Genomic DNA, 144,179 nt, shown 5'->3' with positions numbered 1-144,179 from the left:
CCAATAATAAAAATCTTTTTAGAAGCATTGTTGCCGTATGGTGATTCCTCAAGGATCTAGAACTAGATGTACCATATGACCCAGCCATCCCATTACTGGGTATATACCCAAAGGATTATAAATCATGCTGCTATAAAGACACATGCACACGTATGTTTATTGTGGCACTATCCACAATAGCAAAGACTTGGAATCAACCCAAATGTCCATCAGTGGCAGACCGGATTAAGAAAATGTGGCACATATACACCATGGAATACTATGCAGCCATAAAAAAGGATGAGTTTGTGTCCTTTGTAGGGACATGGATGCAGCTGGAAACCATCATTCTTAGCAAACTATCACAAGAACAGAAAACCAAACACCGCATGTTCTCACTCATAGGTGGGAACTGAACAATGAGATCACTTGGACTTGGGAAGGGGGACATCACACACCGGGGCCTATCATGGGGAGGGGGGAGGGGGGAGGGATTGCACTGGGAGTTATACCTGATGTAAATGACGAGTTGATGGGTGCTGACGAGTTGATGGGTGCAGCACACCAACATGGCACAAGTATACATATGTAACAAACCTGCACGTTATGCACATGTACCCTAGAACTTAAAGTATAAAAAAAAAAAAAAAAAAAAGAAGCATTGTTGCCAATCCACAAGTAGAGCATAGGTCAAAAGTAAAGAATAGAAACGTAAAGTCTTTGAAAATCTGTTATTTCTTACTCAGGATATTGATGAAAGCAAATATATTGCACTTTCAACGGTTTTAATTTTTCATAATTTTGTTCCTCTGGCTCCTGATTTGCTAAGCACTGCCAGGGAACTCTCCCCTAAGTCCTAGAAGCAAGCCCCACAGGCTTAGTTAGCAAAGGCATATTCAAACCTGAACACAGAAGAAGCCAATTAGAATTGGGCTAATTAGGAATATAAATCTTCTATAAATTTCTTATCCTCCACAAATACGTAGTGTGATGAATCTCTATTGTAATTCTTGAGGTGAGATACGAAGTAGTTCCCACGTGACCTTAGTAAGAGAAGTTGTGAAAACAGATTTAAATTAGCATCTGAAAGGCCAGGGTTTTTCCTTTGCTTGTTTTTAGCTTTATTATCTTCGGATACCTAAACTGTACAGGCAAGTGATTATCTCAAAATATTAAATGTAATGAAGCCCAAAGTAAGACAGATTACCCACTTCAATTGATAAGTTCTGAGAATAAAGAATTAGATGAAGACCAGAAAACTATTATACCTTCAGAAGCTAAGTTCAATAGAGTAAAAGAGGGGGAACATTAGGCTTCTTAGGTATTTTAAGATCTTCAGTGTTGTGTATAAGCGACATTTAGTGGCACTATAATGGGTACATTTACAATAAATAGGTAAATACAAACTGGCTGTCTAAGTTGTATTAATTTGATCCCACTTAAGCGGTACCTGGGAATACCTGGAGGCTGCTATCTTCCTAAGCTCTGACAAGGTTCAACATATGAAAGGATAGCAGGAATACATCACTTTTTCTTTTATTACAAAAGCCCAATGTGCTTTCTTCTAAATCTTCTTTCGGACACAATAAAGTCAGAAGTAATTATATCCCATGGCTCTCAACTCCTAAAAATTTTAGCTGCTATGCTCAGAAAAATTCAGACTTTTAAAAAATATCATCTAGGAGGGGTCAAACAGCTTAACTTTGGCTGAAAGAATTAACATCCTTGCTAAACCAATTGCTACTATTAGCCTATAAATCTACAGCACCTATTTTGTGTATTTTCCAGTTTCTAGCACACTGGTCCACTATTAATTCCATAATTAAACTCAAACTGAACACTTCTTCTGTATCTCCATTAATTGGCGTCAACTCAGAAAAGTATCTGTAAGCATATACCTCTGCCTAGCTCTTAAAACTATGAGGTAGGATAGAGATAGCAGAAAATTAGGCCTCTGTTTCCTTGTTGGCTATGAAACAATTAGTCTTTTCGTATGCATCACCACATGCAAATAATCACATTCATTATCTCATTTAGACCTCACCAGAATTCTGTGAAAATTCCAGTGGAAGAGCTATCATTCTAAGATATATCTTTGAATTACAAAACCATTTGCTTTTTTATGCATGTGTTGGTTGTCTGGACTTGTTCCATTCTGGTTTAAAAAAACAGTTTATAGTTTAAACACTCCCTATTGTACTATATTCCCTGAGAAATATAGCATAATGTACTATTGTACACTCCCTATTGTACTATATTCTCTGAGAGATGAATACTATATTCATTCCTTAAATATGTGTCCTAAAAGCCTAAAATATAATACTATATACACTCCCTATTGTACTACATTCCCTGAGAGATGAATACTATATTCATTCCTTAAATATGTGCCCTAAAAGCCTAAAATATAACACTATATACTCTTATACTACTAACTCAATATACATCAATATTTTTCCTTTTTAAGTTTAATTTTTATTAAGTTCTGGGGTACATATGCAAGATGTACAGGATTGTTACATATGTAAATGTGTGCCATGGTGGTTTGTGGCACCTGTCAACCCATCACCTTGGTATTAAGCCCAGCATGCATTAACTATTGTTCCTAACATTCTCCCTCCCTCCAACCCACCCTCTGACAAGCCCCAGTGTGTGTTGTTCACCTCCCTGGGTCCATGTGTTCTCATTCTTCAGTTCTCACTTATAAGTGAGAACATGTGGTGTTTGGTTTCCTGTCCCTGCGTTAGTTTGCTGAGGATAATGGGTTCCAGTTCCATCCATGTCTGTGCAAAGGATATAATCTCATTCCTTTTTATGGCTGCATAGTATTCCATGGTGTATATGTACCACACTTTCTTTATCCATCTATCATTGATGGGCATTTGGATTGATTCCATTTCTTTGCTATTGCAAATAGTACTGCAATGAACATATGCATGTATGTATCTTTGTAATAGAATGATTTATATTCTTTTGAGTATATGCCCAGTAATGGGATTGCTGGGTCAAATGGTATTTCTGGTTCTAGATCTTTGAGGAATTGCCACACCATCTTCCACAATAGTTGAACTAATTGACATTCCCACCAACAGTGTAAAAGCATTCCTATTTCTCTGCAACCTTGTAAGCATCTGTTGTTTCTTGACTTTTTGATCGCCATTCTGACTGGAGTGAGATGGTATCTCATTGTGGTTTTTGATTTGCATTTCTCTAATGATCAGTGATATTAAGCTTTTTTTTCCATGTTTGTTGGTCACATAAATGTCTTCTTTTGAGAAGTGTCTGTTCATGTCTTTTGCCCACATTTTAATGGGATTGTTCATTTTCTTCTTGTAAATTTAAGTTCCTTATAGATTCTGGATATTATGCCTTTGTCAGATGGATAGATTGCAAAAATTTTCTCCCACTCTGCAACTTGCCTGTTCACTCTGATTATAGTTTCTTTTGCTATGCAGAAACTCTTTAGTTTCATTAGATCTCACTTGTCAATTTTTGCTTTTGTTGCAATTGCTTTTGGTTGTTTTGTCATGCTTTGGTTGTTTTGTCACACACTTTGCCTGTGCCTATGTCATGAACAGTATTGCCTGGATTTTCTTCTAGGGTTTTTCTAGTTTTGTGTTTTACATTTAAGTATTTAATTCATCTTGAGTTAGTTTTTGTATAAGGTGTAAGGAAGGGGTCCAGTTTCAATTTTCTCCATATGGATATCCAGTTTTTCCCTGCAGCATTTATTAAATAGGGAATCCTTTCCCCATTGCTTGTTTTTGTCAGGTTTGTCAAAGATCAGAAGGTTGTACATGTGTGGTGTTATTTCTGAGGCCTCTGTTCTGTTTCACTGGTCTTTATATCTGTTTTGGTACTAGTACCATGCTGTTTTGGTTATTGTAGCCTTGTAGTATAATTTGAAGACAGGTAGCATGATGCCTCCAGCTTTCTTCTTTTTGCTTAGGACTGTCTTGGCTATACAGGGTTTTTGTTCCATATGAAAAAAAGGTTTTTGTTCCATATGAAATTTAAAGTAGTTTTTTTCTAATTCTTTGAAGAAAGTCAATGGTAGTTTGATGGGAATAGCATCAAATTTATAAATTACTTTGGGCAGTTTGGCCATTTTCATGATATTGATTCTTCCTATCCATGAACAGGGAATGTTTTTCTATTTGTTTGTGTCCTCTCTGACTTCCTTGAGCAGTGGTTTGTAGCTCTCCTTAAAGAGGTCCTTCACTTCTGTTGTTAACTGTATTCCTAGGTATTTTGTTCTCCTTGTAGCAATTGTGAATGGGAGTTTATTCATAATTTGGCTCTCTGCTTGTCTGTTGTTGGTGTCTAGGAATGCCTGTCACTTTTGTACCTTGCTTTTAATATCCATCAATTTCTAAGACTCAATAGAATGTAAACAAAAAAGTTAATTATACATTCCAATTATTTGATAAATTCAAATCAGGGAAAATATGATCAGATTATTGGTGACAAAGCAGTCACCTATAGCCTCACTGCTTAAACATGGCACAGTGAAAAAGAGAGCTGAATTGAATTCTAGTCCTAGCTCTGCCTTTGAACTACTTAATAAACTTAGCTGAGGTAGACACATCCCCTTTATTCTCTCAATTCCTTAAACAGAGAAATAAGGGGTTTGGAATAAGTAAGAGGTTGGCAAAATCTGGCTAGCTTCTGAAGGTAATTTTATAAATAAAGTTTTTTTGGAACACAGTGACTCTCATTCATTTGGTTTTGTCTATGGCTGTATTTGCATTGCAAAGGCAGAGTCCAGTAGTTGTCACAAAGACCATTTGACCATTAAAGCCACAATATTGACTATCTGGCCTTTACTAAAAATGTTTGCTAATCCACAGACGAAATCATCTTAGTTTTCTTCCTACTATAATATTCTAGACAACTATAAAATGATTACAGTTTTTACAGCTGCATCCTATGTAAAAACTTGCAGTTTCTATTTTACGCAGTGGCTCTTCCTTATAGACAACTTGGCATCTAATATTATTAGAAGAAAGGTTTTTCTTAATGACTAAAGTCAAGGGCAGCATGTGTAGAGGTTTGTTTGTTTTTTATTGTTTAGATGGAGTTTCGCTGTTGTCACCCAGGCTGGAGTGTAATGGCATGATCTTGGCTCACTGCAACCTCCACCTTGCAGGTTCAAGCAATTCTCCTGCCTCAGCCTCTCGAGTACCTGGGACTACAGGCATGCACTACCATGCCTGGTTAATTTTTGTATGTTTAGTAGAGATGGGGTTTCACCATGTTGGTCAGGCTGGTTTCGAACTCCTGACCTCAGGTGATCCACCTGTCTCAGCCTCCCAAAGTGCTGGGATTACAGGTGTGAGCCACTGCACCTGGCATAAGTTTTTTGTTTTAAATCATCATTATTAAAAATATTTTAAGCATGATAAATGAACTTTTGGAAGTAGCAGCTGGAGACTCCTTATATTAGTCCATTTTCATGCTGCTGATAAAGACATGCCCAAGACTGGGCAATTTATAAAAGAAAGAGGTTTAATTGGAGTTACAGTTCCATATGGCTGGGTAGGCCTCACAATCATGGTGGAAGGCAAGGAGGAGCAAGTCACATCTTATGTGGATGACAGCAGGCAAAAAGAGAGAATGAGAGCCAAGTGAAATGAGTTTCCCTCTATCAAGCCATCAGATCTTATGAGACTTATTCACTATCACGAGAACAGTATGGGGGAAACTGCCTGCATGATTCAATTATCTCCCACCAGGTCCATCCCACAACACATGGGAATTATAGTAGTACAATTTAAGATTAGATTTGGGTGGGGACACAAAGCCAAACCATATCATTCGGACCCTGACCTCTCCCGAATCTCACGTCCTCACATTTCAAAACCAATCATGCCTTCCAACAGTTCCCCAAAGTCTTAATGGATTTCAGCATTAATTCAAAAGTCCACAGTCCAAAGTCTCATCTGAGACAAGGCAAGTCCCCTTCCACCTATGAGCCTGTAAAATAAAAAGCAAGTTAGTTATTTCCTAGATACCATGGGGGCACAGACATTGGGTAAATACAGCCATTCCAAATGGGAGGAATTAGCCAAAACAAAGGGGCTACCAGCCCCACGCAAGCCTGAAATCCAGTAGGGCAGTCAAATCTTAAAGCTCCAAAATGATATTTTTTGACTCCATATCTCATATCCAGGTCACACTGAGGCAAGAAGTGGGTTCCCATGGTCTTGAGCAGCTCCACCTCTGTGGCTTTGCAGGGTACAGCCTCTCTCCTGGATGCTTTCACGAGTTGGCATTGGTTGTCTGCAGCTTTCCCAGGTGTACAATGCAAGCTGTTGGTGGAACTACCATTCTGGGGTCTGGAGGATGGTGGCCCTCTTCTCACAGTTCCACTAGGTGATGCCCCAGTAGGGAGTCTGTATGGGGGCTCTGACCCCACCTTTCCTTTCTGCAATGCCCTAGCAGAGGTTCTCCATAAGAGCCCCACCCCTGCAGCAAACTTCTGCCTAGCCATCCAGGCCTTTCCATACATCCTCTGAAATCCAGGCAGAGGTTCTCAAACCTCAAATCTTGACTTTTGTGCACCCACAGGATCAACACCACATGGAAGCTGCCAAGGTTTGGGGCTTACAGCCTCTGAAGCCACAGCCAAAGGTCTGTGTTGGCCCCTTTCAGCCACAGCTGGAGTGGATGGGACACAGAGCACCAAGTCCGTAGACTGCACATATAGCACAGAGAACCTGGGCGTGGCCCACAAAATCATTTTCTCCTAGGCCTCAGGGCCTGTGATGGGAGGGGCTGCCGTGAAGACTTCTGACATGCCCTGGAGACATTTTCTCCATTGTCTTGGAGATTAACATTCAGCTCTTCATTACTTATGCAAATTTCTGCAGCCAGCTTGAATTTCTCCTCAGAAAATGGGTTTTTCCTTTTCTATCACATTATCAGTCTGCAAATTTTTCAAAACTTTATGCTCTGCTTCCCTTATAAAACTAAATGCCTTTAATAGCACCCAAGTAGCCTCTCGAATGCTTTGCTGTTTAGAAATTTCGTCCACCAGATACCCTATATTATCTTTCTCAAGTTCAAAGTTCCACAAATCTCTAGGGTAAGGGCAAAATGCCACCAGTCTTTTTGCTAAAACATAACAAGAGTCACCTTTGCTCCAGTTCCCAAAAAGTTTCTTATCTCCATCTGAGACCACCTAAGCCTGGACATTATTGTTCATATTGCTATCAAGCTTTTGGTCAAAGCCGTTCAACAAGTCTCTAGAAAGTTCCAAACTTTCCCACATTTGCCTGTCTTCTTCAGAGACCTCCAAACTGTTCCAACCTCTGCCTGTTACCCAGTTCCAAAGTCGCTTCCACATTTTTGGGTATCTTTTCAGCAATGCCTCATTGTACTGGTACCAATTTACTGTATTAGTCCATTATCATGCTGCTGATAAAGACATACCTGAGACTGGGCAATTTACAAAAGAAAGAAGTTAAATTTGACTTACAGTTCCACATGGCCGGGGAGGCCTCACAGTCATGGTGGAAGGCAAGGAGGAGCAAGTCACATCTTCTATGGATGGCAGCAGGCAAAAAGAATGAGAGCCAAGCAAAATGAGTTTCCCCTTATGAAACCATCAGATCTTGTGAGACTTATTCACTACCATGAGAACAGTGTGCGGGAAACTGCCCCCATGATTCACTTATTTTCCACTGGGTCCATCTCACAACGCATGGGAATTATGGAAGTACAATTCAAGATGAGATTTGGGTGGGGACACAGAGCTAAACCATATAACTCCTATAATTAAAGTCAGAAGAAAAACTGCTTAAGGATCCCAATTTCTTACTTAAATGGCATGACTTATTGAAATGTGGAAGTAAAATACTTGCAACATACTACAATGTCAGGATATGTACAAAATATATTTTATGTCATGAATCACATGACAACACAGGCTATAGTCAATATACTTAACTATAACCCATTAATAACAATTTCCATTCCCCCACAACAAACTCTCACGCTCCTCCAAGTGCTATACAACCACTAGTCTACCTTCTGCCTCTATAGATTTGCAAGTTATGAAAGGGAACCATACAATACAATATGTGGACTTTTGTGACTTGCTTCTTTGAAATAGCATGTTTACAAGGTTAATCAATGCTGTAGCATCTGCTAGTGCTTCTTTATTTTCTATTGTCAAATGATATTCTATAGTATGAGGATATGAATCTTTTTTTTTTTTTTTTTTTTTTTTCAGATGGAGTCTCACTCTGTCGCCCGGGCTGGAGTGCAGTGGCATGATCTTGGCTTACTGCAAGCTCCACCTCCTGGGTTCACACCATTCTCCTGCCTCAACCACCTGAGTAGCTGGGACTACAGGTGCCTGCCACCATGCCTGGCCGATTTTATGTGTTTTTAGTAGAGACAGGGTTTCACCATGTTAGCCAGGATGGTCTCAAACTCCTGACCTCGTAATCCACCCGCCTCAGCTTCCCAAAGTGCTGGGATTACAGACATGAGCCACTGCACCCGGCTGAGGATATAAGATTTTATTCATACATTCATCAGTTGGTGAACTCATGGGTTCTTTACATTTTTGGGCTATTGTGAATGATATTACTATAAGTGTTCAGGTGTAAGTTTTTGTGTAGACCTGTTTTCAGTTCTCTTGGGTATGTCAACATCTAGGACTGGAACTTCTGGGTCATATAGTAATGCTATGTTGAATTTTTCTGAGGAACAGTCATTCACTGTTTTCCAAAGTAATTGCACCATTTTTCATTTGCACCAGCAATACATGAGCATTCCAGTTTCTCCACATTCTTGCCAAAGTGTTTATTATGTCTTTATTATAGCCATCCTAGGGAGTGCAAAGTGGTATCTCACTATAGATTTGACTTGCATTTCCCTAACAGCTAATCATATCGAGCATCTTGTCATGTGCTTATCGGCCAATTGTTTATCTTCTTTGAGGAATTTCTATTCAGATCTTCCTGGTTTCTTTCTTTTCTTCTTTTTTTTTCCTCATAAGTTTCCCAAGCTGGATTCAAACTCATGGGCTCAAGCCGAGCACATTCCCCAGCCTATTGAGCAGCTGAGACCACAGGCATCTGCAACTGTGCCTGGATTCTATCTTTTAATGGGGTTATTAGGCTTTTTATTATTGAATTATATTTATATTTTTTTATATTTTCTGTATACAGTATCCTATCAGATATATGATTTACAAAATATTTTCTCCCATTCTAAGGGAGAATTCACTTTCTTTTGTTTTTGCTTTTTTTTTTTTTAATACTTTAAGTTCTAGGGTAAATGTGCACAATGTGCAGGTTTGTTACATAGGTATACTTGTACCATGTTGGTTTCCTGCACCCAATAACTCGTCATTTACATTATGTATTTCTCCTAATGCTATCCCTACCCCAGCGCCCCATCCCCCAACAGGCCCCGGTGTGTGATGTTCCCCACTCTGTGTCCTAGTGTTCTCATTGTTCAATTCCCACCTATAAGTGAGAACATGTGGTGTTTGGTTTTCTCTCCTTGTGATAGTTTGCTCAGAATGATGGTTTCCAACTTCATCCATGTCCCTGCAAAGGACATGAACTCATCCTTTTTTATGGCTGCATAGTATTCCATGGTATATATGTGCCACATTTTCTTAACCCTGTCTATCATTGATGGACACTTTGGTTGGTTACAAGTCTTGGCTATTGTGAATAGTGCCACAATAAACATATGTGTGCATGTGTCTTTATAGTAGCATGATTTATAATCCTTTGGGTATACACCCAGTAATTGGATTGCTGGATCAAATGGTATTTCTAGTTCTAGATCCTTGAGGAATCGCCACACTGTCTTCCACAATGGTTGAACTAGTTTACACTCCCACCAACAGTATAAAAGTGTTCCTATTTCGGCTGGGCGTGGTGGATCAAGCCTGTAATCCCAGCACTTTCGGAGGCCGAGATGGGCGGATCACGAGGTCAGGAGATTGAGACCATTCTGGCTAACAGAGTGAAACCCTGTCTCTACTAAAAAATACAAAAAACTAGCCGGGTGAGGTGGCAGGCGCCTGTAGTCCCAGCTACTTGGGAGGCTGAGGCAGGAAAATGGTGTAAACCCAGGAGGCGGAGCTTGCAGTGAGCTGAGATCTGGCCACTGAACTCCAGCCTGGGTGACAGAGTGAGACTCCATCTCAAAAAAGAAAAAAAAAAAAAAGTGTTCCTATTTCTCCACATCCTCTCCAGCATTTGCTGTTTCCTGACATTTTAATGATCGCCATTCTAACTAGCATGAGATGGTATCTCATTGTGGTTTTGATTTGCATTTCTCTGATGGCCAGTGGTGATAAGCATTTTTTCATGTGTCTGTTGGCTGCACAGATGTCGTCTTTTAAGAAGTGTCTGTTCATATCCTTTGCCCATTTTTTGATGGAGTTTTTTTTTTCTTGTAAATTTGTTTCAGTTCTTTATAGATTCTGGATATTAGCCCTTTGTCAGATGGGGAGATTGCAAAAATTTTCTCCCATTCTGTAGGTTGCCTGTTCACTCAGATGGTAGTTTCTTTTGCTGTGCAGAAGCTCTTTAGTTTAATTAGATCCCATTTGTCTATTTTGACTTTTGTTGCCATTGCTTTTGGTGTTTTAGTCATGAAGTCCTTGCCCATGCCTATGTCCTGAATGGTATTGCCTAGGTTTTCTTCCAGGGATTTTATGGTTTTAGGCCTAACATTTAAGTCTTTAATCCATCTTGAATTAAGTTTTGTATAAGGTGTAAGGAAGGGATCCAGTTTCAGCCTTCTGCATATGGCTAGCCAGTTTTCCCAACACCATTTATTAAATAGGGAATCCTTTCCCCATTTCTTGTTTCTCTCAGGTTTGTCAAAGATCAGATAGTTGTAGATGTGTGGTGTTATTTCTGAGGCCCCTGTTCTGTTCCTTTGGTCTATATCTCTGTTTTGGTACCAGTACCATGCTGTTTTGGTTACTGTAGCCTTGTAGTAGAGTTTGAAGTCAGGTAGCGTGATGCCTCCAGCTTTGTTCTGTTGGCTTAGGATTGTCTTGGCAATGCGGGCTCTTTTTTGGTTCCATATGAACTTTAGTTTTTTCCAATTCTGTCAAGAAAGTCATTGGTAGCTTGATGGGGATGGCATTGAATCTATGAATTACCTTGGGCAGTATGGCCATTTTCACAATATTGATTCTTCCTATCCATGAGCATGGAATGTTTCTCCATTTGTTTGTGTCCTCCTTTATTTCATTGAGCAGTGGTTTGTAGTTCTCTTTGAAGAGGTCCTTCAAATCCCTTGTATGTTGGATTCTTAGGTATTTTATTCTCTTAGTAGCAATTGTGAATGGGACTTCACTCATGATTTGGCTCTGTGTTTGTTATTGGTGTATAGGAATGCTTGTGATTTTTGCACATTGATTTTGTATCCTGAGACTTTGCTGAACTTGCTTAGCAGCTTAAGGAGGTTTTGGCTGCTAGATTTTGAATTTGTTTGCTCTTGCTTCTCAACTAGTTCTTTTAGTTGTGATGTTAGGGTGTCGATTTTAGATCTTTCCTGCTTTCTCTTGCATGCATTTAGTGCTATAAATTTCCCTCTACACACTGCTTTAAATGTGTCCCAGTGATTCTAGTACGTGTGTATTTGTTCTCATTGGTTTCAAAGAACAACTTTATTTCTGCCTTCATTTCATTATTTACCCAGTAGTCATTCAGGAGCAGGTTGTTCAGTTTCCATGTAGTTGTGCAGTTTTGAGTAGTTTCTTAATCCTGAGTTCTAATTTGATTGCACTGTGGTCTGAGAGGCTGTTTGTTTTGATTTCTGTTCTTCATTTGCTGAGGAGTGTTTTACTTCCAATAATGTGGTCAATTTCAGAATAAGTGTGATGAGGTGCAGAGAAGAATGTACATTCTGTTGATTTGCAGTGGACAGTTCTATAGATGGCTATTAGGTCCACTTGGTCCAGAGCTTAGTTCAAGTCCTGGATATCCTTGTTAACTTTCTGGCTCATTGATCTGTCTAATATTGATAGTGGGGTGTTATAGTCTCCCATAATTAGTGTGTGGGAGTCTAAGTCTCTTTGTAGGTCTCTAAAGACTTGCTTTATGAACCTGGGTGCTCCTGTATTGGGTGCATATATATTTCGGATAGTTAGTTCTTCTTGTTGAATTGATCCTTTTACCATTATGTAATGGCCTTCTTTGTCTCTTTTGATCTTTGTTGGTTTAAAGTCTGTTTTATCAGAGACTAGGATTGCAACCCCTGCTTTTTTTTTCTTTTGCTTTCCATTTGCTTGGTAAATATTCCTCCATCCCTTTATTTTGAGCCTATGTGTGTCTCCACATGTGAGATGGGTCTCCTGAATACAGCACACTGATGGGTCTTGACTCTTTATCCAATTTGCCAGTCTGTGTCTTTTAATAGGGGCATTTAGCCCATTTACATTTAAGGTTAATATTGTTATGTCTGAATTTGATCCCGTCTTTATGATGCTAGCTGGTTATTTTGTCCATTAGTTGATGCAGTTTCTTCATAGTGTCGATGGTCTTTACAATTTGGCATGTTTTTGCAGTGGGTGGTACCACTTGTTCCTTTCCATGTTTAGTGCTTCCTTCAGGAACTATTGTAGGGCAGGCCTGGTGGTGACAAAATCTCTCAGCATTTCCTTCTCTGTAAAGGATTTTATTTCTCCTCTGCTTACAAAGCTTAGTTTGGCTGGATATGAAATTTTGGGTTGAAAACTCTTTTCTTTAAGAATGTTGGATATTGGCCCCCACTCTCGTCTGGCTTGTAGGGTTTCTGCTGAGAGATCCACTGTTAGTCTGATGGGCTTCCCTTTGTGGGTAACCCGATCTTTCTCTCTGGATGCCCTTAACATTTTTTCCTTGATTTCAACCTTGGTGAATCTGATGATTATGTTTTGGGGTTGTTCTTCTCGAGTATCTTTGTGGTGTTCTCTGTATTACCTGAATTTGAATGTTGGCCTGCCTTGCTATGTTAGGGAAGTTCTGGATACTATCCTGAAGTGTGTTTTCCAACTTGGTTCCATTCTCCCCGTCATTTTCAGGTACACCAATCAAACATAGGTTTTGTCTTTTCACATGGTCCTATATTTCTTGTAGGCTTTGTTCATTTCTTTTCACTCTTTTTTCTCTAATCTTGTTTGCTCACTTTATTTCACTGAGTTGATCTTCAATGTCTGATATCCTTTTCTCTGCTTGATCGATTTGGGTATTGATACTTGTGTATTCTTCATGAAATTCTCATGCTGTGTTTTTCAGCTCCATCAGGTCATTTATGCTCTTCTCTAAACTGGTTATTCTAGTTAGTAATTTGTCTACCCTTTTTTCAATGTTCTTAGCTTCCTTGCATTGGGTGAGAACATGCTCCTGTAGCTCAGAGGAGTCTGTTATTACCCACCTTCTGAGGCCTACTTCTGTCAATTTGTCAAACTCATTCGCTGTCCAGTTTTGTCCCCTTGCTGGCGAATTGTGATTCTTTGCCGGAGAAGAGGTGTTCTGGTTTTTGGAATTTTTGCCCTTTTTTCACTTGTTTCTCCCCATCTTCATGGATTTATGTACCTTTGGTCTTTGAAGTCAGTGACCTTCAGATGGGGTCTCCTGAGTGGACGTCCTTTTTGTTGATGTTGATACTATCTATTCCTTTCCTTTTGTTACTTTTCCTTCTAACAGTCAGGCCCCTCTCCTGCAGGTGTGCTGGAGTTTGCTGGATGTCCGCTCCAGACCCTGTTTGCCTGGGTATCACCAGCAGAAGCTGCACAGCAGCAAAGACTGCTGCCTGTTCCTTCCTCTGGAAGCTTCATCCCAGAGGGGCACCTGCCAGATGCCAGCTAGAGCTCTCCTGTATGAGGTGCCTGTCGGCCCCTACTGGGAGGTGTCTCCTCAGTTGGAAATGCAGAAATCACCCGCCTTCTATGTTGATCTCACTGGGAGCTGCAGACCGGAGCTGTTCCTATTCGGCCATCTTTCCAGCAACCCCCTCCTTGTTGATTTTCTGTGTGGATAATCTATCCAATGCTGAAAGTGAGGTGTTGAAGTCTCCAGCTATTATTGCATTGTGATCTACCACTCTTTAGCTCTAGTAATATTTTCTTTATATATCTGGGTGCTCTACTGTTGGTTACATATTTATATTTACATATTTATATTTGTTATATCCTTTAGCTGAATTGACCCCTTTATTACTATAATGGTCCATCCATAATGACCTTCCATAATGACCTTTCTTTTCTATTTTATAGGTTTTGTCTTGTGATCTATTTTTTCCTGATATAAGTATAGTTACTTCTGCTCTTTTTTTTTGGGTTTCCATTTGAATGCAATATCTTTGTTCATCCCTTTATTTTCAGTCTATATATGTCTTTATAGGTGAAGTGTGCTCTTTGTAGGCAAGAGTATTGGGTCTTATGGGTATATCCATTCAGCCAATTCTGTGTCTTTTGATTGGAGAATTTCATCCATTTACATTCAATGTTAGTATTGATAAGCAAGGACTTGCTCCTGCCATTTTGTTATGTGTTTTCTGGTTCCTTTGTGGTCTTCTCTTCCTTCTTTCCTGTCTTCATTTTAGTAAAGGTGATTTTCTCTGGTGATATGTTTTAATTTCTTGCTTTTTCTTTGTGTATGTGCTGTATGTTTTTTGATTTGAGGTTACCATGAGGCTTGCAAATACTATCTTATAGGACATTATTTTAAACTGATGACAACTTACTACTGATTTCATAAACAAACAAAAAGACAAGTATCAAAAACTCTACATTTTAACTTTGTTGTAGTTATTATTTTTTATTGGTTCATCCTTTAGTCTTTCTACTTAAGTTACATTTACACACTCCAATTACAATGTTATAATAGTCTGTGTTTTTCTGTGTATTTACTATTATCAGTGAGTTTTGTGCCTTCAGATGATTTACTTTTGCTCATAAACATCCTTTTATTTCTGACTGAAGTACCCCCTTTAGCATTTCTTGTAGGACAGGTCTGGTGTTGATGAAATCCCTCAGCTTTTGATTGTCTGGGAAGGTCTTTCTTTCTTTCATGCCTAAAGGATATTTTTGACAGATATATTATTTTCTAGGGTAAAAGTTTTTGTCCTTCAGTATGTTAAATATGTCATGCCACTCTCTCCAGGCCTATGAGGTTTTCACTGAGAAATGTGCTGCCAGACATATTGAAGCTCTGTGATATGCTGTTGCTTTTCTCTTGCTGCTTTTAGGATCCATTTTATCCTTGAGCTTTGGTAGTTGGATTATGAAATGCCTTGAGGTAGTCTTTGGGTTAAATTTGCTTTATCTCATATAACCTTCTTGTAGTTGAATGTTGGTATCTTTCTCTAGGTTTGGGGAGTTCTCTGTTATTATCACTTTGAATAAACTTTCTTCCCCTATTTCTATCTCTACTTCTTCAGGGCCATTATGTCTTAGATTTGCCCTTTTGAGGCCATTTTCTAGGTCTTGTAGGCATGCTTCCTTCTTTTTTATTGTTTTTTTGTTTGTTCGTTTGTCTCCTCTGACTGTGTGTTTTCAAATAGCCTGTCTTTAAGCTAATTCTTTCCTCTGGTTGATCAGTTCTGCTATTAAGAGGCTCTGATGCATTTCTCAGTATGTCAAATAAAATTTTCACTTCCAGAATTTCTGCTTGATTTTTTTTGTTTCTTTCCATTGAAATTTCATTTCTGTGTTATCTTGAATTTCATTCAGCTTCATCAAAACAAATGCTTTGTATGCTGTGTCTGAAAGGTCTCATATCTCTGTCTCTCTGAGATTAGTCACTGGTGCCTTATTTAGTTTGTTTGGTGCAGTTATGTGTTCCCACATGGTCTTGATACTTGTGCATGTTCATCCATGTCTGGGCTTTGGTGATTTAGGTATTTATTATAGTCTTTGCAGTCTGGGCTTCTTTGTATCCATCCTTCTTGGGAAGACTTTCTAAGCATCCAAAGGGTCTTGGGTATTGTGATCTAAGCATTTGGTTATTGAAGTCATATCTGCATTAGGGGGCACCCCAATTCCAGTAACACTGTGGCTCTTGCAGACTTAGGGAGGTACCACCATCTTGGTGTTTTGTGTAAGATCTGGGAGCATTCCTTGGACTACCAGGCAGAGGCTTTTGTTCTGTTTCCTTTTCTGCAAACAAATGGAGTCTCTCTCTCTCTCTCTCTCTCTCTCTCTCTCTCTCTCTCTCTCTCTCTCTGTGCTGAACTGCCTGGAGCTGGGAAAGGGGTGACACCAGTATCTCTGGGATCACTACTACTAAGACTGCACTAAGTCAGACTTGATGGCAGCACATCATTGGGTCTCACTGAGGGCCCACAGGGACCACTGCCTGGCCACTACTAATGTTCACTCAAGGACCAAGGGCTCTTCAGTCAGAAGGTAGAAAATCCAGTCAGCCTTGTGTCCTTTCCTTCAGGGCAATGAATTACCCCAAGCCCTGGCTGGGTCCAGAAATGCCTTCCAGGAACCAGGTCCTAGAGTTCAAAACTTTAGGAATCTATATCTCTTGCTGTACTCTAATGTGGGTGAGTTGACACTCAAGCCACAAGACAAAATCTTTCCTACTCTTCCCTCCCATTTCCTCAGGCTCTCCATGGCCATCACCACCCCAGGCCTGCAGGGAGTAATGCCAGGCAGCCACTTAAATTCACTCAAAGCCCAAGCACTCTTCAGTCAGGTTGTGTTGAATGGTGCCAGCCTGGGTCTGTCCCTTCAGGGCAGTATCCTCCCCTCTGGCCCAAGGCAGGTCCAGAAATGCCATCCAAGAGCCAAGGCTTGTAGTCAGGGGAGCACAAGAGCTCACTTGGTGCTCTCACTGTGGCTGGCTGGTACCCAAGGTGTAAGACAATGTTCCCTTTACTCTTTGCTATATTTTCCTCAAACTGAAGGAGTCTCTCCCTATAACCACCACGGCTGGGATTATGCTGGGTCACACTCGCTGACACAATTCTGAGTCTCTCCCTATAACCACCACAGCTGGGATTATGCTGGGTCACACTCGCTGACACAACTCTGAGTCTCACTCAAGCCTTTGGTGAGTACTGCCTGGCTCCTACTGCCGATTATTCAGGGGCCCAGTGTTCTTTTGTCAGAAGGTGTGAATTCTTCCAGGACTGGGTCCTTCCCTTCAAGGCAGTGGGTTCCATTCGGGCCCAGGGTGTGTCTAGAAATGTCATCCGGGAGGTAGAGGCTGGAATGGGGGCCTCAGAACTCTGCCTGGTGTCCTATCCTATTGTGTATGAGCTGGTATCCAGTTGCAAGACTAAGTTCTCTTTACTCTCCTCTTCTCAAGCAGAGAAAAAGGAGTCTCTCCTAGAGCTGCAAGCTGTGCTGTCTGGGGTCGGGGAGCTGGGATGTAAGCACTCCCTTGACAGCCCTGGCTGATGTCTCACTAGATCAACTTAAAATCTACTGACCTTGAGTTCAGCACAGCACCAGGACTTGCCCAGGAATTGCAGTCCTTGTGACCTAGATTGCCTTTCGAGTTTACTTAGAACCCCAGAGCACTCCGGCCCACATTGGCAGGGCTTGCCAGAACTCAGGTTCCCACTGCTGGAATGGACAATTTATCTCTGGCTAGGGCTGGTCTACATGCTCCCTGTGTGGATACTGGCTGAGTTCTCTCCAGTGTTGCTTTCTGCTGTGACAGTGCAACACTGAGTTCAAATGCAAAGTCCCATTATCACTGCTCTCTCTCTCTCTCCCCAAAGCACAAGGATTCTCCCTCTATGCCACATGGCCCCTGCTGCTGCACAGGGATGGGGGAGGGGTGGTGTTGGCAATTCAAGATTGTCTTTCCTACCCTCTTCAGTGCCTCCTTCCATAATATGATTTTAAAACCAGATACTGTGATTGGTCGCATGATTTTTGGTTCTTATTGAGGTGCTTTTTCATGTGGATAATTGTTCGGTTTGGTGTTCCTGTAGGGGCGGGGAGGGGATGATTGTGGGAAGCCTCTATTCAGGCATGTTGCTCTGCCTCCCTCTCCCATATGATTTTTTACAAATGTTGTTGGACTCGCTTTGCTTGTATTTCATTGAGGATTTCTGCATTTATATATCTAAGAAAAATTGATCTGGAGTTTTCTTGTGATGTCTTTTGTTACAGTATCAAGATAATACTGGCCTCATAGAATGAACTGAGAAAAGTTCTCTCCTCTTGTATATCTCAAAAAAGTTTGTGAAGTGTTGGTATCAATGCCTCTTTTAATATTTTGCAGAATTCACTGAGGAAGCCATCTAGGCCTGGGCTTGTCTTTGTGGGTAGTTTTTTATTAGTAATTTATTCTTTTTACTTGTTATAGATCTATTCATAGTATTTCTTAAGTCAGTTTTGTGTCCTTCTATGATATTGTCCATTTCATCTATGTTTCCTAATTTGTTGGCATTTATATATAGTACTCTTCTAAAATACTTTTTTACCTCTGTGGATTCGTAGTGATGTCTCCTCTTTCACCATTTCAATCATTTGAGTCTTAAGTATTTTGTTACTTGTCAGTGTAGTTAAAAGACTTTGTTATATTTCAAAAAACAATTCATAGTTGTATTAATTTTATTTACTGATTTTCTATCCTCCATTAATTTGTGCTCTAATATTTATTTCTTTTCTTTTGCTTCCTTTGCATTTAGTTTGCTCTTTATTTTCTAGTTTCTTAATGTGAAAGGCTGTTATTATTTTGAGATATTCCTTCTTTTTAAATATAGGTATTTACGACTATAAACTTCCCCCTAGCCACAGCTTTTGCTGCATTCCACATGTTTTTCTTGTGTTTTCATTTTCATTCATCTCAGAGTACTTTCTAAATTCCCTTGTGATTTCTTCTTTATCCTATATTTAAATTATTTTTAAAATTTCCATATATTTATGATGTCTCCAAGTTTCCCTCCACTAATAATTTCTTATTTCATTCTTATTGTGGTCAGAGAACATTCTTTGTATCATTTCAATCACTTTAAATTTATTGAGGCTTGTTTTATGGCCAACCTGAAGAACATGAAGAACATGTATTCTGATTTTGGGTGGAGTGTTCTATAGATGTCTGTTAGGTCTAGTTGATGCATAGTGTCATTTGATACATGGACAGTTGATGCATGGACATTTTGCAGTGTAACATTTTGATTCTATTAATGATGTTCTAAGGATATTTTTTTTAAAGAATAAAACACCTAGGAACACAGCTAACTAAAGAGGTAAAGGACATCTATAAGGATAATTACAAAACACTGCTAAAGGAAATCAGAGATGACACAAATAAGTGGAAGATATTCCATGCCCATGGATTGGAAAAATCAACATCATTAAAATGGCCATAGTGCCCAATGCAATTTACAGATTCAATGCTATTTCTATCAAACCACCAATGTAATTTTTTACAAAATAAGAAAAAAACTATTCTAAAATTCATATGGAACAAAAAAAAAAAAAAGCTCAAATAGCCAAAGCAATCCAAAAAAGAAAGAAAAAGAAAAGAAAAAAAGAACAAAGCCAGAGGTATTACATTACCTGACTTCAAACTATACTACAAGGTTATAGTAACCAAAAGAGCATGGTACTGATACAAAAAAAACCCAAAAACAAACAAAAAAAGACACACAGACCAATGGAACATAATCAAGAACCCAGACAAAGCTGCATACCTACAATCATCTATGCTTCAACATGGTTGACAAAAATAAGCAAATGGGAAAAGAACACCCCATTCAATAAATGGTGCTGGGATAACTGGCTAACCATATGCAGAAGACTGAAACTGGACCCATACCTAGCATTGTATACAAAAATTAACTGAAGACGGATTAAGACCTCCAACTACAAAAATCCTAGAAGAAAACCTAGGAAATGCCCTTCTCAACATCAGCCTTGGCAAAGAATTTGTGGCTAAGTCCTCAAAAGCAATTATAGCCAAACAAAAAGTGACAAGTGGGACCTAATTAAACTACAGCGCTTCTGTAAAGCAAGATAAACTATCAAGCAAGTAAAAAGACTATGTACAAAATGGGAGAAAATATTCACAAAGTATGCACCTGAAAAAGGCCTATTATCCAGAATCTATAAGGAATACAAACAGTTCAGCAAACAAAAAACAAATAACTCCATTAAACATGGGCAAAGGACATGAACAGACACTTATCAAAGGAAGACACATAAGCAGCTAACAAACGTGAAAAAGGCTCATCATCACTAATCATTAGAAAAATGCAAATCAAAACCACGATGAGATACCATCTCACACTAGTCAGAATGGCTGTTTTTTGACTAAAGTCAAAAAACAACAGATGCTGGCGAGGCTGCAGAGAAAAGCGAATGCTTATAAACTGCTGGTGGGAATGCAAATTAATTTGGGCTCTGTGGAAAGCAGTTTAAACTTAAAACAGAATTGCCATTTGAATCAGTAATCCCATTACTGGGTATATACCCAAAGAAAAATAGATCATTATACGAAAAAGGCACATGCACTTGTATGTTTATTGCTGTTCTATTCACATAGCAGAAACATGGAATCTACCCAGGTGGCCATCAATGGTGGACTGGATTAAGAAAGTGTAAATATATACCATGGAATACTATGCAGCCATAAAAAAGAACAAAATCATGTCCTTCACAGCAACACAGATGCAGCTGGAAACCATTACTCTAACTGAACTAATGCAGAAACTTCAAACCAAATATCATATCTTCTCATAAGTGGGAGCTAAATATTGGGGTACACGTGGTTATAAAAATGGGAACAGATGCTGGAGAATACAAGAGAAGGGAGGGAGGGAGAAGGGGTGAAGGTTAAAAAGGACTACCTATTGAGTACTATGCTGACTACCTGGGTGACAAATTCACTTGTACTCCAAACCTTAGCAGCACACAATATACTTTTGTAATAAACCTCCACATGTACCCAAAATAAATGTGGAAAAAAAGTATATTTTTAAAAGTAACTTTCTTAGTGATTGTTCTAGGGATTACAATATACATTGTAACTTATGAGAATTTACTTCATATTTGTACTGATTAGTTGCAGTGAAATACAGAAATTTTACTACTATATAGCTTCTTTCCATCCCAGTTTTGTGCTGTTATTCATATTATGTCTATATATGTTACAAACCAATAATACATTATTATCATCTTTATAGGACCTTATGTCTTTTTAAAAAGCTGAGAGAACGACACATATATATGCAGAGTTTGTGATATTAGCCTTCTTAGATACCATTTCTGGCTGTCGTCATTCGTGCCTGTGGATTCAAGATATCACCTGGTATCATTCCTTATATAGGCTTTGTTTCCATTCCCAATAAAAGAATAATATACACATTGTTTTATGCAGTTGCTTTATAAGTCAGTTAAGAGAAGAAAGGAAAAGAAATATGCAATTATACTGTCTTTTTAAAGTACTCACGTGATTGCCATTATTGGTGCTTCCTATTTTTTTTCACATGGATTTGAATCACTGTCTGGTGTCACTTGCTTTTTGACTGAAAAATTACCTTTGTATTTCTTATAATGCAAATCACTACTATTGAGTTTTCCTTTTGCTTGTCTGGGAACATCTTATTTCACCTTTATTTCTGAATGAGTTTTGCTAAATATAATATTCTCAGTTGGGTGGTTTTGTTTAATTTCAGCAATTTGAACATGTCATCATTATGTCTTCTGGCCTTCAGTGTTCCTGATGAAACTTCACTTGTTAACCATATTGGGGTTTCTTTGTAGGTGATGAGCTATTTTTCTCTTACTGCTTTCGAAATTTTCTCATTTTTGCTCTCATTTGATGTGTCTCTTGGTTTACCCTACTTGACATTTGTTGAGCTCCTTTGATGCGTAATGTTTTGCATCAAATTTAAGTGTTCTTGTGAGTTTTAGTTTTTAGTCCCACTCTCTCCTCCTGGTACTGTGCGTATGTTGGTACATATTTCTCTCGTTATTTTTCCCCATTCTTTTTTCTCTGTTTTTAGACTGCATAATCTCTATTGATCTTCCTTCAAGTTCAGATTTTTTTCTGCCAGCTCAAATATACTACTGAACTCAGTTATTGTACTTTTCAACTCCAGAATTTCCATTTGTAGACACACACACACACACACACACATACACACACTTCTCTTTGTTGACAAATCTTTTGTCTGCTACAAAAGTCATCTGGGCCACTTCTAAGGCAGTGTTTATCACCTGCTTTCCCCCCGTGTATGGGTTGCACATTCCTGTTTCTTTCCATGTCTTGTAATTTTTCGTTGTAAATTAGACATTTTAGATAGTATCTTACAGCAATCTTGGATATTGATCCTCCTTTCCTGGGGGATTTTTCTTGTTTGTTTCCTTCACAGTGTGCAGCCTGATGTTAGCTCTATTTTTTAGTTCAGCTATTAATACCTAGGGGTTGCCCCCAGGTTAGCACAAGGCACTTATTAGCCAATAGGATTTTTACTCTTTATGACTGGATGTGTGCATGTTTGGAGGCTGTTATAAATAGTTCAGGAAATTTATTTTCACCCATGTTCATCAGGGACTAGAAGCTTGGAGGATCCCTCTGTGATCATCCTAAGAAGGCACAGCCTTCAACATACACACAGTCTTTCAGATTGCCAGGGATGAGTATAATTTTATTTTTAATCCTTGTTCCTGGGAGTCACTTCTGGGTCAAAGTAGCTTATTGCAGTGTTTGGTCAAAGGTTGTTTTCAAACTCCTTGTGCCAGTAAAGATTGCACCTTGTGTTGATGGGTCTGCATGTATTGAAATGCTTTCAAGTATGTCCCATGTTCTGCTCTGATTGTTGTGAGTGGGTGCAGCCCAGCACATGCACGCAGACTTTTCAACCCCCATAGTTGACTGCACTGTCAGGACGGCTCATCTTGGCTTTCTCTTTCATGTTTCTATTAAACTTCTGGCTGCTTTGCATGTGCAACCTTCCCTTAATTGATCTCCACCAAGATCTCCATCCACTGTTTTTGACAACATCTTTAGGGATGAAGTTCTTCATGCTCTGTTCCAAATGAAGTCAGTTTCCACAGGCAGAGCTATGGAATTGTTTTTATTGCATGCCTTTCCCCGTGGGCAGAACCTCTGCACCACTGAAGCTGAGGGTGGGGCTCATTTTTCCTCAAATCATTTTACTCATGGGTGATGGGGTGGGGTGGAAGTCCCCAGTATTTGCCAGTTTCCTTCTTTGGGTGATGCCTCCAATGTTATGAGCAAGCTGGGATAGAGAAAATCAGGGCCCCCTTATTCTCAGTCTTTGCATAGACTTTCTACTCTAAGGGGCTGGGGGTAGGGCTGGGTGGCAGAAGGCATCTCTAGTCCTTCTGGCTTTGTCTGCTGGCATAGAGTTTCTGCAACACAGGTTTAAGCGTGTTTGTATGGGGTTGAGGGGTGGGATAAGAAATGTAAACAGTTGGCCCTGACAGGGTGAAACTCTAGCCCCAGAATGGGAGCTGGGAGAAGAGTGAGCCCCACCTACCCCCATCATCTTCACCATACACGCCCTGAATGGAGCATCCAGGGTAGAACACTCAGGTAACACTTGGATGGGGGTGGGGGACATATGGAACAGGTTGTTCCTCAAAGACCACAAACTCTTGCTGTTGTTAATAAGATTCAACAGATTTTCTTGAATGGATGTTTCTCTATTTCCTGTAGGCCCTTAAGACAATTTTCAGAAATTTTAAATGATTGCTTTTTAAAAAACAATTTTACCAGTAAAAATGTTGTTTTGCTGGGGAGAGGGTCTATTGAGCTCCTACTTTGCCATTATGGAAGTCCTACTCTCCAATTTATTTATTTCACCAATGCCAAGTATATTTCAAGTCATAATGGCCGGGTATTGGAAAAAATTTTCTTTTTTTCCCTTATACATTTTTATTATGTAACTTGAAAGAATATTACTAATACAAAAATCTAAAATGAATATATACCATGGTGGCTTCCAGTCTAAGTACTGTTCAGCAATAACTGTGCCTCAGATATACCTCATTGGTTATGATACCGCCACTGTGCAAAGCTTCCAATTTATTTTAAAACGTAACTTGAGTGGAAGTGTGGTGTAGTAGAAGGAAGAACAGACTAGGTGTCAGGAGCCAGGGTTTTCATCCCAACTTGGCCTCAGTTTCTTCATTTGTAGAGTGAGGGGATTGTATTAAATGACCTCTAAACTCCTTCTAACTTTAAAATCTCATGATTTTATGAAACTGAAACTACTGTAGCTGTGTAAGAACAGGAAGTATGGAAACAATCCACTGACCTTTTTTTAACCAAAAAATGCTCCAACTTGTTTTTAATTAGAACATGCATTTCATTTCCAACTCTACCTAGTTAATAAAATTGCTAGTTTATCACACGATTTGCAGTCAAGACATTTCTATACCCAAAAGTTTACTTCCTAATCATTAGAACTGATTGGTACGACAGCTTAATGTTAACTGAAAGCACACTATAATTTGCTGCCATTTTACCCACATTATGAGTTTCACAATTACTTTCTCTTAGAAACAATTCCAAGTTTTTACCTTCTGCGTAAGGCTGTAAGGTCATACCCTCAGAGTGTCTCTTAATTATCTGTATTTATTCTCAGTATGTGAATGACAAAATATCAGTTTTCCCTGGACACTGCAGAGAAGAGTTGCTTCAATGGGATACCCATTTCTACTCACAAATATAACGTTTATTTAGTAATGTTTATCTACACAGATTGCTATAAACAGTAACAATGAGGTAAAGGGCCTCTCTGAGTTATTTTGTCTTAACTAACCAGTTTTAACCTATTTGATTTGGTATTGTCATTTACTATACAATTTACATTAAAAATCTATATATTCAAAGGGATTTGCTTACAATTTAAGAAAACTGCAATTGCAAACAAATTTAAATGCTTTCAACTATTAATTCATGACAGACTGTCTAGTAATAAAGATACAAGGTAAGATAACTGTGAATATACACTGGCAAAAGTTGCTACTCAGTGACACATTCAGCAAGTAGGAAGGATAAGAGCAAGATGGCAGTATGGACAAAGACATCCAGAAATAAGGAATCATACAATCTTTAAATATCTTGCCTTTAAAGCAAAAAAAATTTTTAAAAACAGCCATCTTCACAAACTACTTTGTCACCATCTAAAGGAATGACACAATATTTATCTTAAGGTTTATAAAAGGTGCAAATCTCTGTAGAGGAAAAACAAACGCATATCTTGAGCTTGTTCATGTCCAAATGCTAAGGTCTCTTTCTGATTTGCAAAAGTGACCCTCAGACTTTAGCTGTTAAAAATTTCCAAATGAGGCCATCTGCTCACCAAGATATTTCTATGTTAAGAACCTTCAGTAAGGCATCTGGCCCAGTTTTTATAATCCCAAATTACCTTGGTTTCAACTTAATTTTTGTAAACTGGAAGTCCCTTAGGAAGAAAGTAAAATTTTCAATCTTTAAAATAAAGAGACATAAAAAATAAAACCTTATCATCTTGCTCCGTTTTCAGATTACATATTCTAAAACTGTACCTTATTCATCCCAATATATTAAAAAAATTATGTTGCAACACTGATTTAGAAATTTATACACTTTATCCTTTTGTGTGAGTACATAATATTATAATGCAAAATTAGTACACTATAATTAAATGCCCTTTTTCTTGGCATTTCCTCTGAATGAATCATCCTAGGAAGCTTTTCTTTCATCTTCATTTGTCTATTATTTCCCTGTATAGAACCACCTTAATATGAAGTGGTTAAAAGAAATGCCTTTAAGACTTAGTTAAGGACCCTACAATAACTGTTTTTCAAGTAATTTAAGATTTTGTTAGTTGAAAACAATGGTTAATGACCACAATGGACTAGGGACCACTTGCAATCATATGAAAACAAAATAGCTTCATATCTCTTAGTGGGAAAATTATCCACACCTTGGAAACACTCCTAAACTTCTTGGACTACAGGTTTCCCATATCATAAAATAACTTACTTTGAACACTATTCACACCTCAAAATGAATTATTACTGACGGTTACTTCAATATTATATGTTTGTTTATGTGGTTAAGCAAAATCTTTTCCATCAGCATCACTGGAAATGTATAGAGGGAATTAACAGAGAAGCAACATTTATATTGAGACTTTAACCACATTTCCAGTAATGCAACGGATTCATTAAAAGTGCTCCCCGCTGCCAGAAGAGCAGTAACAACTATGGTTTCAGAGTAAGAAATGTTGAAAAGGAAAAAAAAAAAAACCGAATCCATTTTTCAGTTGATTATGCATCTCAGTATTAACTCTAGCTTTAAAAACAAGATCTTGCATCACTTACTCTGGTAGCAAAGACTATGAAATACTGGTTTCATGTTACTTACCAAATTACCTTTATATAACAAGAGTGGGCACCTAAGTTAGATAAGATCAGCTATCCACCCACCAATGTCAACAATACTAATCTCTCCCATATCAAATTATCATGAAAATTTTCTTAAAACTATAAACCAATAAAGTAAGTATATTAGGACCTTTTCTGAGAAATAAAACCTTATTACATAGTTATATGGCCATTCATGAGGTGCATATGTTTTTGAATTGAATGATTACTACCAAACAAATGAAAGCAAGTTCATACTGGAAAAGAGAAGAACTTTCTAAGTGAATGTATACCAGTATTTTATTAATTCTAGCAGGTAAAACTTGATTATGTTGTTTGGGCTCTTCCTTGTTATGTCAGGCTTAAAGAAACTAATTAAATTACTGAAAAGTAAGGGAAGATCTTGTAATAAAGAAATTCTGAAGTGTCAACACAGAGTAGAGTCTCGATCATCTAAAGAGTATAATATGTAATACTCTATTTACCTAAATGTTAATATTTTTTAAATGGACACTGATTTATACACGTGTGAGCATGTGTATGCATGCACAACATCCCATTTACTTGTTTCTTAGTAAACTTCGAATAGAAAAAGCAGCACATTTAAGATGGCAATAGAAAAGTAAATGTACTTTCTAAGCTTTTCAGATTACTCCCAGTATAGCGACTTTCAAATTACATAAGAATTTGTAAATCTTTAAAAAAAACTGTGTAGTTTGGTCCAAAACAAAAACAATGCCTCATTTTTTGTGGAAAAATAAAATTCTAATCACTAGATGATAGTTATGGTGCTGCTTAATGATGAAGAATATTCTAAATAGCAAAATGAGAATGAAGGTTTTTTTTCCTTCAAAAAGTACATATTTGCAAATACTTCAAAAATTCTAAGTATAGGCTGGGCATGGTGGCTCATGCCTGTAATCCCAGCACTTTGGGAGGCCAAGGTGGGCGGATCATGTGAGGTCAGAAGTTCAAGACCAGCCTGGCCAACATGGCAAAACGCTGTCTCTACTAAAAATAGAAAAATTAGCCAGGTGTGGTGGCACATGCTAATTCCAGCTACTTGGGAGGCTGAGGCATGATAATTGCTTGAACCCAGGAGATAGAGGTTGCAGAGAGCCGAGATGTGCCACTGAACTCCAGCCTGGGTGACAGAGTCAGAATCTGTCTAAAAATAAAAAAAAAGTAAGTAATCTATTGAGTAAGACATCAAACTATAAATGCATGTCTATTTCTGATACATTCTAGTTTTAAAAGTTTATAAATTCATTTTCACATCAATTTCAATTGGAGGGAGGAGGGAGAAGAAACAATAAACTTACACTATCCTCTTTTTCTTTCATTTTAAGAAACAGACACTTTCCCTCTAAATTGTCAGCATAAAGGAGGTTTTAAAAACTACAAAAATTGGGAAACCAATCTGATTCATCTGGCTATAGATATCAAATGAATGTCAGGCTTCAAGAGGGTAATGTGGTAATATCAAACAGGTAGCAAAAATTATGCATTGAGCACAACCAGGAAAGTGACAAGAAAATAATTTGGGGATAATTACAGATGCCACATTAAATAGACTGTAAAAGATGTAAAACTTAAATCCCCTTTTAAATAAATCTTATCTAAAAGAAGGATTATAGAAAATGGGAATGTATGATTTTTTTAATAAAACAATTCTGCTTCAGTGCAAATATGTAGTCCAAAACAACAAAAAAAGAAAATGTCTTATGTGACTTAGCACGAACAGTTTCCACAGCCTTTCACACTATTGACAATTTCTTCTTGTAGTTTCTTTCTTTCCTCCTCTTTGGATATATTTTCTTTCTTTGCTTCCCATTTGGGGTTATCATGGTTCTGCACACGGCTGCTCTGTGTATGCCACATTTCTGAATAGATACTATGAGGGTTAGCAAGCAAACCATGGTGGGTACCACGTTCGGCTACCTTACCCTAAAAAGCAAACACATGAGAAACACGGAGAAAGGTCATTTAACTAGCATAATAACTGAAAATACCAAATACTTTCTAACTAAGGATTTTGAAGGATTTGCATTCATTAAAATACTTCTCCCAATTCCTCATACACAGTATAAGTGAAAAAAAATTTAGGTAGGAATGCTTTCCTTCCTGTTGAGCAATCCAGTGCCAGTGAACAAACAAAAGGCTATAAAATTTCTAATACCATAAACACCATTTTACTTAAAGGAAATAAAATTGTAATGTTTCATTTGTCATTTTGAAGGGAAGGTTAAAATGTAAAAAGGTGATATTTTCCGTAATCAGAAAATATTCAAATCAAAAGCACTGCTATTTACACAGGCACTTAAAAGATTTAAAAATAATATCCTTAAATCCTTATGTATACTTTGAAATAAAAAAGATTTCATAAAATAAAAAAGATTTAATGAAAATGAAAAGTTTACTTCTTCCAGTAGCTGTTTTTGTTAACAATGGTTATTAAACTTAACACTGCAAAGATTTGGTGGTATAGATTCCAAACTCTGATCTACAATTAATTTGTTTCTTGATAGCTATGGTTAACCATGCTGAGAGACAAAAGGAATTCTGTCACTTTTACTGGTATTCCTGGTAACAGGACTTTTACAATAAACCCTTAAGTAAAATAACTGAAATTTGTCTGTGCCTACTTTTAAGTATTTACATGTAAGGTTATACTGCTGTTTCTTGATTTATTCATTTCTGGCATTATCTACTAACTCCCTATTATGGAATACGGAGATTCAACACTCATACTATCCCACATTCCCACTACTCCATCATTTACTCTCCTAATAACATCAGTTACATCACAAATTTTGATTCAGTGTTTACCTTATTACGACTATGTAAGTATTCCCTGCTTAGCTAAGTAGGTACTAGGATTATATATACATTTTCTTATACAGTCTTTTAATCCTGCTAGACTTAGTAACTTCCTTGTTTCTTTTTCATTTGCTTAGTTTTCTATGTCACTATTGGAAATCTCTCCAAAGTTTATTACAGAATTACGAAACCCTTTTCAACAGTATTTTTCTCATAATCAACTACATTCGGTAATCTATTAGTTTATTTCCCCCCACCACCCAGAGATATTTCCTTCAGAGCTTTTAGGTTGTTTTCTACATCCTCAATTCTGAAGGTGTATGATAATGTGCCCTGATATAGCTTTATTTTTCCTTTCCATTCATTGTGGTGGGTACTCAGGCCCTTTCAATCTAGAAACTCTTGCTCTGAAGTTCTAGACACTTTTTTGGTATTACTTTCTATGGCAAAAACCACAATAACTTTTGCAACAACCTATTATTTGACAATTTCCTCCCCTGTTTCTGGCCTCTCTAGAACTACCACTAGTCAGATGTTGGACTTTTTAGACAAATTCTCTTGTTTTCTGATCTTTTCTCTATATTCTCTCTCTTTTGGAGATTTTCTCGACTTTATTTCAGCAAAGACATTTCTCATTTCTAAAATCTTGTTCTCAGGTCGTTCCTTTATTTATTTATTTACCAAACCCATTTTAAAATTTTGAAATATTTCAAGAGTGATACAATGAACAACTTTATATGCTTCTCCTAGTTTGGCAACCATTATTTTTTCTTACATTTGCTTTCTCTACCTCACCTTCTCTCTATATATACATTATTTTTTTGCTACACCATCTGAGAATGAGCTGCAGACATCATTACATTTCACCCCTAAATATTTCATTAGCATGTATCTCCTAAAAACAAAGACATTCTCCTATATGACTTAAATACAACTATATCACACTCAGGAAATTTAACAATGGCCGGCCATGGTGGCTCATGCCTGTAATCCCAGTTCTTTGGGAGGCTGAGGTGAGAGGATTGCTTGAGCCCAGGAGTTTGAGACCAGCCTGGGCAACATGATGAGATACCTGCCCCCGCCATCTCTACCAAAAAAAACAAAAAACAAAAAACCCAACAAAAAAAACTGAACAATGATATGATATTCTTATTTAACATACAGTCCATATTCAGACTTCATCGGTTGTACCAATAATGTCCTTTATACTTTTTTTGCATCTAGGATCCAATCAGGATCAATGCATTGAATTTATAACAGCTTTGTTCTAGTCTGTGTGTGTGTGTTTGTGACGTTGATATTTCTAAAATGTCCAGTCCTGCTTTTAAAAGACTGCCCTTCAATTTGTATTTGTCTAGTTGTTTCTGATTATTAGATCCAGGCTAAACTTTTGTTTTTTTGAGATGGGATCTTGCTATATTGCCCAGGCTGGTCTCAAACTTCTGGGCTCAGGTAATCCTCCCACCTCTGCTTCCCAAAGTGCTGTTATTACCTGCATGAGCCACCACCAAAATGCCCAGCCCAGGTTAAACATTTTGGGTAGAAAGAAAAGATAATATATCTTCAGCGCATTACATCAGGAGGTACATGAGTTCAATTTTGCTCCATTACTGATATTAGGTTTGATCATTTGGTTAAGGTGACATCTACCAGTTTCTCTATTTCTCTATTTTCAAGGTATTTTTTCTCTAATTAGTAAGTAATCTATGGTAATTTCAAACCATGCAAATATTCTAGCCTCAATAGCTTTACACCACATGGTTTCAGCAATGAGTGAGGACCCTTACCTGACTCAATTATTACAATGGTGGCTGTAAAATGTGATTTTCTAAATTTGTAATTCCTTTTACATTTCATGTGTTAGTTGGCTTTCTTCCTAAAGGGGAACTGTCCCTTTCCCCTTGATAATTTTTGTTTTAGCAGTATCATCATGGATACATAGATGTTTTTTTATTCAATGTATTATAATTAATTAGTGTCATTATTCTTTTTATGCCCCAAGGCTAGTGGGAGCTCATTCAAAATGGTTCCTATGTCCTCATGACTTGTGTTCATTAGTTTCCCTGACCCAGATCAGGAATCAACTACTTCTCCAAAGAGTGTTGGTTGCTTTTAGTGAGGAACAGTATTTAGTGCCCAAGATCTGGTTGCCAAGTATACTCATTACTACTGGGTTTTCACTGCTTCTAGGCCTCTTCAGTGAATAGAGTAAGGATATTTTTTTAAAATCATAAATTCAGACTGATAATTCTATTCCAATATATCGCAAGGTTCTCCTCTTCTTTGCCAATTCCATATTTGTATCTTTCTTCTCCCAAGAGATCTGTTTCCCAACATCAATGTATTTACTCATAAGCTCAATCTTACACTATACACAAAAATAGTCTCAAAATGGTTGCCCCCACACTACTACCAACAATACACTAAGTTCGAATTTCCTTTGGGTTATTTTTGTCTTTAAAATATATTCCACGAAGGGTATATAATCAAAGTAATATGTTCAAAAGTTACTTGGCTTAATTCTATTTTTCTTCTGGGTGGTTATGTTAGCAATTTTATATGCAATTAGTTTTACTTCCTTCTGTTTGTATTTAATTTTTATTTTCCCCCTTGTTGATTTTTGAAGGTATAAAAATAGTAAGCATGGTTCAAAAGTAAAATATTAAAACTTCATTCTCTTTTCTGTATCTAACCCTTTGTACCCGCATCCCATAGGTAGCCAATTGCTTTAGTTTCTAGTTTACCCTTTGAGTTTCTTTTTGTAAAAATAAGCAGATATACATATATTCTTTTTTTCCCTATCTTCTTTGCAAAAGGTAGCATGCTATATTCTCTTTTATATCTACTTTTTTTTTTTCCACTTACCAATATATCCTACAGATCAGGCCCTATAAGTTTCCTTTACTTTTTTTTTTATTGTTGTTTTTAATTTTTGGAGACAGAGTCTCGCTATGTTGTCCAGGCTGGTCTCCACCTCCTGGGCTCAAGTCATCCTCTCACCTCAGCCTCCCAAGTAGCTGGGATTACAGGTTACTTTTTTTTCTTCTGTCCTTATTTTAGAAATACTATATTTTCCATGATCTCTGAGCATATTAAGAAAGTCTACATTTTCCATTGAGTTCCTTTTTTTCTGTTTTGGAGGTCTATCCACTGACATTTAAGAATAGAGCATTGAAAGGCTGACCGGAAGCTCTGTGTGCATTAAGATGCCTTCTAAACCAGTGGACTTCATGGTAGGATGATTATGTAGATATCTGGACATTTTGTTGGGGTTCCCAAATACAAGTATCTTTTTTTTTTTTTTCCTGGGGCTGCTTTCGTTTCTCCAGAGAAGAATCCTCCAATTATTTGCTGATGAGGAAAGGAGTAGTGATGGTAAAATAAACAACTGGATGGCAAAGTTCTTGGAGCCAGTGGCACAAGAGGGCCTGTGGTCCTATCCTTTGGTATGTTTTGATTTTCAGTTAATCTCTCCCTTCATTGTTAATGTGCCTGGTGGTCTGCTTGTGTCCAAAGCCAGTAATTTCCTGATAAGTAAATCTCCAGACTCGTGCTAAGGAACTTTATTTCTTATGCAGTCTTACACTTAATTGTTACTTTCAACCTCATGCTTATCACCACTTTTCATCATACCTGGTGCCTTCAATTCCTGAGCCTTTTCAGGGGTCTACAACATGAATCAATTTGCTTTTTTTTTAAAATTGATGTCTCTCTCTTTTTCACACACAGTATTGAACTTTTTAGCTCTGCTAATCTATCTACTTACCAGTTTCCCCAATTTGCTGATATCTCTTGTCCACCGTTATTTCCTCTCCTATTATTTTGTCCTTATGGCTTTATACTTATTATACTTATTTTATTTATTAACTTTCATTTTAGTATGGTTAGGGGAAGAAGAGATAAACAAATGTATCCAACCTTCCACATTTAACTAGAAGTTCCCTAGATATGCCGTCTTAACATTAACACTACTATAAGAAATTGCTGACAGAACACAGGAGGTGACAGATTATTAGTCAAAGTTAAGGTCATATTAGTTTCACTAGAAAATGAAAATCTGTTATGTTCATAATCAGACAACTACAGAATCATCAAATTATGAATAATAAAGAGATTCTTCTTTAGACACAGTTGCTATGATCAGTAATAAATTAGGTCCAATTACAACCCAAAATCCAAGTGGCAATGGTATAAAATAAGTGTATAGATACTATGAATTACATGGCGTGAGGCAGGTGATCACATGCCTGCTAACATATTTTAACAACTTCTATTTGTAAAAAAAGGTTCTCACTAAATGGCTGCATAGAATCAGAAAGCTTATAAAAAAGTAGCAGATTTTATTTAATATTCTTGAACATCAATGATATAATAAGGTATATTTACAAAATTTCCCATTTAAGACATTCTGGTACAACCATACTGGAAAAATCAGTTTGGTAATGAATGTAAATATTTAAGAACAAACCAACAGAAAGGCCTAGGGTCACAAGCATGCAAGCAACTTATGAAGGTAATAGTATACAAACCACAACACTGAATACCCTATAAGAAATTTTAGTGGAGTGAAAAAGTCCCTTTAAATAGTTCAATATACAGATAGTGCATGAGAATGCTTCTCTCTAAACTCTTATTACACAGGTTTTCAATATGTGACCAGGCGTGGTGGTTATGCCTGTAATCCTAGTACTTTGTCGGGGTGAGGCAGGCAGGTCGTTTGAGCTCAGGAGTTCGAGACCAACCTGGGCAACATGGTGAAACCCCATCTCTACAAAAAATTAGCTGGGCGTGAGGCACGTGCCTGTAGTCCCAGGTACTTGGGGGGCTGAAGTGTGAGGATTGCTTGAGCCCAGGAGGTCGAGGCTGCAGTGAGCTGAGATCATGCCACTGTACTCCTGGGTGACAAAGTAAGACCGTGCCTCAAAAAGAAAAAAAAAAACCAAAATGATAAAGAATTGAAGATATATTTATTAGAAGGGAAAAATAATTACAGAAAAGGCTGAATGCAGGGTAGAAAACTGCATAATGTTAGAAATAATCAAGTACTAGGCGGGTGTGGGGAGAAGAGGTCCTTACAGGAAGGACAAAATAAAAATTATTGCAATTTTCAAATCTACCCATCACAATAGTGGTACTCTGATTTGTCTAGACTTTTACAGTATACTCGTATAGTAATTTCCTTAGAAGAGATAAAGCAGGCTATATTTTTCTTACTTTCCTGAGAAGGAAAAACATAAAATAAAAATGACCATGTTTGAAAATGACCACTTTATTTTATGGTAATTTTCTTTTAACCATCAAGGGTATGTGCAGGTATTAGAAAAATAAAAATATATAATACAGCAAAGACACTGAGCAAATAGTCTATTCAGAGCAAAAATGAATGCAGAAAAGTTATTTTATATATGCACCATTGAAAACCTGCTTCTATTGTGAAGATTTAATGCTTTCCTGATTAAACTTTTGTTTGTAATACTTTAATAGAGAGTGAGTTAATATAGTTTATTCCTTCTTGGAAGTGACATGCATTATTTCCAATCAAAAGGGGCTAAAAACAGAATCTTATCAGGATTCAATCTCAACCAAATAATGTAAGAAACAATATTTAAGCTTCTTGTATCTATAACAATTTCCAGTGTTCCTCAAATACTAAACTTCAAAGTTAAATCTCTTACCTGGTCCAAGACAATGATTTCATCTGCATCAACCACTGTTGACAATCTGTGTGCAATGAAAATAGAAGTTCTGTGTTTGACCACATCCTTCATGGCACCAAGAATAGTCTGCAAGTTTGGTAATATGAAGAACAGGAGAAAATAAAAAGAACTATGCATTAGGCAAATGTAAATTAAAATAATCATACAATTTCTAAAGGAACACAAAAAATGCCAGTTAATCTTTTATTATGTAAATTTTATACTGATACCAAATATTACACCTAATCTAATAATTGCTAAAAGGAAGGGGAGAAAGCAAAAAGAGAAGGCAAATATGATCACATTATCATAGAAAAAAATTCTTTAAGATACGCAACATTTCTCAAAATTACAAAATCTGGGAGAAAGTAGTAAACATTATAAGCAGTAAACATATCAACTCTCGTGATATCAGGAACATAGCCACATATAATGTTTACCAATGAGAACAAAACTAAAATGAGGAGAGATTTAAGTGATAGGACAGAGAGAAATTCAAAATAATCCAAAGATAGGGAGATTCAAAGACTATAGGAACATTTGCTTTTCCTTAGTTCAAACTCAGAGGACAGAAGGGGAAACAATGATAACTGTATATTTTTAACTGCAGAAACCTCTTTTTCAAAAGCATTCTGACTTCCTAATGCATCCCGGAAATATATTTTTGTTTATTCCCTGTAAAGTATAAGAATTGTATATATATTCAGCTATACTTGGAAACCTGGGTCTAAGTACAGCAAGCTAGATGGAAACAGCAGTGTGGGGAATGGGGATATACCCAAATTTCCTATGAATATTTCTGAACATTTTATTTATTAAAGGAATGAAATTATCAAGAGCAAATGGTTACCTAGGAAAAGATCTTATATTTTACTAGGGCAGACTGATAATAAGGTACAAGGCCAATACTAAGAAAGCCTGTTATGTTTGTGAGGACTCCTTTTTTAACCTTTAACAACTTAAACTCTGACATCCTACTGAAGACACTGGACTTTTTTAAAAGGCCCATTAAAATTTACCAAATCTTGCAATAACTCCTCCCCTTGGGGGGTTGTCTGCTGGCTCTTAATGGGTTATGCTCTCTGACATAATAAAGCTGTATGACTCAAATAATGACTGTTGGTAGGTCTTTTAGTTTGTGGTAGTATGACACATTTTTAGGTAAAAAGTTCTTATAAGCATGTTCCTACTTTTCCTATGAATGGGGTCTGGTCCTGCTTATGGTTCACTTTAAATATAACAAATCCCCAGGCTAACCAAGTCACTTCAAAATTCAATTGCTTTAAATATGCTGCAGATCAAACAATGGACCCTGAAACTTAACTCTGTATGCAAATGTTATGTCACACAGCCTGCAAAGCTGAATTAGGCCTATCCTTCAACACTAGGTTTACACTATGTATTGAATTAAAAGGTAGCTGAATGAAGGCAATTGACAAATGCATCTGTCTATCTTCAGTTCTAGATTAAGGGGATATGATAATGAAATTACCATTGTTGTTGAGACTTTTGTATGTAATGTAAAGATGTTGCTATGAAATCTAACGCAGCTGTGGGGCAATGTCATGATATCAGTGTCACATCTTGGTGTTTCATAACACTTCCAGTGAAATGAATACAAATTGATACCAACACTGCAGCTTGTGCATGCCTGACTTGCATCTCATGAGTTGCTCCATGATAAGTGAAAGACTATCTGGTATGTACTATGTCACAGGTTTCACAATCACTTCCATGACTATTTTAATGAGTATTAAGTGGCAATAGGAGAGAGACTGAAACTTTCTTCCTTTGTCAGCATATCAGGTGATTCCTACAGCTTTGTAAGATACAGGGGCAATGCAACAACAGCATAAGTTATCACATAGTTCCAAAAGGAGACACATTTGCAAATGGACTTAACACTGTGGTATTTCTAGTTCAATGCAACCTGGCATTCTTACCATCAACACTTGCCATATGGAAAAGGGGAGATAGGCATTTTACTCTATAGCACTTACTATTGAAGTTTATTCAAAATACAAAGTAATGCAACCATTTTACTGAAACTTCCAAGTATTAAACATTGAAGAGCTAGTAATGGGATGGCTGGGTCATATGGTACTTCTAGTTCTAGATCCTTGAGGAATCGCCATACTGTTTTCCATAATGGTTGAACTAGTTTACAATCCCACCAACAGTGTAAAAGTGTTCCTATTTCTTCATATCCTCTCCAGCACCTGTTGTTTCCTGACTTTTGAATGACTGCCATTCTAACTGGTGTGAGATGGTATCTCATTGTGGTTTTGATTTGCATTTCTCTGATGGCCAGCGATGATGAGCATTTTTTCATGTGTCTGTTGGCTGTATGAATGTCCTCTTTTGAGAAATGTCTATTCATATTCTTTGCCCACTTTTTGATGGGGTTGTTTTTTTCTTGTAAATTTATACCCAAAGGATTATAAATCATGCTGCTATAAAGACACATGCACACGTATGTTTATTGCAGCACTATTCACAATAGCAAAGACTTGGAATCAACCCAAATGTCCATCAGTGACAGACTGGATTAAGAAAATGTGGCACATATACACCATGGAATACTATGCAGCCATAAAAAAGGATGAGTTTGTGTCCTTTGTAGGGACATGGATGCAGCTGGAAACCATCATTCTCAGCAAACTATCGCAAGAACAGAAAACCAAACACCGCATGTTCTCACTCATAGGTGGGAAGTGAACAATGAGATCACTTGGACTCGGGAAGGGGAACATCACACACCGGGGCCTATCATGGGGAGGGGGTCGGAGGAGGGGGTCGGGATTGCATTGGGAGTTATACCTGATGTAAATGACGAGTTGATGGGTGCAGCACACCAACATGGCACAAGTATACATATGTAACAAACCTGCACGTTATGCACATGTACCCTAGAACTTAAAGTATAAAAAAATAAAAATAAAAAAATAAAGAGCTTTATATTTTAATCATAACTTACTTCTTCAGTAATCGAATCTAACGATGAAGTAGCTTCATCATAGAGTATGACTGGGGGGTCCTTCAAAATGGCTCTTGCAATTGCTACTCTTTGCTTTTCTCCTCCTGGTAAAGGAAAAGTTTACTTTAAGGAAGCATAGTGCATGCATATTTTATGTTTCTAGTGTTTCCATTGATTACAACCACCAAGTAATACATTGAACATTTCCCTATTCTCCTGATCACAGTTCATTTTACTGAGTTGTAGAGTTGAAGTTCATATATAATATCTTTTGACAAATTACATTCCCTTAAACATGAATGCACTACTGAATTCTGACTTCATAGCAGGTGGGAAGAATGAGAATGAGGCAGGAAGGTAACAACTTTGATTCTACTATTATTATTCTACCAGAAGTATGCTCATTATGTGTTACTTTATATTATAGATAATTCTCAATGAACAGCAATCTCAGAAAATTTCAATGACAGAATTGACAATGCCAAAAAAATCAATATCTGAAACCTGAAGACATTAAACTATGAATAACTGAATTAGTCTCTTAAGATAAAAAAGTAGCATTCAGCCAGTATTCTCAAGGATTGTTTTTTGACAGAAAGCTATTATTTTCACAGCATTCTTCAAAGTTAAAGGCATATACTAGATATCTCTTCCTTTATTTAGGTATTTATTATAGGTCTCTAGCATATCAAATTTTTAAAATAGAAAGGATACAGGCCCAGAAAAGTTAAGTGATTTGCTCACGGTCACCGAGCAAGAACCTGGACTAGACCCATTCCAGTCCAATGCTCTTCTTATCACAATGTGTAAGCCCACATTTATTCCTAAACACAAGAATAAATATTTTGAAAGTATTTCTTAAATAAATAGGGAAAATATGTAGTGAAATGTATAGAAATCTTTCTTTTATTACTGGGACTACTGTAGGTCTAAGGTCATCAATCTTATATAGAACTATAATTGGAAGTACAGAAGATGGTACTCTGCTGACTATGTCCCTTTTAGCTTCTTTTCTTGTCTATTATACATTATCAATGTCTGAAAAAACATATTTTTCAGCTTAAGTAACCTCTTTAATAAATAAGCTCTAACCATTATCTGGTACATTAAATATTTTTATTTTTACTTGTTCTACAATTATTCTCTTTGGCCTATAAAGGGGCTCCTTATTTTTAATATTAGTAAGTTTATATTTATGCTAGCCATATGCTTCCCCACCTCACAAGATCAAAATTCTCCTAACAAGGCAGGTACCATAAGTACTATCTTCCTGCCTACCTATTAACCCAGTAGCAGAAAGTTCCTCAAAGAAGTAGATATTCAGAGGAAGGACTAGTTTTGAAGTGCCTCTCAAATTTCAAGTGGAAACCAACTAAATTGTAATTCTATTCAATAGTATTTTGGAACTCGGAGAAGAAATGTCTGTTTATTCTCTAACATAATTCTTAGCATAGCCGGGCGCGGTGGCTCAAGCCTGTAATCCCAGCACTTTGGGAGACCGAGACGGGTGGATCACGAGGTCAGGAGATCGAGACCATCCTGGCAAACATGGTGAAACCCCGTCTCTACTAAAAAATACAAAAAACTAGCCGGGCGAGGTGGCGGCGCCTGTAGTCCCAGCTACTCGGGAGGCTGAGGCAGGAGAATGGCGTGAACCCGGGAGGCAGAGCTTGCAGTGAGCTGAGATCCGGCCACTGCACTCCAGCCCGGGAGACAGAGCGAGACTCCGTCTCAAAAAATAATAATAATAATTCTTAGCATAGATGCTAAATAATAAATTGCTCATTTTGAGAGGTATGGTTGTAAGGAAATGGGAAAAAGGTAAGAATAAAATTTCTTTAGCTATTCCTATCCCCCACAGGCATGCAGAAAGGAAAAATAAGATTACAAAACAGAACACAGCATAGCTGGCTGAGGCAAAGTCATGCATTAAGAGGGCTAGTTCATATTACATGATAAATTAGGGATCACCAGAATTAGCCAAATGGACACATAATTTGGGGGTGGGCCAGATAATTGGAAATTACTCATATTAAAAGCAGTAATAAAGTGCAAATGTGGACTGGAATGATACCGGCATCTTATACTACCAGGTAATGACCCAACCAACTTAACTTGAAAGTAATCTTTGCTTAAAATTTTCTAAACCTAGCCCAAAACTTTCTAACAGACTGCCAATTCCTGGGAAACACAGGCCTGTTTATGCTTCATTTTTTAAACTTTCAAATCATTTAGCATAGTAGCTTGCACATAGTGTGTATCTAATAAATGAAGCCAGTTTGTAATGAAGAGGAATGGGGATTCGTTAAAATTCACATAGAGTATTTCTCATTCTATTTTTGCCTTACCTCTATCTATAATGGATACATTTCCTCCCCAAACTAAACTAGACATTGCTATACTTTTGAAATTCAAATAATTTGGGGGTAAAGAAACATTTTTCTGTGTCCTCCAAAAAAAATCAGTCATTTTAGGGTAATTCATTCTTAAACCTAGCAATCTCATAATTAAACATTTAACAAGAAATGTATAAGCCTCAAAATATCCTTGGCCACAGAACAAAGGACATGAAAATGAAGTTGGCTGTAAGGAAAATATAGCAGGTAACAGGATCAAATATAAAAAGGTCTAACGTACTGAAAACATCTAATGATCTAGGAAGTTATGATGAGAGATATACACTATTCATTATCAAATTACTTCTCCCTACCCTTACTACTTTCCCAGGTAAAGAATGATATTGTTTTTGCTTTATCACGAAGACTATAGATAACAAGTTAGTAATGATCTGAGCATATTTTGATAACTTAATATCAAACACCTACAGTGTTTGCAGCTGCAAGTGAAAAAAAAAAAAGACTTGCATGACTTGAGAATAGTTACTAGTATGTTGAATTGGTTACAGTGAGGACTAGGAGATTAGTAACCCAATCAAATGTGACTCAATGAGCACTACATTTTGAAGTCTCTCATCACATTTTCTAAAACATGGCTCTGACAATTAGAGTTTGAAAGAAGTATACAAGAAGGGGGCAGGTCTAAAATCTCTGATCACCTGAAAGCTTGAGTCCTCGTTCCCCTACTTGGGTGTTGTATCCATGTGGCATTCGAAGAATTGCATCATGAAGTCCAGCTAATTTTGCCACCGCATACACTTCCTCAGGTGAAGCACTGATGTTTCCATATAAGAGGTTGTAATAAATAGTATTATGGAAGAGGACAGCATCCTGAAGCAGATATACTGAATGAATATATATCTATATCTATATCTCTCTCTATATATATGTTCATTATTAAAAACTCAAACAGTAAAGAGACAAAGGCATAAAGGGTAAAACATGACAGTCCCTTTCATCATCCCTCATCTGCAAAATCCCATTCCCTTCCCAGGGGTAGTCATCATAAACAATTTAGTGTGTATCATTCCAGACTTGTTCCTGCAAATTTATATATATAAACATATGTTTTTCCCCCCAACACAAGTGTGGTCATTCTACACATATTATTTTGCAATTGCTTTTTTCACTTAACGTATCCTGGAGATTGTCCATGTCAATAACAGAAAACTAACTCATTCTTTTTAACAGTTGTATATTCCATGCTATGGAAACATCATAATTTATGTATATATTCTCCTACTGATGGATATTAATGTGATTTCCAAATTGTTGCTACTACAATGTTGGAATAAAACTATGTATATGACTTTGTACACCTGTGTGTTTCTGTAAGAATCCCTAGAAGTAGACTGATGAGTTAAAAGTTAAGCATACATTTATCCTTTGATATTACTGCCCAAATGTCTTCCAAATATGGCCCTACCAGCAACCAATAATGTATAAGTACACACTAACCAATGGCATATGAGGGTGCCAGTTCCTCATATATTCAGAAACACTGGATATTAATAATTTTTAGTTGTTGCTACTCTTAGGGGAAAAATGTGCTTTTTGTTCAAATTAGCATTTCCCTAATTACTAATGAGGTTTGAATATGTTTTCCTATTTTCTAAGAAGCTTTGACATTGATATTAAAACAGAAAACAAAGAATTTATGCACTATATATATTTTTGGAGAAAGTTCACTTCAAGCATTCATTTGATATTTCAACTTATTCTCACATGGCACACTAAAGCTAATTTACTTCAAGTGAGCATCCATCCCCTATTTTTCTTTCAATCTCTAAATGGTTGGAAGGCTATGGTTAGGTGAAATAAAATGACTCCATTAGTTCATATTAACCAGGATTCCCATCTTCCTGAACATCATAATCAGATCAAGAATTTCATATATTGCTTTAAACAGTATTTAAATCATTTATATACCTATTATTAATAAAATTTCTCATATTGAGATAATACTTAAACTCAATAAGCTCATTGTATAAACAGAAACTGCTTATTTTTAAATAATTTATATTTAGGAAAAAGCTAAATATGCTAGGTGGAAATTTTGAAAATATAAAAACTAATATAAAATAAATACTGATTTTTTTGTGCAATTTCTGCTAAATGGGTAGATTTTAGCTGCTCTAGCCACAAAAACATGGGTAACTGTGAGATGATGGACATGTTAATTTGCTTCTCTACAGTAACCTAATTATATGTATCTCATAACATCATGTGAGATATCTTAAATATATACATGTAATAAATTAAAACTTAAATAATCCATATTCCCATCATGTAGCAAGATCTACTATTATATTTTGATATTCTCTCCTATCTTTTTTCTCTACTGAAATGTATTCATCTAGTATTATAAAATCAGGATACTATATTTTGCTTGCTATCCTTTTTAATACTTTGTATTTGCATATTTTTCATGACAATATTCTTTAAAAACAATATTTATGAATGGCTACATGACTGTGATCCTATGATAATAATGTAACCATCTACTTACTGTTGGACATTTACATTGTTTCCAACTGATGCTACTATAAATAATGCTGTAATGAACATCTTTGCATATAAAGACTTGTTCACATCTCTGTTTATGTCCTTACTAAAATTTCCTACAGGCAGAATTATTGGAATAAAGGGTATGAATATTTTTCAGGCACTTGATACACATTGCCAATCTGCTTGTCAGGAAAGCTGTATACTTCCACCAGCAAAACAAGAGATTGTCCATTTTACACAGTCTTGCCCAAACTGGATATTAGGAATTTCAAAATCCTTGCCAATCTGATAGGTGAAAAAATGACATTTCCTGTTGTTGACTTAATTTATATTGCTAAGGCCTCCAATGAGGATGAGAGTCTTTTGTTTATTGATCATGTATATTTTCCCTTTGTGAATGTGCTACTTCTCAAAAGGCTGAGGATAATTGTTACAACGCCCAAGAGAATGGTAGGAATCTATTTACATGGATGAGGACACTGAATCCTAAGTAGTCACAGCTCAGAATCCAATTCACTTGACACACAGTTTAGATTAGTGTTTCTTTTTCTTTCTTTTTTCTCTTTTTTATTTTTGAGACTGAGCCTCGCTCTGTTGCCCAGGCTGGAGTGCAATGGCACAATCTCGGCTCACTGCAACCTCTGCCTCCTGGATTCAAGCAATTCTCCTGCCTCAGCTTCCCGAGTAGCTGGTATTACAGGCGCCTGCCATCATGCTCAGCTAATTTTTGTATTTTTACTACAGATGCGGTTTCATCATGCTGGCCAGGCTGGTCTTGAACTCCCGACCTCAGGCGATCACCTCAGGCGATCTGCCTGCCTCGGCCTCCCAAAGTGCTGGGATTACAGGCGTGAGCCACTGTGCCCCAGCTAGATTAGCATTACTTAACATACAATCTATGAAACATCTCTAACAGAATAACCTAGGAGGCGTTTTCAAAAAGACAGGTTTCTGGGCCCCACATAGTCCTCCAAAATCGTAACTGGGGTATGTGAGAAAGAACTGGAATTATTAAATTAGATTATCTAATCCAATTTAAATGATATGATTTTTTAAAATTTATAAATGGTATTGTATATATTTAAGGTATAGAACATGATGTTATGAGATACATATAGTAAAATGATTACTGTAGTGAACAAATTAACATATCCATCATCTCACATAGTTACCCAATAATTTCTCTAAATGACTCATGCTAACATGTGGGATTTTCAGTGAAAAAGAGGACAGAGAAGAGTCCATGTGTGGGATCATTTGGGGGACATTTTGCAAGCCACATATCCCCATCCAATAACTCTCTTACAGTTCTTCCTCTACCCATATTTTGATCTACTCTCCCAGGGATTTGATTCTGGCTCCAGAAATCAACTTTATAATACATACTAGCTACAACTAATTCCCAGGTTTCTCTATAAGCTTTCATCATAGAAAAGCTCACATCCTATAAAGGTTATCTACTTCTTAACTTCTCAGACCTTACTTTGAATTTATTTTCCCTCCAAAGTAACACAAGAAATGTTTATTAAATGTTTAACATGGGTTAGGCACTGTGCTTGGTACTGAAGGCAAAGTGGTTAACAAGGTATACAAAATTGAGGTTGGCAGTCAAGCTACTTTGTAATTATGATAAATCCACTATGTTGAAAACTGTTCCAAATTACAATAGTAGTTTTCATTTTCTGAACAATTATGTGATAGATTTGGTATTTTACATTATCTCTAATCCATAATAATAATTATAATAATTCTATCCTAAAAGATAAATGGCGTCCTTATTTTACAGATGAGAAAACGGAGGCCCCAGGCCACAGAACTAATGACGGTTAGAGATGGGGTTAGAATCCAGGTCTGTGCTCTTTCTATTCTATTATGCTATCATTCCAGGGCTTCCTATCATGCAGATTTTCCCTTCAAGTTTTTTTCCTTTCCTTTTTTAAAAAATCCCTTTTGGTACCAGAACTTCACTGGTAGGGTCTAATATTGACTAGTTCAGTAGCATATGTTGATCCCTTGATTCAAAATGTTCTAGTTACAGATTGATCAACCCAATAAATCTTCCAAAAATTTGTTTTTTTCTGTTTTTAAATACCTGAGGTACCACTCCTACTGCCCTCCGAAGGCTTTCCAGGCTCACATCTTGTATATTTTGACCAGCAAGATAAATGCTACCCTTTTGAGGCTCATAGAAGCGAAACAACAGCCTCACTATTGTGCTTTTCCTGAAATTGGAGATGAAGAAAGGTTATTTAGCTCCTATTAATGTTAGGAAAACCCAGTTTTAAACCACAGTAATCATTTTCATTATAATAAAGAAAAAAATATTACATTGGGAATCATCAGTCTATAATACAGAATTTTACAAGTAACTAAATTACCCACCCTGACCCACTACCTCCTACAATGGCCACTTTCTTTCCTGCAGGGACTTCAAAGGATATTCCACTAAGGACTTTCTGGCTCTCAATGTATTCAAAATGCACATTATCAAAGGCCACGGTAGCTGTCTGTGGTGTGATCTGAAGGGGAGATGCCATCACTTTGTCCTAGCAGGGAAGAGAAAAAAAAGCCACTTTACACACTGCCTAGAGTACAGCTATGAAGACAATTTTCTAATTCACAGAAAGAAAAAGGAAATTATGGAAAAGAAGGAGGTTTATAAGTGGACTTAGACCACTTCCAAGCATGCGATTAAAGATTTGTTTTCTCATGCTTCATGGCCAAGGTAAAACAAACCCTGAATGTTTTGGTCTCTGAGCAACTTTTTTTGAGGGGGGGCGTGGGGAGAGAGAAGGGATGATGGGCAGGGGAGGAAAGGGGTTGAGGATGTGAGGAGAGGCAATCATACATTCTGTGTCATTATTAGATAACTAAATTCAGTGTAAGTATAAATAATTCAACTTAACAAAATTTACTTTCTAGTATAAGTCTTCATTAACATTGTAAGATTTTTATTATTTATTTATTTAATTTATTTATGCTGAGATGGCGTTCGCTCTTGTTACCCATGCTGGAGTGCAATGGCACGATCTTGGCTCACAGCAACCTCCGCCTCCCGGGTTCAAACGATTCTCCTGGCTCAGCCTCCCGAGTAGCTGGGATTACAGGCATGTGCTACCACAACCAGCTAATTTTGTATTTTTGGTAGAGACGGGGTTTCTTCATGTTGGTCAGGCTGGTCTAGAACTCTTGACCTGAGGTGATCCGCCCGCCTCGGCCTCCCAAAATGCTGGGATTACAGGCGTGAGCCACCATGCGTGGCCAGGTTTTTAAACATAGAAGTGAAAGCTCTAACAACCTCTTAATATAGGTGATAGCACCCCACTCCCCTGCCAATTCCTGCAAGTAAAAGAAATTGGGCTTGCTAACGTGGTGATGTAGGAATATTCCTAGAATAATCCTAATAATGGGATGATGTTCACATACTTTTGAAAAGGTGCTATATGGATTACTTACTTTAATTCGAGTGTCTACCTTGAGTAGAGTAAACAAGGTGTTCATATCTATGAGTGCTTGTCTAGTCTCTCTATATACAGTTCCCAGAAAGTTCAGGGGTAATGAAAGTTGAAAAAGCAGTCCATTCACCATCACTAGATCTCCAACAGTAAGGGTGCCTTAATATGCAATTGGCAGGAGAAAAAAAAGGGTATTTTAGATAAATGTTACATACTTTCCCAATTTAAGATAGAGAGGTTTATAGTCTATTATCACAGAACAAAATATTCTTAATCAGCAACAACTCTTATGTCAACTCAATTTCAAAGCATTAATCCATGATTTAGGTAATACAGGGAACTTAGTATATGTTAAGAGGAATGGGAAAGGCCCACCTATACACTATATATAATACACAAAAAAGAATGGTTTAAGTGAGGATAGAAATGGAAGGCCAAAAAGTTTCTCTTTTTTCCCTAAGACACTAGTAACGGTTTCTTTGTAGTGTAAGATAGAAATTTAAAAATTAGTATACATTAAAAATTGGAGAAAATAGACATCACGATTAAGGATGATAAACCATTCTGATGTACATCAAGTTAAAGGAAACAAAATGAAACAACAACAACAACAACAAAATGTTGTGAATGAATGAATGAATACTAACTGAGTGGGGGTGGGGGGAGTTTACAGAAAGGAGGAGCAGACATTTACTTTTGAAGTGTTTTGCAAGTAAAAAAAGGAGTAGAAAGATTAAAAGGTTCCTGGTAATTCTTAAAAAAAGAGTGTTTGCAGTTTAGTCCTTTGAACTAAACACTAAATTAATTACATTGCTCTACAAGTCTACAAGACAAATTAGAAAAACTAGATGCTAAAAAAAAAGTTGTTCTTAAAAGATCAGGTAGTTACAAACAGTAATCCCAATCAATGAGTGAGCCAGCACTAAACAAAAGGAAGTTAAAAAACCATTATCAAACAATCAAGCAAATACATTCTGATACAAAGAGAAAAGTACTCCAAGGATGTTAAAGCACTTTAACATCCTTTATAATTAAGAGATACGCATACACATTCCTTTCATTAATCTTTATAAAAGTTGAACAGCCTGTAAATGTGATAGCCACAGACCCATTACCTGCCACAATTCCCTGACTGGCGAGCACCATTATAGCTGTTAAACCGACACTGAAAATAGCACTTTGACCAAAGTTCAGCATAGCCAGAGTAGAGGTACTTTTCAATGAAGCAGTCTCATACGTCTTCAAAAATCCATCATATCTCTGTGCTTCATATCTTTCATTATTAAAATACTACAAAATATATAAAAATAACTATGGGCAAGTATAATTAAAATTTATTCTCTTAAGTGATCAGTATACTTTTCATCAGACTTCAAGTATGAATACAATTTTGTACTGTAGATTCCATTTTAAAAATTGACTTTCAATATATTGTACTATGATATCCCTGCAGTTTTCCATAATGAATTGTATTTGAAAAGTCCATAAAATTCACCCAATGAACATTTACTGAATGCTTAGCTAATTCCAACCCAGATCTAAAACAAAATCTTCAATGACACTTCCTTCACAAAGCGTTCCCCTGAGACTCTGAATTGACAATTACCACTACCCTTACAACATTATGCCTTCTTATCTAGTCACCTGCATACTTAAGTTCTTTCAGTACAGTATAAAATTCTGGGATAGCAGGGATTAGAAAGTAATCTTTTTTTTAACCACCCTCCCCTGTGAAACCACTTAGAACACATAAGAGGCATTCAGTAACTATTTGTTAAATGGAAAAATGAACAAATAAATGAAAGAATTAATGGGAAGCACTATACTAGGCACTCTGAGGGATAGAAGAGAGTCAAGAATTTACATGCCAATTTGATTAGCTTACTGTTCATTCTGAATCAAGATGCTAACGGTATATAGTCATGTATCACTTAACAACGGAGATATGTTCTCAGAAATGCACACTTTAGGTAATTTTGACTGTACAATCATCATAGAGTGTACTTACAGAAACCTAGATGGTATAGACTACCACTCACCTAGACTATATGGTATAGCCTATTGCTCCTAGGCTACAAACCTGTACAGCACATTACTGTATTGAATATTGTAGAAAACTGTAACACAATGGTATTTGTATATCTAAACAAAGAAATGGTACAGTAAAAGTATGGTAAAGAAGATTTGCAATGGTATATCTGTATAGAGCACTTAGCATGAATGGATCTTGCAGGACTGAAAATTGCTCTAGGTGAGTCAGTGAGGAAGTGGTGAGTGAATATGAATGCCTAGGGCATTACCGTACACTACTGTAGACACACTGTACACTTAGGCTACACTAAATTTATTTAATATTTTATTTCTTCAATAATAAAATTAGCTTACTGTAACTTTTTTACTTTACAAATTTTTTAAAACTTTTTTACTCTTTTTAATAACTTAGCTTAAAACACAAACACATTGTACAGCTGTACAAAAGTATTTTCTTTCTTCATATCCTTATTCTATAGACTATTTTCTATTTAAGGTTTTTTTTTTTCTTTTTTACTTTTTAAACTTTTTTGTTAAAAACTAAGACACAATCACACACATTAGCCTAGACCTACATAGGGTCAAGATCAAATATCACTGTCTTCTACCTCCAGATCTCCTTTTACTGGAAGGTCTTCAGGGGCAATAACATGCATGGAGCTGTTATCTCCCATGAGAACAATGCCTTCTTCTGGAATACCTCCTGAGGGACTTACCTGAGGCTATTTTACAGTTAACTTTGTTTTTAGAAGTAGAAGGCGTACACTCTAAAATAATGATTAAAAGTAGAAAGTACATATACTAGTTAACATACTAGTTTATCATTATCAAATATCAAATGATGGGTAGCGCAGTAGGTTTGTTTCCACCAGCATTACCAGAAACACATGAGTAATAGAGTAACGAATTGTGCTACAACATTACAATGGCTACAATGTCACTTGCTGACAGGAACATTTTAGTTCCATTATTATCTTATGGGACCAACATCATAGATGCCAAAACATCATTATACAGTGCATGACTGTATTTATGATCACTTATAAATTAATTCAGAAGGTAAAAATCTGATAGTACCAAACAAAAACTGAGAAGGAAAGAGGACAGTTTCTAAACAAAAGACAAACAATAAAATAGTATTATTCCATCACACCTAGAGATCATATCCTAACCCGAAGCTCTAACTTACAGTACCTATTAAATTAAATGGTAGATCAAAGCTTAGAGCAGTGTGAAAGGCAGAGGAAAGTATAATTAAACATATTACCTTCACAGTTTCATAATTCAGCAGTGAGTCTATAGCAGCATTACCTGCATCATTATCTGCTTTGTTCATTTCTATTCTAAATCTAGTTCTGTAAGACAAAGATTTGCATAGGCATGAAATACCTGTTATAAAAGCATAACAATTTATAAATTTTATGTGGCTTCTAGGGAATAAATTACCTCCACCGTGTGACTGCAACTGTGAATGCTGTGTATGTACCAAGTGTTCCGAGGGTTACCAAAGCAAACTGGGCACCGCATTTGTAATACTAGAAAAGGAAGTCCAAAGAAGAAATGTGAAATAGTTATTGTTCTTGCCAAACAGTTTGTAATACACAACAGCAAATCTCAGTCAAAAGATTTTAACAAAAATATGGTGGTGGGAAGTTATGTATGTGAACGATGGGTGAAAAATCAAATACTTTAGAAAATCTACTTTAGGCAACAAGGGTAGAAAGTCAAACTGCACTTGCTACATCAACAGTACCATCAAATACTAATAGGAAGATAGTACAATAAGCCTAAAGAGGAATAAAAAATACATACATATATTTTTAACTATAAAAGGTGAAATTGCTAATCATTAGAGAAATGCAAATCAAAACCACAATGAGATATCATCTCAGATGAGTCAGAATGGCTATTATTAAAAAGTCAAAAAATAACAGATGTTGTCAAGGTTATGGAGAAAAGGGAACACTTATACGCTGCTGGTAGGAATGGAAATTAGTTCAGCCATTATGGGAAGCAGTTTGGACATTTCTCAAAGAACTTAAAACAGAATTATCATTTGATCAGCAATCCCATTACTGGGAACATATATTCAAAAGAACATAAATTATTCTGCCATAAAGACATATAAATGCATATGTTCACTGCAGCACTATTCACAACAGCAAAGACATGGATGGCAATCAATGGTGGACTAAATAAAGAAAATGTGGCCCATGTACACCATGGAATACTATGCAGCCATAAAAAACAAAATCATGTCCTTTGCAGCAACATGGATGCATCTGGAGACCATTATCCTAATCGAATTAACTCAGGAACAGAAAACCAAATACCACATTCTCACTTATAAGTGGGGTACACATGGACACAACGAGGGGAATAGACACTGGGGCCTATTGAGGGTGGAGGGTGGCAGATGGGTGAGGGTCAAAAAACTACCTTTTAGGTACTATGCTCACTACCTGGTGATGAAATCATTTGTACACCAAACCCCAGTGACACATAATTTACCCATGTAACAAACTTGCACAGGTACCCCCTGAACCTAAAAGTTGAAACAGAGAAAAAAAAAATAAAAGGTGAAATTGCCTAAAATGTTATGAATGGTGATGAGAAACCTAGATATTCTGAGCATATCAGTCCAATGCGATACATAAAAATCCCTGCTTAAAAAAAACCTTGTAAGTACTAGTTGATGACTAATCTATGTGTAGAACTGAATAGTTATTTACAATAACAACATGATAAAGAATTTGAGCAGTCCATTGAAGCGTGCGGTAAAATAATTAAACTGCATAATGTTTCTGGCATCACAGAATTTTGCTTTCAAACCCATAGGCATGCAACAGTACAATAGCTTCAAATATTCAATTGCTACTAATATGAATTTAAGATAAAAGCTTGTTATGAAAAAATGTTTAACTTACCAAAACACCACTGACAAGCATCACTTCAAACATGATGGGAAGAAGATTAAATACCAAAGCACTCAGGACAAAACTGATACCCCTTGTTCCTCTGTCAATAGCCTTAGATAAAGCTCCCGTCTGTCTGCTCAGGTGAAAACCCAGATCCAGGTTGTGAAGATGGAGAAAGACATTTTTGGCTATTCTTCGGATTGAATTTTGGGCTACCTTGCCAAATACTGCATTTCGAACTTCGTTAAAAAAAGCAGCTCCGGCTCTTGATACACCATCTAACAATACATTCAAAAGAAAAAACAGGATGTAACAATATTATAATCAAAGGAGTATAGAAATGACAAGCGTGCAGAAAATGTTTGTACAATGAATAATTCAGTGAATGAATATATCACGGAATATTTACAATAAAAGAAACCTAGAAATAATCTAGCCTAATGAGTATTAACTTTTCTAACACTATGAATCCCTTCAGTGTTATTTCCTCTAGGTTTCAAATGTTAAAATATTTTTTTCCAAATAAAATACTTAAATAATAGCCCACATGGCATTATTGTGGATAAATGTGCATATCTGTTGAGGATTTTTATCTAATTTAATCTTCCTAAATAACAAGTGATAAAATTGAGATCCTGAAAAATCAAGTGCCTTGACTAAAGGCATACCCTTACTAATGTCTCCCAAATCTCATAGTGTCCTTTCTAATGCATGGGACACACAGCATTTATATTCTGTTCTTTTCAAATTGTAGATTTGTGTTATTACTAATGAATACATTTTAATAAAGCATTTATGTACATATATATTGTTATTTAGCTATTTCCTATTTAATAGCTAACAATGCCAGCAAGAAAATAATTGACCTTTGTGGAAATGGATGTTACAAAAAGCCTAACTCCTAGAAGTGGTTGTTATGAATTTAATGTCGTATTTCATACTATTGTTTTCTAGAACTTGTAAAAATCCTAATGTCATCATGGAATTTTTTGAAAGTGTATCATACAGAACAGTTTTTAAAAACACATACAAAACATCTCACATAAAACAACAAACATCCAAAATGCTAAGCTGTGTTTGTACTGAAAAGGTCATCTGCTCAAATACGATGAAACCTCCTTGAAGAAAGTCAACACCTGTAGACAGATTAAAGAATCACACATACAGCCAATCAGAACTGCTGTTGCCATGGTTGCAACTGTATTTGGTGCATCACTCAGGTTCAGCATGTTTCCCGACATCTGGTTGAGGCTGTCTACAGCATATTTAAACATGAAGGGAACCACAATATTCATGGCCTAAAAACATAAAAACATCAATCACCCATTATATATAAAATACTTATTTATAAAAGGACAAATATTTACCTTAAATTAGTACTTATGATAATGTTTACATATTTACCACTTACTGGTATTAGAGTGATTTTCCCCATTCATAAAGACAGTATCTTTGACATTGGGAGAGCTGTCATTTCAGGCTTCATACTTCACACTGCCATGTTAATATTCATTTATAAGCTATGTGAATTAGTCAAATGCTTCTGCTTCCATGAAATCATCCCAGGTCTGCCACTGAAAAATGCTGTCTCCATTATCTAAAATCCTACAAAGCTCATGACACTATGGCAAACCGTCTTACACTGTAGTTATTTGTGTATATATTTCCCTTTCCTACTGGATCGTTGAGGGTCTGTGCCATTTTACTTTTTGTCCCACCCATGCTGAATATAATGCTCTTATACCGCAGGCATTCAATAAATATTTTAAAAATAATTTGGTCACCAAAATAATGGTAAACTAAATTACACAGCAAACCGGATCACAAAAGCAGATGAATTACAAGTATATGTGGCTGATTCACCACTGGAAAAAAACACTGATAAATCCATTTGTCCTACAGAAAACTTCTTTGCTCCAATACCATATAAAACAAAGCCCAATTATTATCAAAACTAAGCTTTCAATAATGCACCTATTTCTCCATGAGAATACATCAAAATAAAACTTAAAAAGAAAATTAGGAGTATGATGTTTTCATATATTCAAGGCAAATGTTTCATCATTCACATTCTATATTTTCTGCAGTTATAGTATCTAAAACATCAACCATCATTTAGGAACAGAAAGTTTGTCAGATTCCCAAAGTTTCTTTGAAGAGATATACATTAATAACATGTGAAAACAATTCTATAAGCCTTAATAATAAAAACACTGAAATTCCAGATCTTGTTAATGCTCCATTATTATGCCATCTATCTTTCAAAGCTTAGGTATAACTGATAGAAGCTATGTAAGTCTTACCAAGATTCCAAGGTAAGGTATACAAGAGTCTTACCAACCAAGCAGGCATTCTAGCATTCAACAATATCATTAAAATACACAGCACATGTTGGGATGCTTTTAAGAATATAACATTATGAAATAAACTACTTAAACATTAAGCTTTCTGACTTCCAAAATCTAATAGAAAATAGGGCAGGTCTCAAACAGTATAAATTTCTCAATTCTGATTCCCTTGTAGCCATATAACCTCAGGTTTCTTGCTTCTTCTTCTTCTTTTTTTTTTTTTTTTTTTTTTTTTTTTTGAGATCTCGCTCTGTCGTCCAGGCTGGAGTGCAGTGGTGAAATCTCGGCTCACTGCGACCTCCACCTCCTGGGTTCAAGCGATTCTCCTGCCTCAGCCTCCTGAGTAGCTGAGATTATAGGCATGCACCACCATGCCCAGCTAATTTTTGTATTTTTAGTAGAGACGGGGTTTCACCATGTTGGTCAGGCTGGTCTCAAACTCCTGACCTCGTGATCCACCTGCCTCGGCCTCCCGGCCTCCCGAAGTGCTGAGATTACAGGTCTTGCTTCTTCTTGAAATGGTCTCCTCTCCCCTATCTACCTCATCACCCTTCAAAGCCCAATTTTTATACCATTTCTATCATAATGCCTTCTCTGAAATATGCAGCCAATTTGGCACTCTCCATTTTCTATCTTTTTGTTATAGTTTATACCACAATATTTATCACTTTTATGATATATTTCTGATTCATTTTGTATGTATATATGCATGGATATATTTCCATCTTTTTTGTATAAATTTAAGGGGTACAAGTGCAGTTCTGTTACATGGATATATTGCGTAGTGGTGAGGTCTGGGCTTTTAGTGTATCTATCACCCAAATAATGTACAAACCTTTTGTGACAAAACTAACATTTACTGAACAACAGCTAGATGAATCATAGGTAGGTACCTTTCACAAATGTGAGGGATGAAAGGAATAACAATTTTACAAAATAGATTTTATCGCTATAGTTGAGGAAACTCAGGTTCCATGAGGTTTAATGACTCATCTGGTAAGCAGCAGAGCTAAGATTAAAATCCAGGTCTGACACTTGAAGTTAGAATTGTTTCCAGTATACCATAGCAGCTTATAAGGCAGGGACAATATATTTCACTTCTTTTGCACCCTAAAATGGATGCTCTCAAAGGCACTGTTTAAACCAGCTATAGTTGTGAAGTATATCAAAAGTAATTTAAATAAATTTGAGCAGATTCCAAGTTTTCCATTTAAGGATACATTCCCTCACCTGCAATCCAATACACTTTCCTCAGTAGGAGAAAAAGTGATAGTCACAGCTAGCATGCAATTCTCATAACTCACAGCCCATTATACCTTTTCCAAAGCTGTAGTGAATGATGCCTAAAACTAATGTATCACCGATAAAGTTGTGCAATTTTACTTCCTTGGAAATGTTTTTGGATTTGGTCAAACTAGAGAACATCCTTGTAAGTGTTCAGGACATGTGAGTGTCATCTGCACTGTGTTGTTAGTGGCAGAAAAAGGGCAGTTAGCACATGCAAAAAACATGGCACTACCTCTAATAACAACTGAATACTGTCAGTTTTCCCATAAAAGTAATTTTAAAAAGGTAAGAAATATGCCATATATGTTAAAAAGGAAAGAAATACACCAAAGAAATAAGAAGGATATTACATGTAGATGTTTTTATTAATATATAGTGTAAGTTTTATATGACTTGTGATATTTTGGAGGTGGGAGTAGCAAACAGTGGTTTTCTCCAGTATGCTGCCTTTAGCAGAAATAGATTTAAACCATTCCAGGCAAATGAGAATCTTCTTAAAAAAAAAAAACACTTTTTTATTTTGAAATAATTAGACTCATAGAAAGCTGCAAGAGTAGTACGTAGTACAGAGAGACCCAGGTACCCTTCACCCAGCATCTCCTAATGACATTGTATTTTGCTGTAGTTCAATATCAAAACCAGAAGGTTAACATCAGCACACTACTGTTAACTACTGGACTAGAGACCTCATTCAGTTTTTACCATCTTTTAGCCTGTATTCATGTGTATGTGTGTGTAGTATGTATGTGTCTGTTTGTGTGGTTCTATGCAATTTTATCGCACATTCAGATCTGTAACCAGCACCACAATCAAGATACAAAACTATTCCATCACCACAAGAGAAATCCATTATGCCACCACTTTGTATTCACCCCCGTTCTACCTGCCTCACCCCAGTCCCTTTACCCTGGCAACCACTAATTTGCTCTTGATATCTACAGTTTACTCATCTTGAGAATATTCTAGAAATGGAATCATATAGTATATAACCTTTTAAGATCAGCTTTTGTTTTATTCAGCACAATGTGCTCAAAGTTTATCAAGACTGTTGCATATATCAATAGCTCATCATTTGCTATTACTAAGGATTATTCCATGGATGTACAAGAATTTATTCAACCAGTCACCCCGAAGGACATTTTGATTGTTTCTAGCTTAAGGCTACCATGAGTAAAGATGTTATCAACATTCTCTCACAGGTGGATATAAGTTTCCATTCATCTGGGAAAAGACCCAAGAGTCCAATTGCTAAGTCATATGGCATCTCCATGCTGACCTTACTAAGAAACTGCCACACTCTTTCTAGAGTTGCTGTATCATTCTATTTTACATTTCTGAGACAGAGTCTCACTCTGTTGCCCAGTATGGAGTGCAGTGGCATGATCTCATCTCAGTGCAACCTCCACCTCCCGAGTTCAAGCAATTCTCCTGCCTTTGCCTCCTGAGTAGCTGGGACTACAAGTGCACGCCACCACACCTAGCTAATTTTTGTATTTTCGGTAGAGACGGGGTTTCACCACGTTGGCCCAGGCTGGTCTCAAACTCCTGGGCTCAAGTGATCTGCCTGCCTTGGCCACCCAAAGTGCTGGGATTATGGGTGTGAGCCACCACACCTGGCCTGCTGTATCATTTTATAATAACCAACAAAGTATGAGTGACTCGGTTCTTCTGCATCCTCACAAACATTTGGTATTATCATTTTTTTTTAAATTTCAAAATTGTTCCAATAGGTGCATATTGTTACCTCATTGATGTTGAACACTTTTTAATGTGCTTATTTGCAATCTATATCTTCTCTTTGGTGAAATATCTGTTCATGCCTTTTGTGCATTTTATAATTGGATTGTTTGCTTTTCTGCTGTTGAGTTTTAAGGGTTCTTTATATATTCTAAGTATAAGGCCTTTGTTGGATATGTGGTTTGCAAATATTTTTGCCCAGTCTACTGCCTTTTATTCTACTCAGGAGTCTAACTTCTCACTCCATTCAGCAGCAATGAGAAATCCCTTCTGCCAAGAGTCAATAGAGGCCCAAGTAGGAACCCAGATTCTCATCTCCACCCACAGTAATGAGGCAGCACCCCTGCTCCAGTGAAGTGGTGTCACAGGAGGCCTGCTAAACAGAAGATATACATAAGATTCAGAGTCTAATAATACTCTACATGTCCAGGTTTCGATTTAAAAAATCATATCAAGAAGCAATAAGATATCAATTTGATTAAGACAATACAATCAATAGACACTAACATCAGGATGACACAAACATTACAACTATCTGAAAGATTTCAGAGTAGCCATCATAAAAGTGCTTCAAGGAATATTTATGAACATGCTTGAAATAAGTGAAAAAATAGAAGTCTCAGGAAATAAAGGATATAAAGAACCAAATAAAAAATACAGAACTGAAAAATATAATAACTAAGATATAAAAACTCAATGGATGGGCTCCATGGCAAAATGGAGAAGACAGAGGCAAGTATTAATGAACCTGAAGATAGAACAATAATTAGGAGTACAATGCTTTCATATAGTCAAGGCAAATGTTTAATCATTCACATTCTACATTTTCTGCAATTATAGTATGAAAAACATTAACCGTTACTTAGGAACAGGAAGTTCGTCAGACTGCCAAAGTTTTTCTGAAGAAACTAAATTGATGCACATTAATAATATGTGAAAACAATTCTATCAGGCTTAACAAAAACACTGAAATCACAGCTCTTCTTAATGTTCCATTATTATGCCATCCATCTTTGTTAAGTTTAGCTACAACTGATAGAAGCTATGTAAGTCTTACCAATCAAGATTTCAAGGTAAGGTATACAAGAGTCTTAGCAACCAAGCAGATGTTCTAGTAGTCAACAATATCATTAAAATACACAGCAGATGTTGGGATGCTACCTAAGCTTAACAACAGGGAGAAAATAGACTAAAGAAAAAAAAAAAGCCAAAACCGAGTCTCAGGGACCTATGGAGCTGTAACAAAACACTTACCATCCTTTATTGAATCCCAGAAGGATAGCAGAAGAGTGTGGGGCACAAAAAAGTACCAACGAAATAATGGCTGAAAATTTCCCAAATTTGGCAAAAGACATAAACCTATAATTTCAAGAAGCTGAGCAACTCAAATGTGGATAAACCCAAAGAAATTCACACCAAGACACATCATAATTAAACTTATGAAAGCTAAAGACAGAGAAAAATATCTTAAAATCAGCTAGATAAAAATATGTTATGTAAAAGGGAAAAACAATATTAAGACAGCAGATTTCCACAGAGGCCAGCAGTAAGTGGGACAACATTTTTCAAGTGGTGAAAGAAAAGAACTGTCAACCTAGTACGGTACACTGGGCAAAATTAATCTTTGTGAATGAAGGGAATATCAAGACATTTTCAGATTAAGGAGCACTAAGAGAATTAGTTACCAGAAGGCCTGCTTTAAAAGAATTGCTACAGAAAATTCTTCATAAAACAAGAAATGAAAGCAGAAGGAAACCTGGAATATCAGGAATGAAGGAAGAGCAATGGAAATGGCAAATATATGTGTAAATATAATAACCTATTCTTAAGTTCTTTAAAAATATGTTTGATAGTTAAAAGCAAAATTTACATTTGTCCAGAAAGATTCCACAGAGTAAGAAAAAAGATCACTGACTGATGGGGTTTACAGTATTAAAGATATATGAAACAATGGTAAATATAAAGGGGGAAGGTAAGGGAACTTACAGAATAGTAAGTTTTTACATTTCATTTGAAGTAGTAAAATACTGACTCTAAGCAGACTGTGAAAAGTTACTTATGCATACTATAATTTCTAGAGTAACCACTACAAAATTATATAAAGAGATAAACTAAAACACATAGTAGATAAAATGGAATAGTAAAATCTGTTCAAATAACATAAAAGGTGACAGTAAAGGTAAAACCAAGTAACAAAATAAATTTATCAGAAAACAAATAATAAAATGGTAGACTGAAATCCAAATATATAAATGATACCAATATTATTATCAATATATTACAATGATCAACAAAAATCAATAATTACTAATATATCAACATATTAGCAATGAACAGTTAGAAACCAAAATTTAAAAAAGAAAATTACTCACATTGTCCTCATCAAATAAAAAAAATTCTTAAGTATAAATCTAACTCAAGGTCTCAACCTACAGCACTACTGACAGTTTGGGTTCCATAATTCTTTCTTGCGGGAAGAGCTATTCTGTGCATTGTACGATGTTTCACAGTGTCCTTAACCTCTATCCAATACATGCCAGTAGCATACCCCACCCCCTCTAGTTGTGACCTATAAAAATGTCTCTAGACATTGTGTAATGTCCTCTTGGGGTCAAAATCACCCCTGGGTGGGAACCACTGGGATAATCAAACATGTGTCAGGTCTGTATGCTGAAAGCTATCAATGCTGATGAAATAAATCAAATAAAAGCTAAATAAATGGAGAAACATACTACATTCATCCAATGGAAGACACAACCTAGTAAGGAGGTCAATTCTACCTAAATTGGTCTACATTTTAAATAAAATTTCATTTAAAATATCATCAGGCTTCTTTGATAGAAGAGCTTTAATAGCTATAGAAAAGTTTATTCTAAAATTTATATGCAGAGTCAAAAAAAACTGGAATAGCAAAAAACAAATTTGAAAAGAAGGGAAGAAAGTTGGAAGAATCATCCTACCTGGCTTTAAAACTTACTATAAAACTAAAAAATATATACATATATTTTATATATATATGAGAGATATATATATATATATCTCAAATATAAAAATAGTGTGGTACTGGTGAATGCAGAAACACAAACATCAATGAAACAGAATAGATTCCAGAAAAACATCCCATATATAATCATTATGGTAGAAAGAATAATGGCTCCCCAAAGATACTCATGTACCAATTTCCAGAACCTATAAAGATGATACCTTACATAGCAAAATGAACTTTGCAGATGTGATTAAGCTGAAGAACATGATTCTGTTCTTTATCTTTGATTATGTGGGTGGGCCAAATCTAATTACAGGAGTACTTATAAGAGAGAGGCAGGAGAGTCAAAGTTGAGAGAAGATAAGACGAAGGGAAGCAAAAGGGTCAGAGTCAGAGAGAGACTGAACATGCTGTTGATGCTGAAGATGGAGTAAGAGGCCCTGAGCCAAGGAATGTAGGTGAACTCTAGAAGCAGGAAAAGGCAAGGAAATAGATTTTCCTCAAGAGTTTCTGGAGGGAGCACAACCATGCCAAATATCTTTATTTCGATCCAGTGAAACCTAATTTTGGATTTCTGACCTCCAGAAATGTAACATAATAAATTTGCAGTGTTTTCAGCTACTATGTTTGCGATAATCTGTTACAGCAGTAATAGGATACAAAGCAAACTGAATGGGGAAAGGATAGCCTTGGTGTTGGAACAATTGGAAAAAAATTTAATTTCTACCTAAACCTCATACAGGAATTCAAAATGCAGCACTTTAGTTCAGTACATACTTATTTTTTAAAAAACATGGCACAGATCTAAATGTAAAAGAGAAAAATATATAAAACATTTAGAAGAAAACAAAAGAGAAAATCTTAATGAACTTTAGTTAGGCAAATAGTTATTAGACATGACAACAAAAGCATAATCCATAAAGGAAAAAAATAATAAACTGAAATTCATCAAAATTAAAAACATTTGTTCTACATAAAATACTATTAAGGGGATTAAAAAACAAGCTACAGACTGGGAGAATATATCTGCAAATCATGTATCTGATAAAGGTTTCATATCAGAATATATAAAGAATTCACTAAAGTTGAGAGGAAAAACAAACAGCCCAATTAAAAAATGGACAAAATGCTTAAACAGACACTTCACAAAAGGAAGAACCACAAATGTAAACTAAATACACACAAAGCTGCTTAATATCTCAGGCCTTAAGAGAAATGTAAATTAAAACCACAAGATACCACCATTCACCTGACAATACCTAGTGTTGACAAAGAAGCAAAGCAATAGGAACTCTTCCATACACTGCTGGTGGGAATACAAAGAGAACCACTCTGGAAAACAGCTTGGCAGTTTCTTATTGAGTTGAACATGTGTTTAGTATGACTTAGCATTCCACTCTTAAGTGTTTATTCTAGAGGTATGGAAACTCAGGTTCACACAAAAACCTGTGTCTGAATGTTTAAAGAAGCTCTAGTTATAATCTATAATCACTAAACAGTGGAAAGAACCCAATGTTGTTGAATGGGTGAATGGACAAACTCTGTTATATCCATACCATGGAATACTACTTGACAATGAAAAGAAACAAACTGGTATATCCAGTAACATGGATGAATGACCAAGACATCATGCTGAGTGTGAGAAATCAGCTCAAAAGGTTATATACTACATGATTCCATTTATATGGCATACTCAAAATGAGAAAACTATAGTGATAGAGGACAAATCAATGTTTCCCAGCAGCTAGAGGTCTGGATAGGGTATGACTAAAAAGAGGTAACACAAGGGAGATTTTTGGGGTGATAGCACTTGTCTGTATCCTGACTGTGGTGGTAATTATGTGAATATACACGTGTTAAAAATTATGGAACTGTATACTAAAAAGAGTGCATTTCATTGAATGTACATTAAAATTAAAAGAAATAAAGCCAGCATCACAGCACAGACCTGGCTCGTCTGGGGGCAGGAAATGTCTAAAAATAAGGCTGAATCACAGTGTATTTCAATAAAAATCAACCCAATATGAAGTTTCATACCCTGTTACTTTTTAAAAATTAAAAAACTGGTTATATTTACAAGATTGTAATCTTGTGACAAAAGGTATATTTAATCTGACTGCAATGTGCACAATAAGTACACAAGAAACAAAGGAACTTTTAATTTTTTTTTTTTTTTTTGAGATGGAATCACCTCTGTCACCTAGGCTGGAGTGCAGTGGGGTGATCTCAGCTAAATGCAAGTACCACCTCCCATGTTCAAGTGATTCTCGTGCCTCAGCCTCCCAAGTAGCTAGGACTACAGGCATGCACCACCATGTCAAGCTAATTTTTGTATTTTTAGTAGAGATGGGGTTTCACCATGTTGGCCAGGCAGGTCTCAAACTCCTGGCCTCAAGTGATCTGCCTGCCTCGGCCTCCCAAAGAGCTGAGATTACAGGCATAAGCCACCATGCCCAGCCTCAGGAACTTATAAAACATTTTTCTTTCTTAGATCAGAAATTTAAATCATATAAATAATCTGCTAGGCTCTTGAATTATCAGAGACTGGTATATCATTACAAAATGGTATTCATTTGATTTTTAGCACAAAACTGTACAATTTGGGATAGTAATTGAAGAACAGAGTTAAGTAAAAAGTAAAATTGCCATAAAGGACTACCGAAAGTATGCTGTATCTACATGGTGCCAAAATTACTGGTCAATATAGTCAGTTTGCTGAGGACCCTAAGTTCCAGATTTAATTATCACTTTTTCCATTATGATTATGACTAGTCATCTGAGGAACCCAATTCTTTCAGACTTTTTAATATCTAAACTCCTCAAAAAATTTACCTCTTTCAGAGTGGACTCTGTTAACTAAGGGCTTTATGAGCAGTGCTGCCAAGAAGTGCCCAATATATCTAAACAAGTAAAAAAGCATTTTGTTCCTTTAATTGCTTCTCTATTCACAAAAGAATCAGGAGAGAAAAAAATAAAGACCAAGAGCACTAAAGAGGGATTTGACTAGCAAGGCAAGACAAAGATAAGAGAAAACTGGACAAGGTAAGGTAGTAGATCGGCACGAATTATTTTCCAAGCACTGGTCACGAGGCCCCACCAAACAAACAGGATCTGAGCAAAACAGAATGCTAGAACCAAGATGGTGACTAAAACGACCTCTAGTTGCCCTCATTGTTCATTATACACTAATTACAATGTATTATCATGCTAAAAGCAATTCCCACCAGCACCATCACAATTTACAAATGCCATGGCAACTCCTGGAAGTTGCTTTATATGGCTTAAAAGGAGAAGGAACCCTTAGTTCCAGGAACTCCTCATCCCTTTTCCAGGAAATTCATGAATAACCCACCCCTTATTTCACAACTAATCAAGGAATAGCCATATAGCTAACCAGAAATCCATAAGGGCTGCTGCTGCTACTCTGTCTATGGAGCAACCATTTTTCTGTACTCTGTGGCTCTAATAACCTTGCTTTCACTTTGCTGTCAGCTCACTCTTGAATTCTTTCCTGCACGAAGCCAAGAACCCTCCCAGGCTAAGGCCCAATTTTGGGGTTTGCCTGCATTAAGGGTACTCAGACAATTTGTAAAGATTATCAGGGTAGTGGTAGAATCCTCACAGAACTGAAGTTTCTATTCTCATTAAAGGAAAAATATCAAACAACAACAAAGCAGTTATGTAAGTTGATCAAATAGAAATTATTTTATATTATACACATTATTAATTCATGAAAATTAGGCCTAGGCAATAAAAGAAATGTCATTAAAGATTTCCACTGCATCAACAAAATAATTCTGGCTTGTATATAAAGTTTGCTCTGGGCATCAAAGAGTAACCTCAACAGAAAATAGCCTATTTAATCCAATCCTTGCATCACAGCTGAATATGGATTCTGAGAAAGTAAAGCAAGAGTTATGACTAATCTATATGAATAACAGACACGCAGAAGACTCCATATGCAAGACTGTTACATAATGTAATAATATTTGTAAGTAATCTGTTGTTTTTACCTAATATAATAGTTTGAAAGTATAAACATGACAAAGCTATGACACAGAAAGGGACTATATGTCATTGTCATTTTAAATAACAGACATCTAAAAGCTAGAGATCATAATATCCATAAAACAAACTTGTTTTACCTTATTTCACGGCTGAAGCACACAGAACTGAAAGCAAATTAAAGAATATGAAAGAGCAATTGACTTGTAGTCTCAACTCCACTAATCTAATCTAAGAGATAAATCCTCTTATCTAAATCCTCTAGCAGATAAAACATTTAGAGGGGAAAAGTAAATCACACTGATATTTAATGAACAACCTCAACGTAACTAGTAGAAGTTACATGATATGTGAACCTGATTCAATAACATTTTTTGTTGATATGGCCTTATCCCCTAAAATTTGTCTGGCCCCGTTTAGCAGGTTCTAGAGGAAATTCTAGCCTCTGACACCTACAGCTACAACTAACATTAAAGACAGCCAACTCCTAGCCAGATAAACATAAAATCTCACATTAAAGGCATATTTACCTCAGTACATTTTACCTAATGCATTGTCTAGCTTTCAAAAACAATCACAAGGCATGACAAAAGGCAAAGAAGAATCTAAACAGACAAAGTAAACATTGGAACCAGACTCACATACGGCAGAGATTTTAGAATTATAAGACGAGGAATTTAAAATGCCAAAGGCTCTAATGGAAAAAGCAGACAGCATGCAAGAAAAGATGGGTAATATAAACAAAGAGAGGGGAATCTCTAAGAAATAATCAAAAGGTTATGCAAGAAATCAAAAACACTCTAACGGAAATGAAGAATGTCTTTGATAGGCTCATCAGTAGACAGGACACAAAATAGAAAAGAATCAGTGAGCTTGAAGACGTATGTCAGTGAAAACTTCACAAAGTGAAAAGTAAAGAACAAAATGAATTTAAAATGGAAAAGAATATGCAAGAAATATGGGAGAATTGCAAAAGGTGTAACATATGTATACATAATGGGAATACCATAAGGAAAAGGGAAAAGGAACAGAAAAAATAATTGAAATAATAAAGGCTAAGAATTTTCTAAAATTAACGACAACACCAAACCACAGATCCAGGAAAGCTTAGAGAACACCAAGTAGAAAAAACAAAACAAAACAAAACAAATAAAACACAACAACAACAAAAAAACTCCCAAAAGGTACAGCCTGGTATATCATATTCAAACTACAAAAATCAAAGACAAAAATAATCTTAAAAGAAGCCAGGGGAATCCCCTATAAAGGAACAAGAATAAAAATAGCAGTGAATGCAAGCAAGAACAGAGTGGAGTGAAATATTTAAACTGTTGAAAAAAACAATCCACCAACCTAGAATTCTGCACCTAGTGAAGCTGTCCTTTACAAGTGAGGGAACAATATATACTCTCTACAAAAAGCAAAAATTGAGGAAATTTGTTGCTAGTACATGGATCTTGCAAGAACTGTTTTTAAAAAAAGTTTTCCAGAGAGAATGGAAATGACATTGGTCAAAATCTCAGATTTACATTTAATAGGGAAGCAATGTTAGAGAAGAAATTAATGTAAAATAAAATAATTTATTTTTATTCTTAATTGATCTAACAGGTAAGTTTCTTCAAAATAATAACAGCAACAATGTATTGGGTAATTAAAGCTTATAAATAGGTGAAATGAATCACAGCAGTGTGTAAGTGATGGGGGAATGAATTGGGAATACTGTTATGTGCACCACTCCCATGAAGCAGTAACAGTGTTATATTAAAGTGCAATTAGACTGCCTATAAATGTATAATGCAAACTCTATGGCAACCACTTAAAAATTGAAAAGCATAATTGGAAAGTTAAATGATTAGAAAAAACAAAATAATATAAAATGTTTAATTAAAGCCAGAGAAGGAAGAAAAAGATTGAAGAAAAAGTAAAATAAAAGCAAAAACCAAAGAAGAAAGGCAATGAACAGAAAACAGTTACATATATGGTCAACATTAATCCAATAATATCAGTTAATCATTTTAAATATGAATAGTCTATACCAATTAAAACACAGATTGTCATCATGCCTGGATCTGATGGCATTAAAAAAAAACCAGATTCTCAGAATGGATTTTTAAAAGATGATCCAGAAGATGGCCGAATAGGAACAGCTCCAGTCTCCAACTCCCAGCGCGAGCGACACAGAAGACCGGTGATTTCTGCATTTTCAACTGAGGTACTGGGTTCATCTCACTGGGGAGTGCCAGACGATCCATGCTGGTCAGCTGCTGCAGCCCGACCAGCGAGAGCTGAAGCAGGGCGAGGCATTGCCTCACCTGGAAAGCGCAAGGGGGAAGGGAATCCCTTTTCCTAGCCAGGGGAACTGAGACACACAACACCTGGAAAATCGGGTAACTCCCACCCCAATACTGCGCTTTAAGCAAACAGGCACACCAGGAGATCATATCCCACACCTGGCCGGGAGGGTCCCACACCCACGGAGCCTCCCTCATTGCTAGCACAGCAGTCTGTGATCTACCGGCAAGGCAGCAGCGAGGCTGGGGGAGGGGCGCCCGCCATTGCTGAGGCTTAAGTAGGTAAACAAAGCTGCTGGGAAGCTCGAACTGGGTGGAGCTCACAGCAGCTCAAGGAAACCTGCCTGTCTCTGTAGACTCCACCTCTGGGGACAGAGCACAGTAAACAATAACAAACGCAGCAGCTCTGCAGACGCAAACGACTCTGTCTGACAGCTTTGAAGAGAGCAGTGGATCTCCCAACACGGAGGTTGAGATCTGAGAAGGGACAGACTGCCTGCTCAAGTGGGTCCCTGACCCCTGAGTAGCCTAACTGGGAGACATCCCCCAATAGGGGCAGTCTGACACCCCACACCTCACAGGGTGGAGTACACCCCTGAGAGGAAGCTTCCAAAGCAAGAATCAGACAGGTACACTCGCTGTTCAGCAATATTCTATCTTCTGCAGCCTCTGCTGCTGATACCCAGGCAAACAGGGTCTGGAGTGGACCTCAAGCAATCTCCAACAGACCTACAGCTGAGGGCCCTGACTGTTAGAAGGAAAACTATCAAACAGGAAGGACACCTACACCAAAACCCCATCAGTACATCACCATCATCAAAGACCAGAGGCAGATAAAACCACAAAGATGGGGAAAAAGCAGGGCAGAAAAGCTGGAAATTCAAAAAATAAGAGCGCATCTCCCCCGGCAAAGGAGCGCAGCTCATCGCCAGCAACGGATCAAAGCTGGACGGAGAATGACTTCGACGAGATGAGAGAAGAAGGCTTCAGTCCATCAAATTTCTCAGAGCTAAAGGAGGAATTATGTACCCAGCGCAAAGAAACTAAAAATCTTGAAAAAAAAGTGGAAGAATTGATGGCTAGAGTAATTAATGCAGAGAAGCTCATAAACGAAATGAAAGAGACGAAAACCATGACACGAGAAATACGTGACAAATGCACAAGCTTCAGTAACCGACTCGATCAACTGGAAGAAAGAATGTCAGCGATGGAGGATCAAATGAATGAAATGAAGCGAGAAGAGAAACCAAAAGAAAAAAGAAGAAAAAGAAATGAACAAAGCCTGCAAGAAGTATGGGATTATGTAAAAAGACCAAATCTACGTCTGATTGGGGTGCCTGAAAGTGAGGGGGAAAATGGAACCAAGTTGGAAAACACTCTTCAGGATATCATCCAGGAGAACTTCCCCAACCTAGTAGGGCAGGCCAACATTCAAATCCAGGAAATACAGAGAACGCCACAAAGATACTCCTCGAGAAGAGCAACTCCAAGACACATAATTGCCAGATTCACCAAAGTTGAAATGAAGGAAAAAATCTTAAGGGCAGCCAGAGAGAAAGGTCGGGTTACCCACAAAGGGAAGCCCATCAGACTAACAGCAGATCTCTCGGCAGAAACTCTTCAAGCCAGAAGAGAGTGGGGGCCAATATTCAACATTCTTAAAGAAAAGAATTTTAAACCCAGAATTTTATATCCAGCCAAACTAAGTTTCATAAGTGAAGGAGAAATAAAATCCTTTACAGATAAGCAAATGCTTAGAGATTTTGTCACCACTAGGCCTGCCTTACAAGAGACCCTGAAGGAAGCACTAAACATGGAAAGGAACAACCGGTACCAGCCATTGCAAAAACATGCCAAAATGTAAAGACCATCAAGGCTAGGAAGAAACTGCATCAACTAACGAGCAAAATAACCAGTTAATATCATAATGGCAGGATCAAGTTCACACATAACAATCTTAACCTTAAATGTAAATGGACTAAATGCTCCAATTAAAAGACACAGACTGGCAAACTGGATAAAGAGTCAAGACCCATCAGTCTGCTGTATTCAGGAGACCCATCTCACACGCAGAGACATACATAGGCTCAAAATAAAGGGATGGAGGAAGATTTACCAAGCAAATGGAGAACAAAAAAAAGCGGGGGTTGCAATACTAGTCTCTGATAAAACAGACTTTAAACCACCAAAGATCAAAAGAGACAAAGAAGGCCATTACATAATGGTAAAGGGATCAATTCAACAGGAAGAGCTAACTATCCTAAATATATATGCACCCAATACAGGAGCACCCAGATTCATAAAGCAAGTCCTTAGAGACTTACAAAGAGACTCAGACTCCCATACAATAATAATGGGAGACTTCAACACTCCACTGTCAACATTAGACAGATCAACGAGACAGAAAGTTAACAAGGATATCCAGGAATTGAACTCATCTCTGCAGCAAGCAGACCTAATAGACATCTATAGAACTCTCCACCCCAAATCAACAGAATATACATTCTTCTCAGCACCACATCGTACTTACTCCAAAATTGACCACGTAATTGGAAGTAAAGCACTCCTCAGCAAATGTACAAGAACAGAAATTATAACAAACTGTCTCTCAGACCACAGTGCAATCAAACTAGAACTCAGGACTAAGAAACTCAATCAAAACCGCTCAACTACATGGAAACTGAACAACCTGCTCCTGAATGACTACTGGGTACATAACGAAATGAAGGCAGAAATAAAGATGTTCTTTGAAACCAATGAGAACAAAGATACAACATACCAGAATCTCTGGGACACATTTAAAGCAGTGTGTAGAGGGAAATTTATAGCACTAAATGCCCACAAGAGAAAGCAGGAAAGATCTAAAATTGACACTCTAACATCGCAATTAAAAGAACTAGAGAAGCAAGAGCAAACACATTCGAAAGCTAGCAGAAGGCAAGAAATAACTAAGATCAGAGCAGAACTGAAGGAGATAGAGACACAAAAAACCCTCCAAAAAATCAATGAATCCAGGAGTTGGTTTTTTGAAAAGATCAACAAAATTGACAGACCACTAGCAAGACTAATAAAGAAGAAAAGAGAGAAGAATCAAATCGATGCAATTAAAAATGATAAAGGGGATACCACCAACCCCACAGAAATACAAACTACCATCAGAGAATACTATAAACACCTCTACGCAAATAAACTGGAAAATCTAGAAGAAATGGATAATTTCCTGGACACTTACACTCTTCCAAGACTAAACCAGGAAGAAGTTGAATCCCTGAATAGACCAATAGCAGGCTCTGAAATTGAGGCAATAATTAATAGCCTACCAACCAAAAAAAGTCCAGGACCAGATGGATTCACAGCTGAATTCTACCAGAGGTACAAGGAGGAGCTGGTACCATTCCTTCTGAAACTATTCCAATCAATAGAAAAAGAGGGAATCCTCCCTAACTCATTTTATGAGGCCAACATCATCCTGATACCAAAGCCTGGCAGAGACACAACAAGAAAAGAGAATTTTAGACCAATATCCCTGATGAACATCGATGCAAAAATCCTCAATAAAATACTGGCAAACCGGATTCAGCAACACATCAAAAAGCTTATCCACCATGATCAAGTGGGCTTCATCCCTGGGATGCAAGGCTGGTTCAACATTCGCAAATCAATAAACATAATCCAGCATATAAACAGAACCAAAGACAAGAACCACATCATTATCTCAATAGATGCAGAAAAGGCTTTTGACAAAATTCAACAGCCCTTCATGCTAAAAACGCTCAATAAATTCGGTATTGATGGAACGTACCTCAAAATAATAAGAGCTATTTATGACAAACCCACAGCCAATATCATACTGAATGGGCAAAAACTGGAAAAATTCCCTTTGAAAACTGGCACAAGACAGGGATGCCCTCTCTCACCACTCCTATTCAACATAGTGTTGGAAGTTCTGGCTAGGGCAATCAGGCAAGAGAAAGAAATCAAGGGGATTCAGTTAGGAAAAGAAGAAGTCAAATTGTCCCTGTTTGCAGATGACATGATTGTATATTTAGAAAACCCCATTGTCTCAGCCCAAAATCTCCTTAAGCTGATAAGCAACTTCAGCAAAGTCTCAGGATACAAAATTAATGTGCAAAAATCACAAGCATTCTTATACACCAGTAACAGTCAAACAGAGAGCCAAATCAGGAATGAACTTCCATTCACAATTGCTTCAAAGAGAATAAAATACCTAGGAATCCAACTGACAAGGGATGAAAAGGACCTCTTCAAGGAGAACTACAAACCACTGCTCAGTGAAATAAAAGAGGACACAAACAAATGGAAGAACATACCATGCTCATGGATAGGAAGAATCAATATCGTGAAAATGGCCATACTGCCCAAGGTAATTTATAGATTCAATGCCATCCCCATCAAGCTACCAATGAGCTTCTTCACAGAATTGGAAAAAACTGCTTTAAAGTTCATATGGAACCAAAAAAGAGCCCGCATCTCCAAGACAATCCTAAGTCAAAAGAACAAAGCTGGAGGCATCACGCTACCTGACTTCAAACTATACTACAAGGCTACAGTAACCAAAACAGCATGGTACTGGTACCAAAACAGAGATATAGACCAATGGAACAGAACAGAGTCCTCAGAAATAATACCACACATCTACAGCCATCTGATCTTTGACAAACCTGAGAGAAACAAGAAATGGGGAAAAGATTCCCTATTTAATCAATGGTGCTGGGAAAATTGGCTAGCCATAAGTAGAAAGCTGAAACTGGATCCTTTCCTTACTCCTTATACGAAAATTAATTCAAGATGGATTAGAGACTTAAATGTTAGACCTAATACCATAAAAATCCTAGAGGAAAACCTAGGTAGTACCATTCAGGACATAGGCATGGGCAAAGACTTCATGTCTAAAACACCAAAAGCAATGGCAACAAAAGCCAAAATTGACAAATGGGATCTCATTAAACTAAAGAGCTTCTGCACAGCAAAAGAAACTACCATCAGAGTGAACAGGCAACCTACAGAATGGGAGAAAATTTTTGCAATCTACTCATCTGACAAAGGGCTAATATCCAGAACCTACAAAGAACTCAAACAAATTGACAAGAAAAAAACAAACAACCCCATCAAAAAGTGGGCAAAGGATATGAACAGACAGTTCTCAAAAGAAGACATTCATACAGCCAACAGACACATGAAAAAATGCTCATCATCACTGGCCATCAGAGAAATGCAAATCAAAACCACAATGAGATACCATCTCACACCAGTTAGAATGGCGATCATTCAAAAGTCAGGAAACAACAGGTGCTGGAGAGGATGTGGAGAAATAGGAACACTTTTACACTGTTGGTGGGATTGTAAACTAGTTCAACCATTATGGAAAACAGTATGGCGATTCCTCAAGGATCTAGAACTAGATGTACCATATGACCCAGCCATCCCATTACTGGGTATATACCCAAAGGATTATAAATTATGCTGCTATAAAGACACATGCACACGTATGTTTATTGCAGCACTATTCACAATAGCAAAGACTTGGAATCAACCCAAATGTCCATCAGTGACAGATTAGATTAAGAAAATGTGGCACATATACACCATGGAATACTATGCAGCCATAAAAAAGGATGAGTTTGTGTCCTTTGTAGGGACATGGATGCAGCTGGAAACCATCATTCTTAGCAAACTATCGCAAGAACAGAAAACCAAACACCGCATGTTCTCACTCATAGGCGGGAACTGAACAATGAGATCACTTGGACTCGGGAAGGGGAACATCACACACCGGGGCCTATCATGGGGAGGGGGGAGGGGGAAGGGATTGCATTGAGAGTTATACCTGATGTAAATGACGAGTTGATGGGTGCAGCACACCAACATGGCACAAGTATGCATATGTAGCAAACCTGCACGTTGTGCACATGTACCCTACAACTTAAAGTTTAATAATAATAAATAAATAAATAAATAAATAAATAAATAAATAAAAAGATGATCCAACTACAGATCCCATTTTAAATATAAAGACATAATGAATTATATGTAAACGGATGAAGAAATATATACCATCTTAACACTTATCAAAGCTAAGCTGGAGTAACTATATTAATTTCAGATAAAACACACTTCAGATCAAGGAAAATTAACAGGAAACCGGAATAAAAGAAGGGCATTACATAATGATAAAGAGGTCAATTCTCCAAAAAGATATAACATTCCTTAATTGTGTATGCACCTAACAACAAAATATCAAAATGCATGGGGCAAAAACTGATAGAATGGCAAGGAGAAATAGATGCATCCTCTATTATATCTAAATGACACCTATAGGATACTTCATCCAACAAGAGCAGAATACATATTCTTCTCAAACTTGCACAGATCATTCACCAAGATAAATGACACTCTGGGCCATAAAACACACCTTTACAAATTTTTAAAAATACACATCGCATGAAGCATGCCCTAGGCAAAATGGAATTGAATTAGAAATCACTAACAGAATGACAGTAGGCATATCCCAACGATTAAACAACATGCTTTTAAATAACACGTGGGTCAAAGACTAAAGAGAAATCTAAAAATATTTTGAACTAAATAAAGATGGAAGGTATAATGTATCAAAATTTGTGGGATGCAGCAAAAGCAGCACTTAAAAAGAAATTTATAGCACTGAATGCAAATATTAGAAAAGAAAGACCTAAGATGAATAATCTAAGTTTCCATCTTGGGAAAATAAAGAAAAAAAGTGCGAATTAAATCCAAAGTAAGCAGAAGAATAAAAATTGGGGCAGAAATCAATGAAATTGAAAAAAGGAAATCAACAAAACCAAAAGCTGGCTCTTGGAAAAGAGCAATAAAATTGCTAAGTCTCTAGTCAGGCTAATCAAGCAAAAAAGAAAGAAGACAAATTACTAACATCAGAAATGAAAGGCAGGCCTTCAGTACTGTTTCTATGAACATTAAAAGAATAATTGAGGGTTAGTATGAGCAACTCTAGTACAACAAATTTGATAACTTAGATGAAATGGACAAATTCCTTAAAAGATCCCTTCCTATACAAGACACATTGATAAATTCAATTGGTCTGTATCTATTCAAGAAATTGATTCAATAATTAATAACCTTCCAAAACAGAAAGCACTGATCCAAATGGTTTCACTGGTGAATTTTACTAACTACTTAAAGAAGAAATGATGTGAATTCTCTATAATTTCTTCCAGAAAACAGAAGTAGAGGGAATACTTCCTAACTCATTCCATGAAAACAGTACCACTCTAATATCAAAACCAAAGACATTATAAGAAAAGTACAGACCACCCTCTCTCCTGAATATAGATACAAAAATCCTCAACAAAATATTACCTAATCATACCCAACAATGTACAAAAATAATTATACAACATAACCAGGTGGAATTTATTCTGGGTATGGAAAGCTGGTTCAACATTTGAAAATCGGTTAATGTAATCCATCACATCAACAAGCTAAAGAAGAACAATCAAATGATAGCAGATGAAGAAAAATCATTTAACAAATTCCAACACCTACTTATTACAAAAACTCCCAGCAAACTAGGAATAGAGGAAAACTTCAACTTGATCACAAACACCTACAAAAAACCTTAAAGCTAATAGCATACTTAATGGTGGGAAACTAAACTGTGAACAAGGCAAGGATGTCCTCTTTTATCACATTACATTCAACACTACTAGAAGTCACAGCTAATGCAATAAGATAAGAAAAGGAAATAAAGGTATTCATTCTAGAAAGGATGAAATAAAACTGTCTTTGCAGGTGATATAATTGTCTATATAGAAAATCTGAAAAAAAAATCAACAAAAAACCCTACTAGAACTAATAAGCAATTACAGCAAGGTTGCAACATACAAGGTCATATACAAAAGTCAACTACCTTCCCACATACCACCAATGAACAATATGCAATTTGAAATAAAAAATACAATGCCATTTAAATTAAAAACAAAAAATTAAATACTTCAGTACAAATCTAACAAATGTGTGCAAAAGGTATATGAGGAAAACTATAAACTCATATGAAAGAAATCAAAGAAGCTAAATAAATGGAGAGATACTCCATGTTCATGTATAGGAAGACTCAATATTCTTGAGATGTCAGTTTTCTCCAGCTTGATCTATAGATTTAATGTAACCCCAATCAAAATCCCAGTAACCAATTTTGTGGATATGGACAAATTGATCCTAAAGTTTATATAGAAAGGCAAAAAATTCAAAACAGCCAACAGAATACTGAAAAAGAAAACAATATTGGAGGTCTGACACTACCCGACTATAACACTTACTATATGAAGCTACAGTAATCCTGACAGTGTGGTATTGGTCAAAAAACAAACAAATAGATCAATGGAAATAGAAGAGACAACACACAAAAACAGACTCACAAAAATATAGTCAACTGATCTTTCACAAAAGGAGCAAAGGCAACCCAATGGGGAAGAGATAGCCTTTTCAATAAATGATGCTGGAGCAACTGAGCATGCCAATGAAAAAAAAAAAAAAGGAATCCAGACACAGACCTTACATATTTCATAAAAATTAACTCTAAATAGATCATAGACCAAAATGTAGAAGATGAAACTATAAATCATCTAGAAGATAACGTAAGATAAAATCCAGGTAACCTTGGGTTTGACAATGACTTAGCACCAAAAACATGATCTATGAAAGATTGGTAAGTAGGACTTCATTAATATTAAAAACTGCTTGACAAAACACACTGTTAAGAGAATAAGATGACAAGCCACAGACTGGGACAAAGTATTTGCAAAAGACTTGTCTGATAATGTATTTGCATCCAAAATTACAAAAGAACTCTTAAATCTCAAAAATAAGAAAACAATCCAATTTAAAAATGGGCAAAAGAACTGATCAGACATTTCACCAAATAAGATATACAAATGACAAAAAAGCGTATGAAAAGATGCTCAACGATATATGTCATTAGGCATTTGTAAATTAGAAGAAAAGTGAGATGCTACTACACACCTATTAGAATGGCTAAAATCTAAAATATCGCTAACACCAAATGCTAGTGAGGATATGGAGCAATAGGAACTCTTATTCATTGCTTGTAGGAATGTAGAACGGTATACCAACTATAAAAGGTTATTTAGGAGTTTCTTACAAAACAAAACATAGTCTTATAAGACAATCCAGCAATTGTGTTCTTTGGTATTTACCCAAATGAGATGAAAACTTATGGCCACACAAAAACCTGCACACAAATGTTTACTACAGCTTTATCAACGATGGCCAAAATCTAAAGGAAACCAAGATGTCTTTCAACAGGTGAGTGGATAAACACACTATAGTACATCCATATATTATTCAGTGATACAAAGAAAAGAGCTATCAGGTCACACACACACACACAATGAATATCTTGAAATACATATTGCTAAGTGAAGGAAGCCAGTCTGAAAAAGCTACATACCATATTGTTCCAACTATATGACATTCTGGAAAAGGCAAAACTAGAGAGTTAGTAAAAAGATCACTGTTGTTAGGAATTTTGGAGGAAGGAAGGACAGATGAATAGATGGATCACATGGGATTTTGGGGGTAGGGAAACTATTCTATATGATATATGATATCATAATGGTGAATACATGACATTATACATTTCCCAAAAACCATAAAACTGTAGAACACAAAAAGTGAATCCTAATGTAAACTATGGACTCGGTTAATAATAATGTATCTTTTAAAAATAATTGGTTCATCAGTTTTAGCAAATGTACCATATTAATGCAAGATGCTAATAACAGAAGAAACTGCATTGTGGGGGGGAAAAAGGGGTATATATAAGAACTCTTTGTACTTACTGTTCAATTTTTCTGTAAACTTAAAACTTCTCCAAGATATAGTCTTTTAATAATAATAATAATAATGATAATAATAATAAAACAGGGTAAAATTCATACTTCTCAACTTAATTAAAGGCATCAAGTAGCACTGCCTCATTTTAAAAAATATTTTTCAGAAAAATTTCAAAAAAAAATTAATAAGTACATAAATGTTTTAAATTTACAAATGTCAAAATAGTTATTAAAAAATGCTAAATCCTTCATAAAGCTTTCCCTATATGCTTAATTGTTGGTACACTACTACAGCTTCATTTGTCTCTCCTTTTGGATGTTTCTATTATGTCATATATATATATATATATATGTGTGTGTATATATATATATCATTGTTAGTCAATAAATATTTGCTTAATATATATATTACCTGTCATACTTTATATAACAGATGCATTTCTGAAGAAAAAGGGTGTTTATTTTTATAAATCACTCTCCCTTGAAATTATTATAATTGTAAAGATAGCTTATTTTTGCACTTGATACTTTAATTTCCTTTGCCCCCAGTTTTTCTGTCATCTAAGTGGTTTCCAAGATGGCAGTGGTTAGAGAATATGAATAAACATTTTTTGGTAATATTAAAGGTAACATACATTTTATAAAATCAAATGATTTCAATAAATATGTTTTACATTTTCCCTAAATCCTGGCATGGTTGTATGTAAAATACTAATAGAAAGGTTGAATTAGGTTGGCCGGGCGCCGTGGCTCATGCCTGTAATCCGAACACTTTGGGAGGCTGAGGCGGGTGGATCACCTGAGGTCAGGAGTTCGAGATGAGCCTGACCAATATGATAAAACCCCATCTCTACTAAAAATACAAAAATAAGCCGGGTATGGTGGCATCCGCCTGTAATCCCAGCTACTTGGGAGGCTGAGACAGGAGAATCGCTTGAACCTGGGAGTCGGAGTTTGCAGTGAGCAGAGATCACGCCACTGCACTCCAGCCTGGGCAACAAGAGTGAAACTCCATCAAAAAAAAAACAAAAAAAACCCACACATCATAGAAGACCTCAAATTTCCCAGATTAATAATATGATACTCCTATGATATATGTATAGATGGTAAGAAAATACATTGCATATGATTTGTAGGGATTTAAGGAATGAATACAAATGGCATTTTGTTTTTGTCTCTCTTGGTAGTGGAACCCCTAAAATACATCTTATATAGAACCCAAACATATTAAAATAGAATTGCTGCAACTCTGCTAGAAGAAATACCAATCCACTCTCTTAGTCTACTCTGGACTCCAAAGCATCTCTACATAATACCGTTTATCTTTAAAATTTTTGCTGGAGACAATGATAGCCTTAAGACCCTCAGAATCAAAAGAACATTAAAAAGTAAATAAGTAAGCAGAAGGTATGCTATGCTCCCACATATTAGGCACAAAATCTTCCTCCTGTTTTCCTCTTATTATTTGATAATCCTTTCTTTCTTCTTCCTCATCTATGTTTCATGCCTAGTTATGATACCACTACAGCCATGCAGATGGCAGGGTGGCATTTAGAGCTGAGAAGATTCTTGAACACTGCACTAAAATCCCCAGAATATGTGGAGAAGATAGGAAAGATTAGAATATAAAGAGGCCTAGATTGATCCAAGGTGTTTATATGTCAAAGCATATATTCAGGCTTGATGAAAAATAGGAAGTCAAGGATAAAAGGGGATAACAATCCATCTTTCCACACCAATTATAAAACACACCTGCAATACTACTCAAGAATAAACAATGATCACTTTTTAATTATTTGCAAGAGCAAGCACTTTTAAATGGACAGTCTACAAAGCTGTGCAAATGCTTTTAGGAATAGTCAAATGCTACTACTATGTTCTACATGTTTAAAGTTATTCTATGATCTAGTTTCTGTTTTGTAAAAAGAAAATTGTTTTCTATATGCTTTGAAAGTACTAGCAGGCACTCATCATAACATCTGGCAATTTCTTCCTTCTCCTGATTCAAAAGAAATTAAACATTCTTTTTGAGGATTTTCTATATTCCCTTCTGCTTATTTGCAATCAGTTTACATGAGTTTAGTATAGCATTTTCCATCTTATGGGCACTCAGTAGTTGTTGATTAAAGAACCAAATATTAACCTTCTAAAAATATTTTAGTCATTAAGGAAGTTATGTTATGTTTCATACCCTGATACTGACCTGTCACTAAGCAACAGAAATCTGTATTTTAAAGGACTGGAACTCACTCTAAAAATAAATTCTAATACAAATGCCATTACTTAAGACTCCCCACTTTGGCTAGCTTAATTAGTCATGTTCTAACCTGTTCTCTTCAATTAAAAAGAAAGTGTAGAAAACAATCTGCCTTTAACTTGTCAGCAAAGTACTTGCATTCAACTAACAAAGGAGCATATGAGCTCAGAACCATATTTATCCTTAGGTAATTTATATGTAAAAGACAATTCAGCAACCAGTACTATGCTAAAAATGCACGAAGGTTAAAATTTTTCAACAATACCTATTAAAATTACATTTGTAATACTGTTCCCTCTGTTCAGTTTAAACAAATATAACAAAAAATGTGTTCTTGATCTGTTGCTCAGCATCTTGATTTAAGTAAGTACTCTTCCCCAAGAATGGGTGAGATCCACTGGGAAAATACTCAACAGACATTACAGATGAGAAAGGAGACATGAAATAGAGTCTGATTGTGAATTATTTTGGCTTTACTCTTAACTCTTTGGTCACTCCTTCTCAGTTTCCTCTATTTACTTCCCTAGAGGAACACATTAATCAAAGGTACTGTCCCTAGTTGTCTTCTCTTTCCTTCTACTTGTGTTTTTTTCCTTGCTGAACTCACTAATTTGCACTGTTTCAACTGTCATCTCAATCTCTCTAGACCTGGGCTCCTTCCTGAGCTTGTTTCACATTTTGTATTACCAGCTGAATATCTCTATCTGGGTGTTCTGCTAGTACCTAAAACTTAACATGTCCAAAACCAAGATCTTCATTTTCCCCAAACAAGACCTTCTGATTATACCCGCTTTTGTTAAAGGCATTCTTATTCTCTCATCCTGGAATCCTACTTTTTTTTTTTAACTTCTAATAGTTGATCCATTGCTAAGTATTGTTGACTCTATCTCCACTACTGCACAGTATCTCTTGCATTTTCCTCCATATTGCAATTTCTACTACCACTTCAGTACAAACTGCTATTACTTCTTATCTAGACTATTATATGAACCTTATAACTGGTCAGTAAACATTTGCTGAAATGAATGTGTGAAATAAATGGTATCCCTACTTTAGGTCTATCACCACTTGAATTCATCTTTTACACATGGCCAGATTAATTTCCTAAAACACAGTTCTAACCTTATTACTCATCTATTCAAAATACAGGTTCCTACTTCCCACATAATTAAATACATTTTTCTGTTTCACAATCACAATATTTCACATTTACGAGCTCTAATCTGTCTTTCCAAGCTTATTTGCAAATTCTCTGAAACAACTTACCCTCACTGGAGCCAAGATAGACTATTCACTTCTCTATACATATTATGCTCTCTCACAACTAGGCCATTTTTCATGTTATTCCTACACCTGTAATAATCCTACTCATCAATCAAGGTCTATCTCAGATGTCATCTCCTCTGTGAAACCTTTCCTAACTCCCCATGATGGTGGTTCCTAACTTTCCTCTGAAACCCTACAACACCTGACTGGCACTTCTTTAAATCATTTATGACCTACCTTTTATTAGGGCAATAAAATAAAGCTTGCCTTATCCCATATGGTTTGAGGAAAGAAATTTGCTTTGTTCATATTTGAATACTCTGCAATGCCAAGAACAGTAGTGTGTATAAGTTCTCAATTAATATTTTTAGGGTAGGGAAAAGAATGAGCAAATAAAAGAGAGTATACATGATGCAGGGAAACAATAAGTGGTAAGAACTGAGTTCTAAAATAAAATATTAATCCATATATAAGAGTGGTAGCCAAATTATAGCCAAACCTCCTTTATACTCATTTTAAGCAAACACTTTTAACCATTATTTTTGGAAATCTAAATTTATTTATTTTTAATACTTGTATTTTACTACCTGCCAGGCACTGTTATAAGTCTTTTATATGTTAATTTATTTAATCCTTATAACAACCCTATTTTACAAATGGGGAAACTGAGGCATACAGACTCAACAACTTGCTTAAGGTTACAAGGTGGCAAAGCCCAAGCAGTCTCATTCCTGAGACTTCATCATGACAATATAGTATACCTATAAACATATACTTCCCTGACTTTAAAATCTGAGTAAATTGGGGGCTGGGTGCAGTGGCACATGCCTGTAATCCCAGCACTTTGGGAGGTCGAGGCAGAAGGATTGCCTGGGGTCAGGAGTTAGAGACCAGGCTGGTCAACATGGTGAAACTCCGTCTCTACTAAAAATACAAAAGTTAGCTGGGCACGGTGGCGTGTGCCTATAATCCCAGCTACTCGGGAGGCTGAGGCAGAAGAATTGCTTGAACCCAGGAGGCAGAGATTGAAGTGAGTCAAGATTGTGCCACTGTACTCCAGCCTGGGCAACAAAGTGAGACTCCGTATCAAGAAAAAGAAAGAAAAATCTGACTAAATTGGAAACAAGGTTGTATTTTCTTGAAAACTCAAGGTCATCATTATAACTTAGCTTTATATAGTACAATGACAAACTGAGAAGGCTGATGAAATGCAGAGGGCTCCTATACTGAACGTACCAAAACAGTCAGGTTTTGTGGCTGTTTTTGTTTTGTTTTTTAGCTTTTCTCTTGATATTAAGCTGTTACTTATTACTTATGGCTATCAGTGTTCCTAAAATGGCTTCATCCTCTTTTCAATTTACTGGGATCTGGGAACCAAGCTTACCAAAAATATGTATTAAGTAGGAGCCAAAGAGGTTCCAAAAATCTTCTTTTACAAAGGTGCTTATGCTTTGTTACAATCAATGCTCCTATATCTTACAATGGCTTTAGGAGTGAATTCCACTAATTCTGTGAGAAGTCTGATCCAGAGATAAACAGGACATTACCATATAATTTCTAATGACTGCATAAAATAATTATGTAAACTAAATGAGGGTCCTAAAAGTTGGTTGGTCATGCTACCCCAAAAGTGATTTATACCAGGCCCAGGATTCATAACTAGAAAATGTAGTATTTCTTAGTTAGAGCAACCAAACAATGCATAATTTCTTACCTTTGCACCACCCAAAAATCCAAGCGAAATGGCAACTCTAGCTCGTAGATCTGGCCTGTCTTTGGGCCACACATAAGAAAGCATTGCTTTTATGATTTTCCGAGTATCAACATCTTTTAACTATTGAAAGAGAGAAAACAAAGCAGTGAATAACATGTCATTTCAAATATAGCCATAATTCAATAATATAGAATTTATATATTGAGAAATACATGAAAACATTACAAATATAACTTTTATTCTGAATCTAAGGCTAATATCTTTCAAATTCAAAATATTTTGGAGAAAAATTAACTTTCAATTACTTTAAAAAAGTTATTTATTTCTCTTAAATGTCTTACTTTCAATTTTAGCCACTCTCATATTGTTAAAAAAGTAATTTAGTGGTCATGAAGGGATATGTACTATACATTTATTTATTAAGCTACCAAAACACTACAGAAAATTCAAAGAAATTTTCCATATTTCCATTTTTGTAGTAGAAAATTTATATACATTTTGGCTATTTGTCAGTTTTTTATTTAAAATATTTTGGAGTCCCATGTCTAAACTCATGGTAGAGCAGAGTTGCAATACTCCTTTTAGGAAAGCAGAGGGTTTGGTATTGCCTATATCAAACAAAGTTGAGTTACTGAAAATTTCCTCACAAATGCAATTTTCCAGTAATACTTAATCTGATCTAAATGCATCTCACATTTTTTCTTTGTTCCATGTTCCTGAGACAACATTCCCATTAAATCCTTTTGCTTTACTTTCAGCTTCAGAGTGAGAAAATCAAGAATAAAAACCACACTTTCTAATACCAAACTAAGGAGACCAATATATATATGTTCTAAAACTACTATATTATTATGGTTGGCAAAACAATTCCCATTTAAAAATTAAAATATTAACTTGATTTCGGGAAAAGATATTAAAAAGAATAAAACATACCCAAAAAACACTGAAAATGAAAAGAGTAAAAAAAAAAAAAAAAGATACTGCTTATTACTGCTGAGGGCATATGAAAATGAGCAGTCTAATACACTGTTAATGGAGAATACACTGAAATAATTTTTCTGGAGAGCAATCTGCTATCGTTTACAAGCTTTTAAAATAATATTGCCCTTTGTGTCAAGAATTCTACTTCTGGGAATTTATGCCAAAAAAAAAAAAAAAACCCTTATAAATATGCTATAAGTTGAATCAATTTTATCTCCTAAAAATCTCTTGAATCTATTTCTTTCCATTTCTAACCATAAACCTAATCTAAGCTATCATCAATTATCGCATAAACCACTGCAACAATCTCCTAACTGATCTCCCTGCATCTGCTTTGCCCTTATCTAGTAAGTTCACCCTGCAATCAGATTTCCCTTCCAGCTGAAAACCCTTAAGCAGTAGCCTATCATTCTTGGGATAAAAACTAAAATCTGTAACACGGCTTATAAGGCTCTGCTTGGTCTGGCCCCTGAATACCTCTCCAGTTATATTTTATACCACTGCTTTCAGTGCTTAGGCCGCACTGCCTTTCTTTCAGTTCCCATAATCCCTTCTGTCATAGGGACTTTACACAGTAATGTCTACTCTGTCTGGAATAATCTCTCTGTAACACCTTCCCCTGTGGTCCCTTCAACCTCTTTCAACTAGTTGATCAACAGCTCAAATAGCATTTCCTCAATAATGCCTTCCCCAGCCCGTCAGGGTCCTTTGCCTTAGTCTTACACAGTACATTATTCCTTTCTTTCACAGTATCCATTTCAGTTATAAACTATATAAACAGCAGTACAATTATTTGATTAATATCTGCTCTCCTGCACATTCCACATGAGTAATCACTCTAATAGTAGTGCTCACTGTTGTAACTCAAAGCCAAATACAGTGACTGACATACAATAGGTACCTAATGAATATTTGTTGAATAACGAAATGAAAATTTAGCTATAAGGTTGTTTATACCAATTCTGTTTTAATAGAAACAAAATTGGAAACAGCCTAAATGATACATGTTGGAGAACAGCATAAATAGAGTGAACACATACAACAAAACACAGCCACTCAGAAATATACGTAGTGACAGAGGAATGTCTTAAATGAAAAAAGCAGAGTGAAAAAAATATTTTTGTGGGAAAAAATGTGATATACATAGGAGTTTACACCAAAAGTGTCAATAACAGTAGCTGCGAGTGGGTGGAATCATTGATACTTTTTTATGGCTTTTGTTGTTGTTGTTGTTATTGGCTTGCTTCTACTTTTTATAACTCACATATATTCAGAGGGGTTAGGGAGGGAAGTTATATAATTTTGAGCAGATTTGCAAAGGAATTGGGGGAAACTGTCAACATATAATATAAAACTAACCTGCAGTATATAAGGTACTGTCAAGGCCCAGGACAGTACCTTATATACTACAGGTTAGTTTTACATTATAGTTATCCCTCTAGGACTCAGCAAACTACTTTTCTAGTCTTTTAGGCAGTTTATTGCATAAAAAGTATTAGAAATAAAATTGTTCATATTGTAAAAACACAAGGGTTATCTTCCTGAACTGCTTTAAATACCTAAGATGACAAAAATATGAAATGCTGAAAGTATAGTTCTTAACGTTTTATTTTATACACACACATATACACGCTCTTATAACTGGTAAGGCCTTTGAAGGCAGTAATTTTAAAATTCCCTTTCCCAATAGAACTATTATGAAATAAATATAATTTAAAGCATTATAACACAAACTAGGGCATTTCAACCACTTTCCCATTTCATGAGTTTTGTCTATTTTTCTTGATGGAATAATGGAAAAAGGCCCTGTTTTCACGTATCTTTAGAAACACTCTCTTCTATCAAAACCTTCTACAACACATCCCAGAATTTCTTCAATAAGGACACAGTGAAGTTATGGCTAAGAGCAAGAAAATTATTCTAGTTGGCTTAATAGTGCATAAAATGTCACCACTTAACAAAATGGGTTCTGAAGTTACGTAATCATCCATTACGAGTCCATTAAGCTGTAAAGTACATGAATTCCATTAGTTTTGATAAACTATAAAGTTTGAAAAATAATGCATTTTTTTTTAAGTGGAGACCAAACCAAAGAGGCACCTCAGAGTCCGAGGCACAGTTTTAATTGATTCATAATATTTTACATATTTATGGGGTACACGTGATATTTTGTTGAACGTACAGAATATGTAATGATCAAATCAGAGTATTGGGGGTATCTATCTCCTTGAGTATTTATCATTTCTATGTATTGGGAACATTTCAAGTTCTCTCTTCCAGATACTTTGAAATACACATTATTGCTAACTATAGTCACCCTGCTCTGCTATCAAACGTTAAAACTTACACCTTTTATCTAACTGTAGGTTTGTACCCATTGACCAATCTCCCTCTATCTCCCACGCCCAACCACACACCCTTCCCAGGCTCTGATATCTATCACTCTATTCTCTACCTCTATAAGATCAACTTTCTTAGATAACATGTGATATTTGTCTTTCTGTGCCTGACTTATTTCACTTAACATACTGACCTCCAGTTCCATCCATGTCGCTGCAAATGACAGGATTTCACTTTTTTATAGACTAAGAGTATTCCACATTTATATTATCAAATTTCCCATTGATGGACACTTAAGATTCCGTATCAGCTATTGTGAAAAGTGCTACAATCAACATACAACATGCAGGTATCCTTTTGATATACTGATTACCTTTCCTTTGGATAAATACCCAGTAGTGGGATGGCTGGATCATATGGTAGTTCCAGTTCCAGTTTTTTGAGAAATCTCCATACTGTTTTTCATAATGGCTGTACTAATTTATAGTCCCACCAACAGTGTATAAGAGCTTCCTTTTCTCTGCATCCTCACCAATATCTGTTATTTTTTGTGTTTTTAATCAAGGCCATTATAACTGAGGGAAGAGGATATCTCATGTGGTCTTGATTTGCATTTCCCTGGTGATTAGTGATGTTGAACATTTTTCCACATACTTGTTGGCCATCAACATATCTTCTTTTGAGAAATGTCTTTTTAATTGAGTTTTTTTTTATTATTGAGTTGAGTTCCTCGTATATTCTGAATATTAGTCTCTTGTTGGATGAAGTTTGAAAATATTTTCTCCCATTTAACAGGTTGTCTCTTCTCTCTGTTGTTCCTTTTGCTGTGTAGAAGCTTTTTAGCTTAATATAGTCCCAGCTGTTTATTTTTGGTTTTGTTATCTGCTTTTCAGGTCTTCACTACAAAATCTTTGCATAGACCAATGTCCTAAAGTATTTTCTCTATTTTTTCTTCTAGTAGTTTTACAGATTCAAGTCTTAAATTTAAGTCTTTAATCCATCTTGAGTTGATTTTTGTACATGGTGAGAGATAGGGATTCAGTTTCATTCTTCTATATACAGACTCCAATTTTGCCAGCACAATTTGTTAAAGAGAGTGTCCTTTTCCCATGTATGTTCTTGATGCTTTTGTCAAAAATCAGTTGACTATAAATATATGGATTTATATTTGGATTCCCTATTCTGCTCTATTGTTCTACATATGTTTTTATACCAATACCATGCCATTTTTGTTACAATAGTGTTATAGTTTGAAGTCAGGTAGTGTGATGTCTCTAGCTTTGTTCTTTTTGCTCAGGATTGCTTTGGCTACATGGGCTCTTTTTTTGGTTCCATACAAATTTTGGAATTCTTTTTTCTATTTCTGTGAAAAATGATGTTATAGTTTTCCTTGTAGAGATCTTTCACCTCCTTGGTTAGGTTTAATCCTGAGTATTTTTTTGGTAGCTATTGTAAGTGGGATTGCCTTCTTAATTTTTTTCTTTGTGATTTCACCATTGGTGTATAGAAAGACTACTGATTTTTGTATGTTGATTTTGCATCCTGTAACTTTACCAAATTTATTTATCAGATGTAAAAGTTTCATTGGTGAAGTATTTAGTTTTTTTTCTAGATATAAAATCATATCATCAACTAAGAGGGACAATCTGACTTCTTTCCCAATTTGGATGCCTTTTATTTGTTTCTCTTGCCTGATTGCTCTGGCTAGGACTTCTAGTACCATGTTGAATAGGAGTGGTGAAAACAGGCATCCCTGTCTTGTTACAGTTTTTTTTTTTTTTTTTTTTTTTTGTGGAAAGGCTTTCAACTTTTCCCTATTCAGCATGTTGTTAGCTGTGGGTAAGTCATATATGGCGTTTATCATGTTGAGTTTTTCTTTGCCTTCTGTGCTGAGTTTTTATTATGAAGAGATTTTGAATTTTATCAAATGCTCTTCCTGTGTCTATTGACAAGTGAAAGAGTGATTCTTTGAAAAGATAAATAAAGCTGAAAGACCACTAGCTAGATTAACCAAGAACAAAATATAAGATTCGAATATGCATAATCAGAAATGGAAAAGGAGACGTACAACTGATACCACAGAAATACAAAATATCATCAGAGACTACTATGAGCACTTCTATGCATACAAACTAGAAAACCTAGAGGAAATAGACACATTTCTGGAAATGTACAACCTCCCAAGATTGAATGAGGAAAAAAACAGAAATACAGAACCCACCAACAATGAGTTCCGAAATTGAATCAGTAATAAAAAATCTCGAAACAAACAAACCAAAAAACCCCAGAACCAGGCAGAGTCACACACAAATTCCATGAGACATATAAATAACTGGCACTAATCCTACTGAAACTGTTCCAAAACATTTCAGGAAGAGGGAATCCTCCGTAACTCATTCTACAAGGGCAGCATTACCCTAAAACCAAAACCAGGCAAGGAAACAACCCAAAAGAAAACAAAACAAAAAACTACAGGCCAATATCCCTGATGAACACAGATGTAAAAATCCTAAACAAAATATCAGTTAACCAACTCTAACAGCACAACTAAAAGATAATATACCATGATCAAGTGGGTTTTATTCCAGGGATGCAAGAATATACGCAAAGCAATAAATGTGATTCACTACATAAACAGAATTAAAAACAAAAATCATCTCAATAGATGCAGAAAAAGCATTCAATAAAATCCAGCATAAACCTTCAATAAACTAGACATACAAAAAATATACCTCAAAATAATCAAAGCCACATATAGCAAACCCACAGCCAATATCACACTGAATGGGGAAAACTTGAAAGCATTCCTGAGAACGAGAATAGAACAAGGATGCCTACTTTCAACCCCTTCTATTCAACATCTAATTGAGAGTCCTAGCTACAGCAATCAGAGAAGAGAAATAAATAAAAAGCATCCAAACTGGAAAACAGGAAGTCAAATGATCTCTTTTTGCTGATGATATGATCTTACACCTAGAAAACTCCTCCAAAAGGTTCCTCCAAAAGGGTCCTAGAGCTGATAAATAACCTCAGTAAAGTTCAGGATACAAAATCAATGTACAAAAATTAGCATTTCTATACATCAATAACAATCAAGCAGAGAACCAATCAAGAGCTCAATCTCATTTACAATAACTACAAGAAAATAAAATATCTAGGAATACATTTAGCCCATGAGTTGAAAGATCTCTACAAGAACTATAAAATACTGATGAAAGAAGTCATAGAAGACACAAACAAACAGAAAAACAAACTCAAGGATTGAAAGAATCAATATTGTTAAAAAGACCATACTGTCCAAAGCAATTTACAGATTCAACACTATTGCTATCAAACTACTAATGTCATTTTTCACAGAATTAGAAAAAACTGTTCTAAAATTCATATTGAACAAAAAAGAGCCAGAATACCCAAAACAATCCTAAGCAAAAAGAATAAAGAGGTATCATATTATCTGACTTTAAATTATACTACAAGGCTACAATAACCAAAACAGCCTGTACTGGTGTAAAAATACACAGATAGATCAATCAGAAAGAAAGCTGCATATGTACAACTAACAGATCTTTGACAAAGTTGACAAAAGTATATACTGGGGAAAGGACAATCTATTCAATAAATACTGTGGGGAAAATCAGATAGCCACATACAGAATATTGACACTGGACCCTTATCTCTCACTAAAAACAAAAATTAACTAAGGTCTAACTATAAAAAGCCTAGAAGAAAACCTAGGAAAAACTTTTCTAGACATTGGCCTAGGCAAAGAATTTATGACTAAGACTGCAAAAGCACAGATAACAAAAGCAAAAATAGAGAAATGGAACTCAAATGAAAAAGATTCTACACAGCAAAATAAATAATTAACAGAGTAAATAGAAAACTTACAGAATGGGAGAAAATATCTGCAAACTATGCATCCAACAAAGAACTACTATCCAGGATCTAAAAGGAACTCAAAGAACTCAACAAGAAAAAAGCAAGTAACTCCACCAAAAAGTGAGCAAAAGACACGAACAGATAGTTTTCAAAAGAAGACATATAAGCAGTCAACAAACATATGAAAAAATATTTAACATCGATAATCATCACAGAAATCCAAACGAAAATCACAATGAGATACCATCTTACACCAGTCAGAATGGCTATTATTAAACAATTAAAAAACAACAGAAGTTGGTGAAGATGTAGAGAAAAGGGAATGCTTATACACTGTTGGTGGTAATGGAAATTAGTACAACCACTATGGAAAGCGGTATGGAGATTTCTCAAAGAGCTAAAAATAAAACTACCATTCAATCCAGTGATCTTATTCCTGGGTATCTTCCTAAAGGGAAACAAATCATTATATTAAAAAGGCACCTGCACTCATATGTTTACCACAGCACAATTCTTAATAGCAAAGTAATGGAATCAACCTAAATGTCCATCAACGGATGAGTGAATAAAGAGTATGTGGTATAGAGTACCATCAAGGGACGCAGAGCACGATGGTGGACTATAATGTTCCACCAATCATCCCCCCTCCCTTAAAGGACATCAACTTAACAACTATCTACACAGAAAAGACACCTTCGTAAGAGCCAAAAATCGGGTGAGCCCTCATAGTACCTGATTTTAACGCTGTATTGCTGAGTCACTGAAGAGACAGAAAAAACAGTCCTGAATTGCTGGCACCACCCCTCCCCAACACCGCAGAAGCAGTGGTGTGTTGTGGAGAGCATCTCTGTGTGCTGGGAGTGGGAGAGCACTGCAACTGTGAGGTGCTAAACTCAGTTGCTGTCCTGTTGGAGCAGAAAGGAAAACCAGAAACAGGGCGAAACTCAGCTAATGCCTGCCCACAGAGGAAGCATTTAAACCAGCCCTAGCCAGAAGGGAATCGATCCCATAAACCTTGCCACTGCAGGCTAAAGTGCTCTGTGCTCTAAATAAGCTTGAAAGGCAGTCTAAGCCATAAAGACTGCAACTAATAGGTGAATCCTAGTACTGAACTGTCAGAGATGGTGGGCTGACAGCGAGGGGCACACAATCTACCGAGACACCAGCCAGGGCGGCTAAGGGAGTGCTGGCATCACTCTCCCCTAATCCCAGGTTGCACAGCCACTGCTCCCAAAGAGATCCCTTCCTTCCATGTGAGGAGAGGGAAGAGTGGGGAGGACTTTGTCTTGCATCCTGGATATCAGCTAAGCAACAACAGGATAGGGCAACTGTCAGAGTCGTGAGGGCCCCATTCCAGGCCCTAGCTCCTGGATCCATTTCTAGACACGCCCTAGGCCAGAAGGGAATCCACCGCCTTGAAGGGAAGGACTCAGTCCTACCAATATTCATCACCTGCTAACTGAAGAGCCCTTGGGCCCTGAATAACCAGAAGTGATACACAGTTACTACATCAAAGGTGAGCCTCTGAGAATTGCTGGCTTCAGGTAAGACTCAGTACATTGCCACCCGTGGTGGCTAGGTACAAAGCTCCTTCTGCTTGAGAAAAGCAGGGGGGAAAGTAAAGGGAACGTTGTCTTGCACCTTAGGTACCAGCACAGCTACAAAGGGGTATAGCACCAAGCAGACACTTGATGGTACCAGATTATAGGATTTGACTCTTGAACAGCATCTCTAGACCTGACCTGGGCCAGAAGGGGGCCCATTGCCCTGGAGCGTGAGTCTCTGGTCAGGTAGCATTTACCACAAGTTGACTGAAGAGCCCTTGGGCCTCAAGGGGACATTGGGGGTAGTCTGGCAGTACTCCCCGTGACCTGTGGTGGCTGTGGGTACAGAGTGAGGCTCCTCTGACTTTGGAAAGGGGAGAGGAGTGGGAAGGACTGCATCCTGTGGTATGAATGCCAGCTCAGCCTCAGTATAACAGAACACCTGGCAGACTTCTAAGGTTTTTGACCCTAGTTCCTGACTCACAGACAGCACCTCTGGACCCACGCAAGGCCTGGGGGAAGTCGCCGCCCAGAGAGGAGGAACATGGGCCTGGCTGGCAAGGAATGCGGGCCTGGCTGTCTTGGCCACCTGCCGACTGCACAGTCCCAGGGACTTACCGAACATAGGCAGTAGTCAAGGAGTGGTTATAGCACATCCTCAGTGAGAACCTGTTCCTCCTCTGCTATCAGAATATATACAATATGCCTCAAATTTAAAGCCCCATTACAATGTAAAACTAGTACTCTATTAGTATGAGGAATTAAAGTTTTTAGAAAGATCTCAACTATATATTGGAATTAGATAGTCATAGTTAAAGGAAGCAATTAGATTCAGGAAAAAAAAAAACCCACAATGATAACAAAGTAATAAATTCAGATAGAGTCACTAAGATCTTTGAATAGTAACAAAATTTTATTTACTTTTTTTTCAAAACTGAGTTTAGAAGAAAAAGTTCAGAAATGACAGAGGGCTGTGAGAGAAGCTGAAAGCAACTGAAAACGAGGTGGCCCAAGTGAAAAAATCAGAAGAAAAAGAAACTTGACTGGTATCAGAAACACTCACTGAATACTTATTCCATTAATTAATTAATGTATGTATTTTCAAACACATGATGGGAAATTCTTATTAATATCCTAGAGGCAATACCTAATAATTGATTAAATCATCACAACTTTTGACAGATTTTAAAATATTTACTTATTTGGTATTAACATATAGCTTCATAAGCTTCATGAGGCTGGACAGGTAAGAAATAATGAAAGGAACATGTACACAATGAAATAGCACAATCATAGTATGGTGGGTCAAAAACAAATACATAAATAAATAAGTATACAAATAAAACTGGAAGTACCAAACTCAGTAGGGTGTAACTGGAAAGCCACAAATTATACTTCTTATGAATTGACAATGCTCAATTTGACAGTGTGATCTGAGGAACAGAAGCACTGCCTCATGGCCAAATGTACTACAAGTGAACAGCTATACCTAATAACGATGTAGACAAGGCATGAGAATAAAAAACCAAAACATCTGGAGCAGCTCATTTGGTAGAATTTTCAGATATTAAAGATAACCGTATATTAATAAATTGAATAAATGTTCTGTTTCTCAGGTGGGTAAGTTTCTATTTCTTGCCAGGAAAGGTCAAGCACTGAAGCAACAGCCTATTTTTCTACCTGCAGCTCATTCTTTTCAAGGGAGTGAGGCCCAGTGGCCCTTGATAAGAAAATGAAGAGTAAGAAAAAAAATGATCTTTTGATAAAGGTAGAAGAATCACCTTTTCCTTAGCTGATAAGGAATTTCTCCAAGAATTCTGGTTTTACAGACATTCCTAAATTCTAATAGCAAGAAATGTAATACCTCATAGAATCAAGGGACTGATTCTGAAAGAAACTACTTGGGGACAAAACTTGTAGTGAGGAACTAAAAAACTTAAAAAAAAATTGGAATGTTGTTTTGTAAAAATATGAGCTATAGGCTGAATGTTTTCTCCCTAAAAAACCAATCTAGAAGAAAATTTGAAAGTGTCCATAATTTCAGGGATAAGTCAACTATCCAGAGAAAAGAACTCCCCTCAACCCAACAACTGCAATAAAAGGAACAAACCACTTCAATACTATTAAGGATAACAATGGATTTATAAAAAGATGGTCAAAAACTAGCGAGTTCAGTCGATGTCTAAAAAATCCAGAGTGTAACTGGAAAATTTTTCTTGTGTTGTTGGAGATACATATATAGTGAATTTGGGATAAGAGAAGAAAATATGTATGAGTTGTCAGGAAAGGCTTTACAATTTTTGTTACATTATACTTCAGGGTTTGTTTTCCGAGCTTTGCTGGTCTGAAACTTCAATGAAGAACTTATTCAGTGGTGATTAGACCCTTTCCTTAAATGGATTATGCTACATATTAGATGGATTTGTATTTGACAGTCCATTTAATAATTTACAATTAAAAGAACTACCCGCCAGACTGATATTCAAGTTGGCCAGTCAATGAATTTTCTATCCCAAAGGAAAGACAATTTTAGAAATCAAATGAAGATCATAAGGCTACTTGATTATGTATGAAATCAGAGCTAGAATTCAGCTGCACCATGTCATCCAGGTATGCTTGGCCACTGGTCTAATGTGTCCACTCATTTTAACAAGCCTCTTCCCAATCTTCCAATTTTTAGTCCTCCAAGTTACTCCAAGTTTTAATACCAATTTTTAATATTCCAAGTTACTGTTTCACTTCTTCTGATTACATCAAGCTCTCCAATTGCTTAAGTGAAAATTTCTCTTTAAAAACTACCAGCTTCTGACTCTGTCCAATCAAGAAGAATGTGTTTCTAACATAAAAAAAGAGTACGTCAAGCAAAATCTCAGAAAGAATCCTTTCATTAAGGTCTCCATTATCTGTGTCCTTATTAAGAGTACATGGCTAACTAAATTTACTAGCAGATGCCTCTTCAAAGCAGCATATAAATAAAAATTTAAATGCAGGAATAAAGCTCCAAAATCCTTTAAAAATCTGGGGATTCTATTATAAAACAATTTCTTAATACATCTACTTTAAAAACAGGAGTTTTCAAATACTGAAATTGCCACTCCTTTTTCACAAACCCTTTATGATCCCATGCTATATAAATGAATGATTTAAATAACTTCCAAGCAGCATTATTAATACTGATTGTTAGTTGTTAAGAACACACATATGAATAAAAAGTGAAGCAAAGCTGGGTTTGGTGGTGCACACTTGTAGTCCCAGCTACTCAGGGAGGCTGAGGTGGGAGGATCGCTTGAGCCCAGGAGTTCGAGAGCAGTTTGGGCAACATAGAGAGATCCCTTCTCTATAAACAAGCACACAAAAAGTAAAGCACTACAGATTTCAGTTGGTTATGAGGTCAAATCTATTATTTGTCACAGTGATAAAACTTCTACATGGCAGTTTAGATATTCTGCCATGTTGTTAAGTTTCTAGACAGCAGAGATTTTGTCTTGTATATCTCCAGTACTTAACACAGAGTTTAGTACAAAGAAGGTATTCAATATATACTTTTTAAATAAATGGATTAGGGTAGAGGACAGGACTTACAATCTCACATTATAACAACCGCAGCTAATATTTATTGAGCACTTACTATGTGTCAAGCACTATTTAAGAGCTTTAACATGGTGTGAGGAGTTCACTCATTTAAATCCCCTTCAAAATTATCACCCTCATTTTACAGATGAAGAAACTGAAGCATACGGAGATTAAGTAACTAGCTCAAGGTCATTCTACTAGCAAGTGATGGAGCCACAATTCAAATCCAGGCAGTCTGGCTCCAGAGCTCAAGCTCTTAACTACGACTCCATACTATTTCTTTTCTGACATGGTCTCCAAGTTATATGATTCTATGATTCCATTTAGATAAAAAGGCTAAACTAATACAAAGATGGCAAGGGAAAACAAAGGACTACAGACTAAAGTATTACAATGAGTGTTGCTTTATTTTACTGGAGCAGAAAGAAACTGCCTTGAAGTTTATAGTGCTTGAGCCTAAAAGAAGTAGCTGCTTCTCTTTATTAAGTCAACTTATTTTTGGTTGTGTTTAGAATATTATTAGCAACTATCCTTAAGAGGCCTTGGTGACAGATGATCCTGAAAACTGGCAAATATCATACCAAAAACTAATGCACGGATAAACAAATCTTACTATTTGGGTTAACTTTTTAAAATTTTATTTTACAATATTTTGCTGTTTTAAAAATCAGCTATAAAGGATAATAATGTTCAAAAATGGGACAGAAACATGAATGTGAAGTGTTTTGAGTTCCTTGAAAGAACTGTACTAGGAAACAAAGAAGAATGGAAAAAAGCACTGAAAACTGTTTCCTGCCAATCACTTCCTATCAAAAAAATAACTAACATTTACTTCTCTCTCTACAATTTAAAGAGTACTGTTACATAAAATTTGTTCACTTGACCACCAACCCTGAAAATATCATTTCTACTTAGAAATAACATGCATATACTGATTGGGTCAAGCCGGAGGAAGAAAATAAAGGCAAGCTCAGAGAAAAAGGGCCAGATGTAATACTGTGTAACAGTATTCCAGTGACATTTTTCACTTACTGAGAAAAAATATATAGTGCAAGTCTTTCTATTTCAACAGCCCTACTGCTTAGCATGGCTGTATAACGATAATAATAATGATAAAGAATATGGATAACTAGGTGGATCAGGTAGATAGAGGATTTACCATGAAACTAGGGGGTATTTTAGGATTTCTCTAAGTGTATAGAAGGGGAAACATTAACCCTGAAGCACGCGCGCGCGCACACACAAACACATACACACACAAAATTGTTTTTTAGGTGCTAAATCTAATTCGCCTACTTATACTTATTATAAGGCTAGATTACATAACAACCTCAACTGATGCTATTTTAAAGAACTAAAACATTTAGGTGGACAAATAACTTTTCTTTTTTAGTCAATCTTAAATCTTTAAGTCTGAGAAAATATCATCTATAAACTATGGTCAATGAATATGATTTTTTTCATTAGAGAACATGCAATTAGATGAGTCAATCAAAATATTCTAGAATATTATAATCTTAAATACATATATCTTCTGTGCAAGGACAATCATTAAGAATTTCCAGTTATTTCTTACAGGCTCTTACCCCTTCTTTTGGGTCTGTGTGGAGTCCTCCTCCTGCATGACCATGCCAACATGTCCTCTTTTCTATCAGTGGCCATACCTGGAGAGCCTAATTAAAGATGATACCAAGCAGTCCATTAGCTATTACAGAATTTCAGATGTTTCAAAACCTGGCTTAAACAGTCTAATCTAATGAATGTTTCCAAAACAAATTCACAGGTATAGTATTTAGTCTGGCATAGTAAAGCAAAACACCTCCACAATTAACTTATAGCTAAATTTATATAAAAAATATTAAGATAGAACAAACTCAGTGAAGTCACTTTCTCTAAATAGCTTTTGAAACTGACGTTTAAAGGATTTAACCTGTTTTACACTTCTACTTGACTTACACTGGCTTTCCCAGTGTCATTCACTACTATAGTGCTGATAATCTCTTATTTCATTATTGGTAAGCAAGTATAATACACAGTTAATTTATATCTCACTTGCTTTCCTTGTCTGTACATTTCTGTTTTATAATTAATACAGTTGATTTTAAACAACTGATTCTTTTTCTTGTTGTATTGGCTCATACATACATTTAGAAACAAGTTATTTTTTAATATCTCATAGTCTGTCTTATGCCTATATTGTAGTCATTTGCATACACTGTTTTGCCTTTCTTATTATGTGATAAATTTCTGAAGATCAGAGACAGTGTCTTTTATCTTTGTTATCTCTCATGGAACATACCACAGTATCTCACACATGGGCAAGGTAAGTTTCAATACCTGTTGGATTAGATGATTTTTCAGTAGCTATAATAATCAATAATTAATGAACAAAGGCACAGTTCTTTACAAACACAAATGTGTACCAATATCATACATAGCATAACAATATAAGCTCTGGGCCAAGCTATGAAAATGGAATTACAAAAAGCAAAAAGTGCCTTCTTGTTCTCACCAGTTGAGATAGAAAAAGTAATTGCCATAAACAGGATATTGATTTTTGGATCAATAATCTCAAAGCACTTTGTAAAGGAAAACATCAAAAGGTAATTCTTAGTCTGACAATATCTCTCTGTGCCATTTTTTCCTCTAAAAGATTGAGCAACAAGTTTTATCAAGGGGTCTGGTGAATACCACACAAGATAGTGAGGCCTTCAACAAAACAAAAGACTAAAATAGAAGTAAACTTAGTGGTGTCATAGACAATAAGAAGACTAAGCACATTTTCCCCTCAACACTTTAATAATGGAAAATATAATTCATTTCTACAGCCTCTGCATAAATTAGAACAATGCCTTATACCTTAATGGCAAATAATTATTAATCATAAAGAAAAAATAAACAAAATACCCAGAATTTAGACTGTCTTCTAATTTTCTAGTCTTTTCTATCATGGAGATTTATGGGTCTCAATTCAAAGCACTGGGAATTTTTAAAGATGTCTTTCCCTTATATTAGCAATGAAAAATAACCTCATTGACATGTGAACTCAGCACTACCTACCTCATGGGCTCTAATAAGCTTAGAATCCCTTGATATTACTACTATCTGAACATTGGTAACATCAAAAAACATACATATCAGATATAAATTAACAGGATAAATTTAAGTGTCAACAAGTTGCTATTACATTTATAAAAGCTTTCTGAAAATATTACTCTAGTTGGCACTGATTCAAGAGATTCGGATAGAATTTTCCAGGGATAGAAAACATCAAGACTTCCTCCGTATTTCCAGAAGCAGAAACATAAATTCTTATTCATCTTGCCAGCATTTAGAAAAACACAAAAAGGGAGATGTAAAATATGTAGTATACATTGGGAAATGCTCCAAGGGCTTACAGGTTTTTCCTAGCTATATATAGATGTGTTTGCTCAATCTTACCTTTGCAGCATCTAAGAACTGTCTTGAATTGCCTTTTCCCAATCTCTGCCATGTGATACTTTTTAATGACTCTGGGATCTGCTGACAAGGAAAAAAAAGTAGGGGGAAGTTTCAGAGTGGACACTTAATATTCAAAGATTATTTCCTTTGTTCACAAACATACATAAAATTAAAACCACAGCCAATACTGGAGAGATGATTATGCTTTTAATGTATGCCTAAAAAGACAAAAAACAGGCTGGGCCTGGTGGCTCATGCCTATAATCCCAGCACTTTGGGAGGCCGAGGCAGGCAGATGATGAGGTCTGGAGATCGAGACAATCCTGGCCAACATGGTGAAACCCTGTCTCTACTAAAAATATAAAAATTAGCTGGGCATGGTGGTGCGCACCTGTAGTCCCAGCCACTCAGGAGGCTGAAGCAGGAGAATCGCTTGAACCCAGGAAGGGTGGAGGTTGCAGTGAGCCGAGATCACGCCACTGCACTCCAGCCTGGCAACAAGAGCAAGACTCTGTCTCAAAAAAAAAAAAAACAAAAAACAAAAACAAAAACAAAAAAACAAAAAAACAAAACAAAACAAAAAAGACAAAAATAAAATTTGTGGTCCAGGTATGGAAGTAAATTGTATTTACTCATTATAAATGTCAAATTGTACTTTCTTTTCATCCCCTTTCTTTCTGGTTTCTGTCTGTTTCTTTTCTTTTTTCTTTTTTTTTGGTCTTCCCTTCTTAAATCCCCTAAAGTCTTCAACCCAATTTTTCTTAAATGGCTTTTATGTTCTTTTCAAATACTCTTTTGTTTTAACTCTCTTTACTGCATTTCATTATGCTCCACATCTTGTTTCTGTGCCGTCTTTAGTCTTAATCTGAATGCTAAATTTATATACTAGTCACAAGATCAGTTTTGACAAATGATTCTATGTAACCAGATGATGGACTCTGTAAGCCAATAGGAAAACGCTGCTAAGTCTCCCAACCAACTGAATGGCCCCCCTCTTGGCCAAGGGGACCCCAAAGAAACCTGGAAGTCTAGTTCAGGCCATGATGCTGGTTGAGGGGGTGGAATTGGACATGCCTCAATATACCCTCTTCCCTTTGGAGTTCAGAAACAACTGGCCAGTATTAACATTAAAACAGCGATCTTAAGACTGACAAAGCAGAATTTGTGACAATGAGATGCCAAATTCCAACCCGACTGCTATAGTATCATATGACAGATTAACAGGCCCTGAAGGAAATCGAAATATTTTATCCCAAAATAAATTTCTTTGACATATTCTGAAATGGCCCTACAAATCTGTCTCTTGTGGCGGAAATTTGCATTCCATAGAGACTCTCCTTCCCTTACTAAGTCTTTTCTGGAAAGTCTGACACCTTTTAAGGTCTGATAAGAGACATTCACCATCTTTTATCTCTGAAGCTTGTGACCTGAAAGCTTCATCTACATGAGAAGAACCTTGGATTCCACAAGCCCCTGTTCAAACTCAAGCATTTCTTTATGCTGAATTCAACTCTTCAGGCAGGGCTTAACTCTTTCAACCTATGACCTGGAAGTGGCACCACCCCCCTGCCGCCTGCCCCCATTGTATAAACACAAGCTATAACCAAACCAACTTGGACATATGTTCTCAGGACCTCCTGAGGCTGTGTCATATGCCATAGTCCTTAACCTTAGCAAAATAAACCTGTAAATTGAGACCTGTCTCAGATAATCTTCAGTTTGCAACTCCAATCAAAGTTTCCTTGAGGCCATTTTTTCCTCGGTAACGTTTCAAAAGTGGAGCTGAAAGAAGGCAGAAGAATCTCTCCATGTGAAATACCACACAGACATCTGCAAAATGGACAGACACCTTTTTGAAATCTACCATCAATTTAGTGAGGAAAAAATTTGCTTCTCAGGTCAAGTCTCTCCCAAAGTATCAGGCATTTGAACCAGAGCAACTCCATCTTGACTAGCGGCTTAGTAAAATAAGGCTGAGATGTGCTGGGCTACATTTCCAGATGGTTAAGGCATTCTAAGTCACAGGATGAGCTACGAGGTCAGCACAAAATACAGGTCATAAAGACCTGGCTGATAAAACAGGTTGTAGTAAAGAAGCTGGCTAAAACCCACCAAAACCAAGATAGCGACAAGAGTAATCTTGCGTCGTCCTCACTAGTACACTCCCACCAGCACCATGACAGTTTACAAATACCATGGTGACATCAGGAAGTTACCCTATATGGTCTAAAAAAGGGAGGCAAGAATAATCCACCTTGATTATGTGCTTGCTTAGCACATAATCAAGAAATAACCATAAAAATCTGCTCTGCCTACAGAGTAGCCATTCTTTTATTCCCTTACTTTCTTAATAAACTTGCTTTCCCTTTTCTCTAAGGACTTACCCTGAATTCTTTCTTGCATGAGATCTAAGAACCCTCTCTTGGGGTCTAGATCGGGACCCCTTTCCAATAACATCTTTGTGGCAACCACAGAACAGACAATACTGAGGAAACCCCCAACCTAAAGGCTAACTTTGGGTAAGTGGTGAGGTCCAGCAGTATCTCTCTAGAGATCACCGAAGGGACTATACTAAAGAGACCCCTGACCCAAAGGAAAGTCACCAGCGCACACCAATTGGTTGACTTTGGGTAGGTCGGGTGCATATACGCAAGTAAAGAATGGGATTGGTTAGATGCCCAACTTAGGGGTGTTAGAGCTTCTCCTAAGACAGACAGGGTTAAAGGTTCCTCTCAATAAAAGGCTGATCTTGGGTTCGAGGCCCAACTTAGGAAGGTTAGGGTCCTTCCTAAGATTTAGGGTGTTAGAGGCCCCTCTTAGTAAAGTCCCTCTCAGCTGAGAATAGGTTCGGCACTATGGGATGTTAACCACAATTCTCTTTGGATTAATCTGTTTTGCGCTTTTTGCTGATGGCTATGGATGACAGTATTAGGTATGTATAGGACCATGGGATATGGGGACATTTTGAGAGCTGATGGGACTGCTGGAAAAAATCCCTTCACTACTGACAAGCGGCCACCTGAACTCTTCAGTGTCGCTGCAATGGGTAGGTCTTTCTCTGGCCTCCCTGAGCTCTTTGCCTTCCCCTCCCAATATAGGCAATACTTTTCTCCCTTTCCTTTCCTTTCTCTCTCTGTGCGAACTGGTTGAATGAATAGTAAAAATCACTGTTTAGCTCCTCTGTAAAATTTTGATTAATTGGAAAAAGGATTTGTGAAGCTAGTCTTAAGCTGTAGTGAATCTGTTATACTTTGTGCTATAAATTTGTCTTTCTGTATCATTCTGTCATAAAGAGGAGTACCTTAAGATAGAACATGGGCTTAGGATCCCATAAACTTACTGTTCAAGACAGCCCAGAAAACTCGTCAGTCACATCCTTGGGAGCTTGACCTTGTAACCACGTGGCAGTGCTTTCTTTTGGTCTCTGCCAACACAATGGCAGCCAGGGTGCAGGATTCAATTCCTGGCTTAAGGAATGACCACTTTGTGTTATCTGTGTGCCTTTCTTGAATTTTTCCTTTCTCTGAGCACCTGTGAAGTTACTTTTGGTAAAGTTCAAAAGCCAGAAATATCAGCCAGCTAAAGTCTGGTAATAAGAAATTTAAAAGGCCTTTTTTTTAAAAAAAAAAAAAAAAAAAAAAAAAAGGGGCACTATGGTTAAAAGTCAGCTTAATTAAAAGCAGATATTCAAGTTCTAACAGCCTGGGACTCCTTAGGAAAAAAGAGGAAGCGCCACAGATACCATTTGGAAATAAACCTCTGTTTTCCTCATGAAACTTCAGGAATAAAAAGTAGATAGATTCCTCTCAAAATCTAAGGCTCTGTTCTATTTTGTATTCCATTATCTGACATTTTTTACTTTTGGGGGGGTAACAGAAACTAATTTGTATTATGAGAGAACTTTGGTGTGTAATAACTAAATAGGAAATATACTTTTGGGGACAGCTAATGGCAGTTATGGGGAAATACTCAGCTCTGCAGGTTTGGATCAGAGAAGCATGCTCTTAGCCACCTAGGAAGTATGGAGATGTCCCCACCCCACATTGAGAGATTAACACTCCCATCAGAGCTGATTCCCTCTTTTTGGGATCCAGAATCTGGTATAAAAATGGGACCCTTAATTTCTGGAGATCTGTTTTGCCTTCCAGCTGTGCCTGCTTATTAGGCCCTAGAAACTTCAGGCTTTAAAGAGAAACTTAAAAACCAGCAAATGAAGAACCTTACAGCTACAGGACCTTCTGTCTCTCTGGATATTTATATATGTTGTGTGCATGATGCTTATATCTAAAAGACCTTTGATTAATTGGTTTGATTATAACAAGAGTTTAGATCAAACATTTTATCAGAAAAGTAAAAATTGTAATGACTTTTAGTTCACATGACTTAAGTAATCTTTGGGAAATAGAAACAGTTTTACATCCAAGGTATGTAAAGAAAGTGAAATGAGTTTTTGGTAAAAGATTACAAGAAGGCATGGAAATATGGATTTTTCTGCCTAGATTAAAGGGTTAAAGGATTGTTTTAAGTTAGGATAAAGCTGAAAGTCTGAGCAAGTTGTGGAAGGTTTGTGAAAAATTAATCCTGTAAAAAAAATTACGTGTGTGACATATTGGCTAAAGTTAAAGGGGGTATTATTCGGTTTTTCCGTAAATTGAACACTGGAATAAAAGCACAACAGGTTTTTCTTAGAGCACTTATCTACTGTTTAACAAAAATTGTTGTAAAGGGTTATAAAAGGTTTATGAGAATCTTACCTTATCGTCAAACATTAAAATTGGGTAGATATGTCTATAAGGTTTTGTTAGGAATTGGGTTTGACATCAATAATGCACAAATGCAATGGTGAAATTTGGCTCATTTAGTATAAAAATCATACAGGAAGCATTGTCAAATATGAAATGGTATTTGACTTTCTTTGGGCTCTATTTATATAAATATGTTACTAGTATCTGTTCCAAAATTATGAAAAACTCCTATAATCCTGATATAACTTTGTGTATATTATTAATAGTTATAATTATTATGTACAATTGTATGCCACAGAAGTAACCAAAACTTCCTTGAATAGTGGCTGTCCTAGGACTTTTTAATATACACAACAAGACAATTGTTGTCTTGTTCTGATCCTCTTCAAAAGGTGGTATATAGTCAGCTATAGGACTTTGACAGGTGTTTCTAAATGCAGGTGTCTGATAACTTTGGAGATTATGAAATTAGAATAGAGAAAAAAAACTTTTAGGACTCTCATGGAGAGCTAAAATGTTGACGAATATCAAACAGAATAGGAGTTAATTGAATGTATTGAACTAATACAAGACTGAAGTAATCTTTTTTACTTTGCTTAAAATGTTGCTGATCCTTTGTTTTATTTTTCAGAGTCCAGAAAACTTTTAAGCTATTTACAGCTTGTAGCAATTGAGTAAAATATACTCCTGTAAACAAAATTTGGAGCCTATATGTTTCTCTCTACCCGATTTCTCTAAAATTTGGAAAATATTTGTGAGTATTCTTAATTTATGGAAATATAGTAATTTGCATAAGTGCAATAAGAAACTGTTTTCTTGGGTGGGCATGGTGGCTCATGACTGTAATCCCAGCACTTTGGGAGGCCAAGGCAGGCGGATCACTTGAGGTCAGGAGTTCGATACCAGCCTGGCTAATGGTGAAACCCTGTTTCTACTAAAAATACAATAATTAGCCGGGTGTGGTGGCGGGTGCCTATAATCCCAGCTACTCAGGAGGCTGAGGCAGGAGAATCACTTGAACCTGGGAGGTGGAGGTTGCCGAGATCACGCTACTGCACTCCAGCCTGGGTGACAGAGCGAGACTCCGTCTCAAAAATGAATAAATAATAAATAAAAATAAATAAACTGTTTTCTTTTGCAACAGGACACAATTGGAGAAACTGGCTATTTTACCAAGGCTTTGACTGGAATGGCATGCTTTCCTTTAAGGAATCTAACTTGACTTATAGAGTCAATAAAAGCCCCTTGGGAAAACTGGCCTCATACCTTGTCTACATAGTTCCTGTGCAGGGTTCCTAAACTATGGTAAGCAAAGAATGTCGCTTTCTAACAGGTCCAGGAGCCCCAAATTATCTTGGGTCCTCGAAAGGAATTTAATCAACTGATAGGGATTTGAGGGTACTAACCCATGACTGGGCTCGGCTTTAAAAAAAAGTCTTATCTAAGATTCCTTATGAAGCAGAGTTCCATCAAAGCCAATTGAAAAAGCCTATGTAGGCTGGGCATGGTGACTCACACCTGTAATCCCAGCACTTTGGGAGGCTGAGGCAGGCGGATCACTTGAGGTCAGGAGTTTGAGACCAGTCTGCCCAACATGGCAAAACCCCATCTCTCATAAAAATACAAAAATTAGCCAGGTAAGGTGGCATGCACCTGTAATCCCAGCTACTCCGGTGGGTGAGGCAGAAGAATCACTGGAACTCAGGAGGCGGAGGTTGCAATGAGCCAAGATCATGCCACTGCACTCCAGTCTAGGCAACAGAGCAAGACTCTGTCTCAAAAAAAAAAAAAAAAAAAAAAGCCTACGTTAAAAAAAAAAAATTATTCTTGTTGAACTTTATACAAATAATCAGGCCAAGCATAATAAAGTAAATCAGTCTTACCATGATTTATCTTTAGTAAAAATTGGAGACTGGAGAGAGAAAAAATTATGTTTCAAGAACTATGCTACACTTGTTGTTATATTCTAGTCTCAACAATCGTTTTAGAGGTTTTTCTGCAATTTAGACTGACTGCTTGTTCCTGTGAGCCAACCAGTGATCTCTGGCTGCTGCTCAGAAGAAACAAGAAGGATGGGTATTGTAAAAATCAAGATCAGTATTCTATTCTGGACACACTGGAATCAGCAACCCCATATCAGCTTGGTTCCAAGAGTTGCACAGTTCATTGAAAGCCTTCTAATTTAGTTTACTTGGGATAATTTTGCTTATTTTGCTTTACTGTTGTGGAATATATTGTTGTTGCACTCTTTGTGCAGGAATGCAGAATAAGTTTACTCAGTCTTAAACACTTATTAATCTTCCAGATATTACCTTTTGTCAGAACTCAAGAGTTATGAATGGCCCTCAACATATTGATGCTTTCTGACTGAGCTCCTCTCTACCCTGAATATAAGAGACCCTCACAGTTAGGCAGGAAGATCATCGCCCCTATTCAGCCTGAAGAAATTGCAGAAAATGGATCTTCATCCTTCTGCAACCCTTAGGATTAAGGGTTCTCTTATAAAAGGGAGGGGGGAACTGTCAGAGGCATTTGAACCAGAGCAACTCCATCTTGAGTAGGGGCTTGGTAAAATAAGGCAGAGACCTGGTGGGCTACACTCCCAGACAGTTAAGGTATTCTAAGTCACAGGATGAGACAGGAGGTCAGCACAAGATATAGGTCATAAAGACATAGAAGATAAAACAGTTTGCAGTAAAGAAGCCAGCTAAAATCCACCAAAATCAACATGGCAACAAAAGTAACCTCTGGTCACCCTCACTGCTACACACCCACCAGCGCCATGACAGTTTACAAATGCCGTGGCAACATCAGGAAGTTACTCGTATGGTCTAAAAGGGGAGGTGAGAATAATCCATCCCTTGTTTAGCATATAATCAAGAAATAACCATTAAAATGGGCGAGCAGCAGCTCATACTGCTGCCCCGCCTATAGAATAGCCATTCTTTTATTCCTTTACTTTCTTAATAAACTTGCTTTCCCTTTTCTCTAAGGATGGGCCCCATATTCTTTCTTGCGTGAGATCCAAGAACCCTCTCTTGGGGTCTGGATCAGGACCCCTTTCCAGTAACAAAAGGGCAAGTAATACTTAAGCTTCCCCTAAGCCATAAGTGGGTTGTACAGCTGGAATAATGTGTCAACATAAAAAAAAAAAAAAAATCAATGTTGTATACTGCAAAATACCAAAAACCAAATCAACCCAAAACCAATATCTATACACAAAAAAGTAACCAAATTATTGATAAAATCTGCTCGTTTTCCAAAGTGCAATAAACAGTAGCTGATTTCTGCTTATATGTTTTTGTTTTGTTTTGTTTTTTTGAGACGGAGTCTCGCTAAACCCAAGCTTTCACACCATACCATGGATTCTCCAATCTCTTCACCACAATAACCAAGCCATGCACTGTCAAAGATGCCCTTCCAGGACTTAACTCCACCACATTGTCCTCACTGCTTTTCTCCATATTCGGAAGTTCTAACAAGCTTTACTCCCCCATTTTCACGTTTTTCACCAGCCCCTAGTTCAAGTAACTGCACATCAAAGCAAGAATCTTGCCCATGTTTGCACATGCAAATGCAATTTAACCTTTGCCTTTCACAACTTGCCTAGTTATCTCAAATAAGTGACTATTTTCTTTCTTCTCTCTCAAAACCATGCCTATATATGGCTGCTAAGTAAAAGATAAATATTGGTAATACCCTTAAATTAACAGCAAAATCATATATTCTGAAGTCATATTGTGCAAAATAAAGACAACGTGCATCAAATCTAAGCTCTTAAAAGTACCCATGAAACCCCTTTAGAATTTCTAGCTATCTCTTTATCCATCTCTAATCAAATCATGTTTTCCCTTAAGCATGGGTATTCAAGGTAAATATTTGTTTAAATTTAACTTTATTTTTTCCCAAGGGTAAAGCAATGTCCTAGATCAATGTAAACAATTTTTAATGTTCATATTCAAACTGAACTTCTGGTACTAAAAAAGCATTGTTAAAACTATTAAATATTTCGGGTATATAAAAAGATCAGAAAACAATATAATAAGCACATATGTATTCACTACCCAGCCTAAGACGTAACGGTAAAAAGAGAGTCCTCCAAATATTCCTCTATAATGTCATCTCCTTCCTGTTCCCCAGAGATAAGCAGCACTGATGATTTAAAACATCCTTCACTGCAAAGGTAAAAATCCCCATCACATAATGGGATCACACCCTTTGGGGGCTAGTCCTGAAATCTTATTGTTATTTATAATATCCTTCTTATGGAAAAATGCTCTGCGTTCTAAGCAATAGACTTATAACCATTTCTGAAACATGATTTATTTTGTAAATTAGAGACTCTACTTTTAAAACCTCCAGGGAAGGTTTTACAGCAAAATATCTTCCATTTATACACTGAGGAAGGCAACAGAAAAAAACAAAATTAATTTTGTGAAACTTGATTTGAAAATTAGAGGGTTGGATTAGATACCCTCTAAGGTCCATTCCAACTCTGAAATTCCACAATTTTTATGGAATGAAATGAAAAGGGTGCTGTTATTAATTGAATTTTTAAAAACTTAGCTAAGTAGATAATTTATTTCTTCAACAAATCTAGCATCCGAATTTATTTACAACACCATCCATCCAAAGACATACACAACAATAAACCATATATTACCGAAGATAATAGACATAACTAACATGAAGAGATGCCAAAAAAAAATCCAGTATACCGAAAATGACAATCTGCCAGTTCACTTTACGTGGCAGGTAAGTTAAAATGTTTACACTGTAGAATCATGTTTATCTCACTTAAAAATAAAAAAAAAAGAAATTCTGGAAGAATCTAAAAGTTAAGGAATCTGTGACCTCCAAGCACAAAGGACCCACTAATCGTTAAACATATTAATCCTCAATAGACAGTTGCATGGACATAATGCTTTGACTGTGTAAACATTCAATAAATAATTATAAAATATCAACATTAAAACCATCAATCTAGCAGACAGAACAGCTTCCATGTAAATGAGGCCAAGACTCAAGTGAAGAGGCTAATAAAATTGAAATCTATTCACATTACAATTGGATTCTTCCTTTATGGTAAAAATTCAATCTTTATCAAAAAAGAATCCTATTAATAAATATATTTAGTAATTTCTAATGATTGTATCCTTTTTAAAATAAAAGTTAACTTTAATAATTCAAGTTACACTCAGTGTTTACGATACTGGAAGAATTACCTAAAAATAAAAAGACTAAAAGCAATGTATAACTTGTCAACGCAACAGGGATTTTGGAGTCAGTTAAATACTCTGGATTCCTGAAGCTTCAGAAATTAAACAGTTTACAACTACATATCCATGACACATGTAATGCTTAACAGTATCAAACAGTCATGTGTGAATATTGTTATCATCTGATCATTAATCATCTGTGATTGATATTTAAAATATTTCAAATTAAGTTCCCAATACATTTTTAAAGAGAAACTGCTGTGACTTAAAACTACATTTAACCTACTTTGAAAGTGTAAGTATGACTTAAAACTCGGTTTTCTTCCGAACTGACTAGAAACTGGGGGGTAGGGGAAGGAGGACAGGAGAAGGGAGAGGGAAAGGAAGGAGCAAAGGGAAAGGAAATGGTAGACTGTCTCCAAGATTCTGTAATTACAGCTCTCAGTTGAAAGTTGAGTTATAGGCCAGGCGCAGTGGCTCAAGCTTGTAATCCCAGCACTTTGGGAGGCCGAGATGGGTGGATCACGAGGTCAGGAGATCGAGACCATCCTGGCTAACACGGTGAAACCCCATCTCTACTAAAAATACAAAAAAAATTAGCCGGGCGTGGTGGCAGGCGCCTGTAGTCCCAGCTACTCGGGAGGCTGAGGCAGGAGAATGGCGTGAACCCAGGAGGCGGAGCTTGCAGTGAGCCTAGATAGAGCCACTGCACTCCAGCCTGGGCGACAGAGCAAGACTCTGCCTCAAAAAAAAAAAAAAAAAAAGAAAGTTGAGTTATAAAGGATTTTCTTTACTGTGTTAGGTATTCAGTAAATGCTTGTTGAATGAATGAACAAATGGCAGCATAGCTTAAGGATTCTGGACAGCTTATTTCACCTGAGTCTTCATTCAACAGGCCATAAAATCATCAGGCTGATCTCTGTCATTAAAAATTAGATTACAACAGAGGTTGTTAAACTTTTCGGTAAAGGGCCAGATGGTAAAATTTTTTTATCTTTTAGAATACTTATTAACAAAGGTAAAGCTAGCTTTAAGATTACATAAAAGTATAACATATAAAAATAGCAATTATCTCATATACTCTATCCCCAGTACCCTGCATTATTCCTGTTAATAGTACTTACCATGACATACTTTCTATTTACAGTCATGTGCCATATAATGATGTTTCTGTCAACAATGGACCACATACATATATGACAGTGGTCCCATAAGATTATAATATCATACTTTTACTGTATGTTTTCTATGTTTAGATACACAAATATTTAGTATTGTGTTATAACTGCCTACAGTATTCAATACAGTCAAATTCTGTACAGGTTTGTAACCTAGGAGCAATAGGCTTTACTATGCATACTATTGGTGAGTAGTAGGCTACACCATCTAAGTCTGTGTAAGTATACTCTATGATGTTCGCACAGTAACAAAATCGCCTAAATGATGCATTTCCCGAAATGTATCCCTGTTGCTAAGTGATGACTGTATTTTTTATTGTACATATTAAGGTGTACAACATGTTTTCATATATGTACACATAGTAAAATGATGACTGCAATCAAGCGAATTAATATATCTATCTCCTCACAGTTACCTTTTTTGTGTATTGTGAGAGCACCTGAAATCTACTATCTTAGCAAATTTCCAGGATACAATACAGTATTAACTATAGTCATCAGGCTGTACATTAGCTCTCCAGATTCATTCATTCCATATAACTGCAACTTTGTAACTTTTGGCCAGCATCTCCCCATTTCCCCCAACTCCCTACCCGCTGATTTCTACTGTTCTACTCTCTGTTTCTATGTATTAAAGTTTTCTAGATTCCACAAGAGTGAGATAATGTGTATTTGTCCTTCTATGTCTGGCTCATTTCACTCAGCATAATATCTTCCAGGTTCAATCATGTTGTCACAAATGGCAGGAATTCCTTCTTTCTTAAGGTCAAATAATATTCCATTATACATATACATGTATTTATTTATTCCATTATACATATACATGTATTTCTTTATCCATTCATCCATCCACAGACGCTTCAGTTGTTTCCACATCTTGGCTGTTGTGAGTAATGCTGCAATGAACATGGGCATGCAGATATCTCTTTGATATGCCCATTTCATTTCCCTTGTGCCTATAAACAGAAGAGGAATTGCTAGATCATGTAATATTTCTATTTTTAATATTTTGAAGAATCTTTACACTTTTCCAAAATGGTTTTCTCAATGTGGAGTCCTACCAACAGTGTACAAGGGTTTCCTTTTCACCACATCCTCACCAACACTTGCTATCGCTCATCTTTTTGGCAATAGCCATCCTAATAGGTATGAAGTGATATTTCATTGTGATTTTGATTTGCATTTTCCTGGTCATTAGTGATGCTGACCACCTTTTCATACCTACTGACAATTTATATGTCTTCTTTGAAAAGTGCCTATTCCTTTGCCCATTTTAAAATTGGGGTGTGCATGTGTGTGTGTGTGTGTATGTATGTGTATGTAAGTTGTGTGAGTTCCTTCTGTATTTTGGATATTAACCCCTTATCAGACATGTGATTTGCCAATATTTTCTCCCACTCCATGGGTTATTTTATAGTTTTGTTGACTGTTTCCTTTGCTGTACAGAAGCCTTTTAGTTTGACTTAGACCTACTTGTTTATTTTTGCTTCCATTGACTGAGCTTTTGGTGTCATATCCAAAAAAATCATTGCCAAGGGTAATGTCAAGGAGCTTTTCCCTGTTTTCTTCTAGGAGTTTTAAGGTTTCAAGGCTTATGTGTAAGTCTTTTATCCATTTTGAGGGGGTTTTTTGTATGAATAAGATAATGGTCCAATTTCATTCTTTTGCATGTGGACATCCTGTTTTCACAACATGATTTATTGAAAAGACTATCTTTTCCACATTTGTACTCTTGGCACCCTTGTAGAAGATTAGTTGAATATATATGCATGGGTTTATTTCTGGGCTCTATATTCTGTTCCATTGGTCTATGTGTCGGTTTTTATGCCAGTACCATACCGTTTTGATTAATAGAGCTTTGTAATTTGAAATTAGGAACTGTGATGCCTCCAACTTTGTTCCTCTCTCTCAAGATTGCTTTGGCTACTTGGGGTCGATTGTCCCATGTTAATGTTATGACTTTTTTCTATTGCTGTGAAAAATGCCATTGAACTTTGTATAGGGATTGTGTTGGGTAGTGTTGAAATTTTTATAATATTAAAATATCTTTCTATAAAGTATCCAAAGATATTAAAATGTCTTTCCATTTATTTGTGTCTTCTTCAATTTCCTTCATCAGTGTTTCATAGTTTTGAGTACACAGATCTTTCACCTCCTTGGTTAAATTTATTCCTAAGTATTTTATTCTTTTTGATGCTATGGTAAATGGGACTGTTTTCTTGAGTTCCCTTTTCCAGACAGTAAATATTTTAGAGTTTGCAGGCATATAGTTTCCGTCACGACAATTCAACTCTGTCATTGTAGCATGAAAGTAGCCATACATATGTAAGTGAACAAGTATGGCTGTGCTCCAATAAAACTTTATTTATAAACAATGAAATTTGAATTTCATGCAATTGTCATCTATCACAAAATATTCTTCTTGTTTTTCCAAACATTAAAAAAATGTTTCAAGTATTCTTAGCACAGGAGCCTTGCAAAAATAGGTGACATGCTGGATTTGGCCCAAGAGCCACTGATTGCTGACCCCTGCTCTAAATAATTTCTGAAATCTCTCAACTTCCAAGAATTCTGAGAATGACACAGCAAGACAAAAGAAAGTATATCGACCAAAAAATCTCCACCAGCACCACCACAAAAAAGCAACACACAAACAAAAAATATGCATGGGATTCCCCTCTTCCTCAAATAGTTTTTCCTTTATCTACCAAATTTTCACATCTCTGGGTACATAACACCAACAGCAAGGCCTATTTAAAAGACAGAAGAAAAGGTCTTGATAACAGATTTTTGTGTTTGTTTAAGTAACTTCTATGAAGTTTCATTGTTCCCATTCACATAGGTTCACTTATCATAACATTTTTGTCATCATGAAAACTTGCTTCATAAGTTTTAGCTAAGTGATGTGAGATTCCAAGCTGCTTGCTAATAAAAGTAACAAAGAATTGCAAAGCATTTGCCAAAATCAGGGCAATTAAAACCAATGGCTAAATATTAAAAGTTAAGAAAAAACTCCAGAACCAACTCCTTTTAAATCATGAAATTTGGGGACGAATGTACAAAGAGAAATTTCTTTATCATATTAAGAGTGAATATACCAAGGACACATTTTAGACACATTTAATAGTGAATAATTTCATTGAGCTGGCTTATTAGAACCCAAGATCTTTAGAAAATTGGTACAAATCTCGAAGTACTTCTAAGATTCCTAACCCTATTGTGTTTGTGGACACAATGGAGAAATTATCACACATTCCACACAACAGCTGGAATGTTGAGATAATGTAATAAAAGAAGTTGAGAAAATAGAATTGGAATATTTTCTGCTTCTTTACAGTTTCAACTTTCAGTAATTTAATACCGAAATTGCTTGCTCTTATATTTACTAATGTGGACTTGGAAGAGAACCCTCAAGCACATTTCTTAACTTTCGATTCCACAGCTGGACAATTTCATTGTTTTTCTATAATGCCCCTTTATGTTTGTTACTTTTTATGCATGTGTCACATTGCCACTGGTGATTAAATTACCTGGAAAATTATTTGAAACTCATAAAAGATAGCATTTTCATTTACTTGGATCATTCTGTATGGCTCACTATGCAGGTCATATCCCAAACCCCTTGGTTTTCTTTATAAGCATTTCAGCAAAGTCTGATACAGGTTGTCCATTAGTAGGATATATCAGACCTAATCTGCTTATAACAGAAAGTGTAGGCTAAGAGAACATTCATATAAACACAAACCCAACTCTAGGGCTGACAAATGATACCTAATGAGTTCCTGCTTAACACTAGATAGAAAAGGTACTTTGAAAAAGGTATTTGGCTTTGTAAATTTTAAATTCCTTTTGGCTTATCTATATCTAGTCTCTTTCTAGCATGCTGAAAGCTAATTTCTACTTCAGAGGTAGGAAAACACAGGCATTTGGGACAATTTCTGAGAGCAATCTACTGCTCCCCTCCATGGATGTCTTCTGTATATCTCCTTGCTACTCCGTTTTTGCGTCTCCCCTTTCAGGTGTTCACTGATTTTTTTTTTTTGTTCTGCCTATTTTTAAATTCTTAGTTTAATACCACTACAGGCACTCAAGCCTGGGGTTTCTAATTCCTATTCCACTATCTCCCCATGGTCTTACTAAACAGAGGCATGATACAGAATCCAACTGTGTATTTCTGATAATGCTGCTGTTGCTCAAACCAGTTGAATTAGCTCCTCAAATGAAAAACAGGGACTTTTTCAAAAAATATGGTAAACCCACTCTACTCTACCCCCCCCCCCCAAAAAATACACATACAAAAAATGCCTTAATTCTGCTCCCTCTCATTTTTCTTCAGGTCTATATGAGCCCTGAAAACCTGTCAGAGATTTTTTTCTAAAAGTATCCACTTTTCTTTTCAACTACATTTAAAAAATTCCATGAGGTGACTAAAATTCATACAGTAACTAGACTACTTGTTTTCACAAAATGCCAGAAAGAAAACTGACAGCTCTGCTAGAAGCATTTTAAGAGCTAACTTTTTTTTTTTTAAGCTGGCTGGCTTGAAAAGAAGCACCTAGATCCTTCAAGTCACTCTAGAACGTTTCAAAAGTAAATAAACTTTAAATTATCCCACCAACCTTTTCAAACTACACTCACTGCTACCATAAAAAAAGGATTATCTTACATGTTGCACACAACAAATTTTAAATACAAGATCCTTATGCTATAGTTTACACTCTAAAACTGACAGATGCAAGCATAAATGTCACAGTAAGACAAATGCTATCATAAGATAATATTTTGACTGCTTGAAGTAAGTAAGTTCTTTGAAACCAATGAGAACAAGGACACAATGTACCAGAATCCCTGGGACAAAGCTAAAGCAGTGTTTAGAGTGAAATTTATAGCACTAAATGCCCACATGAGAAAGCTGGAAAGATCTAAAATCAACACCCTAACATCATGATTAAAGAACTAAAGAAGCAAGAGCAAACAAATTCAAAAGCTAGCAGAAGACAATAAATAATTAAGATCAGAGCAGAACTGAAGGAGATAGAGACAGGAAAAATGCTTCAAAAAAAAAAAATCAATGAATCCAGGAGCAGGATTTTTAAAAGATTAACAAAATAGATGATTAGCCACACTAATAAAGAAGAAAAGAGAGAAGAATCAAATGGACACAATAAAAAATGATAAAGGGGATATCACCAGTGATCCCACAGAAATACAAACTACCATCAGAGAATACTATAAACAACTCTACACAAATAAACTAGAAAATCTGGAAGAAATGGATAAAATCCTGGATACATGCACCCTCCCAAGACTAAACCAGGAAGAAGTTGAATCCCTGAATAGACCAATAACAAATTCTGAAATTGAGGCAGGAATTAATAACCTAGCAACCAAAAAAAGTCCAGGACCAGACAGATTCACAGCTGAATTCTACCCAAGGTACAAAGAGGAACTGGTACCACTGCTTCTAAAACTATTCCAAACAATGGGAAAAAAGGAACTCCTCTCTAACTCATCTTATGTGGTTGGCAATATCCTCATAACAAAACCTGGCAGAGACACAACAAAAAAAGAAAATTTCAGGCCAATATCCCTGATGAACATGGATGTGAAATCCTCCATAAAATATTGGCAAACTGAATCCAGCAGCACATTAAAAAACTTATCAACCACAATCAAGTTGGCTTCATCCGTGGGATGCAAGGCTAGTTCAATATAGGCAAATCAATAAATGTAATCCATCACATAAACAGAACCAATGAAAAAATGATTATCTCATTTTTAACCACATGATTATCTCAATAGACGCAGAAAAGGCCTTTGATAAAATTCAACACCCCTTCATGCCAAAAACTCTCAATAAACTAGGTACTGATGGAACGTATCTCAAAATAATAAGAGGTATTTATGACAAACCCACAGTCAATATCATACTAAACGAGCAAAAACTGGAAGCATTCCCTTTGAAAACTGGTGCAAGACAGGGATGCCCTCTCTCATCACTCCTATTCAACATAGTATTGGAAGTTCTGGCCAGGGCAATCAGGCAAGAGAAAGAAATAAAGGGTATTCAAATAGGAAGAGAGGTAGTCAAATTGTCTATGTTTGCAAATGAAATGCCTGTATACTTAGAAAACTCCATGGTCTCAGCCTAAAAACTCCTTAAGCTGATAAGCAACTTCAGCAAAGTCACAGGATACAAAATGGAAGTACAAAAATCACAACCATTCCTGTGCAACCATTCAATGTGCAAAAATCACAAGCATTCTTACACACCAATAACAGACAGAGAGCCAAACTATGAGTGAACTCCCATTCACTATTGCTACAAAAAGAATAAAACACTTAGGAATACAACTTACAAGGGATGTGAAGGACCTCTTCAAGAAAAACTACAAATCACTGCTCAAGGAAATAAGAGAGGACACAAACAAATGGAGAAACATTCCATGCTCATGGATAGGAAGAATCAATATCATGAAAATGGCCACACTGCCCAAAGTAATTGATAGATTCAATGGTACTCCCATCAAGCTACCACAGACTTTCTTCACAGAATTCAAAAAAACTACTTTAAATTTCATATGGAACTAAAAAAGAGCCCATATAGCCAAAAGAATCCTAAGCAAAAAGAACAAAGCTGGAGGCATCACGCTACCTGACTTCAAACTATACTACAAGGCTACAGTAACCAAAACAGCATGGTACTGGTACCAAACAGATTTACAGACCAATGGAACAGAACAGAGGCCTCAGAAATAACACCACACATCTACAACCATCTGATCTTTGACAAACCTGACAAAAACAAGCAATGGGGAAAGGATTCCCTATTTAATAAATGGTGTTGGGAAAACTGGCTAGTCATATGCAGAAAACTGAAACTGGACAACCTCCTTACACCTTATACAAAAATTAACTCAAGATGGATTAAAGACTTAAACGTCAGACCTAAAACCATGAAAACTCTACAAGAAAACCTAGGCAATACCATTCAGGACATAGGCATGGGCAAACACTTCATGACTAAAATACCAAAAGCAATGGCAACAAACACCAAAATTGTCAAGTGGGATCTAATTAAATTAAAGAGCTTCTGCACTGCAAAAGAAACTATCATCAGAGTGAACAGGCAACCTACAGAATGGAAGAAAATGTTTGCAATCTATCCATCTGACAAAGGGCTAACATCCAGAATCTATAAGGAAATTAATTAAATTTACAAGAAAAAACAACCCACCCCATCAAAAAGTGGGCGAAGGATATGAAAAGACACTTTTCAAATGAAGATATTTATGCAGCCAACAAACATCTGAAAAAAAGATCATCACTGCTCATTAGAGAAATGCAAATCAAAACCACAATGAGATACCATCCCACGCCAGTTAGAATGGTGATCATTAAAAAGTCAGGAAACAAGAGATACTGAGAGGATGTAGAGAAACAGGAATGCTTTTACACTATTAGTGGGAGTGTAAATTAGTTCAACCATTGTGGAAGATAGTGTGGCAATTCCTCAAGGATCTAGAACTAGAAATACCATTTGACCCAGCAATCCCATTACTGAGTATATTATAAATCATTCTGCTATAAAGACACATGCACACATATGTGTATTGCAGCACTATTCACAATAGCAAAGACTTGGAACCAACTCAAATGCCCATCAATGATACACTGGATAAAGAAAATGTGGCACATGTACACCATGGAATACTATGCAGCCATAAAAAAGAATGAGTTCATGTCCTTTGCAGGGACATGGATGAAGCTGGAAACCATCGTTCTCATCAAACTAACACAGGAACAGAAAACCAAGCACCACATGTTCTCAGTCCTAAGTGGGAGTTGAACAATGAGAACATATGGGCACAGGGAGGGGAACATCTCACACCGGGGTCTGTTGTGGGGTGGGGAGCAAGGGAAGAGATAGTATTAGGAGAAATATCTAATGTAGATGACGGGTTGATGGATGCAGCAAACCACCATGGCACATGTATACCTATGTAACAAACCTGCACGTTCTGCACGTGTATCCCAGAACTTAAAAGTATAATAATAAATATATATATATTTTGACTACTTTCCCACCATCATCCATCCCCAAGGAAACCCTTTCACTATTAGTTTACCCCTAAAGATGCTTAGTCCAGAACAGTATAGAGGGTTTGCTGAAGGCCAGGGTAGTTAGTATTTTACCACTTTTCATATTTTCGTTTTGATTTTGGCTTGCTAAGGTATTTTTACATTATACAACAATGCAAATTAGTAACAGCTATCGCATAATCATTTTTAGTAATGAACAACAGTGACTACCACTCACCGAGCACTTATTATTTGGATATTCTAATGCCCAATACTACATTATCTCATTTCACTCTCACTGCAACCCTACAAGGTAGCTAATACTATTATTATTTTCCCATTTTGCAGACTAGAAACTGAGGCTTAGAGACGCTTACTTGTTCAAATTCATATAGCCTCTAAGTGGTGGAATGGAGATAACCCATTCCTAATACTACAGTACTAACAATATTAGCAATGTCACTGCATCTAGTGAATTTACTAATTGTCATATTACTGACTGATAACCTTGAAATGTCTAGGTTAACTTTTCTGTTGCTATTGAGGCATACATGATTTTGTTTGTATTTTGGTACAAGAATCAATGTAATTCTGATGTTAAAAATACAGGAGTGATATCACCAAAAATGACAGAGTATGGGGCTACAAAAATTCATCCCTCCACTAAGGCAACAATTTAGCTAGCAAAAACTGTCAGATCTCAATCACCTTTTCCAGAACTCTGGAATCTAACGAAAAACTAACAACAACCAGAGGAGTGTATAATGAAAAAAGAAGTTGCTAAATAAGTATCAGAAGAGAGTGTTATGACATTTTTGCTCACTCACATACCATCCTTCCATCCCCCAATGGGGATGGCAGCTTGCATTCTTGGAATAGCTTGCTGGTACCAGAGAAGGAAACATGGACTTGTTTTTGAAGAATTATGGTTATACTTTTTGACTTGTCTGGCAGCTCCCTGAAGGACTGGCTCAGGGGCTTATCTTGTACCTATCAGAACACTCTTGGGGCTGAAGTGGCTTTCCATAGGGTCCTCTGTTGAAAGCATATAAAGGCATACGCCTGGGGCAAGTGATAACAGATGGGCAAGCAACAAAAAGAGTTAAACAGCCTAGGAAGAAAGACCCTGGGAAAAGAGATACAAGGGAGAATCAGTACCTTGAAAAGATAATGGAAATATTAGGTATGAAAAGTAATAATATAAATAAAGCAACACAAAAATGTACATATTAACAACTACTTACTGAAGCAAAGGAAAAGAAAAAATCAAAATGGAGATAAAAATATTTATAAAAATAAAGAGATTCATTGTACAAAAATTAAAGATAAAATATTTCATACTGAAAGAGTCCATAGAGTGCCAAAAGAATAAGAAAAAACTACCTCCTGGACATATTGACAATAAAATTTAAAAACATATAAGTACGATAATATATTCTAACTGAATCTCAAAAAATAATAATAATAATAATTATGAGTCACATAGACAAATGGGGAAATAGAAAAAATAGAAAAGTTATGTTAAAAATTACCAATAACATGAAGTAAAAAGAATCAGATGGACATCAGACGTCTTAAGAGTAATACTAGATGCAAAAAGAAAATGGAGTAGGATTTTCAAAGCATTGAAAGGAAAGAATGTTGAGCCTAGAGTTTTATATCCAACTTAATTGTGTTTCAAACATGATGGCATTCTTGGCACAGGTTTACATGGGTCTGTTCAGTTCGTAAAAAAAAAAATCAAGCTGTATACTTATATGTTCATTTCCTGCATATGTACTTTAATAAATGGCTTAAAAAGCATATGATGGGGGAAATGGCAGGGCAGTGGATGTATAATTTTTTAACTTCCCAAATTCTCACACTAACAACAGAATAACCAATAACAGAACCTGTGAACAACATTTACAACAAAATTAGGCTGAAACAAATCCCCTTCAATCTCAAAATGCAAACACAGAGACTACACACAGACCGCCATTTTTGCTGCTGCTACAGCTCCCACCCCAATGCCCTCAAGCTCACAAGAGAGCAAAGAGCTTAAGGACTATTATGAACCTTCAGCACAGCATAGCTGCCTTTATGTAAAAGTGATCAGACTGTTCTCCACACAGGTCCCTGCCCCTACTACTCCTCACGGGGTAGGGCCATCTGACCTGAGCCCACAGCACAACCACCCTGATACCACCTGGGCAGCTCTGAATCTCTCTGAGGAGGAAATCTCAGAGTCAACCCATATCCCTTCTACCATTACAGCTACAGCAGTACCACCCTTACTGCCTTTGAGCTGGAGAAGGAAAAAAGAGCCTGGTGACTTCACTGATACCTCCATGACACTGCAGCCACCATACAGAGGAGCCCAGTTTCTCTTCCCTGTGAGCCCCCACCCCTCCTCTTCACCTGGCAGGGCCCCGGGCTTGGGGCTGCAGCGCAGCTTCCCCACACTTGACTGAACATTCCCATTGTCAGTGGCTCTGTGTTTCTCAGGGGTGGAGTTTATCAGTGGCCACTGACAGCCCCTCAGCCTCTGCCACTGCCACTGCAGTACTACTGTCCTTGCTGCCATCGGACCGGGGAAGGAACAAAGATCCTGAGTGCTTGCTTCACTCACACCTCCAGCATGTCACAGCTCTCCTATGAAGAAGAGGCCAGTATGACTTCCCTGCGAGCCCCTGACCTCCTCTGCCCAGCACCAGGCAGGGCGCTCTGGCTTGGGCCCACAACACGGCCACCCCACATTAGGCTGATCGTCCTGACTGACAGCAGCTCCGCGTTTGTCTGGGGCACAGCCCCAAGGAACAAACGAAAGGCCCTCTGCCATTGTCACTGCCAAGGTTGCCAACCCTGTTGACTCCAGCTGAAGAGGGAACAAAAAGCCTGAGCTTACCCCAGACTTGTGAAGCACAGCTCAGGAGTGCCGAACCAAGATCTACAGCCAGCACTAGAGTGGGAGAGGAGTCCACACTCTCAAAGCACTGAGAGGCAGCATGGCTGTAAATGCAAGGAAATACAGAGGAACTGCCCAGCTGAGCAAAAGCCTACCTACCGGCCATTGTATCATCTGGATCACAGCCCAAACTTCAACACCAAAAACACTTTGCTAAAATACTCCGCTATGAAACCAAGAACAAGAATTCAGCCACAAATAAAGACCCTGCAGCAAGCCTCAGCCCTTCAAAAACATCCAGAAACAAAATCAACTGACTGTACTCAAATTATACCACAGTTAAAGGAACATCAGCCTACACAGATGAGAAAGAACCAGCACAAGAACTCTGGCAACTCTAAAAGCCAGAGTTATCTCCTTACCTCTTAACTACCACACTAGTTCCCTAGCAATGGTTCTTAACCAGAAGGAAATGGCTGAAATTACAGACACAGAATTCAGAATTGGGACCACAAAGAGTATCACCTAGATTCAGGAAAACGTTGAAACCCATTCCGAGGAATCTTAGGTATACAATAAAATGATTTAAGAAATGAAAGACGAAATAGCCATGTTAAAAAAGAACCAAAATGAGCTAAATAGCTGAAAAATTTTCTACAAGAATTTCATAACACAAGGGGGAGTATTAACAACAGAATGAATCAAGCTAAGGAAAGAATCTCAGAGCTCAAAAACAGGTTCTTCAAATAAACTCAGTTACATAAAAATAAGAAACATTTTTTTTTAATGAACAAAATCTGGGAGAAATATGGTATTAAGTAAAGAGACCAAATCTATGACTAATTGACATCCCTGAAAGACAGGGAGAGAAAGCAACCTAGAAAATATATTTGAGGATACTGTATGCAAAAATTTCCCCAACCTCATGAGAGGTTGACATACAAATTTGGGAAATTCTGCGAGAATTCCTGTCAGTGTGAGATACAGTACAAAACAACCATCCTCAAGACACATAGTCATCAGATCCTCCAAGGCTGAAATGAAATAAAACATATTAAAGCAGCTAGAGAGAAGGGGCAGGTCATCTACAAAGGGAACTCCATTAGGCTAACAGTGGACCTTTTAACAGAAACCCTAAAAGCCAGAAGAGACTGTGGAACTATATTCAGCATCTTGAAAGAAAAGAAATTCTAGCCAAGAATTTAATATCCAGCCAAACTAAGCTTCGTAAACAAAGGAGAAACAAAATCCTTTTCAGACAAGCAAATGTTAAGGGAACTAATTACCACCGGGCTTGCCTTAACAAAAGGCCCTTAAAGGAGTGCTAAACATGGAAATAAAAGACCATTACTAAAAACCACAAAACACACTCAAATACATAGACCATCAACACTATAAAGCAAATACACAATCAAGCCTACATAAAAATCAGCCAACAACATGATCACAGGATCAAATATGCACCTTAATTAATATTCACCTTAAATGTAAATGAGTTAAATGCTACACTTAAAAGGCAAACAGTGGCAAGTTGCATTAAGAAGCAAGACCAAACTGTATGCTATCTTCAATGGACCCACGTCACATGCAAGGACACCCACGGGCTCAAAGTAAAGGTATGGAGAAAGATCAAGTAAACAGAAAACAAAAAGAGCAGGGCTTGCAATTCTTATTTCAGACAAAACTGACTTTAAACCAACAACAATCAAAAAGGACAAAGAAGGGCATTACATAATGATAAAGGGTTCAATTCAACAAGATATAACCATCCTAAATATATATGAACCTGACACTAGAGCACCCAGATTAATAAAAGAAGTTCTTGGAGACTTACAAAGAGATGTAGATAACCATACAATAATAGGGGGATGCTTCAATACCCCACTGGCAGTATTGGGCAGATTATTGAGGCAGAATACTAACAAAGATATTCGGGACTTAACCTCGCACTTGATCAAATAGACCTAACAGCCATCTATAGAACACTCCACGCAAGAACAATAGAAGTAATATACATTCTTCTCATCTGCACATGGCACATACTCTAAAATTGACCATATGCTTTACCATAAAGCAATTCTCAACAAATTCAAAAAAGCTGAAATTGTACCAACCACACTCTCAGACCACAGAACAATAAAAATAAAAATCAATGCTAAGAAAATCACTCAATACTATAAAAGTACATGGAAATTAAACAATCTGCTCCTGAATGACTTCTGGGTAAATAATGAAATTAAGGCAGAAATCAGGAAATTCTTTTAAACTAATACAAATAAAGATACAACATACCAGAATCTCTGAGACACAATTAAAGCAGTGTTATGATGAAAACTTAGAGTGCTAAATGCCCACATCAAAAAGTTAGAAATATCTCAAGTTAACAAACAAACATCACATCTAAAGGAACCAGAAAAACAAGAGCAAACCAACATCAAAGCTAGCAGAAGAGAAATAACTGAAATCGAGTTGAACTGAATAAAATGGAGATGAGAAAACCCATACCAAAGATCAACAAAAACAAAAGATAGTTCTTCAAAGGAATAAATACAATTGATGGACCACTATCTAGACTAATAAAGAAAAAAGGGAGAAGATCCAAATAAACACAATCAGTAATGACAAAAGGGGACATTACTATTGACCCCGCAGGTATTTTAAAAAAAAAAAAAACCCTCAGAGACTATTACAGACACCTCTATGCACACAAACTAGAAAACCCAGAAGAAATGGATAAATTCCTAGGAAAATACAACCTCCCAAGATTGAACCAGTAAGTAATTGAAGCCCTGAACAGACAAATGAGTTCCAAAACTGACTCAGTAATAAAAAGCCTACCAACCAGGAAAAGCCCTGGACCAGACAGATTCAAAGCCAAATTCTACCAGATATATAAAGAAAAGCTGGTACCAATCCCATTCAAACAATTCAAAAGATAGAAGACGAGCAACTGGTCCCTAACACATTCTATGAGGCCAACACCAATCTGATACCAAAACCTGGCAGAGATACAACAACAAAAAAGAAAACTTCAGGCCAATATCCCCGACCAACATAGATTTAAAAATCATCAATGAAATACTAGCAAACCAAATCCAGCAGCACAACAAAAAGCTAATCCACCATGACCAAGGAGGCTTTATCCCTGAGATGCAAGTTTGGTTCAACATACAAAAATCAATAAATGTGATTCATCACCAGAAACAGAATTAAAAAGAAAAACCACATGATCATCTCAATAAACACACAAAAGAATTTTGACAGAGTTCAACCTCCCTTCATGTTAAAAAACCATCAACAAATTAGGCATTGAAGGAAAATACCTCAAAGTAATGAGCGCCATCTAAGACAGACCCACAACCAACAGCATACTGAGTTGGCAAAACCTGGAATCATACCTCTTGAGAACCAGAACAAGGTGAAAATGTCACTCTCACCAGTCCTATTCAACATAGTCATGGATTTTCTAGCCAGAGTAATCAGGCAAGAGAAAAAAACTAAAAGGCATCCAAATAGGAAGAGAGGAAATCAATTTATCTCTCTTCACAGATGATGTGATACTATCATATCATCTAGATATCACCTAGAAAACCCCACAGTCCTTGTTCAAAGACTCCTATATGTGATAAACAACTTCAGCAAAGTTTCAGGATACAAAATCAATGTACAAAACTCAGCAGCACTTATACACACTGATGATGTCCAAGCTGAAAATCAAATCAAGAATACAATCCCATTCACAAGAGCAACAAAAAGAATGTAACACCTAAGAATACAGCTAATTAGGGATGTGAAAGGTCTCTACAATGAGGATTTCAACACTGCTAAAAGAAATCAGAGACGGCACAAACAAATGGAAAAACATCCCATGCTCATGGATTAGAAGAATCAAAATTGTTAAAATGGCCATACTGCCCAAAGCAATTTAGATTCAATGCTATTCCTATTCAAACTACCAACGTTTTTCAAAGAATCTGAAAAAAAATTCTAAAATTCATTCAGAACCAAAAAGGATCTCAAATAGCCAAAGCAATCCTAAGCAAAAGCAAAAACAAAAACAAACAACAACAACAACAACAAAAAACAAAGCTGGAGGCAAGGAGGTATCACAATACCTGACTTCAAACTATACTACAAGGCTATAGTAACTAAAAAAGCATGGTACTGGTATAAAAACAGACAGACCGACCATTGGAACAGGTTAGAGAACCCAGAAATAAAGCTACACACCAACAGCCATCTGACATTCAACAAAGCCGACAGTAACAGGCAATGGGGAGAGGATTTTCTATTCAATAAATGCTACTGGGATAACTGGCCAGCCATATGCAGAAGATTAAAATGGGCCCCTATCTTTAACCATTGACAAATATAAATTCAACATCAATTAAAGACTTAAATGCAAAACCCAAAACTATAAAACTCTGGAAGACAACCTAGGAAATACCATCTGGACATGGGATCTGGCAAAGACTTCATAAGGAAGACACCAAAAACAATTTTAACAAAAACAAAAAATGACAAATGGGACCTAATTACACTAAAGAGCTTCTGCACAGCAAAAGAAACAACCAACAGAGTAAACAGACAACCTACAGAACGGGGGTTAATATTTGCAAACTGTGTATCTGACAGAGGTCTAATATCCAGAATCTATAAGGAACATAAACCAACAAGCATAAACGAACCAACCCTATTAAAAAATGTGCAAAGGACATGAACAGACACTTCTCAAATGAAAACAAACACACAGCTAACAAGCATATTAACAAATACTCAACATCATTTATCATTAGAGAAATGCAAATCAAACCCACCATGAGATACCATCTCACACCAGTCCAGATGGCTATTACTAAAAAGTCAAAGAATGACAGATGTTAGCAAGGTTTTGGAGAAAAAGGACCATTTATATACAGCAGTTGGGAATGTAAGTTAGTTCAGCCATTGTGGAAAGCACTCTGGAGATTTCTCAAAGAACTTAAAACAGAATTACCGGCCGGGCGCGGTGGCTCAAGCCTGTAATCCCAGCACTTAGGGAGGCCGAGACGGGTGGATCACGAGGTCAGGAGATCGAGACCATCCTGGCTAACACGGTGAAACGCCGTCTCTACTAAAAATACAAAAAACTAGCCGGGCGAGGTGGCGGGCGCCTGTAGTCCCAGCTACTCCGGAGGCTGAGGCAGGAGAATGGCGGGAACCCGGGAGGCGGAGCTTGCAGTGAGCTGAGATCCGGCCACTGCACTCCAGCCCGGGCTACAGAGCAAGACTCCGTCTCAAAAAAAAAAAAAAAAAAAAAAAAAAAACAGAATTACCATTCGACCCAGTAATCTGATTACTGGGTATACACCCAAAAGAATACAAATCCTTCTACCATAAAGACACATTCCTGCCTATGTTTGTGGCAGCACTATTCACAATAGCAAAGATATGTAATCAACCTAGATGTCCATCAATGGTGGACCGAATAAAGAAAACGTGGTACATACACACTATGGAATACCACATAGCCATAAAAAAAAAAAGAGATCATGTCCTTTGCAGCAACATGGAGCTGGAGGCCATTATCCTAAGCTAAGAGACGTAGAAAAGAAAACCAAATATTGCATATTCTCAGTTCTAAGTGAGAGCTAAACACTGCGTACACATGGACACTCAGAAGGGAACAATAGAAAGCAGAGCCTATTTGAGGGTGGACAATGGAATGGAACAACTATAGGAATGGAACAACTATGTATTGGGTATTATGCTAATTACCTGGATGACAAAATTATCTTTACACTAATCCCCTATGACATGCAATTTATCCATGTAACAAACCTGCTCATGTATCCCTTGAACCTAAAAGTTGGAAAGAAAAAAATAAAAACATCTTCTAAATGTTTGCTTACACACACAAAAAAATGCTCAACGCCATTAGTCATTAGGAGAATGCAAATCAAAACCACAATAAAACATCCCTTCACATCTACCAGTATTACTAAAATTTAAAAAGATAGATGTTAACAAGTGTTGACAAGGATGTAGAGAAATTGCAACCCTCATATACATACATACACACACACACACACACACACACACGTGTGTTCCAACAGAAGAAAAAAGTATGCATTCTGAAGCTGTTAGGTACATATTTATGTGCGTATACCCACATGCATATTTATATATACATATGTACACACACAAAATCAAGCCTGGCAATTGTATTGTTCAATCTGTATTTAATGGGTTTTGTTTTAGTTTCGACTGCTTTAAAATTTTTTTTCTTTTTAATTAACTCTCGATAAAAGCTCTTCATAAAGATTTTCCCAAATCAGATACTAATACTGGAGGGAATGAAGACATACCTTTTATATCACTTCACTGCTATTAACAAGTAACTTGACATATAGAATAGCTTTTTAACTGGTATTCCTTTTTCATACATCTTTTACAACAGTAGTTCCCAAGCCTGAATATACATCAGAATCCACCAGAAGCTTTTAAAAAATATAGACTCTTGAACATTATCCCAGACAGGCTGAACAAGAATTTTCAGGGATATGAGGCCAGGCGCGGTGGCTCACGCCTGCAATCCCAGCACTTTGGGAGGCAGAGGCGGGTGGATCATGAGGTCAGATCAACACCATCCTGGCCCACATGGTGAAACCCTGTCTCTTCCAAAATACAAAAAATTAGCTGGGCGTGGTGGTACGCACGTTAAGTCCTAGCTACTCGGGAGGCTGAGGCAGGGGAATCGCTTGAACCTGGGAGGAGGAGATTGCAGTGAGCCGAGATCGAGTCACTGCACTTCAGCAGGGCAACAGAGCAAGACTCCATCTCAAAAAAAAAAAAAAAAAAAAAAAAACTTCAGGGATGTGATACAGGGATCTGAAACTATTTTTAAGACCTTAAGGTAAGTCTGATGCAGCTAGCTCAGCACCTAATCCCAGGTTCACATTTGTGAACCACTGCTGTACACCATTGAAGATTAATCTTCCTAAAACACTTCAAACCCTTATTCCCTCTGCTCAAAATTACCTAATAGCTCCCTACCAACTCCAATACCCTTGGAATGGTATTTAAGTTCTTTGTTGATCTGACACCAACTGACCTTTTCAGTCATATCTCTCCCATCTCTATTTCATGAACACTTAATTCAAACTGATGTATTCGCTAACCTTCAAACATACTTTGCACATTTGCTGACATCAGTTCTCTTGCCTAGAATGTCTTCTCCCTTCCTCTTTTTCTAAATTCATCTCTCAAGATGTCACTCAAAATTTACCTCCTTCCTAAATCCTTTCCACATCACTCTCTTCTCCAAGCCTGAAGTAACTCTCTCATCTGAGAGTAGTACCTGTTTACAAAACTCACTGGTCAATCATGTAATCTCTTATATGGTTCTGAACTGTTCTTTTATTTTATTTTATTTTATTTTATTTTATTTTATTTTATTTTATTATTTTTTCTTTTTTTTAATGTATTTATTATTATTAAACTTCAAGTTGTAGGGTACATGTGCACAACGTGCAGGTTTGCTACATATGTATACTTGTGCCATGTTGGTGTGCTGCACCCATCAACTCGTCATTTACATCAGGTATAACTCCCAATGCAATCCCTCCCCCCTCCCCCCTCCCCATGATAGGCCCCGGTGTGTGATGTTCCCCTTCCCGAGTCCAAGTGATCTCATTGTTCAGTTCCCACCTACGAGTGAGAACATGCGGTGTTTGGTTTTCTGTTCTTGTGATAGTTTGCTAAGAATGATGGTTTCCAGCTGCATCCATGTCCCTACAAAGGACACAAACTCATCCTTTTTTATGGCTGCATAGTATTCCATGGTGTATATGTGCCACATTTTCTTAATCCAATCTGTCACTGATGGACATTTGGGTTGATTCCAAGTCTTTGCTATTGTGAATAGTGCTGCAATAAACATACGTGTGCATGTGTCCTTATAGCAGCATAATTTATAATCCTTTGGGTATATACCCATGAACTGTTCTTGAAGTCTTTTGTCCTCATTGAGTATATAGACTAATTCAATAAAATGTAGTATGAGTTTAAACCTAAATAAAAATGAACTGTTCTTGAAGTCTTTATTTTTATTTAGGTTTAAACTCATACTACATTTTATTGAATTAGTCTATATACTCAATGAGGACAGGTCACACGTCTTTGGATTCTTTATATCTGCCATGCCAAACTTCATAATGCTTCTCAGAGGAAATGCTCACATAAACATTGATTTAACTCCTTTCCTCCTCAAATGATTCTTATAGATGTTATCTAGGCAGATTTCTACATATAAGCTTTTAATCTGTAAGTGTATAATCATACAGGCTAGTACAAAAGTTCTGCATATTTTAATGCATTGTGAAGATGCCCTTAGTTTATAGAAAATATAATATGGGTTAGACTGTCACAATATCAACTGTACATACACATATTAGCAATAAATTTGTATAGAATCTTTAAGACACATATGACCAAAGTTACAAAACTTTACCAAAGTACCTAAAAGAAAATTTAAATAAATGGAGAAAAATACTAGATTATATAATATGCTGATATTGATGCTCCACAAATTAATATATTTAATGAAATCCAATAGAAATCTCTACAGGATTTTTAAAGGAGATCTTGGCAAAACTATTTTAATAGCTTCTCTGGAAGAATAAACTAGTGAGACAAGCCAAGAAAATTTTGGAGATGAGGAGTAATGTAAGTGTGTTGGGAAGGAGAAACTTATTCTATTCAGATATTACACTGTATTGTAAAATAAATGGTATGTGAAGCTGAGTGTGGTGGTGCATGCCTGCAGTTCAACTACTGTGGAGGCTGAGACAGGAGGATCCTTTGAGTTCAGGGGTTGGAGTCCATCCTGGGCAAAAGAGTGAAACCCTGTGTCTAATAAAGGAAACAGTGTGGTACTGACATATGGATAGGGAAATTAATGAGATCAAATAACCAAATATTGAAACAAACCCAAGTCACTGTTTGACAAATTCTTCCTATTAAATCAGTATGGGAAAAAAGAGATCTTTACTTAATACCATACACTAAAATAAACCGTTAATGGGTTAACAATTAAATATGATAAAATTAAACCTTAAAACAATGAAAATAAGTGATATGACCATTTATCTACTCCCAGGATAAGAAAGATTTTCCATCTGGAAGGTCTCTGCTCTCCTTTCTATAGACAACTAGGATAAAAGGCTAAGACAGGATTGGGAGTGAAGGTTTCCTCCCACCTTCACTTTCTGACCTTGTTCTGATCCTTCTTTAATTTAAAGGCAGGATGTGAAAAGGACATGAAAAGACACTCGAGTCAAAAATAAAATTAGAAGAGAATAGAAACCAAGACCAAATGTTTCTCTCATCCTTTTGTACCACTAAATCTCCCTATTCTTCTTAACTTTACCCATGAGAATTGGGGAATGAAGTAGAAGTTCTATCACCAGGACATAATCTCATAAGGTTAAAAACAAAGACAAAAACCCTTAACTCTCATGTCTTCAGGATGAGAGTGGAGCGCGTGAGAGATGAGCTAAAGTCACCTCTTGTCAATATGTTGACATTTTTTAATTCCATTTTTCTCTAAAAAAGATATCAATTCAGCATCTTTTAATTCTAAACCAAGCTTCGGAGACAGAAAGCAGCTCAGGTTCTGGCAGCTGCTTCGCTGAGAAACTCAAAGGCCACAGCAAAGAATAGACAATAATTGGGCTCAAACTACGTATTTACTGTAACATATTTCGGCATCACAAAAACGAAAGTTGGGTTCATTGTAGAAAATTTGGAAAATACAGAGAAGATTACAGAACATAACAGTCACCCATTATCCTACCATCCAGAGATAAACAATGTTTTTATATCTGGGTGTGGTTGTTTTTAAATCGTTGTTTCTTGCATATGTTTGTTTTTTTTAAAAAAAATACAATCATTTGGCCTACTGAATTTTGTAGACTGCTTTTTACACTGAATATTAGCATTTTCCCCATCGTTAAATATTTTTGAAAAACATCAGTTCCAAGATCGGTGAACTGACGGCTGAACCATAATTTATGTAACCAATCCCAGTGTCAGATACAAAAGCTATTTTCAACTTTGAACACTATAAATAACACAGTAAAGAGTAGCTGTATATTAACTTACAAACATTTGTGCACTTTCCTGATTGTTTCCTTAAGACAGTTTCTTAGAAGTAGAATTGTTGGTTCAAAGAGGGTGAAATTTTTTTTAAGGTTTTTGATTCATTCTGACAAACTGCCCTCCAGAAAGGGGGCTGATTTCAGGGCCAGTGTAGGGAAAATATAGGATGAACCTGGAGCACTGTGTGATGCCAGAAAGTAAAGAAATGCTTGGAAAAAGATGAGGGCATGTCCAAACAAGAGCCAACCTAAAGGATCTCTCGATGGCCCAAACCTGGAAAAATAGAGCAACAAAATATATAATTAATGTAATGGATTTTAACTCATAGAATATAATTAACATCTATGAGTCCATCGTGGTATAAATAAATAAACAATTAAACAAGGGAGAAGGGACATCTCTTCCTTGCAGAAAAATTCCAACAAACAAATGTAGAAGGAATGAGGCAAACAGAAAAACAGACAGCTGTCCCACAGTATCTATGAGAGACTGGTTCCAGGAACCCCTATAGATACCAAAATCCACAGATGCTCAAGTCCCTTACATAAAATGGCATAGTATTTATGTATAACCTATGCACATCCTCCTGTATACCTTAAGTCATCTCTAGATTACTTGTAGTGCCTAATACAACATAAATGCTATGTAAATAGCTGTTATACTGTATTGTTTTAGAAATAATGACAAGGGAAAAAAGTCTGTAAACATTCAGTAGATGCTACCATCATTTTTTCTCCAAATATTTTAATCTGCAGTTGACTGAATCCACAGATGCGGAACCCATGGATATGGAGGGCCAACTGTAATTAGGCAAACACCACAGTAATAACTGCAGAAAAGATCCACTGATGCATGCTAAAATTAGCTGCTGAAAGTTTAGAAAGAAATATGTTTGCATACTTTCAAAGAATCACCCCCCAAGGTGTTTTTAAATTAGCCTTTCCCCATTCATCGACCAGTCCAACATCTACCTACAAGACTTCAATACTCATCTATAAATTGTTCACCTGCAAAGTCTTTCTTGACCTCCCTGGACTGAAGGTGGTTCCCCATCTCCGGGCTCATATAAAATCTTGCATGTCGCTCTACAAAAGCATTTACCACACCTTAAAGTATTGGTTTGCCTACCTGTTTTCTCCTTTAAACTGTGATTTCCTGGAGGGCAAGGTTATGTCTTATTCACGGCTATAGCCCCAGTGCCTAGTAGAATGTCTGCCAAATGGCGAGTGCCCAATAAGTGTTTATTAAAAGACTGGTAGCATGTTCTTTTTGTAAATATAGAGCTGTATTAGGTGGTGATAAACTCTAGAAACAGAATATAATTTGATTTCACTGTTTTTACATATATGACAATATTCTAAGCTAGTAACATTTAAGAATTTGTTTCAAAGAGTTTTACAATAGGTTTATTTAAATAGATTTACTCTATTTATCAAAGCAATGGATTATGGATGCACAAAGGGCTGTTTCCCTTTTAAAACTGAATGCTTTTAACAGCACCCAAATCACATCTTGAATGCTTTGCTGCTTAGAAATTTCTTCTGCTAGATACCCTAAATCATCTCTCTCAAGTTCAAAGTTCCACGAATCTCTACGGCAGGGGCAAAATGCCACCAGTCTCTTTGCTAAAACATACCAGGAGTCATCTCTGCTCCAGTCTCCAACAAGTTCCTCATTTCCATCTGAGACCACCTCAGCCTGCATTTCATTGTCCATTATAATTATCAGCATTTTGGTCAAAGTCATTCAACAAGTCTCTAGGGAGTTCCAAACTTTCCCACATTTTCCTGCCTTCTTCTGAGCCCTCCAAACTGTTCCAACCTCTGCCTGGTACCCAGTGCCAAAGTCACTTCCAAATTTTTGGGTATCTTTTCAGCAGTGCCTCACTCTACCAGTATCAATTTACTGTATTATTCCATTTTCATCCTGCTGATAACTACATACCCGAGACCGGGAAGAAAAGGAGGTTTAATGGACTTACAGTTCCATATGGTTGGGGAGGCTTCACAATTATGGCAGAAGGCAAGGAGGAGCAAGTCCCGTCTCACATTGATGATGGCAGGCAAAGAGAGAGCTTGTGTAGGGATACTCCCCCTTACAAAACCATCAGATCTCATAAGACTTATTCACTATCATGAGAACAGCACAAAAAAGACTTGCCCCCATAATTCAATCACCTCCCACAACATGTGGGAATTGTGGGAGTTATAATTCAAGATGAGATTTGGGTGGGGACACAGCCAAACCATATCAGATGGGTAAGAAAATTTTTATTCAAATACCCATTTTATAGTCTAAAAACACTGAGACTGAGATAAAATAACTAAGATAAGGTAATACTCTCCTGCTTCAAAGCCCCGTCATCTTTCCATGATACAAGAATACTTGGTGACAAATCTTGACAATGCTACCTCATGACAGGCAATGCAGGCACTTATCATTTCTCTCCTATATTACTTCAATATTCTCTTAATTGATGTCCCTATCTCCAATCTTTGCCTATTTCTAATCTTTCCCTCAAACTGCACCCAGAATCACAGTACTAAAACAAATTTGATAATGTTACTCCCTACTTAAAATTACTTTCTAGAATGGCCATGTACAAAAAAACTTTCTGTGATGACAGCAATATTCTGTGTGGTGAAATATAAGAGCTACTTAGTCACATGTGGCTACTGAGCACTTGAATTATGTCTAGTATGAGTAAGTTACTAAATCTTTAATTTTAATTGAAATTTAAATAGCTAATATGGCTAGTATCTACTGTATTAGACAGTAAAGCTCTAATCAATAGGGAGCTTTTTTTCTGATCCTGGTGAAAATCACTAAATAAATAAGTAGGAGCAAGGAAAAGTAAAATTTTAATGCATTTTGTAAACTAAAACACTATAAAAATATTAGCTGGTATTATTAAAAGTATAGGTTATACTGACCTATTAGCACAGTTGCTTTTTTTTTTTTTTTTTTTTTTTTTTTGGCTTTTCTGTATTTTCTGATCTTTCAGTAGTGGGTTTGTACTGTTTTCATAATGTTTTTTAAATATAAAAACTTGATTTTGAAAAAAAAAACACCTAAGTATAAATAGCTCTTTATTAGGCAGAATCATATATGCAGAGTATGTGTGTTACATAGCAAGAGGAGAAACCACTGAAATGAATAGGAAACACTGGGACTAAATTTCCAAAGAATCTCCCAATTCCGCAGTGAAGTAACAACCAAAAACTGGTTACATTTAAAAGTAGCAAGTACTTCCAGGAAAGTTTTATAAATGCATTAAAGACTTTTTTATTTTGGGACGGAGTGCTGGCCATTTCAGATCTTGGTGCCTTCTTTATGTCCCACAAGCAGGAGTGACTGCTCAGAGTATGGAAAGATCTCCAAGAACCAGGAAGAAACTGAATCCCTGAACAGACCAACAATGAGTTCTTTACTTGAGGTAGTAATAAATAGCCTAAGAACCACGAAAAGCCTATGACCAGACAGATTCACAGCTGAATTCAACCAAATGTACAAAGAGCTGGTACCATTCCTACTGAAACTATTCCAAAGAATTGAGGAGGAGGGACTCCTCCCTAACTCATTCTATGAGACCAGCACCATCCTCATACCAAAACTTGGCAGAGACACAACACCAAAAAAACCTTCAGGCCAATATCCTTGATGAACACTGATGCAAAAATCCTCAACAAAATACTGGCAAACCAAATCCATCAGCACATCAAAAAGCTTATCCACCACAATCAAGTAGGCTTTATCCCCAGGACGCAAGGTTGGTTCAACACACTCAAATCAATAAATGTGATTCATCACACAAACAGAAGTAAAGACAAAAACCACATGATTATCTCAATAGATACAGAAAAGGCTTTCAATAAAATTCAACATCTATTCATGCTAAAAACTCTCAATAAACTAGATATTGAAGGAACATACCTCAAAATATGAAGAGCCATGTGTGACAAACCCACAGCCAACATCACAACATCATACTGAAAGGGCAAAAGCTGGAAGCATTCCCCTGACAACCAGCACAAGACAAGTATGCCCTCTCTCACCACTCCTATTCAACATAGTATTAGAAGTTCTGGCCAGGGCAATCAGGCAAGAGAAAGAAATAAAGGGCATCCAAATAAGAAGAGAGGAAGTCAAACTATCCATGTTGGCAGATGGCATGATCCTGTATCTAGAAAACTCCATACTTTCAGCCCAAAAGCTTTTTAATCTGATAAACAACTTCAGCAAAGTCTCAGGACACAAAATCAATGTGCAAAAATCACTAGCAGTGAGTCGAGGCTGGCTCTAAAAAATAAAAATAAAAAGATTAAAAAAAAAAAAATCACTAGCATTCCTATACACCAACAACGGTCAAGCCAAGCGCCAATCAGGAACAAACGTCCATTTACAATTGCAACGGAGAAAATAAAATACCTAGGAATGCAGCTAACTATAAGGAGGTGAAAGATCTCTACAAGAACTACAAACCACTGCTCAAAGAAATCAGAGATGACACAAACAAATGGAAAAACATTTCATGCTCATGGATAGGAAGAATCAATATAGTCAGAATGGCCATACTACCCAAAGCAATTTATAGATTCGAAGCTACTCCTATTAAACTACCATTGACATTGTTCACAGAACTAGAGACAACTATTTTAAAATTCAAATGGAAACAAAAAAGAATCCAAATAGACAAGGCAATCCTAAGCAAAAAGAACAAAGCTGGAGGTACCTGATTTCAAACTATACTACAAGGCTACAGTAACCAAAACAGCATGGTACTGGTACAAAAACAGACACACAGACCAATGGAACAGAATAGAGACCCCAGAAATAAGGCCTCACACCTACAACTATATCATCTTCGACAAACCTGACAAAAACAAGCAATGGGGAAAGGAGTCCCTATTCAATAAATGGTACTGGGATAACTGGCTAGCCACATGCCAAAGATTGAAACTGGACCCTTCCTTACACCATATACAAAAATTAACTCAAGATGGATTAAAGACTAAAATGTAAACTCAAGATGGATTAAAGACTTAAATGTAAAATCTAAAAGTATAAAAACCCTGGAAGACAACCTAAGTAATACCATTCAGGACAGAGACACGGGAAAAGATTTCATGACAAAAACAACAAAAGCAACTGCAACAAAAAAAATTGACAAATGAGATCTAATTAAACTAAAGAGCTTCTGCACAGCAAAAGAAACTGTCAACAGAATAAACAGACAACCTATAGAATGGGAGAAAATTTTTGCAAATTATGCATCCAACAAAGCTCTAATATCCCGCATCTATAAGGAATTTAAACAAATTTACAAGAAAAAAAAAACATAAAAAGTGGACAAAGTATATGAAAAAAACACTTTTCCAAAGAAGACATACATGCAGCCAACAAGCACATGAAAAAAAAAATGCTCAACATCACTAATTATTAGAGAAATGCAATTCAAAACCACAATGAAACACTACCTAACACCAGTCAGAATGGCTAGTATTAAAAAGTAAAAAAATAACAGATGCTGGTGAGGTTGTGGAGAAAAAAGAACACTTATATGCACTGTTGGTGGGAGTGTAAATTAGTTCAACTACTGTGGAGAGCAGTGTGGCAATTCCTCAAAGAAAGAAAAACAGAATTACCATTTGACCCAGCAATCCTATTACTGGGTATGTACCCCAAGGAATATAAATCATTCTATTATAAAGACACGTGCACACATATGTTCTCCACAGTACTATTCACAATAGCAAAGACATGGAATCAACCTAATTGCCCATCAATGACAGACTGGATAAAGAAAATGTGGTACAAATATGCCATGGAATACTATGCAGCCATAAAAAAGAACAAGATCACGCCCTTTGCAGTGACATGGCTGGAGCTGGAGGCCATTATCCTTAGCAAACTAACACAGGAACAGAAAACTAAATACTACATGTTGTCACTTATAAGTAGTAGCTAAATGATGAGAACACATAGACACATAGAAAGGAACAACACACACTGGAGCCTATCAGAGGGTGGAAGAAGGGAGAGGATCAGAAAAAATAACTAATGGGTACTAGGCTTAACACCTGGCTGATAAAACAATTTGTACAACAAACCTCCATGACATAAGTTTACCTACGTAACAAACCTGCACATGTACCCCCGAACTTAAAATAAAAGTTACAAGGCCAGGCATGGTAGCTCAGGCCTGTAATCCCAGCACTTTGGAAGGCCGAGGTGGTCAGATCACCTGAGGTCAGGAGTTTGAGACCAGACTGGCCAACATGGCGAAACCCTGTCTCTACTAAAAATACAAAAATTAGCCAGGTGTGGTGGTATGCGTCTGCAATCCCAGTTACTTGAGAGGCTGAAGCAGGAGAATCACTTGAACCTGGGAGGCAGAGGTGATAGTGAGCCAAGATTGTGCCACTGCATTCCAGTCTGGGTGACAGAGCACAACTCCATCGCAAAAAAATAAAAAATAAACAAATAAAGAAAAGTTACAGAGATGTTAAAATGCATTACTACTAGTAGACAAAACAAATTCGACTTCAAATAAATGAACATAATACAACCTATTCAAAAAGGTCAGTTCATCAATTGAAAAGCTTAAACATGAAATATTTTTCTCATTGTAAAAACAAGTACAGTATATCAAACTATGTCTGTGTATCCATAATAGCAAATTAATTTTTCTTTGTCTTTTAGCATCCCAAACCCTCCCCCTCTCCAGAGGTAACCACTTTTACCAGACTAAAGTATACCTATCCAATTTTCTATGTATTTGCATATACATACACACACAAACACATACACACATTGTTATGGTCTGAACTGTGTACTCCCTGCCCCCACAAATTTATATGTTGAAGTCCTAACCTCCAATACTTCAGAATGTGACTATATTTGGAAACAGGGCCCTTAAAGAGGTAATTAAAGTTCAATGAGGTCATTAGGGTGGACCTTAATCCAATATGACTAGTATACTTCTAAGAAGAGGATATCAGGACACAGACACACACAGGGGAAAAGACCATGTGAAGACAGAGGTATAAGATGGCCATCTACATGCTAAGGAGAGAGACCTCAGAAGAAATCAACTCTACGGACACCTTCATCTTGGACTTCGTGGGTTCCAGAACTGTGAGAAAATACATTTCTGTTGTATAAGCTACCCAATCTGTGGTGTTAAGGCAAACGGAGCAGGCAAGCACACATGTACATGCACAGTTGTTAAGTCACTATAGTCAGAGTAGTTGAAGAAAGAGTTCATACTTAGGAAATACTCATGCAGTCAAAAATACGAATATATTACAGTGATATTACAGTATAAGCTACTCAAGATCAGTAAAAACAATTTGATAAGTAAACCAAAATTGAAGCTTCACCTTGTCTTTTTCTAATATGCTTTGAAAAGTGTAAGTTTAAAAGCTGCTCTCCCAAAACATCAGCACCTAAGGAATATACCCTTAGGATGCAGTTTCCCTACTCTAATATCCATTCCTCTCTCGATATTGTAAAGAAAACTTAATCAGAGGACTAATGAACATCCCAAAATACAGTGTGCAGTTAAAATTTCCACAAAGAGCAAATTTTTATATCTTATTCCTCAAATAATGTTATCCTGTAAGTCACTTTATCTTAGCAAATGATGCTCACAAATAAAGTAACTCAAAAATTTCAGGATAAAAAGTAGGTGTGCTTTGGTTATTAAACTAAAACTGACAACAATCAGTGATGCTACTCCACCACGGTACCATATGCCTAATGACAGAAATGCAATGGACAAACTTATGAGGTTGCCCTGAAGAAAGTTAGCTTTCAATTCCAAATGTATAGCAGTGGAGCACATATTATTAATTATTATGTTAGACTTTTGTTTTGCTTTGATTATAGAGTTTAATCATTCATTTTACATATATTTTCTGACTGCCTATTACATGTAACATACCGTGCCTAGCTCTGTGGAAGATAAAAACAAAAAGATTACTGGAATATATCAGCCTTTTAGGCACATAAAATCTTATCTCCTCCACAAGATACAGAACTACTTGTAGGAAAAAGTGTTGCAGGAGTTCAGAGGAGGGAGAAATCAAAGTCTTACTAGCTTATAAGGAATGGTTTCAGGGAACGGACTGACCTTTGAACTAACATTTGAAAAATAGGCACAAGTTAGAGGGCATTTCAGACATAGGGTATGGCATAAAAAAAGGAACAGACACAAAAAAGTACATGGTCCAAGGAACAGGGAGCAATATAGGGTGATTGGAGGGACAATCTGTTTACAATATGGCTAGCAATCTAGTTGGGTGGAAATTTTTAAGGCTAAGATGTAAAGCCCACTGAAGTTTATGCAGGGAAGTGATGGGATAAAAGTTATGCCTTAGGAAGAATGATCTAGATGTGCTGTATAGGATGGATTGAAAGGGCAAATCCCTGAAAGCAGGGAGAAAACCCATGCATAAATAAGGGTCTAAAACTAGGGCAGAAGTTAAGGGACTGAAAAGGACAGAAGAAGCCATAGCTACTACGAAGAAATGTTCACCTACCTAACCAGATTAATGTGAAGACCAAATGACATTAAATAAAGACTTGAAAAGTATCTTTACTCACTAGTGGCAAATCCTACAAGGGAGTCAAGAGAGCACAGATGAAGACTTCAAGGAGATGGATTTTAGGAAAGGAAGGAGAAAACCAAAACAACAAAAATATCACCTTTTGCAGGTAACTATATATACCTATTAACATTACTAAAATCTTAAGTAATTAAAAGACCTAATTGTGGTCAAGACTGAGCACCAAGAAAAAAAATGCTCACAAGTAAAAAGAAACAGAATTTAAAATTATCCCAATAATGTAAAAATTATGTACATGAAAGAACAGAGATTCAAAGGAAAAAGGAAAAATTATTTAACGTGGGATTGTAGATATCTGTCTTAACGTTTTTATTAGATACGGTTTTGTATAATTAAAATAGGGAAAATGTAAAGCATAAGAATCATATACAGAAAGGGCAATTTTATCCGTTTTCATAGACCTTATTTTACAATATGGGAAAGAACATACTTTTCTTTGAAAAAGCAAAATATTTAAGATAACACTGACAATAACAATACAGCAATAAATATTAATTTTATAACAATTGCATAATAATTAAATGATAAATTATGTATTTATAATTTAATCAAAAGTTTGATATAAGTTTCCATTCTATTTCTACCCCACTGCCCAGTGACAAGTGCTCTTTATCTTGCCACTGGCTACTCAGGAACTCCATTAGAAACCCACCAGCCAGCAATATTGTATTAATCAGGGATTCTCGACTGGAAGAGAGGATATGTTTCTGATTCCCCTGAAATTGCATGCAAAATGAAGCATGTACGTATGTGTATTTTTCTAGGGCAAAGGTCTATGGCTTTTATCAGATTCTCAAAGGGCCTCGTTTCCTAAAAGAAAGTTTAGAAATATTAAATTTTCTTCCTCTTCCTAATAATCTTAATAACTAGTTAAAACCAATATGTCAATGACTTAGATAATGTTATTTATTCAACTATCTCTGAATAAGGAATCCCCTGAATTCCTCTTCTCAAGCTCCAGTGCTGCTTTCAACTAAGACCTTTATATTTCCATTCCTTATTACATACAGCCCATGTAAGGTATATCTTTATTTACAACTTTTATAGCACTGCTGCTACTCTTCACCACCCGTTAGAATCTATTTCTACCATCCTAGATGATTTCAGAACCTAGTTTACTTTTTCCTCCACACTACTCCATCTTCCCAACACTACCAAATACTAAACTCATAATTAAATTCAATTTTTCTATTCCTACTCTTAGATATACAAATATGAGGAGAGCAATACAAATTTGTCCCATTAAAAATTCATGTGAACTTAAACTTACCCTATGTTGCTCCTGAATACTACACTAGTACTAAACTAGGATTACAAAGTAGAGGTACTATATACAAAGGGCTGGTCCTAAAGGATTACAGTAAAGAAACAAGAGAGCTGCAAGACACCTTAGAGATCTGGTAGTCAAATATTACTAGTTTACAGAATCTGATGTTCAAAGGAACAAGTTATCTGTACAAGATAATTAACAGTACAAATAGAGCTCAGGCAGTCAAGTGTCCTGGTCCAGTGTTCACTCCACAATACCCAGTTATGCCCTTTGCACACCAGTTATTTCATTATTTTTAACATTTAGAAATAAAAATCCTTTAAGTCATCTGTATTTTCTTTACAGTAAGGCTTACTACTACCTCAAGACCCCTTAATAGTATTCAATATCATTCCTTCCAAGCTTACTGGGTGAGAACAATGCAGGGGACAATTAAAAGCCTTACAGAAATCAAGATAGACTGTCACTCACTCCTATGAAGAATTGGTTTGGTATGTCTTGCTCTTTTCAAAACCAAGCTGGCTGCTTCCTAATAGCTAATATTTTTCTAATGACAGTAAATTATTGTTTAATAATTTTAAAAGTCTTTCTTGGTTTCCTAATAAATGGACTATGCTTTTAACATCTGTGTCCCCCTAAAATTCCTATATTGAAACTTAATCACCAATGTGATGGTATTAAAAGGTGGAGCCATTGGGAGGTGATTAGCACTTGGAGAGCAGAGCTCTCATAAATAGGATTAGTCCCCTTATAAGAGGGGCCAAAGAGCTGCCTTGTCTCTTCTACCACGTGAGGACACAGCTAAAAGGCACCGCCTATGAACCTCAAGACCTCACCAGGCACTAAATCTGTCAGCACCTTGAACTGTGAGAAATAAATTGCTTTTGCTTATAAGTCATGTAGTTGATGGTATTTTGTTATACCTGCCCAAATAGACTAAGATAGACTATTAGTCTAAGAAATTATTTCTCATATGCACATTGAATCCCTCTTCCTGCAAATGAAGTCCACATTTTTGTATCATAACCTAATGTTCCAGGTAAGTTTGGGCATCACTGAACTACAAATAACCCCTTCGGGTACCTGTTTTTTTTTGTTTTTTTGTTTTTTTTTTTTGAGAGGGAGTCTCGCTCTGTGGTCCAGGCTGGAGTACAGTGGCATGATCTCGGCTCACTGCAACCTCCGCCTCCCAGGTTCAAGCAATTCTCCTGTTTCGGTCTCCTGAGTAGCTGGGACTACAAGCGCATGTGACCATGCCCAGCTGCTTTTTGTATTTTTAGTATGGATGGGGTTTCACCACATTGGTCAGGCTGGTCTCGAGCTCTTGACCTCAGGTGATCCACCTGCCTTGGCCTCCCAAAGTGCTGGGATTACAGGTGTGAGCCACTGAGCCAGGCCTCTTCAGGTACTTTAAATGTCACTGAATCACCTCTCACCCTTTTCAGTTCCATGATCTATAATCCGCTTAAAGACACCCTTATTTCTCCTGTAAGTTTTTTTTTGTTTTGTTTTTTGTTTTTTTTTTTTGAGATGGAGTCTTGCTCTGTTGCCCAGGCTGGAGTGCAGTGGCACGATCTCAGCTCACTGCAAGCTCCGCCTCCCAGGTTCACGCCATTCTCCTGCCTCAGCCTCCCAAGTAGCTGGGACTACAGGCGCCCACCATCACGCCTGGCTAATTTTTTTTTGTATTTTTACTAGAGACGAGGTTTCACCGTGTTAGCCAGGATGGATAAGTTCTGTTTTTTATTCTTTTAGTATATTTTGGGTCTGTTGAGTAATCACTATAGTTTCTTCATAGACATCTTATATTGTGAAATTTAAATATGAACTAGAACCTCTAAAAAGTAGACTAGGAGGATTATTTTCCTAGTGTTGTTATTAGATTCCCACTTCAGTTAATATGAAAGCCAGGAATAAAGTATTTTAACTTTTATCTACTCGGTTAACTCTTAGCAGCCAATGGCGGAAGAGTGGGAAGGTGGAACTTGCTACTGGGAGAAATTAAAGCTCCCATTCTTTGTCCATGAGGTCAGACCAACAAATGAAAACAAAACGTACCTATCCAAAAGAACTACCATATTCCACAGCCCAGCTCTAGGGCATACACTTGGTGAGAAATACATTTTACAATGAATTCCAGTAATCATATACATGTGGGATTGTGTGTGTGTGTGTGTATATGTGTGTGTATATGTATCTGTGTGTGTGTATATATACACGTAAAAGTTCATGAAACAATATTTCACTTAAGATGTAAAAATCACTGCTATTTTCTTTATATTCTACTGAATTTCATCTAAAATAGTGCTAATCTAACCCACTAACATTATCTCGTAACACTACTCTAAGGTTCCTTTCAGCTCTAAAACATTATGCTACATACTAATGATTGTCCTAAAAGTATGAATTCAGTAATTATTTTGTAATCTTAATCACAAGTCACAAATTTGCAGGTACCTCAGGTTACCTCAGCTTCTACTTTGAAAATTTTGTAATCATTCCTTTCTCACCCTGTTAAATCCATATTTTAAAACAAGGAAGGCAAGAGTTCCATGCCTTTAAGAAACAGAAAACAAAGGTAACATCTTTCCCTTGTTTTGCACACTGAGGAAATGGTAACTAAAGGAAATGGTAGGATGTGAAGGACAGAGTGGAAGAAGGAAGTTGTGGAGATAGTGTTCATGGAAAGAGAGAAAGCTAAATTTGTATTGCCATTGCCTCCTCTGAGATTCCTAGTAACTTCTCCTTTTCCCTCTTCCCCCTCATTCTTCCAGCTTAAGAAAGCCCTACAAATTTTATCTTAACTTCATCTGCCTTATTGGAGAACTACAGAACAAAAACCATTCCCAAGAGATCATGTGTTAGAAACTTTCAACCATAAAATACTTTAAAAACCTTAATAAAATCATCTGGATTTGCTTCTTTAGCCTAATCTCCTGCTATTTCCTATCTTGAATGACTCACTACAGTCTAAACTACATTCAGTTCTATAAAAGGTCCGGTTCTCTCTGACTTGTGGGCCTTTGCACATGCGATTCCTTCTTTAACTGGCTAGCTTCTAATTTTTCAGCTCTTGCCTTAGGTATCAGTTACTCAAGGCAATCTTCCCTACCTTAAGATTAGACTTAATACCCCTCACATATACTCTCCCATACCTTGTACCTTCCCCATTATTACACAGCTCCACTATATTTTAATTGCCGATTAATTTACATATTTCCCACTAGATTTTAAGCTCTTTAAAGACAGGACTTATATTTTATTTTGTTTGCTCCTGTAGAAGTGTTCAATACTTACTGAATTATAAATTTCATTCCATCAGCCTTCCACATGCTTAGTGTCATTCCCTATTCTCCCTGTTCAGAATATTCTCCCCAGTTCTATCACCAACATGAAATACTCTCTATAATCTGGTCCTTAACTTCATCTGCCTTATTGGAGAACTACAGAACAAAAACCATTACTTTTATGGTTATCACTATTTCCTCTGGATGTCTATAGCCTTTATTGTACACACTATTCATTTGCTAATTAACCCACCACTGTGTTTTTCAGTTATTTTTGTAATGCATAGATCCAATCTCCTTAACTAAACTGTACAATCCTTGAAGGCATAACTGTATGTCTCTCTTAGTACCCTATTATCTAGCACAGGGCTATGTACAAGGTAGACGTTAAATATCTGTAGACGAAGAATCAAAATTTAAGAGGTTGTTTCTCATACAAAGCTGACAATATTTTAAAGTGATATTGATAAATAAGTGGTGGCAATTAAACCTCTTGTCAATACACAGAAAATAAAAAGATACACTTTAGTACAGTTAAGTACAAATAATTTTTTTAAAAACCGTTCCTGAGTGACAGGTAATAATGGACTCAAATATTAAGAGGTACTACAACCATAGCTACATTCATAAATTAAGGATAAGTAGCCTATGGCTTCCAAAATGACCTGTGTGCAGAGAACATCACTGTATTTTTCAGATCTAGGACAATCATATTTATATAAGACTTTAGGGCGGTCTATGTTTTGGAAAGATAGTTATGGTTTTGGCCTATCAAGAAGCACGCCTGTCAGCAAGGGAGTTAACTGGCGCCACTTGTTTATCGATAGCTTGCTGTCATTACAGTGCTCTCCGAATTGCTAATTCCAACTGAGTAAAATCTGAACCACAGATAAACTGTCCCAAATTCCATTACTAATGGGGGAAAATAACCCAGCCTTCCTCGTATTTAGAAAGGTAAGCAGGCTGGGAATGGTGTCTACCCCAACCCTTAATATGAGAGAAAAACTATGACTCCTACGAGAGACTCCAGCGCTCCAGGTGTCCTCTGCCCAGAACCTCCTGCCCCGTTTCCCTTTGCTGAACTAAAAGGTTTTCTTCTTCGCCCTTTCCTCAAATTACTGACGTTAATTTCCTTCACTTACTGCTGCTCCGCGTTAGCCATGACTTTCTTCTTGGTGCTCTCGCTGCCCTGAGGTCACGAGGGCAACATTTTCCCTACAGGTCCCCTTGCCCTTCACCCTATTCTTCCATGTCAGTGGCATCTCACCTGGTAGGCTCGAGCGGTTCCCAAGGCGCCGAGTTGATGTGGACTCCACTGCGGACCTGAGCCGCTAACAGAGACTAAAGGCCGGATCAGAATCGCGGACTGCCGGCGCTTTTCGAAAGCAGCCGCCGCGGCCGCCCAGCGCCAAGAATGCATCGCGAGCAGCGCCATCTTGAGCGAGGAAAGAGGAACCGAGAGAAGAGGATTATGGGACACTGGCGGACTGAATTCGGTACCTTGTCTCTCCTCTCCTTGTTTTCCCAGGGCCCCAGACCGGAAATGGATTCTGTTTGAAGAGTCGGATGCATTTGCGCAGCCTCTTCTATTTTTTTGTTTTCCTTAGGGTCGAGCTTTGATTGTTTTCCTTACACAACCGGGAATATTGGAGTAACACTGTCTTTTTCTCTTTTCCTGGAGTTGCCAGATGAAATACAGGATGCCTACCTAGTTAAGTTTCAGTTTCACATAAACAAGGAATCATTTCTTCGTGCGTGTGTCCCAAATATTGTATCTGCTAAATCTGTCAACCCCATGTCGTCATTCTACTCTCTTGCCTCCTCCAACTCAATGTCACGCTCCCCTCTCTCCATTTTCCCTATGCATATTCTTATCTCCACTTTCTTCTGAATTAAGGAAAGATTAAACTACAGACGTTAATTTCCCCTGGGAGGAGGCTTGCTCTGTGAGATTTACTGCTTCTCCGTCCTGTAAGGACTTTTACTTTGCTGATTGATCTCTGTTGCGCAAACCTTGGGGCAGTTTTCCTTTGGTCTGTTGCTCGTGGGACACACACACACACACAGATTACAGACATCTTGACTAATTTTGTCACTCTAGCTCTTCGCTTTGGTTT

The 144,179-nt window shown here is 36.7% G+C and overlaps 1 protein-coding gene across 4 annotated transcripts; it reads right to left on the bottom strand.

Annotated features, from left to right (window-relative positions):
- Window positions 1-27,946: 27,946 nt before the first annotated feature.
- Window positions 27,947-143,513, bottom strand: ABCB7 (ATP binding cassette subfamily B member 7). 4 transcript variants are annotated; one of them, XM_037989514.2, is made up of 16 exons: window positions 143,330-143,513; window positions 96,625-96,702; window positions 94,770-94,856; window positions 80,867-80,986; window positions 52,272-52,404; window positions 51,116-51,384; window positions 49,635-49,723; window positions 49,456-49,543; window positions 47,273-47,447; window positions 46,159-46,316; window positions 45,085-45,248; window positions 44,795-44,924; window positions 40,854-41,025; window positions 37,799-37,902; window positions 34,801-34,908; window positions 27,947-28,252 (listed from the first exon to the last, which is right to left on the bottom strand). In XM_037989514.2, exons 1-16 carry the CDS (start codon window positions 143,495-143,497, stop codon window positions 28,037-28,039), a joined length of 2,259 nt encoding a protein of 752 aa, XP_037845442.2. In that variant the 5' UTR covers window positions 143,498-143,513; the 3' UTR covers window positions 27,947-28,036. The 4 variants fall into 4 exon arrangements, with proteins under 4 accessions (XP_037845442.2, XP_037845441.2, XP_072869664.1 ...); XM_037989513.2 differs by having other exon boundaries at window positions 96,625-96,705; window positions 143,330-143,511; XM_073013563.1 differs by lacking the exons at window positions 46,159-46,316; window positions 47,273-47,447.
- Window positions 143,514-144,179: the final 666 nt, after the last annotated feature.

The sequence above is a fragment of the Chlorocebus sabaeus genome, chromosome X (genome assembly GCF_047675955.1).
Source record: "Chlorocebus sabaeus isolate Y175 chromosome X, mChlSab1.0.hap1, whole genome shotgun sequence".
NCBI classification, from domain to species: Eukaryota; Metazoa; Chordata; class Mammalia; order Primates; family Cercopithecidae; genus Chlorocebus; species Chlorocebus sabaeus.
This window is presented reverse-complemented; position numbering and strand designations above follow the sequence as displayed.

Excerpts from the sequence above, each read along its gene's own strand:
- ABCB7 (XM_037989513.2), bottom strand. The coding sequence starts at position 143,497 with ATGGCGCTGCTCGCGATGCATTCTTGGCGCTGGGCGGCCGCGGCGGCT. Across the intron at positions 96,706-143,329 it reads GAACCGCTCGAGCCTACCAG|CAGATCCCAGAGTCATTAAA; the intron begins GTGAGATGCCAC and ends TTTCCTTGTCAG. Across the intron at positions 34,909-37,798 it reads TAGATTCGATTACTGAAGAA|ACTATTCTTGGTGCCATGAA; the intron begins GTAAGTTATGAT and ends CCAAACTTGCAG.